The 142,634-nt window shown below is 40.2% G+C and overlaps 8 protein-coding genes and 1 long non-coding RNA gene across 17 annotated transcripts in view; 1 reads left to right on the top strand and 8 right to left on the bottom strand.

Annotated features, from left to right (window-relative positions):
* Positions 1–3,449, bottom strand: part of micall2b (mical-like 2b) — a 15,393-nt gene extending 11,944 nt beyond the window's left edge. For both annotated transcript variants that reach the window (XM_061720277.1, XM_061720284.1), the window contains exon 1: positions 3,235–3,449. In XM_061720277.1, coding sequence (XP_061576261.1) covers positions 3,235–3,377 — 143 coding nt within the window. In that variant the 5' untranslated portion in view covers positions 3,378–3,449. The remainder of the gene's footprint in view (positions 1–3,234) is intronic.
* Positions 3,450–9,111: 5,662 nt separating this feature from the next.
* gaa2 (alpha glucosidase 2) lies at positions 9,112–24,845 on the bottom strand. The gene is made up of 21 exons (XM_061720269.1): positions 24,764–24,845; positions 22,780–22,887; positions 20,364–20,939; positions 18,502–18,647; positions 17,982–18,147; positions 17,179–17,275; positions 16,649–16,768; positions 16,388–16,506; positions 15,957–16,088; positions 15,762–15,872; positions 14,682–14,795; positions 14,486–14,570; positions 14,282–14,399; positions 14,034–14,167; positions 13,453–13,604; positions 13,156–13,304; positions 12,877–13,018; positions 12,677–12,775; positions 11,599–11,763; positions 10,446–10,592; positions 9,112–10,280 (listed from the first exon to the last, which is right to left on the bottom strand). Exons 2-21 carry the CDS (start codon positions 22,870–22,872, stop codon positions 10,218–10,220), a joined length of 2,928 nt encoding a protein of 975 aa, XP_061576253.1. The 5' UTR covers positions 22,873–22,887; positions 24,764–24,845; the 3' UTR covers positions 9,112–10,217.
* A 1,562-nt stretch (positions 24,846–26,407) lies between these two features.
* LOC133442258 (zinc finger protein ZFP2-like) lies at positions 26,408–37,383 on the bottom strand. Of its 4 annotated transcripts, XM_061720235.1 has the most exons (7): positions 37,205–37,383; positions 37,018–37,089; positions 34,350–34,483; positions 31,903–32,849; positions 31,633–31,810; positions 31,077–31,211; positions 26,408–29,317 (listed from the first exon to the last, which is right to left on the bottom strand). In XM_061720235.1, the coding sequence occupies exons 3-7, from the start codon at positions 34,465–34,467 to the stop codon at positions 28,623–28,625; spliced, it is 2,073 nt and encodes a 690-aa protein (XP_061576219.1). In that variant the 5' UTR covers positions 34,468–34,483; positions 37,018–37,089; positions 37,205–37,383; the 3' UTR covers positions 26,408–28,622. The 4 variants fall into 4 exon arrangements, with proteins under 4 accessions (XP_061576219.1, XP_061576203.1, XP_061576211.1 ...); XM_061720219.1 differs by lacking the exon at positions 37,018–37,089; XM_061720227.1 differs by lacking the exon at positions 37,205–37,383 and having other exon boundaries at positions 37,029–37,192.
* Positions 37,384–50,771: 13,388 nt separating this feature from the next.
* LOC133442295 (uncharacterized) lies at positions 50,772–51,408 on the bottom strand. Its single transcript, XR_009782538.1, has 3 exons — positions 51,323–51,408; positions 51,102–51,233; positions 50,772–51,020 (listed from the first exon to the last, which is right to left on the bottom strand). It is a non-coding gene; the product is annotated as an uncharacterized LOC133442295 (long non-coding RNA).
* Positions 51,409–51,894: 486 nt separating this feature from the next.
* On the bottom strand, positions 51,895–61,102 carry LOC133456956 (fibrous sheath CABYR-binding protein-like). The gene is made up of 8 exons (XM_061736132.1): positions 60,838–61,102; positions 60,299–60,520; positions 59,010–59,126; positions 58,015–58,101; positions 56,907–56,981; positions 52,751–52,816; positions 52,530–52,661; positions 51,895–52,447 (listed from the first exon to the last, which is right to left on the bottom strand). Exons 1-8 carry the CDS (start codon positions 61,068–61,070, stop codon positions 51,895–51,897), a joined length of 1,485 nt encoding a protein of 494 aa, XP_061592116.1. The 5' UTR covers positions 61,071–61,102.
* A 5,075-nt stretch (positions 61,103–66,177) lies between these two features.
* Positions 66,178–95,667, bottom strand: LOC133442284 (histone-lysine N-methyltransferase PRDM9-like). Its single transcript, XM_061720252.1, has 10 exons — positions 95,398–95,667; positions 90,764–90,880; positions 89,792–89,878; positions 88,625–88,699; positions 87,648–87,713; positions 87,427–87,558; positions 80,762–80,907; positions 79,898–80,071; positions 77,076–77,254; positions 66,178–66,669 (listed from the first exon to the last, which is right to left on the bottom strand). The coding sequence occupies exons 1-10, from the start codon at positions 95,628–95,630 to the stop codon at positions 66,646–66,648; spliced, it is 1,233 nt and encodes a 410-aa protein (XP_061576236.1). The 5' UTR covers positions 95,631–95,667; the 3' UTR covers positions 66,178–66,645.
* Positions 95,668–97,155: 1,488 nt separating this feature from the next.
* LOC133452113 (zinc finger protein with KRAB and SCAN domains 7-like) lies at positions 97,156–108,185 on the bottom strand. 2 transcript variants are annotated; one of them, XM_061731330.1, is made up of 9 exons: positions 107,256–107,413; positions 103,134–103,184; positions 101,729–101,794; positions 101,514–101,636; positions 101,283–101,428; positions 100,879–100,940; positions 100,535–100,754; positions 99,395–99,568; positions 97,156–97,920 (listed from the first exon to the last, which is right to left on the bottom strand). In XM_061731330.1, exons 1-9 carry the CDS (start codon positions 107,375–107,377, stop codon positions 97,298–97,300), a joined length of 1,587 nt encoding a protein of 528 aa, XP_061587314.1. In that variant the 5' UTR covers positions 107,378–107,413; the 3' UTR covers positions 97,156–97,297. The 2 variants fall into 2 exon arrangements, with proteins under 2 accessions (XP_061587314.1, XP_061587307.1); XM_061731323.1 differs by lacking the exon at positions 107,256–107,413 and adding an exon at positions 107,919–108,185 and having other exon boundaries at positions 97,158–97,920.
* Positions 108,186–111,290: 3,105 nt separating this feature from the next.
* LOC133452090 (zinc finger protein ZFP2-like) lies at positions 111,291–125,259 on the bottom strand. Of its 4 annotated transcripts, none has more exons than XM_061731288.1 (12): positions 124,879–125,259; positions 119,200–119,374; positions 118,289–118,752; positions 117,494–117,671; positions 116,766–116,818; positions 115,535–115,691; positions 115,364–115,447; positions 115,138–115,212; positions 114,966–115,052; positions 114,457–114,531; positions 112,972–113,214; positions 111,291–112,742 (listed from the first exon to the last, which is right to left on the bottom strand). In XM_061731288.1, exons 1-12 carry the CDS (start codon positions 124,975–124,977, stop codon positions 111,958–111,960), a joined length of 2,475 nt encoding a protein of 824 aa, XP_061587272.1. In that variant the 5' UTR covers positions 124,978–125,259; the 3' UTR covers positions 111,291–111,957. The 4 variants fall into 4 exon arrangements, with proteins under 4 accessions (XP_061587272.1, XP_061587280.1, XP_061587287.1 ...); XM_061731296.1 differs by having other exon boundaries at positions 114,469–114,531; XM_061731303.1 differs by lacking the exon at positions 114,457–114,531.
* Positions 125,260–127,723: 2,464 nt separating this feature from the next.
* On the top strand, positions 127,724–138,658 carry LOC133442248 (bifunctional apoptosis regulator-like). The gene is made up of 9 exons (XM_061720210.1): positions 127,724–127,957; positions 129,637–129,937; positions 131,573–131,671; positions 131,890–131,983; positions 136,485–136,657; positions 136,814–136,958; positions 137,138–137,317; positions 137,493–137,689; positions 138,393–138,658. Exons 2-9 carry the CDS (start codon positions 129,657–129,659, stop codon positions 138,583–138,585), a joined length of 1,362 nt encoding a protein of 453 aa, XP_061576194.1. The 5' UTR covers positions 127,724–127,957; positions 129,637–129,656; the 3' UTR covers positions 138,586–138,658.
* Positions 138,659–142,634: the final 3,976 nt, after the last annotated feature.

The following is a 142,634-nucleotide window of genomic DNA, read 5'->3' as shown; positions in this document are numbered from 1 at the left end:
CAACTCGACTGCTGTGTCACTGTTCCCATGCTTTAAAACCGAAACCAGCAGGAAGCTCAGCCTGTATCAATTATCCCACTGCCTCTATATTGAGCAACACCTTTAACCAATGTTTATGGTTTCAGCACATGTAAAACAAAGTATGCTGCCAGAGTTCTGGCTGAGGTTAAAAACTGGAGTAGCGACAAGAGGAGCAACTTTGTCTCTTCTCGAAATAGTAGCTCTGTTTCTTCACTTTCTGGATCTAAACCAGGAATGAAAAAACAAAAGTGAAAGTGACCCCGCTTCTGTTTGGAGTGATGAGTCAAGCCTTAGGAATATCGGGAGCGGGGGGTACTTTTTGCTCCCTGGTGAAAATTCCCTGTTATGAAAAAGTCCTTGGATTCAAGGACTGATCTTTACGGTTTGTGTCCTGCTAGACTCAACAAAGATAAACAGATGTTTTCCTCCAGCTGTAAACTGTCAGGGATGCCAGAAATCTAAAACTAAGATGGGAGTTATCTATCAGCAAACACATTCTTGCATGTCTCTCATGTGTTGGGCAGATACGAATATAGATCCTCGACTACATAAAAATCCTAACTTTAACCCCAAAATTGCTCTTACAACGGAGTTTAGTTGTGCGAACTAAGATATTTTAATAGTCGGATAAACAGATTAAATATGTCACATATGGAGCCACTGACAAAACAAGCAATGATGGCTTATATTAAGGCTCACTCCTTCAGTGTATCATGAATCCATTCAGCTCAACATGTGGAAGTCTGAAAAGTTTATGTTTGAGTTTGGATTTAAATGTTTTGTGCAAAGCCTTTTTTTTTTTTTTAGATCGCACTAAGCAATCCCAAGCCAATAACTCTATTTGAGAAAGCACTTTAAGACTGTGGTGAGAAAAACTCCCTTTTAACTGGATGAAGCTTGACAGAACACAAAGAAAGGCCAGCAATCAGCCTCTGCTGGAGAGCTGGAAATAAGAAGGAACAAGCAGTAAAACTCTGGGAAGTCTGGCCTGTAACTTCTGATCAAAAGCATGCAACTCCATAGACAAATATGAAGATGTTTCATGCATGTTTTTTTTTCTTTTTAACAAATTGACAGAGTTTTAAGGGGTTGGAGAGGACGTGGCCAGGAATATCTCCTCAGAGGAAGAGCTAAGCCAGCTGCTTCTGTCAGGAAGATGAAGATGAAAAAGATAAAGACTCATGTTTCCTCTGTGATTGCTAACGCACTGGATCAGATCATCAAGCTGACCATACTCGGACAAAAAAGTGTTCAAAGAGCATGAATATATCCAGAAATAGTTCCTGAAGCACAACTTTAAATGTAGAGTCAATGCCATGGATGAGCTGGATGGATTTCAAGAACCTGACTGCTGACGTTTCTAAAAGTGAGGTGTGAGGATAAATCAACAATCGCTGGCTGCTTTTGAGGCAAGAAATGCTCTGCACAAGATTTTTTTGGGGTGACCTGTACTAGACACATAACTGAAGCCCCCACCATGGTACAATGGTTGCATTGGTTTGATGAACACCTTTGCAGAGCCATATCTGCCAATTACAGCTTTCTGCCACAGTTTGGGGGCAACACAAAGCATGTTTACCACTCCTGCTTGAGTCTATGCTGTCCTTAGTCCTGGGGCTCGACCCTTTAACAGAAGAGGCAGGAGACAAAATGGACAAAGAAGAATAAAAACGTGTGTTAAAAATACGCCAACCCGCGCAGCCATTGTCTGTGGTTCCAGGCTATACTCTTTGCTCTTGTAATTTTTCACTCTTATTCCCCTTTGTGGTAATCTCTAATGTATTCAGTCCCTTTGCAGTTCAATCTAACTTCCAGCCAATCAGTATTTGACCAGAGTAGGCCACAGGCTGTTGGCTTTTTGGAGGTTACTTTGGCAGTTGCCATGTTCATTCACACTCTGTAGCTCACTCGGAGCTGCACAGACCTACTTAACCCTTTACTGCGCCAAAAACTATTTAGGTAACTACTCTAAAAAAGTTATAAATGTAAAAAAAAAACAAAAAAAAACAGAAAAACAGAACTGACATGACTCACCAACAGATCAGATGCATACAAGAAAGAATGAGTGTGGAGTTTAAAGAGTTGTGATCAAGCAGGCAGAGATGTTGACTGGTTAAAAAAAAATAATGGAAAAAAAAGTTTGTTGGTGCTCAAATAAGGTGGTTCCATAAGTCACATATGTATATAAGTATATGCATCTTTGACCTGAAGTATTTCAGAGCCAAGCTTCGGGTCAGGAGTTAAGTCTTGTCCAGTGTGTGGTCCAGAGTTTTGCACACACAAGTCCATATCAAGTCACAGTGAGGAGTATTTAACCACATTAGTCACATATGCTTCTCAGAGGAATTCCCAACCATCATCAACCCTCCTACACTGAACAAAACAAAAATAAATCTAAGCGCATGTAAATATAACATATTTAAATCTGTGATATTAACAATTAAAAATGAAGTTTGTTGCTTTACATGAATACATCTAGTTTTGAACTTAATCTGCATTTGTTCAAAAAACAAGACATTGTGCATTTTTTCCTTAACAAGCAGTATTTATGTAATCCCAGGCAATCTTTATATTTACACACAAATAACCAGCAATGATCTTGTTGTATTTACTTTTCCTTTAACGATTTTAATCTATTGGGCAGATTGAGCAACGTTTAGATGACACATGCTTTATTTGTTTATGTAGAACACAACAGTAAAAAAATATCTTGCTTGATCTACTTTTAAAAAATGAAGGCAACTTTTTCGCATGAGATTTTTATGTAGATCAAGAAAGACTAGTCTTTGTATAAACTACCTAATTTTTAGTGCGTACAAAATTCCTTTGCAAGTAAAGTCCACTTAATTTTGATAAATAAAGTAAACTTAACACAATTAAGTTGACTGTACTTGCTAAATGTATTATTTACATACAAAAAATTAAATAGTTTAAACAAAAACTAGTCTTTCTTGATCTACATAGTAATCTCATGCAAAAAGTTGCCTTATTTTTTTTTAAGTAGATCAAGCACAATATTTGTATCAGTGTACATGGCTTGACCTCTTTGGTCCTAGATGACCCGTGGAGATGAAGCTGGCTCTAGTTCATTGAAAACTACTGAAATCTAATATACCACTCACATACACACAGTTTAAGAGAGAGAGAGAGAGAGAAAGTGAAGGCATTTCCCAGTTCCTGCGTGGGTGTCCGGTCCGCTCCTACCGTACTCACATGAGATCGGGTCTGTGTTTGTGGATGAGGGCGCAGAAAGCCAGGCCGTCCCTGAAGGACGTGGTCATGTTGGTGATGGCCACATCCCGGTATCCCTCGCAGCGGAGCCGGCACCACTGCTGCAGAGCCTTCACCGCAGACATGCTGCTGCTGCTGCTGCTGCTGCTGCTGGAGCCGGACTGCAGCAAAGCCCTGCCTCCCCTCCGCTCCCCTCCGCTCCCCTCCGCTCCCACAGAAAACTCTGATAACTTTCCACACAGTCTCGGCCCCTCCGGTTCCAGGAAACAGGAGATCGCTTCTCTAAGTGTGAGAGTTTCCTTGTGGGGAATCACCTCCTACCGCCTGGATGAGCGGAAAGAAACTGGATGTTGACACCTGTGAAAGGTCGCGGTGACGCGGCGCTGTGGGCGGAGCGGCCCCGGGGCTGCAGCTCCAGAGGCGGGACTAACATCACGATCAGCAGGAATGAAAGTTTGATTGGATTTTTATTTTTGTACATGTAAAAAACAACACTTCAAGAGAAGTTAAGAAAACAAAACAACAAAACACTTGATATCTTAGTTTATGTGCAAAAAAGGAGTAGGAAGAAGTGTAAACTTATTTAATCCTACCCCCATTCACTAATCATTTAACCCGTATTTATAAATACTCACACACTGTACTCACACAGCTAAATAACAGTATTATTATTATTATTATTATTATTATTATTATTATTAGTAGTAGTAGTAGTAGTAGTAGTAGTAGTAGTATTATTAGTATTATTATTATTAGTAGTAGTATTATTATTAGTATTATTATTATTATAATTATATACTGTAATTATACTCACACACATACCTATACATACATACATATAGTTGAATATTTCTATATATTTGTACACACATGCCTATATAAATATTTCTGTAAATATACTTATTTACACTATACTGTCTCTATTAACTGCATCTGCTCTATATCTATATCTATATCACACACACACACACACACACACACACACACACACACACACACACACACACACACACATATATATATATATATATATATATATATATATATATATATATATATATATATATATATATATATATATATATATATATATATATATATATATATATATATACATATATATACATACATATATATACATACACATATAAATACATACACATATCTACCCATTCACCCAATAGTGTTATCTGCAGGCCCCTAAAAGCCGCTAAACCCCTTCCTCTTTGTACCTCATGAAAATCATGTTTTTATATTTGTTTTTAAACTGGTTAATATTTGGACATGTAGTTTAGAATAAGATCATTAATAAGCTACATTTCATCTACTTTTAAACACCCCCACCATGAGTGCTTGTATGTCTGAAATGAAGATTCCTGCTCTGGCTCATAAAGGAGACACACAAATAAAGGGAATGCAGGTGAAAATCCTGTCTAATCACTTCAAAGACGTCTACCTGAACAGGGCTGGACTACATAATAGAGACTAATGTGCTTCTATTCTTGTTTCGCAGAAAGAAAATTATTAAAACCGTTCACTGGGTGTGGTTGTGACTTGAGTGGGCCAGCCTGTTTAGTCCTGTTCTGCTGGGTGTGCTGAAGAAGTAGGTGGTGTCTGCTACCTGACACCTGCACACCTGCCCTGTTCATAAGTCAGTAGAGAGGAGACGTTTATGTTTCGCTCATTCAAACATGTAAATACCTGTGGAGATAGCACCGTTTCAGCCCGTTTGCAGAAGAACTGCACTCCTTTTGGTTCCCTTTTCTTTGTGAGTACAAAGTAGTTAAATATGTCAGTTTCAATTAGGTTAGGTGTTATTTTAAGTTTGAATAGAAACATTTTGCCAGTTACTGTTCCAGATTTTGCCACCTTTCCAATTCATAAACTTAGAAAACCACTTTCATGAAGACACCGTTATCATCCATAATAAGGCCTAGTAAAAACTCTTTTTTGTGAGTTTTACCACAATTTAGTGGGTTTTTTTGTTATTTTTTTTTTTTTCAAAAACTGTAACCAATTCTACTTCATACTCCCCCTGCAGGTGGCACTAAAGCAGCATACTCTATTCAAACTGCTTTCACTCTCTTTTAAAACCTTAAAGCAATCAGGAAGTTCTCATTAACTCCCAGCTTTCAGTTTATTCTGCGTACTTCACTTTCACAGGTCTTTACCAGCATCACTCACAGTCTGCATATTCTTGTTTGCAACACGCCACATATTGATGCTTTCTCAAAGATCTACACACAAGCATGCTTGCGAGACAAGGGGTTAAAAGCTGGGCTAAACTTACGAAAAGATAAATATGTTCATATTGTGTGGATGGATTAAAGTGCTACATCATTTTATCGAGAAAGCAAACTGGATTAAAAAAAAACACGTATTTAGGTTTACTTGGTAAGAAGTATGTACTACCAGATTTAATGAAAATATGATATTTAATTTTCTGTCTGACAGCTTTCAATATAGTGTCAAAATATTTGGAAATAATGAGTCAAATGTTTCCTCCAAAGATTGTGTTGCTAGTCTGTTTAATGAGCAGGTTCATGGAAAAAAACAAAACTAAGTGGTACAATTCCAAGAAATGATTCTTGAAGGTACAGTCTCTTCTGTCATTGTAGCATTGTGTTGGGCCATAAAGGGACCTGATGTACATCTCCATCTTAGCTTCTAGGGGCCTTTTCACCAGAGTCATAAACTGATCATGTAGGTGTAGCTGAATATCAGCCATTATGAGCACCTCTGAAAAGGAGAAGTTTTGTTAGCTTATACAGCTGTGGCAACACAATGCCAAGGAGGAAATACATCAGCAGTGAACTTTAAAACAAAAGACAACATGCTGTTGTCTGTTGTCTACCAGGAAAGGATGTCCCAGCAGCAAGTCCACACCTTGGTCAGGCCATACAATGCTTTGAATGGTTTAAAAACACAAAAAAAAACCCAGCTGCATTTCATTTGGTTTCAGTAGATTAATTTTTATGGGGCTTGCAATAAAAGAAAAACACCTCTTCCCTAAAAGATCATGGCAGCCCATCTTACATTTATACACTGTATATGAAAACACCAAGTATGCAACTTTTGAAACAGTGTCCTGGGAACAAGTCAAGACCAAAGTTAAAATGTGTTTTAGTAAAGTGCAACTTTACGTAAACAACTTTAATGAACTCAGGTTTGTTGACATTACGGCTGTAAATTGACCACAGTTTTCCTATTTATAAACTTAACAGCGTTCATGAAGACATTATCATTATTTGGATGGAGAATGAACCAAAATCCCTCCATGATGTGAGAGACTGATGATGTCATCCAAAAAGCATCATTTCAAGTTGTTGGTTTGGTCTTTTTAAATGTATGATGACCATGTGACACATCACATGTCACTCATCTGATGTTGTATGTGCTTGATCTGCTTTAGATTTTTTTCCTTTTATGACTACATGTAACACCTTAAAATTAGAAAGAGGGTGTGCTTTTTGTTCCCTCTCACATGATGCCATTTAGTTAGTGACAAATCTTTTTTCATTTTAAGGAAACTTGTTTCCAACACAGTTATTTCTGTAAACCAAGTTGAATCACATTCCTCTCCGGGGCCAGGTCAAACCAGTTAATTCTTCATTCACACTGGTCAAATGGCCATTATATTTATTTATAGACTGAAAAATGCAGACGATCTGGTTGGAAAAAGTTGCGACACTCAAACCATCAGTAATGAATCCAAGCCTTGTGATCAAACCTTTGTTTACAACCTGGACATGAAAAGAGAACACGTCACAGCAAAAGAAAGGAAAGGCTGGAATATTTGTCTGACTCCTGGGAAAATACTCGACAAACTCTTTTTGTAACCAGCTCATGCTGCAACACTTGTCATCCTTTCAAGGGGTCCCAATACTTGGGTGTACTTCTCATATACTTACTGCAGGCCATGGAGTGTAACGCTGAGCAACCAGCAGAATATTTGGGAAAAACTTACTTTCAATTTCTTTGTTAGACCTTGGTAATAAACAGTATAACCTGGGGATTGAACAAGGAGGAGTGAACAGAAATAAGAAACACACACACACACAGCTGTGAAAAGGAGCATTGTGTTGTTTCATGACAGTCCCATGCCACAAACTCGGATGCTGAAGTGACGCCTCCATTCAGAGCAGGAATGAACTGGACAATGAAGCTGCTTTTATTCTTCTGCAACCCCCAGAACCTTCTCACACAATAACTTCTGTCAAAATGACTGAATACTAGTTTGCAGTGGAATAAAAAAGGGGATATATTTTCCTCTACAATGCTGAACACATGTATGGTTTCACCAAGCACATTGCAAAACCTTCACATCCAACATAAATAAGATGTAACTTTACAAGAAAGCAATAAATCACCCCGCTGTTTAGAAGCTGTTCCCTCTACATGCATTACAAGTATGGTAATGCTCATCAAACAAGTACAGAAGTGCACAAAATGTCTTTGTTATGCTCTCCACACAGCAACCACGCAAAGATTCCCTCCCTCCAAACACAAACACACACATGTACTTAATCCTCCAAAATCCAGACAGGAAATGCCCTCGTCAGTAGAGCAGAATGCTTTTGACAGACCCCCACTGCTTTCTTTCTCTCTGTGCGCTCTCCTCCCCCTCTGCTGAATGATGTACATGCCCTTTTCAAACTCCCATCTGGAAATAGTTAGCCTGTGAACGTTCACACTCAGCCAAAAGAAAACACCACATCTATGGCAGGTCTGGTCTATCGGTGCTGGAAGATAACTTGACCCTGCTATCAGGAGGAGGAACATGACACGAGACGTTTGCTGTCAGTTTATGGAGCCGATGAGCATTCATGTGTTGGGGACAGAGGGATATTTGTTTGGCTTATGACTCATGAGAGCCAGTGAAACGTCTGACATTATTGCCTCTTCCAAATCTTGTTTCCTGGTTAACTTCAATGCAACAGTAGCACATGCTGGAAAATTAGTTAATCTTTCTAAGGAAAAACTAATTTACGAGGTTCTTATTCTAAGAGGACACTTGTTTCTGAGACGCAGGCGTGCTGAAACTCATCCGTTTATGTAACAGCTGGATGTAAAGAAGTGGAGACTGAGGAGTTTGATTCATTTCAAACTTTTAAAAGTCTATGTGAAAAGATGTTAAAGACTAGTGCTGAGCAAAGCAGGAATGACATGCAGTCTTTTTCATATCAGCAGACATCAGTTTCAGCACTGTTAATGACTGCAGGAATAAATGCAATAAAACAAGAGGTAAACATTAACCGCAGTTTGCCTCTTGAGCACTGTTCAGGTGCTGACATGTGACCGGGGGCGATGTCATCACAAGTGAAATGCCCTAAATTTGAGTGGAAAGACACTCAGGACAGATATTAAGTAATAATTCACACTCTTTAGAGAAGTCATGTTCAGGCCCTCAGCTGCTTTCATACAACATGAAAATGACACAAGTTATGCCTCAATCTGTGTTGCAATGAGGGAAATTACAAAGTGAAGTGACAAAGACACCAGCGACAACAGAGCAGAGACGCTGCGCCCTCTAGTGTACTTAACCACTACTACCATTAAAAATATCATTTATTCAAACAAAACTTGATCACACAAAGCCTCAAAGTCACTTTTGTTTAAAAGAAAAACAAAAAGGTTGGGGGGGGGGGGGGGACATGAACGCATTTGCTTTCAAATACTTAGATTTTCATAAGAATGTGTTGAGGGAAAACATGAAATAAAAAAAATTAAAAAAACACCTCATGTAAGAACTTAGGAAAATTGAAATACAAGGCTTTGTGATTACATACAGCCAACTGTTACATCCATTAACACAACACAAGAATTGTATTTATGTTTAAAATGAGACAGCACAAATGGTAATCTTTTAGGAGTTTAGTGTAGTCACTTTACAACACATTGTCCATGCTTCCCTAATAAAATTATCCAATTATTTCTGAGTTATAAACTGCACAATGCTAGCATCTGATAGTCGAGAAACAAAACAAAAAAAAAAAACTGAATCAGATTAGCATCAATAAGGTGACATTTAGGCTGAATGAATGTCAGCTTAAAAAAAAACTCATGCATCTCTTTTACTGTAAATGTGAAATGAAAGTAATCCTCATCCAAGACAGTACTACAATCTCCAGTGTTACAAACATTTCTAGGATATAAAGCTGAACACATGAGGCTGATGGAGATTCCTTACATGATACAAAAACAAACAACAGTCATAAGGCACCTCTACCTTCCTTTCCCATATGAATTAACAACAGTGCAAATCAATCTGTAAACAGCTTCAGCACATAGCGTTCATTTGTATTTACACCATGAAATATGTTCAAATCTGTCACATTTGAAGGTCGGTAGACAATCCTCATGTTCATTTATTGCACATAGTCTCTCTGCTGATGAAAAATCTTTAAAATGCAGTTTTTTTAAGTGAAGTAAAAATGGCAGCAAACATCATGAACTGTCCACATATAAACACAGCATCTAATATGTAGGGTAACTACATCTAGTGCAGGGAGGTGATTCGTGCCCACAAAGCACCAAGAGTATGTTTCATCTACAGGTAGTCTTTGGAGTATTTCAAGCATGCAAAGCCTGTTTATAATTTATGTGTACATGAATTCACATTTGCTCAAACTAACTCTAGTATCTTCATCATTCCTGAGTGTCGGACAGTTTGAGTTGATTTAAAAAGGAAAAATAAGATTATGAGCTTTAATTTCAGGATGGTAACATCCACATCAACAAGTGTAGCCTTTTGTATGTCTGAGTTCTACATTTAACAGATGTCACCTATGAAAGACGATTTATTATGTTTTGGAAGCAGTTTAAGCTCTGATGTTGCTATACTAATCTTAAAACCACCTTGATAAACTGCTCTTTAAAAGAGGTGGAAAGTAGCACTCCTAATATTTACTGCCTTCACAGTCCATGTCTGACTAAACCTGCAAATAAAACCAATGATTAAATCTTTACATCCAGCTGATGGTGAAGTTCTGGCTGAGATTGAGACCCAAATCTGCTACAGTCAACACCTGCAGAGAGAAAAGAAAAAAGAGAAAGCATTATGCTATAATCTTTTCACCACTGCTGAAACCTGCCAAACGTAACTGAGACAGTCCTTCCCAGTTTGAAAGCAATGGCTATATTTTCATATTGAAATATCAAAAAACATTTGAAGTCTTGAATCTTGACCTCACCTGGTTGGCTCGGTAGGTGAACTGTGCATCATGCGAGTTCACCAGAACTCTACTCGGCTTTTCCTTGACACCGTAGAAGGTGGCCAACTCCACCGTGATGAACGAAGCCTCCTGATTGTTATGGAGAACCTGGGATGTCATCACGCTCTTGAAATCAGGACAAAGAATTAAAATCAAACAACAGCAGATCCGGTCAATTTAACTATATGACTCTAGCACCTCATCAGAAGCCATTCCTCAATTCTCCAAAGAGAATTGACAGCACTGTGGCCGCTCTCGACTGCAGGTGAAACACTAACCCCCCTCAAGTAACTTCAACAAACAACCCAAATATGCCAGCAACACCTGATGCCACATACAGAGAGTGCTGTTCTTAAAAGGGAGTCTCAGGTCTGAATGGATCAAAAAAGATCATAGCCCAGGCAACAGCAGCATTTATACCCATAGTTGTTGCTTTTGAAGTAAAGAAGCATGTGCAATGACCAGAGCTAAAAATGTTGCACCATAAAAATGAGCATCTTTTTCTTGTCAATTTTACAAGGAGGACCAGAATCTGGTCAAAAGGTCTGCCGAGGACTGATTAATTCCCCAGGAGAGATGTCATTGTGAATCAATGGACACCATCACAGCAAGAACAATTAACAGGATAAATGCACAGGTGTTAAAAAGTTTTAACAACTTATTACTACTCAGAGAAGTTAAATATCATTCTAGAAATCATTGTCCAATTTATAGCTACATTTTAGTCTTACAATATAATTGGTGACAGCTTTAACAACATGATCCATATATTAGTTCAAACATTAACTAAATAGTATTACCCAGGTAAACGTATGTCATACTTGGTACAGTGAATAGTTAATGAAGACAAACATGCGTCTGTTTTCCTGTACTATGAAGTAGCACAAATGCATACAACTTCTTGGTTTTTAAATTATTTCTTTCCCCATCATCCTAGAAAAGGCATGCTTTTTTAGTCTAAAACAGAAAATTAATATTTTACATTAACAAAATATTAACTGCAACAGGCTGTAGACCATAGCGCTGAATTCAACTGTTCTGTTTAAAAATAGACACAAAAATAAACAAAAATCAACAATTTAGGTTGGTATTGAGCAGGGGCAAATACTGAAGGTAGAGTGAGCATGAGCACCTGAGCGACGGTAAAGACGATGTAGGCGTAACTGTTGGTTTCGTAAGTGTCGATGCTCTCTCCATCATCCCAGAACAGCTCACCACTGGCTGAGCCATCATCAGAGAGAGTGGAGATCAGATGGAGAGGCTGACCACTGCTTACCCACAGGGTCAGATTGGGAGTCTATAAAAGAAAACACAGAAAGAAAATCATCCTAAACTACTAACTGGAAGTCTTAGAGCAGGGGTCGGCAACCCAAAATGTTGAAAGAGCCATATTGGACCAAAAACACAAAAAACAAATATGTCTGGAGCTGCAAAAAATAAAAAGTCTTGTATGTATAAGCCTTAGAATGAAGGCAAATGACGAAAGGCGAAATGTCGAGGAAAAAAGTCAAAATGTCGAGAAAAAAGTTGAAATGTCGAGAAAAAAGTCGAAATGTCGAGAAAAAAGTCGAAATGTTGAGAAAAAAGTCAAAATTTCGAGAAAAAAGTCAAAATGTCGAGATTAAAAAGGAAAGAAAAAAAGAAAAAAAGTGAAAAAAAGGAAAAAAAGAACAAATAGAAGTGAAAAAAGAAAAAAAAGGTAAAAAAAGACAAAAAAGAGGGAAAAAAGGAGAAAAAAAGAAAAAAAATAAGGAAAAAAGGAAAAAAAAAAAAAGAAAATTAAAAAAAAGGTCAAACATTTTTTTTAAAAGCTCTAGGAGCCACCAGGGTGGCGCTAAAGAGCCTCATGCGGCTCTAGAGCCGTGGGTTGCCGACCCCTGTCTTAGAGAAAAAGAAAAATCCTTATCCAGAAATTACCAAATTACAGGGATATGGGATATATATTCTCAGTCAATATTATCAACTGTATTTATGTTTTCCAACTTGTGTCTGTGCGAAGGACTGAATCATACAGTGCTATGGGACTGTGAAATAAAAAAAAAATAATAAGAATCAGTCCAGAAAAACAACAGTGTAATGGTCTTTTATGTGTATATATATATATGTATTCCCTTTGTTTATGTTAGCACTTTGAGATTATATCATGAAAAGTGCTTTACAAATAAAATGTATTATTATTATTATTAATCTAAAGTGAAATTCTCCCTTACTTGCGTAGGTATAACAGATCCCTCACGCAGATGGAGATTGATCTTATCCAGAGGCGCATGGAGTCGAAGCTCTTCACCTTTACTGCGCACAGAGTCACCCTGGAGAGAAAAGTAAAATACACACGTGTCAAAATACCTTGTTTAAGCCAGTTGCTTTCCTTTTACAATTATTCAATCATTTTGTTCATAATGCATCGTACCGTGAAGTAGTCATACCACAGACCCTCTGGGAAATAACCATCTACATAGTCAACTCCAGGCTCCAATACTGGCGTCACCAACAAACTCTTCCCCCAAAGGAACTGTTTGTCAATCCCATATGTTTTTTCATCTTTTGGGAACCTGACAGTTACATGGAGGATACACTGAGCTAAATGGTAATCCTTGTAGAGTTGGCAGGATGTGAAAACAAGTTTTTCTTTTTACTTGTGTTAAAAAAAAGAAGTGTACAAAATAAAGGATGAGAAACCTATACTTACTCAAACATTATTGGTCGAGCAACAGTGTGACCATGCACGTGTGCATGATGAAAGAGCGTGTAGAGGAAAGGGAAGAGAGAGTAGCGCAGCAGCAGAGCGTCTTTCATGGCCGCGCGGGCCAACGGACTGAACACTGTTGGATCTTGAGGCTGTGAATAGATTTGATAAAATAACAGTTAGAAAGGCAAAATAGACTGAATAAAACCGAAAACAAGAGATTTTAGTCCAACATGACGAATATATGAGGGTTTCTAGATGACATCTGTATGCAATTTCATGTCAATACGCCACCTTTACCTGCATATCTATAGCATTGTGGTTTCGTGTGAAAGGATAAAAAGCTCCCAGCTGTGTCCAGCGGACACACAGTTCCTCCTGTGGCTCCTCACTGAACCCACACACATCTGCACCCACCAGTGGAATACCCAGAAGGTTAAAGGTCAAGATACCTGCGGTAAAGAAAGAGACATTTTAGAATAAGAAATTCAAACTACAAAAAGAGCACCTTGAGAGAGCCGACCACAAGGAAAATATAATCTAATCTAAATTTAATTTAATACTTGATATGCTGTGACCTGCAGCCGACTGAATATTACGCATTTAGGTGACTGCATGATATTAGAAAACCCGTCTTAAAAACGTTGTTGTTTGGGACGATGATAACTGGTTCATACTCTCTCCTGATTTCACAACGATCAAAATAAAGATGCCACTATTACGAGACATTTCTTCCCATGAATGACATACAAAGGAATACTTTGTAAAAGCTATTTTCATACATCTCTTCTTAAAGGCCATAAAATAATTAAAAATAAGCATGCTAGTAGTAATTCTCAATACAAAGCAGTTGGAGCAGCAGCAGTTGATGCGTTTCCAACCTGCTATAGAGGTGTAAAGGTCTTTCCACTGACTCCTGTTGTCTCCCAGCCAGTGACCGGAGTACAAACCCTGACTGGGGAAGGTGGAGCGGGATATCACGAAAGGTCTCTTTGCCAAAATCTGCTTCAGAGCACTGTGAGGGAGGATGGAGAGGAAAAGAGAACAGCGGGCAGAAGGTTTAGGGAAGAAAACAAAACACAAATTGTCACGTCATCAGCAATTTTCTCTGCGTGTTAAAAGTTCAGACCTTGCAGAGGCTTTAGCTTCCATGAGTCCATACAGACTATGCAAATTATAATGTAGGGACTGCTTCTGCTGTGCATTGGCACACACAGTTTTGGCTCTCAGCAAACCCCCCAGCACACCTGAAAGAAAAAACCGGTTTGACTGTCACATGTGTGTCTTTTTCCATTAACTGTTTCTGAGATAATAACTATAAAACATCTCTAACCTGGAGTATAAGGCGGATTTTCAAACTTATTTGATGGACAACCATTGGTCGAGCCATCCAGGAAGTTTGATGGTTCATTCATGTCCTGAGTTTAAATGATAAAATTGATAGGGTATCAAAAACACTGTTCAGGCAGAACTTTTATTTTTTGCTTTCTCTTTATTATTTTGTCAGCGTCGCCCATCTCCGTACTTACAATCCATAATCCATCGAAGGGAATCTTCTCATGGAATTTTAACAGGTTATCGTGCCACCATTCATGAGTTACTTCATCAGAGAAGTCTGGAAATGCTGTCAGACCAGGCCACACCTGCCAGAAGAGGTTGGGAGAAAAAGAAGAAAAAAAAAAAAAAAAAAAAAAAAAAAAAAAAAAAAAAAGGTTCACATTTTATGCACCCATGAGAGACACAGAGATGGTTGTGAGTTATCTTAAGCTCAGGTGGAACTTCAAAATGTCAATGTTCTGCTACAACTGGAATAGTTTAATATTCCTGGATATTATTACTACAGGTGGATTTGACTATGGTCAAAATGTGCAGGTTCAGCTGAACTGCAGCTACAATGAAGATGGTGTTGTAAACAAATCACAAACCTAACCCCGGCACAGCACACCAATAGGAGGTCTGAGAGACAGTTTTCCAGCATACTCTGGGTTAATGGCTTTATGGCAGGTATTATTGCTTTGCTGGGCTGTTGCCATTACCCACACAGTACTGTTAGTGTTTCCTGTAATAATTAACCAAATAAATAATGTAATCGAAGCGTTGCTTCATACAACAGTATTTTGCAATTGTTAGTTGCAAAATACACAAATCAAAGATTAGTAGCTTGCAGTAAAATAGTGACAGGAACTGGTATGAGCACGCCAGAATGACCAAAGTGACCTCTTGTTTTTAGAAGAGCACAAGCTGTTGTGATAAATAGGTAAATTCTGATCTGAACTCAAGCCTAAACTTTGCTGCTGTAACCGATGTTCACTCAAGGAGTAGTGGGACAGAATTATTCTCTCTTGTTTTCTAAAGCAGCATCATGCGCTACCACGGCTACTATTTTGATACTGTCATGTAATCTAATTTAATTAAGAACTAATTCACCACAACTATGATACGGAGCACGAACAAAAAATAAAACCCCTCAATTTAAAGCCAACTAGATTATGAGCTGCTTTCCTTCCAAAAACAGTTAGAGAGACTGTGTGTGTAATAAGGTCTTGAAATGATCTTGCTGTAAAAATGTGAACAGTTAATGATGTGTTGAAGTGCGACTTCCCTCTCACCTTCCCAATAAGTGTTTTTCCTTCAGAGTCTTTAATAAAAACTCCCCTCTTCAGTCCCTCATCAAAAGGCCAGTATGAGCCTTCAGGCTGTGTGCTGCTAATACCTGGGTCCTGCAAGCAAAAATTAATAAATCAAAAAAGTTAGAAATACACCGGAGCAGATACAAATGACAGGATGTACAACGCTTTACGTACAATGATCATAACGTATTTCTGGTTGTGAGTGTGCAGGTCCTTGACAAGATCCGGCAGCGTGCCAAAGTTTGTTGAATCAAAAGTGAAATCCAGGAATCTGTCCATGTAGTCAATGTCATTCCACTGGACATCCTGCAATCAAACACACACACAAATTAAAACAAACAGATCATTTCGAACGTATAATGTACACATTAACCTTGGTCAAATTCACAAAAAAGCTTGTTTTTTTTTATTTTATGAAAAAATATGGTGAGCCTAGATGTTGATAAAAATACATTAAAATAAAGAGCAATAATGCAGCTTGAATTTTTCCATTTGATGATGAGTCTATGTGGAAGAACTGACTAAATAAATGAATACATACATCAAATCTGCTCAAATACACCTCCCCCACCTGACACACACATGGGAAAAATAAATAAAATTACCTGAGGGATTCCATAGTTCCTCAAGCTCTTGACAACCTCCCAGGTAGAATTGCTGCTATCGTAGCCCCAGCGACAGAGGTGATATCCTAAAGCCCAGTATATGGGCATGGCCGGGTATCCTTTGAGAGGACAGATCAAATAAGGAAGAAAAACAAGGAGAAGCAGCATGTCATGCTCAAGTTTTGTTTGGGCAGTATTATAAGTTTTAAAAGTAGTACAAGTGGACTCAGCATGTCCACCTCTCAGCATGCTCCCACTGACCTATAACTTCCACATACTGCTCAATCACTGAACCAGGATCAGGACCAAGGAAAACATAAAAGTCGAAGATGCCACCAGTAGTACGCCAGGTGAGTGCTGGGGCAGGCTGGAGGGCCACATCTGATCAAACAGAAAGCAGAGTTATAAAGTGGAACAGGAGCAAAGAATAAGGATGCATTGTTAAAAAAAAAAAAATCATAAAATAAAATTTATACTTATAAAATTCTGTTAAATATGCCAGTCATTATATCAGACTAACCAACCAAGTTACCTAATCAAGTTTAGAATTAATCTTCTGGTTTAGCATAACAATACAGAAGACAATATTGCATGTAAACTGTGAACTATGTCCTCGAGCAAAACTGGGAAGATCAGGTGGACTTTTGCTGCTTAAATTAATCACTGGAAAGTCCAAGTGGGACTTCTGCTTTGTGTATTATATTTCACGTCAGCTGCTACCACGTGAGAGGTTGCGGAAACTCATGCAGCAAAATGTATAACTTAAGTACCAAGAAGGTTAGCAGACTGACCCATTGCATTGCTGTTGAGCAGGAAGAAGCCATGTGCATTCCCTCCGGTCTCCATTGCCAGATAAAACGGATGAACCCCATACAGGTTTGTCTGTTCCTACATACCAGCATGAAAGACAAAAGCAGTTGCTTTTACATAATTATCCGCACACAAATTTATTTAACCAAGCAATATTCTAAAAAAAATAAAACAGAACAACAAAAAAAAGCCACACTGTTAGAATGACGACATGGACAACAGTCCCATTTCATTTAGCAGATTCTTCACAGGAAGGAGCACATGCAGCTGTGTTTTATATTAAGTTAACTGTCTGCAAAGTGCCAGTTCTACTCTGCAGGCTGCTTGCCTTATTCATTTCAATTCAATTCAAAAATACTTCATTGGTCCCAAAAGGGAAATTAATAAACATTCCTTAACACATTATGACCCGATGGGACATTTGTCTGGTTTAACCTTTTCCAGCCTGGAATTACTGCACATGCCAAAACAAAATGTTCAATACACACAAATGTCCATCTTTTCCTATGAAAGCAAAAGGTGCAAATGTTTTTATTTAATGGGGGGAAAAAAACAAGACAAAAACAAAACAAAACAAAAAAAACACTTGGTTGGGGGAGAAAAAAGTCTTCAACCTTTCAAAAGGCTTTTTTTTCTTTTCTTTAAATGATCAAAGAGTTAGGTAATAATGGGTTAATGACTAATGCAATGCTTGCCCAAGTTACAACTGTTCAAAAATCAATCTTTTGGACATCAATAGAGCGTGTGCAGCAAAGGTTTACATTGAACAGTGAACTATGATTACCGTCGGCGGTACATCTCTGGCCCACATGGTGAGCGTGTTCCAAGAGACATCATGTAGAAAGGAGGAGCGATGCTCACCCAAGCCATAAACGTACTGACTGGGCAGAGAGGTGGAAAACTGAAGAAACTGGTCCGCGTAGAAGAGCGGAGCCACAGTGGTGTTCAGACTAACAGAAAACAGAAGAGTTATATTTATTATATAATACAGACACATTGATTTTTACAAATGACTCCTGCTAAGTATATTTAGTACACAATATGACTGATTATTTGGGATCTTCATCCTTCTCTTCATCTTAAGTCTAGCTCTGACAACAAGACTTTTGATCTGTTTTTTCGTAAAAACAGATCGAACATGAAACCTAGTATTCATATGTATGTAATGGGCAGCATAAAGGCAGTTTGTTACACTACATGATGTTGTTCATCCATTTTAGATTGGAGGATTTATAAAGTTTGAGGTTGGCTTTATCCAGTTGGTTTTTTTTTCTGATTGTTTTTCCTAGTCCAGTGAGACTTACAGCAATGCTCCTGTAGATCTCCTCTTGACAATGAGACCAAATGGCTGCTTTGAAACCTCCACGACATATTCAGGTTCTTCTGCCTTTATGGATGCAGTTGGGACGGAGATTGGAACCTCATACCGTGAACTTGAAGGGTCAATTATCTGGATCGAAAACAGTCAGCATAGTCAATCATAAGATTGGCATAGATGTTATTAGCCTACAAACAATGCACATCAGTACAACAAAACATTTTTGAAACCCCAGAGGCAGTTACTTCTGGCCTTTAAGTCACCAATCCATTAATGATAATATCTTGTCAGGTTTTCAGTCTCACATGTACCACACTGCTAAACTTATTTGTAGAACAAGTACACCCTCTTATAGTGACAGTACTCATTCTATGATGGTGCAAACACTACTGAGGAATGGCTCAAGAACCAAGCCTTACAAACTCCCCAGACGTGACTAGGCATGGGGCGATATACATTATTATCGTATATCGCGATAAAAAACGGCCGCGATAACGTTATCGTGGGGTACTGTAATCAATCGCCAATTTTTTTTTTTTTTTTTTTTTTTTTTTGGGGTCACACAAGGCTACCAGCCAGGTAGAAGCCAGTGTTATTTTTTTCATGTATTTTATTAATATTATTTATTATTATTATTTATTTAATATTTCTTCCGAGAGTAATACAATCCGTGTGCATTTGACTACTACTACTACCACTACTACTACTACTTTACTACTACTTGACTACTACTACTACTACCACAACCAGGCCCCCTGCTACCTCACCGACCTGCTCCACCGCTACACTCCCTCCCGCAGCCTCCGCTCCTCTGACGCCAACCTCCTGTCCCTTCCTGTCAAAACCAAGCACCGGACCTGGGGCGACAGGGCCTTCTCCATCGCTGCTCCACCCTCTGGAACTCCCTCCCCAAAAACATCCGTGACTGTACAGACCTCCCAGCATTCAAATCCCATCTCAAAACTCACCTTTACAGAGCAGCTTTTAATGTGTGATTAATGTCCTGTGTCATGTTGTGTCCTTATGTACTGTCCTGTGTATTGTAATTTGTATTATGTGTTTTGTTTTAATGTAAAGCGTCTTTGAGTGCCCTGAAAAGCGCTATATAAATAAAATGTATTATTATTATTACTGTGGCACTTTATTTTCACTCAATCTTTGTGTTGGCCATGCAGCTTTTGTTTTGTATACAGAGCAGTGCCTTTATTTTATTATTTTTCCAGAGAGCCGTACTAAGTAGCAGGCAGCCAGCCACTGTTAAAGTTTCAGAGAGTAATACAATCAGTGTGCATTTGGCTCTACTTTGTCACTTTATTTCTATTTGTCACTTATTTCTTTCGACTCTCAGGGAAGTATTTTCTTACAAAAAAAGAAAGTTCAAATAAGTACCGGTACCGGTACTATAGTTTACACTTTGTAATGCATAACATTTACAGTACACTATTTGTTCTCTACCTCAAGTGTCACTGTGTTGCGAATGATTTGAGAATAAATGTTCTGAAGGAACCAGTGGATCCACGGTTAGTGTTTTTCCTTGCATTTTAAGAATTTTATAAGCGACACGCTAATATCGTGATAATATCGTAATCGTGATATTTTTGTCCACTAATATCGTGATATGAAATTTTCATATCGTCCCATGCCTAGACGTGACCAGATCAGATCAGACCAAGCACACTTCAGACGCACCCGAACAAGCCATATTCAGGGAGGTCTGTAGCATTTGTAGGATATGTAAGACAAACTGGGAAATCCCAGTCTCTGAGTCCCAATATACATGAGCCGTTTTGGCAGGTGGTTTAATGTTCTGGCTGATTGCTGTATGTGACTATAATCAAGTTTACTCACCCTGACACGCAGCCGTGTGTCTGTCTCATGTCGTACCTCCACCTCTACAGTCAGGATGTCTCCAGGGTAGTAAGTCTTCACCTCCTTCACAAGCGTACCTTTCTGTCCCATTAACGTTTCGTTCAGGGACACCAGTGAGTATGACGGGAAATCCAGTGGATAGAAACACCAAGGGATACCATTCTTCCCTGATGGCTTGGCAGCAGAATTGGTAGCTGTGGATGCAGGAATGAAGCAGCAGTTCCTTGCCTCACATAATTCTCGGGTCACAACCACCCCTCTTTCAGGGTAGCAATCAAACCTCCATGCCTCTTGGATTAAACTGCAAGCTTCATTGCTGGAACCAGCTGCAGTGTCATTTTCTTCCAGTTGTAAACTGGGAGCTGGTGTCTGCCCTGGAGCTGGTGGCAGTGGCTTATGTGGCTCTTGGTTGGAGGGGCCGTGCAGCCAGAACATGGTGCCTAGTAGCCAGCCACCACAAAGAAGCAGCAACAGGCAGCCGATTACCAGGAGACCGGTGGTGGTGGAGCATGATGGTCTGCGTGGGAGCAAGGTAGCGGCCTCTGGCTCTGGTATCTTGAAGCACGGTAAAGCAATCAAAAAAGGAGCATGCATAAATTATAGCTGAATTGTCACATCTCTGAAATTGTAAGTCAAAATTTAAATGACCATATTTGCCAAAAGTGAGTATACAGAGAAAGACTTTCATTTCTACAAATTTAAAAAGAAAAAGTCATAATTACACTAAACATTACCAGTGTGGGCAGATGTGATGTTTACAAAAGGGGGGGGAGGGTGCAAAGACAGAAAATAAATGCCATTACAGTGCTAAAAAAGGTCAACAATCTAAACGACAAGCTGCAAACAAGGGTGTGTGTATAATGTTTACACTGTATGCATGGTGCGTGCAGTATGTATTAATTTTAGCATAGTATTTTGGTTTGAGATGTGCTTGACAAAGCATAAAACCCATCAATTTCAGTGACTCACCATGCCAAGACAGCATCAAACATTGGGAACTATGGAGTCAAAAGTTAGCTTTGATGCTGAAAGAATGCAATATAAACACAATAATGTACCTGGCTACCAAAAAAAGTGTTCATTTGATTCTTAAAAAAAAAAACCCACACAATTACACACACAAGCAACATCGCTTGCATGTACCAATCTCACATACTGTTTCCAGGTCAGGGACAAAACAATCAGCAGTTGGTAGTAAGCCACTGGTGGCAATTGTGTGTGAACCACCCAAAAAACCCGCCAGAAATCACCAAGCCATTGCTGATGTCGGAAGTGACATTTAACATGCCAAATATCTGTAGCCATCAGATCATTCCCCATTTCTGCCACAGCCAATGAGAGAGAACGTACTGGGTGAGATCCCAGGTAAGAAGGTAATCCAGAGGGGGAGAGAGTAAGTGATCAACTAGACACAAAGCCCCAAATTACAATACAAGCAAGCAGCTACTTTGTCATTACAAAAGTTTTTTTTCTATTCATTTCGAATCCATTCTTTAGGTCAGAAAATCATTGCTACCCAACTGTAAAAATCTGTTAATTTACCCATAGACTTTGCTTTTTCTTTCACAATTTGTGTTTTGAAAAAAAAAGTTATTTCTTCCCTCAGAGCATTTGCATATAATCAACTTCTCTTTCGTGAGTACAAACTCCTTATAGGCTAAATGTTTTGTCAACAAAATGTGGATTAGAGTTCAATTGGGTGGTGAGTTGCTGTCAGATGATGGAAAGTGTTATCCTCTATTGGTGATGAGTCACATGGTGTGGACACTGTGACAACTTCAAAACTCCTGATTTAGTCTGAATGTCACAGCGATCATTCAACTGAGTCTGAAAGTTGTGTGGTCTGAAAGTGACCTAAGGTGACAAACAGGATGAGACCAAAAGGACAGAGCATGATACTGTAGATTCAAATCAACGAGTTACTTTCAAATAAGCTTGTTTGCACATACTATCCCCATTGCTGTTTACCTATTGTTTACAAAGAAAGGTAAAGCAGCTGAACTCCTCCACATGAAAATAGGAGAGAGGGGGATCAAAGAGGGCACATATACTAAAGACACCTCCCTGAATAGTTTAGCTTCCTCGTTGTAAGCTTCACGCTTCCCCTCACTGGAAATGATCTGCAATAGTTACATGTAAAAAAAAGTCTTTCTCTGAACACTCACTCTTGAAACTATTACGTAGTCTGTTTCTTGCCCTCACCCCAAATCCAGTTCTAATTTTAAATATACATTTATGCACTCTGGATAACTTTGAAAAACAGTGACTTCCATATAATCTAACCATATAATTTAAACACGACCAGCCCCTACAGCGCTCACGGTTCGACTTCTGGAGCTTAAATGTAACTGCAGGACAGCACAAGCAGTAGAAAGCAAAACAGACGTAAACTCACCGGGACATCATCTTGAATTTGATGAGGCTCTTCTGAAAAAACTCTGCCGGAAAACTGCACGTCTTCAGGATTCAGGCGCTTGTATGACACCATTGTGGTAATGAGCGTCTGTCGAAGTGCACAACACAGTTCAGAATCAGAATCAGAAAGATGTTTATTGCCAAGTAGTTTAACAACTACAAGGAATTTGTTGTGGTGTGATTGGTTCAATACAAAAGAGTAGGAATAAAGGGTAAAAAAGGTCACGCACATCCAATAGCTCAACAGGTGCTGGTCTCAAAGCATAGATCCAGGAAAAAACAAGAGGAGACCGCACACTTTTGCTCGCAAGACAAAAAATGTCATCTATATGCTTCAATGTCCCTGCGGCCTCTCCTACATTGGTAAAACCACAAGACTTCTAAATCTAGAATCACAGAACACAGATGTGCCATTTGAAACCAGGATCCACTTCACAGAGGCTCGGCACAGTGTGGCTGCTTTAAAATACATCGGCATTGAATCCATCAAACTCCCTCGAAGAGGTGGCAACATTGACACTTTACTCCTTAAGACAGAACTATATTGGATATACACACTAGACACTTTAACTGCCAAGGGTCTGAATGAGGACTTCAACATCAGACCTTTTTTATAAAAAAGTTTTCTGTGAATGCTGTCTGTGAAGATGTGAAAAATGTCCCTGATGTTACCACATATTTGACCAGGATGATTCTATGTTTGTTTTTTCAGTAATTTGTATGCATTATTTTTCTGTAATCTGTATGTATTATTTTTGCGGTTTCCACCTACATAAGGGGATTCCTGGTTACCCTGCAGATGATCGATAGAGTAATTACCTCTCATGTTGTGATTTCTGTTTCACATGAGGGGATCCTACCTATTGATTAATTGATTGATTAAAAAAATATAACTTTGTACGAACTTTAAAATTTAGCCATCCTAAAACTTTTTATCACTAGATATGTATGACGGCCAGCTGGCCTCATGTTGCCTTATCTACTTATAAGATGTTTGGATATCTGGATACATGTACTTTGTATGTTATATTTTAATTTACACCAGCTGTTTTGAATTAATTATTTTTCTATACCATGTGACCCCCTGGGGAGGGCTTAAAATGGGGTGTCTATTGTATCCAAAATTAGTCTGAAGAAGAGCAAAATGTGCTCGAAACGTCCCGTTTGATGTGCTAAATAAATCTGCACTGGGGAGCAAAAGTGTGCGGTCTCCTCTTGTTTTTTCCTGTAATACAAAAGAGAAAATAATTTTAAAGGGAAAAATGTACAACAAGTTGGTTCTAAAGTGCCGGAGTAATGAGTCTGTAGGAAAAAAATAAATCAAATAATAATAATAAAAAAGGTGTATCTTTACTGTGTGATGGCAGCTACAAAGGTGTGCCAATATGATACAAAGAACAGAAATTAGGAAGAAACTTCAGTTAAAACTAACTGGGTTCAAATTTATGGGAATATTTAGCTGGAAAATAAATGATAATACAGGATTTATTAGGCTCTCAGAATAAGTGTATTTTATTATGAAATTGCTGCATCAATATTCGGTATTTTCCAAATGCATGAGTATTTCGGTAATCAATATATGTATTACGTGACACACATTCCTTAAGTATAATCCATATCAAGATAAAAGACTAAACCTTCACAGATCACTGTGTTACAGCTAACTTTAGCTAGCTGTTGATAGTTTTGCATGCTGTGATACTGCAAGGACAAATTTAGTTTCATTAGATAATTGCAGTTTGCGAGAACTCTGTTCGCGTAGTCATAACGGGAAGAATACAGTAAAGAGTCGATTTATATACACAGACACACGACATACGTGGATATATATATATATAAACGTGTATTTTGGCGTTAGCCAACTTTAGCAACAGAATCATTTTAGCCAAAGTTTCTATAATGTCTTTGCTTTAGCTTAGACGAGCTAACATACGTTGAGAGTATCGTGAACGTATGTGTCTTACCTGAACGCCTTCTGCGTTTTACAGACAGGAAAACCAGCCAAACCAGACTGCTCCTCTGAATGCTGCATTAGGTCTTCCGTCACTAATAACACCTGACCGCACGTCGTGCGACTGTTTATCTATAAGTGGCCTTCAAGGCACCTCGAAATTTCTACAACTTCCGTTCTAAGAATGTTCCGAAATCAAATTTTCCAGAATAAAATGTGATATAATCGCCTTATTCCAACATATTTATGCTAATATATAGCTAATTAATATAATAAATATACATCTATCATCAATTAAAAGGTATTTCATTCAAAAGCAAAAAGGCAAACAGATGTTTCTTTTTTGTTTACATTTAGTGTCCTGTCAACGGTGCTGCCTTCAAGAACAGCTGTAACCTTTGTGGGCGCGACTGTGTTTCTGTGAGTATTTCTGTTTAGTATTTATTTTGTACATTGCTCTTTTTTTATTTTTTAGCAATTTATTGGTTATTTTTCTTTTTAGAATATACATTTTGTAGTGGCTATTTGTCCTCCAGGTGAATTATAACAAAATAAATAAATAAATCAAAATATTCAACTCAAAGTATCAAACTATAATAATCAAACGGCCACTGAGACACCTAGGGAGTGGATTTACGCAGGATACAGAAAGTCCATTGTCCAGGCAAAAATAAAGTTTCCAATGGTTTATTTTCCTGGCAAACAAACGAGCAAAGATCTCTGACGCCTCTCTTGCCCTGGTAAAAAACCATCTGCCCTCCCAGGTGCCTGGCTCACCTGTGTCTGCCAACCCATATAAGTAATCTCACCTGGTGCGCTCCAGCTACCCAGTACCTTCAAAATAAAACATGGTTAAGTAACAAAAATAAACTTAATCAATACTAAATATCATAAACAAATTAAAAGTGTATTCCCAAAACTAAACCACAAAAACTAACTAAATAATAAATGGATTAAATAATACAAAAGTGACAAATAGCTCCTACACATTTTTTTAATATACCTTTTCATACTTTGTGTGTTTTTTGTAAAATTGTTGAGTGTGTATGTTTGCTGCTGCAAAAGCAAATTTCTCCTCTGGGGGATTAATACATTCTTATTCTATTCTATAAGAGGGAATGTGAGAAGCTTGGAAAAATACCAGGTGTCAAATGCATGTGGAGAGTAACTGGAGCACTGGGGGATGCAACCTGCCAAATTGGGAGTGTGGCCTAAGGAGAATCTCGGGGCAACAAGAAAGATTTGTGTCCAGATGAGTAAACTTTAAGGGACCGCTAAGATACTGTGCAGAACCCCTGAAGCTGTTAGATCTTTGGTTGAAGAGATTCTCAACACATTACACACTTGCTTTAACATGATCTTAATTAGATTCATGAGCTGATCACCTGGAATGTGTCACCAACAATCTTTAAAGACTTGCAGACTTGTTAAGTTGAGTGCGAATTGGCTCCTGCTTTGTATTTGCTCCCCCCACTCTGTGGTTCAAGTTACTCATCCCCAACCATTACAGCTGGGTTTAGGTTTTTGCAAGGGCCAGGCATCTGATGCAGTGCTCCTGCTTTTCATTTAAATGACTCTTACATCAGCTGGCGGAGCGTTATGTTTCATAAACTTTGAGTCCTACATGCACAACAAGAAGAATGGAAAGCTTCAGATTTTAGCTTTTATTGTTCAGTAAAACACATCCCATACAATTAAATAAAGGCATAGTTAAAAGTATTAACCAGACACATGGTTTTAAATTATTTCTTTTTCTTTTGTATCACAGTTCTGGTAGATTTTTCTATTAACTTATAAATACTTGACCTTTTAGAGCTGTTAGAGCCAGATGGTTCTTAAAACATTACTATCAACAGAGATCAAAATAGATTACAGTATCATGTTTCATCACTTGGCTCAATTCCCCACGGAATGATCTCCACCCTCATCTGTTAAACGGCGTTGCCCAAGACTGGTTATGACATATTTGCTAATTTTCCTTTCGAGCCTGAATGAGGCATGAATATGCTATCATTTAAAAGACACACCTGTTGTGATTCTTTGTTTTCTCTCTTTAAATATTGATGAACCTCATGGGAATTCATTCATTTACAATAAAAGCAGAAAAGTGCAATATCTCAAATTGTTGTTTCTTCAGAGACCTTTTTTTTTTAACAATACCTTCAGTCTGACTGATTACTGGCCACCATAACGCCTAAAACAAACACTTAAGTTACTTATCAGTTTATTGTCCACATGCACAATTAATTTGATGAAAAAATACTGCTCGGACAAATTGAAATCACAGACCTTATACATTGTAATTTATACTACCATAATACTCTAAACGTGACTGCCAATACACAAACCTGTCCAACACGGGAATGATTAATCAGAATAAATATGACCTTTACAACTTGTCCGTCAAAAAGTTCTTAAAAAATTTTGTGAAACTTGTTTTAAGATAATGAATTGGACATTTTGAGTTATACTGCACTGTAGTCAGAGGACATTACTTGGCAGGTTTCTTTACATTCACCTGTTTGCACTCTTCTGGGAGTGAAATTTTTCTGCTTCAACACTTTCCTTCAGAACCACCACAAACACCAGTCAGCCACAACATTATGACCACCCACCTGAGTTAGATCAGGTTATCCTCATGTAAAAAAAAACACCACTGACCAGTCAGGGTGGGACCACCAACATCTGAGAATATTCTGGGGCCTATTTCAGTGTTTTGTTTTGGGTTTTGGGGCAAACAGTGTGTTGAACCTGAAATGAGAGAAGCTCGGGATTTTCTATTTCAGATAGTGAGGTTACTTAAACCTGAAATAGAGGGTTAACTCATGCCTGTTACAGAACCGGAGGTAGCTTATATTCTGCGTTGGTTACCATGGTGATTTACTTTATAAACCTAACTTGGTCAGGCGCAAGTTTTTGCTCCACAAATCCCAGAATTCCTCATTGTCTCTTCTCATTCGTACAGCTGGAATGGATTTAATTTCAACAAGCAATCAATTTTATGAAGGGCGCATTATGGAGATGTTTGGACCATAACATGTCCTTTTACTGATGAAGAGGCTTTACTGGTTGGAACTGAGATGCATTTGCATTGGGAATGGACCTAAGACCTCTGATCACATTGTGTGGCATGCCCCAATTTTTTATTGTGCTGCATTACTGTTTTTCTGTACAGTTACCCAAATGCATGATCTTATCCATCTGTACATCACAAAATATTACCCACCATGGCCATGACCTTCACTTTTTTTTTTTTTGGTGATGGGAACTTTCATTATCAAGTCATATGAAGGTGCAAAGGTTTCAGCAATGAATGAAATGCAGAGCTGTAAAAAAATAAGTGCTTCTGAGTCGATTTTTGGGGGGCTGGTGGGTTGAACGGTGGAATCCTTCTGCATTGGAATTCCTTCTCAAGGATGCTATAAAATCCCATCACATTGGTATTTGGGCAGTTCGGGGGCCATTTGAATACCGGTACCTCTAAATCATTATCTGAACCCTTCCTGATCAGTTTCACGGAGAAAACGGCTATTGCGCTGGAAGACGCTGCTACATCGGGGGACTTCAGCTTCCACAATGTGACAGCATATGCGCCAACATAGATGTCAAAAATAACATTCATGCGAATGTTAAGATGTCTGTTCGTTTGCTTTTTACCCTCCGAAGAATTTTGAAATTGCAACAGGATGACTAGTGTTGCTCACTCTCCTGTCTTAACTGGTTTTAATGTTGTGGCTAGTCAGTGTACAGTAGCTTCAGTGTCAATCTATTCAGATATGGAGATTCTTACTTTCTTCTCACTCAGTTCATGTTTTACCGACTTCAATTTTGTAATACAATTACTGATATACACATTTAATTATATAAATACATCAGTCATTTTTGTCTGTAATGCACATGTTAAGTGGAGAGTTATTGTCACTCGAGAGGTCATCATTTGTCGCAGTTCCTGGGGACTCCACATCAGTCTGAATCTGGAAGTGTTTTCGTCTGTGGAGCCTCAGGCTTTGCGAGCGGCTGAAACCTCGACCACAGATGTCGCAGCCGTACGGCCTCTCGCCGGTGTGAAGCCTGAAATGATTCTTGAGACTTGATGAGCGTGTGAAACTTTTTTCACACTCAGGACAGTCAAACTTCTCCCCAAAGTGGATTTTCTCGTGTTCCCTCAAGCGGCCGGACTGATTAAAGCTCCTGTCGCACACGGAGCAGTGGTAGGGCCTCTCCCCCGTGTGTGTGAGCCGGTGTCTGTTCATGGCGCCCGAGTGGGCAAAGCTCTTACCGCACTCCGGGCAGGAGAAGGGCTTTTCACCTGTGTGGACTTTAAAGTGGCCCTTGAGTTGGCCTTTCTGGGTGAACTGTTTCCCACACAGAGAGCACTGATATGGCTTCTCTCCTGAGTGAATTCGCATATGGATCTGAAGCGCTGACATCTTGTGGCAGTCCCTTCCACAGAGACCACAACAGTAAGAGCTCTTTGTCTGATTGTTCTTAGACAGTTTTTGCACTGGTGATCCAGGAAGGTGATGTTTTTCCTTGCCATTGACACAATCAGGGACTTCTACAGACACTGTGGGAAAAAAATGTTGGAAAACTATTCAGTGTCAATGGTCTGCTGCTTGCTGCTGTTAAAAAACAACAGGTAGCTTCAAACAAAGATGCACTGATGAGCCTTGCACCAATATTGTAACAGATGTTATCTCAGTTTTCAAAATAAAATCATGACAAAATATTAAACCCCTAATTAAGAAAAAGGAACATGTGTAAAATACCCTTAGCTACAACATGTAGTTCACATGGTTCTGATTAGTTACACCAATATGGGTTTAAGTATCTGCTTTAGATCATGAGCCAACTGAGACAAGAGGAAAATTAGTTATATGGGGATACACTAGTATTTTTTATGAAAGGTTCATCATTTCACTTTGAAAGTTGGGTTCCTTTTCATGCTCAAATATTGTACTGCAAACCGTGTTTTATAAAGCTCCTGTTTGCATTCAAATATGCTCCTCATCACTGCAAAACAGTTTCTGCACTCAAATTCAAAGCTATTATACTGTTCTATAGTTGGAGCCTTTTTCCTTGAACCCAGGTTTACAAAAATCCTGTTGTTGGATTTCTGTGAAACAAAGTTTATTACTGGTTGGCTGGATTCAGCAGATCACACATTTTATTTCAATTTAATCCAGTTTTATTTTGCATCTTTAGTGCCAGTGCAAAACAAAGGCCATGTCAGCACACTTTAGAAAGACTAGCTCAAGTCCAGTTTCATGCAATATAGCTCAACATAATCTGGGTCGTTTTAGTACAATGTCACTAATATATTACCAGCATGTCAGTGTTTCTGACAAAATACTAATAGCAAAAGTGACTAGTTCACTTATTGAAGACATACAGTAAATGAGAGTGTTCGATGTCCATTTGTATACAACTCTAGTTCTCTAATGAAGAACTTTCTAAGTTCTCTAAGTTTGTCCCGTTGTCATAAATATATCCCAGTTTAGATTACAGCAAAAACACCAAAACTAAGCAAACATTGTTTAGTTTCAAATGATTTGTGAAGACGATTTTTCCCACTTTATTAAGTGCAGGGTGGAAAAATCTCAATATAGAGCATTAATGCATCTTATAATTTGAATTGTTGGTGTTGGCTGACCACCATGCCTTAACATTTTAATATACTTTTTTCAAAAGCAAGAAGTGAACCAATAATGAATGTCTTTTATTCCTAAAAACTATGTTGGGATCATCTTGAAGATATTACTAAACGAAATGGAGCCATGAAGTGGTGAGCCGCCCTGCAGAGTTTCTGACAGGAAAGAGCAGACATGTGGCGCCGGCTCGACCAAGTGAGCCATTCAGTGGCCCAGTGTGCGGCTAAGTGAGCTCATCTACCGAAAAGCACTGACGTCAGCAGCAAATTTGGGACTTGTTGGCTGCGATTTGATAGGTTTGTTTCAAAAGTAAAAAGACGATCAAGAGCAGAACCTTTGCAAGACTGAATAGATGCATAAAACAAAGACATTGAGATAAATTAGGCACCCAATGGACACAGATGCAAGAGCCAGTTTAGAGCCCTCACAGTATGCCAGATAGAAAACACAGACATAGAAAAAAAAAATGGTGAAATGATGACAAAGAGAGAGAAATGAGTGCTGTATGCTCTTCTCCTAAAGTAGAGTGTTGTCTCACAGAAGAGAGGATGTTCTCATCCAGTCTGTTCCTGAATTTAGTCCAATAAACTAAAATGCAATTACATCATAATAATGACTCAACATTTATTTTTTTTGGAGTGTGATAAATAACCAGAATCATTAGCAATCACCCACCTTTCTTACTGTTGACAGGTTCCTCTTCTTCCTCCTTTACTGCAATCCCGGTTTCTGTGCAGCTACCAAGTTGCTCTTCAGGCACCTCTGGGCTGGTACAAGCTTCACCACCAGATGTCAGGTCTGCACTTTCTTCTACAGAAGAAAGCCCACCGCCACCACAAACATGTTACACGCGTTAATTAAAGACTTACAACACTGTGCAAAAGTCATAGGCAGACATGAAGAAAAAAATATACAACGTAATTATCTATTTTCATCAGTGTGTGTAAAAAAAAAAAAAAAAAAAAAAAGATAAAGATTAATAAAAATCATAGTTTGGTGGCGTTAGCTTTTGCCTTCACAACCTTGTCAATTCTGCTAGGTACATTTGCACTCAGCCCATGAAAGAACTTGGCAGGTAAGTGTTTCCAAACATCTTGGACAACCAATCACAGATCTTCTGTGGGGGTAGGCTGCCTCAAACTCTCAACAGTCTAAGACTTTCACCGATTACGGTATTTTCTTCCGATTTAGTCCAGAATAAAAAAAAGTCTGGAATCTCATGTTTAAGTACCAGATAAAGGTTCATCTTCTTCTTCCTCTTTCACCATCACATGAGGGGAGGAAAGACAGTCCTCTGGTTGGACTGCAGGTTCTCGTGAGTTAGTTTCAGGCTGAGCTGATTTGACACAGTTTAGACCATCAGAGGAAAGGAGCTCCACTTCACCAGGCAAACTCTGGTCGTCAGATACCTATAAATACAGTTTCATAAGATTAAACTCAGGTGAAAATCAGAAAGTACCCGCACAGATTCAACACGAACACTGCTTTGAATTAACACTACCTTACAGCTGACACTGCTGACCAGGTCTTGCTGGGAGGATTTGTTCGCTGAATCTTGAGTTGCCCCCGACACGACATCGGTAACTGCTTCAGTCTTGCCTTGCGCACATGATCGCTTGTGGTTTCTGAGAGTTCCTGCCAGCGAGAAGTGCCTCCCACAATCCGTGCAGGTGTACGGCTTTTCGCCGGTATGAATCCTGGTGTGCCTGCGAAGCTCTCCAGGAGCGACAAAAGATTTATCACACTGTGTGCAGCTGTAGGGTTTTTCACCCGTATGAGTCCTCATGTGTGTTGTCAGCGTCCACTGCTGCGCAAACGTCTTGCCGCAGTCGGAGCAGTGGTAGGGGGTGATGCCAGTATGCAAACGCTCGTGTCTCACGAGTGTACCTGACAAGGCAAACCGTTTGTCACAGAAAGAGCACTGAAACGGCCTCTCTCCTGTATGAGTCCTCTGATGATCCCTCAGCTCAGCTGCTGAGTTGCAGCTCTTCTCGCAGTCGGAGCAGGGAAATTTCTTCCTCGTAAAGCCCGCCACAACCTCAGAGTGCATCGCCTCTAAGTGTGTTTTCAAGTGCCAATGACGGGAAAAGCTCTTCAGACAGATGGAGCAGTGATAGGGCCTCTCGCCAGTGTGTGTCCGCCGGTGCAACCGCAGCTCGCCCTGACTGGCAAATCTTTTCTCGCAGAAAGTGCATGGAAATGGCTTTTCCCCCGTGTGCACCCTCTCGTGGATCATGAGAAGCCCCTTTTCAGGAAACCTCTTCTCGCACATTGAGCAGGGAAAGGGCCTCTCTCCTGAGTGAGTACGGAGATGGCGCTGAAGTTTAGAAGCATATGGGAAATCTTTCCCACATACTGAGCAGCTATGAAAAGCTTTTTCATTTTCACTTTGATCAAATTTCTTTGAGGGAGATTCTGGACTTGCAATGACAGATGTGGCATTCAGTCCTGTGTGAAAACAAAGAACATTGATGAATCAGTCAATAAGAGCACATATGTTCAAAACTATTTATAAATCAATAAGTGACCCCGTTAACATGCAATGTGAGCACAAAGAAGCACAAAGAAGATGTGTTTGCACAGAAGTGACATTGCCTGTCTTTGAAATCACATACTAAACTGCTAGAAAAGGACTAATTTTGTCAAAACAGAGTAAGAATCACAATCTGCAGTATACAAAAATACAAGAAAGGTGTGCTACTTTCAAAAACACTTCCAGTAAGCAGTACATATTGTGTGGTGCATTTTATGACCAGCTTGCTGTATGCAGTTTTTTAAAAAGCCACTGTTTTATTAGTCTCAAAATGCACAGTTTAGTACCAGTATAAACAGCCACAATAATATCTGGTTTTCCAGATGAATTGCAATATTTTTGTTGTTTTAAAAAAAAAGATTTTATCTCGTTTTTTGGTTATTCACTGCTTTACTCTCGTTACTTGTTTTGTTTTAAGTAAGATGCACTCCTCGGTACAGATCAGGTGGAATTTGACAAATGCATTGTTTTTCTGTCTCTAATGAAAATAATATGAAAATGTTTAAAGGTTAAACACAGTGAAATACTTGTACTAATCTTTAATTGTCCACATTTCTGTCAAAAGATTGTAAGTGACTTAGGGCCGCTCGGTGGCGCAGTGGGTTAAGCAGCGGCTCATATACTGAGGCTACAGTCCTCCTGCAGCGGTCGCAGGTTCGAATCCCGGCCTGCGCACCTTTACTGCATGTCATCCCCGATCTCTCTCTCTACCCCCTTTCATATCTGCAGCTTATATAAAGGGCCACTAGAGCCCAAAAAAAAAATCTTAAAAAAAAAAAAAAAAAAAAAAAAGATTGTAAGTGACTTAAAGTGACTACACTCTAGTTAGCTAACATTTTACACAACTTACACAATCATAAAGACAACAAGTTTTCCATTTAAACTTTACAGTTACAGATAAGTCTGAGTTCAGTCTACATTGACTTACTATCTAAAGCATTTCTTGCAGGTGAAACCTAACCGTCTCTTTGCAAGAAGTACATCGAGTAAGTGGATATGCTCAAACTAGGCCTCTGCAGTAGGTACTGTACTTGTTTGTAAAATCAAGAGAAGCTTGTCAGAAATTCAAAAAGAACCATTCTTAACCCCATGAGATTCAAGATTAGTGCACTGGAATGTATGCATTTTCTTAATTGATAGACTGTTTAATCACAGGTTTAGGTCTAAACACTTAGGTTAAGGCCTTACCGTACTAAACATACCGAAGAAAGGAAAAAAAAAAACATCCACACTGAGATTCTGGAGAAAAAAATTACATAAACCCCAGCAAAATGTAATACAAATTCAGTACAATACGTACAAACATTAAATATGATCTTTTAAATGTTTTGTGGAGCCCAAAAAATAAGTATTTCGAAAATGAATCATAATGCATCAATGACTCGGCTCGAAGCAGCTATGATTTCTTTACTCACTAAGATCGGAGAAATCCACTTCTTCACCGTCAGAGTTGATTAGGCCTCCTATGTCTTGCTGATCTTCATCAGCGAGGATCACAGGTGATTCAAAGTCATCTGGGTTTTCAGAACCCATCTCTCAAATATGCAACCTAGCAAAAACGAAACACTGCTCTCAGTAAAAAAAAAAAAAAAAAAAAAAAAGTGGCAAAGATTCTGTAAATAGTTAAGAGAGTAAAAGGTGGAACATGGATCTTGTTTTACTTTGCATCATCAGTGATTGTAAACAAGCAAATATCGTTCAAAGTTTCAAGACTCCACGATTACTTTAATAGCTTAATCCAATAATCAGCTACGCAGCCACATAGCTCTCCTAAATTCGGGCTCTGAGGTGAGTTTGGTAGTTTGGGACCAAGGACACAGCATTAGCTACTGTCCCAGTAGGGTATAGGACACCACTGGATGGGACTGAGAAGTCAGTTGATTCCTTCAACTGTGCATGTAAACCAACTGCCTTTAAACTTTGACTGCATCTTTATTCACATATTTATGGTAAATGAACTTAATTAGCACAGAGAGAACTAGGTTTGCAAGTCTCAGTCTTCACCACATTTAACTGCCATATAAACTTGGGTTTTTTTGTAGCCTTCATTTAGGAAAAAACAAACAAACAAAAATCACTAACTGAACCCAAAGTAGCAACATATAATAGACCGGAATCTGGCAAAGTTATGATCATAGACGTGAGGTGCCAACCCAAGTAAGGTTTCTTAGCAGTCTTGACTTTGTTTACTGAGCCTTATTCTTGTCCTCACTGAGCAAAACGGTTGCATGCCACAGTTTATATTCCCCTCAGCAGCCAGCTAAGTAGTCCACATACTGATGTTGCTAAGTAACGCCAACATAACTCTACATAATAATGTTTAAACTAAAGAAGTTATACAGTTTTGCACTCATGCGCTAACAAGCAATACACACTATAAAATCCAAACGGGGAAGGAATTATATATATTTGACTGTTCTGAGCCAATATTTTCACAGTGTCTCAAACTATAACTGTATACAACAACCATTTTGTGTGGCGCTTGTTCCTACATGTTAGGCAAGGCAAGTGTATTTGTATAGCACAATTGGACGCAAGGTAATTCAAAGTGCTTTACATCAACATTAAAAGCGGCAAGACAGAATTAAACAGTAAATAACAAATAAAATGAAATAAAACGATAAGAAAAGAGGTAAAATGATAAAAAGCACAAGTTGTTAAAAGTAAGGGCAGTAGAGTACAGCAGGTAAGTATTTAATTTAGGAGTAGCTTCAGTAAACAGTAATGTTTTTATCCTGATTTAAAGGAGCTGACAGTTGGAGCAGACCTCAGGTCTACAGGAAGTTTGTTCCACCGGTGAGGAGCAGAATAACTGAACGCTGCCTCACCTTGCTTGGTTCTGGTTCTTGGGACACACAACAAACCAGATCCAGATGAAGCTCAGGGGTCTGGGAGCTTCATAGGAACTAACAGATCAAGCATGTATTTTGGTCCAAGACCATTCAGGTCTTTGTAGACCAGCAGTAAGATTTTAAACTCACTGGAAGCCGTAATATGGTCCAGTTTCCTGGTGTTTGTAAGTGATTTATGACTAAAGAAGGTGATTTCTGAGGGGATTTTCTCCTGCATTTCTGTCTGAGATTTTGAAACACCGACCCCATACAATGATTAAAAAATTCTGTTCAAAACTGCAAAACCCTAGAGGTAATCAGTTGTTAAAAATAATTATTTTTAAATTAAATCCTGGATGTTAAAGCACAAGATCACGTCCAGACAGATGTGTTTTTCCACTGTCCTGTTCAAGGACAGTGGAGCAGGAAGGATGCTTTAAGGCTGATTTATGGTTCTGCGTTACACCGACGCAGAGCCTACGCCGTACCTTACGGCGTAGGCTCTGCGTCGACCTAACGCGGAACCATAAATCAGGCTTTAGGGGGTGTGGTCACGGCTGAGCCTTTAAACCAGAGGAAAGGTCCGCCTTGGAAATGAAAAAAAACATCCGATTGAAATGCATTACAACAACAGTACAATTTGCCGTTGTCTTGTAGGTTCAAAGTGAAACCACCGGGGTCCACTAAAGCTGATTTATGGTCCGCGTTACACCAACGCAGACCTACGGCGTAGCTTACGCGGCGACGCGCACCGTACGCCGTACCCTACGCCGTAGGCTCTGCGTCGACCTAACGCAGAACCATAAATCAGGCTTACCAGTACGTGATGTGAATAGCACAACCATCTCTGTACAATCAGCTCTGAGTGTCTTGTTTTGATGGATATCCTTTTAAATGCAACAACAATCGTGTTTACACTTAGAAAACTAACTTAAACCATACTATAATATACAAACACATAAACCTAGAAGGCACCAGAGAAGGAGATGCTTGACCTCTGGATGAGAGGATTAATGCTGCGTTCCATTTGTCCTCGGAAGTCGGAATTTCCTAGTTCCCAGTCGGAATTTTCAACTGGAACGCCCCACGAAGTGGGATTTCCTACTGGGAAAGTGGGAGAAGCTTCACCACCCCCGAGTTACCATTCAAAGATGGCTGCCATTCCCAGTTCCCAGTCCGATTTCCTAGGTAAATGGAACGCAGCATAAAAGTGAGGAGAGGCGGTGACCAGTGATGTGGTCAGCTTTATTACCTAATACCTACAACATTGGTCCACAATTGTCCCACTGAGATGCAGCAACCGTCTTTTGCAAACCGCAGACTCCTGCTCCGAGATGCATCATGTGGGAACATGGAGAGGATTTTATTTCTGCAACATGCACATCTGGAAACAGCCGCTAACTCGCCGAGCTAAAGCTCAGACAATAGACACCACCAACCTGGGCATAGACGGCTCTGCTTTCACAGGGAAAAGGAGCTGAAACGACGTGGCCGTGGCTCTACTTAATGTCCCCGGATCATGTTCTGCAAGTTCAAGCGGAGCGTCAAATTGTAGCAAATACATTGAATGATGTTAAATCATCTCTGTGACAGGGTTTCTAGCTTTAGCTGCTAGCCGTCTTGCTGCACTGCTGGTACTTCCGGTTTAAATTATAATAAAACTAAGTTTTTCCTCCTTTTTTTTTTTTTTTTTTTTGTAAGTGAAGTTACAAGGTTCATACAGTTTGTCACAAATTCTGTTGCTTTTATTTAACAAAATGATAATAATAATAAAGGTTAGTATGCTTTTATTTTGAAGCCCTTTTTTGCCTTATTGCCTTGAATAATTAGTGATGGGACAAAGCTCTCATGTCAAAACAAAGAATAGTATTCACCAGAATTATTAATGATGAGACAAATGCTCTCATGTCAAAACAAAGAATAGTATTCACCAGAATTATTAGTGATGAGACAAATGCTCTCATGTCAAAACAAAGAATAGTATTCACCAGAATTATTAGTGATGGGACAAATGCTCTCATGTCAAAACAAAGAATAGTATTCACCAGAATTATTAGTGATGAGACAAATGCTCTCATGTCAAAACAAATAGTATTCACCAGAATTATTAGTGATGAGACAAATGCTCTCATGTCAAAACAAATAGTATTCACCAGAATTATTAGTGATGAGACAAATGCTCTCATGTCAAAACAAATAGTATTCACCAGAATTATTAGTGATGAGACAAATGCTCTCATGTCAAAACAAAGAATAGTATTCACCAGAATTATTAGTAATGAGACAAATGCTCTTATGTCAAAACAAAGAATAGTATTCAACAGAATTATTAGTGATGAGACAAATGCTCTCATGTCAAAACAAAGAATAGTATTCACCAGAATTATTAGTGATGAGACAAATGCTCCCACGTCAAAACAAAGAATAGTATTCACCAGAATTATTAGTGATGAGACAAATGCTCCCACGTCAAAACAAAGAATAGTATTCACCAGAATTATTAGTGATGAGACAAATGCTCTCATGTCAAAACAAAGAATAGTATTCACCAGAATTATTAGTGATGAGACAAATGCTCTCATGTCAAAACAAAGACTAGTATTCACCAGTGGGAGTGACAAGACTCTAAGAACACCATCCAAACATTATGGGTGCCTCAAATGAAGTCACTGGTCCATTGGCTGGTGTGTTTACTGTCAGTACTGCACTACTTTTTATTTTTCATTCAAATGTATATGTTACGCCCACAGAGTGCAAGCTGACTCATAGGGTGACATATTTTAGAAAATAATTTATTCAGAAAGAATTAATAAAAACAGAAATGTGAGTCGGCTGATCGTCAGTGGCTTTTACTGGTCCCAGTAAATCCCAATAAAAATGACAATATAAACAATAACAATATCATATCAAAATCACAGTATTATATAAAATCTCAATATTTCAAAATACGCTAATAACAATACATTCACTAAATATTTCAATGTAAAATCAATAGGCTAATAGAATCACAATAAACATAAAATAGGTGGTTATGAATAAACATAGGCTATTAAAAATGATCAATTCTATATAAGGGTAATGAAAGTACTCATTCTATATTTATATTATTTATTTATTATTATCTATATAAAACAATATTATTCCCTTATGCCTTTAGTCACACAACAATTACATCAATAATATGACCTCTCCCATTTATCCTCTTTGTTTACATATGACGTATTACAGCGTGCGCGCTGCCTGGTTGCCTTGGCAACGGTAAACTACAGCGCTGCTAATCAGCTGGCGGAAAATTAATAACCATTAGGAGAAAATTAATAAAACACAGAAAATATTAACAACACTGTAAAACTATATCGTACTCATATATTAATATCAGTTGAGTCAGGCAAACGTTACATCCGACTCCGATTGACAGTTGTAACATTAATTTGACCACAACCACTCTTAACCGGCGAGCTGCTGCCGACTCGTTCAAAATAGTACAAATACCGCTAACAAAATACACGTTATAATGCGACAGTACACTAAATAAAAAGCTAACAATATTGACAAACTGTGGTAATGCTTATGTAACATTTAACCACCTGAAAGAATAAATAAAAACAGATATGTGAGTCGGCTGATCGTCAGTGGCTCTTACTGGTCCCAGTGTTAATGGTCTCGTGCCTTTTATACTCAAAAATAAGAAATGCTTAAAATTGAATGGGGTTGTCTATAAATATGCAATATAAAAGCTATATATAAAATAACATATTTAAGTGAGCATGCAATTATATTTAAATATCCTATAATACTGTTTATATTTCATAATTATATATTTTTTTTACTTTTTTACCCTTCCCTGCATGTGTGTGTCGAGTGTACTGCTGCTGCACAAAGTGAATTTCCCCATTGAGGGAGAAATAAAGAATTATCTTATCTTATCTTTCTTTAGTGAAAAATCATTCTCGTGTTTTAAAGTGGCTTTGGAGGCAGGTCTGAATAAAAGGGGATTGTATATTTTAACTGTTCATCTCATATCCAAAAGTTGATGATATTAGTATGCTTGGATAATGACACAAAAACAACATGACCTCAAAATGCAGTATTAGAAGCAGATTCAAATGATAAGTCACATAACGATGTTGGTTTGAAGTTCTCTAAATGTGGACAATAAAACAGGTTCTAGACAAAATAATACTAAAATGCCATTAATAACACCACCTTATAGAAAATATTAAGGATTACACATGTATTTTAACGGGACAGCACTGCACTTATTTGGACTTTAACTGAATTTCTTACTTTCTCCATAATCAAGGTGAGAGGCAACAATAAACTGGTAAAACTGGACTAATAACTGGCAAGTTCCTTCATCCCTAAAAATGAGGCAAATTTAAGGCACAGAGGAGGATTTTCAAAAAGAAGTGTGATTTAATAGCCATAATTTACTTTTTTATTGCAAATTTAAAATGATAAAACAATGTTTTAGAGCATGGAGCACACTGGAGTAAAAAAACAGGATCAGATCTTCATAGTTCATATCTTATTCATCTGGAAGCAACCATAAGTAACAACAATCAAAAGTTCGTTGAAGAGCACCAAAGTGCACAAGAAACAAACTGGCAGGTCTACGTCTACAAGGACAACAAGCTTCCTCTCGTCTTCATGGACTTTCATGTGTGTTTTCATGTTTCCGGTTAGAGTGAATCCCTTTCCATATATGTGGGATTTGAAAGGTATTTTCCCTGAATGAAAAGGTTTCTTTTCAGGCCTTGGATCTGAGAAATCACTCTTCCACAAGTCAGACAGACATAGTCGTTCTTTCATCTGTGCAGCTTCCCAATCTGCTTCATGTCCTTGGGAATACTTAGGCTCCTGTGTTTGCTGGTAGGTCTTGGACTTCTTAAAGTTCCTCCTTATTAAAAACGATCACAGACTTGGTGGGAATCTATCAGAGAATAAAGTAAAACAGGTTTAATAAGTTTCACTCCAAGTAAGATGCCCATAACAATTCCTTAGATGACTAATGTTTTTACTGTTTAGCTTTACTGATGGACATTCTGGACAGGCATGTACATGCTCAAACTGTGCTTTGGTGAAAGTTATGAAGCTCATTTGTGTTGATCTAGTTATTTTCAGACATGAGCTAAAGCATGAATCTTTGATCTTAAGACATATTTTGTGGTTAACAGAATATGAGACATTAAATTAATAAACTAAATTGGATCAAGTTCAACAAAGCCAGACTCCCTTGGAGAAACTTCCATAGAAACCAGAAAGCTGGCTTCACAGACAACTGGGAGACTTAAAAGGGAGGATTTTTGGTTCAGGTTGAAATCACAGTCCCAGCGGGACCAACCAGCTAAGAGATTCAGTAAAGAAAAGCATTGATCAAAACTATCATGAATAGATTTGACAGATAAAATCAAAATGTAAATGTGCTGACTGACTTTTAATACAGCAGTTCACTCAATAACTTTCTACCAGCCATTTGACAAATATATTTATTTAAATGATCAAGAGCTTTTAATATGTTTAAAATTCAAGACACCAACATTCAGTTCTTCTGCACTCTACTATTGCAATGTTTCCATGGTGATCTTACCAGACTAAGAGAGAGACCCATGTAAGTATCGCTGTAAACACAAAATAAAGATACTCATCTACAACAACAAATATATATATAACATGCCTCCTAGTGCTGACCTTGATCCAGATTCTGCGTTTCAGGTTTGTGTTCCTCCTGCACTCCGTCTTGCTGATTTACCTCTGACCCCACATCACTTGCACGCATTTTTTTGACATGGGACTTTGTTGGGGAGGCGAGCTGAGCTGGGACTCAGAGGATGGAAGTGCAGAAGTCTCTGAAGTCCTGGGAGATTGCTCTGCCGAAGAGGTCTTTTCAAAGAGCTGCTGATCCTGTGAGCAGAACAAGTGTCAGGGCACTGGCCTAGTATCCATCTCTTTTTAAAGGAGAAATAATTTCAAAAAGAGATCATCATTCAACTGCTTACATTTATTTGATGAGTCACATGAGTGTGATTTCACATCACTTACAGTGTGCACTGATGCAATAAACCTGGCCCCCTGGGGTTATTTATTAATTAACCTTTATTTACCCAGGGAAAAAAACTATTGGGATTTAAAATCTCCTTTTCAAGTGTCCTGAACAAGACAGGCAGCGATTATAAACATTGATACATTCGGGCTTTGGGACAATACAAGAGGGACTAGAAGGTAGGGTACGCGATTTCTGAATGACGTCACCTCTGTTGATATTTGAAATCAAACACCAACAGAACATGGAAAGCCCAATCCTCCAGTGCCTCCCGAGAAATCATGCACCATCGTGAACCATCTCAGGCGATGTGTATTATAGTTTGGGTTTCTATATTAGTTTATACTGCCAGAGCTGTGGATGAAGACAGAATATATTTATTTTTAATTTGTTTTAACCATCTGCTCACGAGATAGGCAGAGGAGATATTTGGGACCTGTCCCAATACTCCCCCTACCCCTCGTTTTCATTCCTTCCCCTAAACTTTGCGCGTTCCCGTGAGGGTAGTGGTGTCCCAATTCCTCTTTTCACCTAGGGGGAGTGCACATATCGAGGGCGAGTGGTTATGAATCTGGCCCTTCAGAGCGAGGGTTTTCAGATGCACCCTAGGGCTAGAAAGATTTCCCAGAATGCTTTTCGTCGTCATTTGCGGACTGAATCAAAAAAAAAAAAAAAAAAAAAAGGCGGACATTTCTTATTTTTTAGTGAATAAAATCAATATTTTGAGTTAGTTTCTGCATAAAAATGCGTTTTGATTACATTTCTAGCGAGAAATATATATTTCACTTTCATAATATTCACTCAGTGAATGTACATAATCACTCGTTTTCCCCGTTGTTGCAAACTCGCCGGAATAAAGGCTGATCTATGGTTCCGCGTTACACCAACGCAGAGCCTTCGGCGTAGGTTACGCGGCGACGCGCGCCGTATGCCGTAGGCTCTGCGTCGATTTAACGTGGAACAATAAATCAGCTCCGGAGCCAGCAGGCAGAAATCCTGAAATTTTCGGAGCAAATTTCTTAACAGGCGTAGCTACAACTGTTAGATTTAATCTATTAAACCAACATTTATCTTCATAAATGATTCATTTAGCCAGCGGTAATTCTCCACAGATCTGCAGGTTTCTCCCCCGGGACGACGGCGCAGTGCGATCACGTCTGTACGTGAGCTGCTGCTGCTGCTGCTGCTGCGCCCCGGTCTCATCATCGCCAAAAACAACGGATCAAATTTCTTAACAGCCGTTATTTGGATAAACTGAGCCCAGGTTGGGGATCTTAACGGTTACTTTTACACCTGAAAAAATATTAAAACTTAATAAAGTGCCATATTAACAGCGCTACGGCTGAAATTAAAACAGCTTTTGGTTCTCAGCTTCCTGATTAGGGGTAGGGATGAAAACAAGGGGTAGGGGGAGTATTGGGACAAGACCCTGGGAAGATTTCAAGTGCCCTAAAATCTGTCCCTTCATTTTTAGGGGTAGTGAAGAAAAGAAGGGCGAGTGAAAGAAAGTAGGGCTAGTGAAGAAAAGTAGGGGGTGTATTGGGATTGGGCCGAATCAGTGATTGTAATGGATGCTAATTGATGGGAAGTTCAAATGAACATCTGTAAGATGCTGACACTCAACAAGTGGAGGTTCTCAGCAGGCTGATTTTCCTGGTTTCCACGCTGATGGTGAGGAATGTTTTCTACAAGAGGTAATGTATCTATTTTTGGCTAAACAATATAATATGACGATGTTGAAAAACACTAAGTTCAAATTGGTTTTATTAAGTTGTTTCAGCGAGATAATGCGCCCTACAAACTCATACGCTCTGCACCTTTTTCCTGTCACGTTTTTTAGAGGGACTTCGTCATAAATTAGTAGTCCAACATACTTACTGACAAAATAAAAAAATACTTTATAACCTGTGAATAACTGAATGCCCATTCCTTATATTTTGCAGATCAGCCCTGCACAATTTTACAGCTCTCAGGAAAAATACTAGAAATGTTCTATACATTTTCTTCGCATTGCATTATTTCCTCTAGTGCTGTAATTCTATTCAATTGTATTATTATTTTATAAAGCTTCCTCATTGCGAATTACACATTTTTATGATCACTATTATTTCTCTGTCTGTTGTTGATATTGTCAGTAATTTTAGAATTACCAAAACCCAGTATGTGAAAACATTCTAATTTTGATTCTTATTGATCATAGAATTCTACATTTACATTTGTATCATAACAATTCTGTCTCTTGTTTTATCAGGAATCTGCTGTTCGTGAGAACACCTCTACCTCTGCATCATCAGAGTTTGAACCCCCACAAAGACAGAACCGACACGCAGCATATATATCATATATATATGCATATATATACATATCGCCAGTTTGTGCTCTGGCAGCATGATGTTTGGAAAATAAGAGACATCTTTCCAGACCCAATGGGACAGTACAGTGGTTTCAGGGCTCGCCGTCTTCTCTAGAGTGGAACCTTTATGAGGATTACTGCAAATATTTTGTATTGTTTTTTTTTTGTTCCATTTTTTCCTGTACAGTTGTTTTTGTGTGTTTAAAATAAAGACATTTGTGCAAAACAAGACAGACTTTTATTTACACACCTTTCAGAAAATAGAACATTCTTGAACTTTGTCATTTGCATAGTGACAGCAGTTATCCCATACATACTTATTATAAACAATAAGTAATCTGTATCACAGTAGCAGTAATGAACAACTTTATGACAGGATACATTACTGTGAATAAAGTAAACAAGTGTAAATAGAGTAGTAGAAAAATAAACTAAAAATAATGAACTGATAATAAAAACTGAACTATGAAACAGTGTAAGAAGTTACTGTAAATAAATACAATGACTATAGTAGCAGTAGCATCTTGTGTCCATCCATGTTTCGTGCTGGGAGAGTCCGCGTGCGATTCACTGCTGGAGTAGGAGAACCTTCCCTGCATGAGGATGAGATTCTGGAAGTTTTCCAGATCTGATGTAGTCCTGCAGAGTGTGAGAATAAAGATACAAAAAACATTATGTCTTTCTGATAATTACTGACCTATAAATCATTCAACATATTTTGTTGATCACAAGTTTGAATTTTTTTCTTTGTTGAAGTCACTGTAATTATGCAGAAAGTAAAAGCAAGTAATGTATAGCTATAGAAAAATTAGAGAAATGTATATATTTATACATTCACAAGATAAAACGACACATTATAAACACCATAAGGTTTCTTTTACTACTCTTGTTATTATTTGAATATAATTCCAACAAAGTAGATTTATTTTATATGCTTATATGGTGTTTATATTGTATTTTTTTCATCTGGAAGTGTATACTTTGCCTATATATTTCATTTTTCTGGCTATATTTTACTATATCTACAAATGTGTTGCTTTTACCATCCGTGTATAAGTATCTGTATATACAGACCTGAAGAGTCAAAAGGTTTACATAGATATTGACATTTGATACAGTAGCAACACTTACACCAGCTGTAGTAGTTTCAGGATAATTGTTTTTGTAAAACACACTGACATAGGTGTTGACAAAAGTGCATACCTGGAGGTGATGAACGTCTTTACATCCTTCAACCATCTCGTCCAAGACGACGGCGCTACAAGGGCTTGTAGCGAGAGAACGCCGGGCCAATGTTTATTCTCCACCGGGCATTTAGCTTGTTACTCTCCCGCTTTCTTTTTTTCGCCTCCTCCGCTCCGTTAAAACTTCTATTTTCTTCGTTTTTTTCGCTGCTTCGGCCATGATACCAGCTCCTCGTTTAGCTCAACACCAGCTTCTGCTGAGCTCAGCCTCTGCGCTCCAAGCCCCGCCCATTTTTGTCTCGACCACGAATCGGGAAGGAGGGGGAAGTGACGTATGTGCCGTAAAGCAGTCAAAGTCGTACAATTTGTAGTTTTTTAGTGTGGCAGGGTTCCTACCATGCTCCTCAAAGTTACATAGTGCCAGTGAAAGCGATACAGACCCCCTCAGATCATGACAGAGGTGTCATTAAACCTGTTGGAAGTTGATGTACCATCACAATGACTCTGGAAATATGATATTAAGGTGGAAAAGTTACGTAGTGTCGCTTTAAGTTTTCTAGTAATAATGTCAGATGAAGCGTTCCAAACCAAAAAGAATGAGTGTATCTCTCCGTTGCCTTGAACAGGCTGTGTGCTGCAAAATGTGCTGCAATTGTGGGGCCGAATTTCCCGCGCTGTCCTGCGGATGTGACGTCACATGACGCTGCATGCGCGTTCTCCCCGTTCTCCCGTGCCGGTTTCGCTGTTGGCTGCAGTACCCCCGACGGCCGTCGTGGTGATGGTGGCGCTAATGACTCATTTCTTAAAAAAGGAGCCTCATGCTCCTTTAAGACTTTTTAAAAACATTTCATCACACACTGTAACTAACAAGTAACCTACGGAGACCATCTTAAACTAAAATCACTTTACAACCCACTCTGGAATTTTTCCATAAACAGAGTTAGTTATACCCGGCAACTATTATTTTTTCCAACTCTTTAACCCACATCTAAAAACAATCCTCCTCCATGCCTTAAAAAGGCATTCCACTCTTCTACTGGCCTTGTTGGACCACACATTCTGACAAATCTAGCTCTTTGTGAAACATTGCTGATTAAAAATGTTGGTTATCTTTTTCATTAGACCTCGATAGTCAGTCGCATTTGGACAGTGAGCTGAAAGCTGCTGTGGGGACTGATAAGATGAATCTTTACCTTAGTTTTGGTGGTCCTGTCAGTTTAAAAAGCTTATATTGAAGCGCTGTAGTGCGTAAACATTATTTACAACTATTTAACGTTGACTGAGAAGAAATTCTTGTTCACCTGGATACTATCTGTAGGGGCTTATAAATATATCTGTAATTACTGCAATGATCTGACACAGAACTTGCAAAGATAAAAGCCAGGAGTTAGCTGCTCTTAGTACTGTAGATGTCTTGAGAAGAAGACACTTTGTACTATAATGTCTAGATTAATCAATTACGTCTTGTGTGAAAGATTTCCCTAAACCAGGGGGTTTTCTGGAAAAGCTAAAGCTGTTCCCTGAGATCTAATCATGTGGTTTGATCAATTTTAGGTAATAAAATAAAAAATTTAAAAGAGAGGTTACATTTTCTTCTTTTACAGTAAATTACTAAATACAAAATAATTTGTAAAAATATATAATATTTAGTTTGCCTGTAAAGTGTCATGCCTTGCACGTGCCACTTCTGGATTGAAAGGTAAAAACACATTCCATACCGAAAAAGTCTAAGGCACCCATAATCATTGTTTTATCAAAAATTTAATGTCATCACTATTCATCTTCCAGTCACTTTAAGATACAGACAGAATGTGCACGAGTCTGGCTCTCTTAAACCTACATAGATTGGAATTCTAATTAATAGCGCTGCAAACATCTACATGGGCCACTTTCCTTAATAAAACAGTTCAATCTGTGCTTGGTTCTGAGGAGATCACACCAAAAACTCACTTTTGTATGTAGTTTTAAACATTGTGTGGTTTCATTCCCTATACATTTTTACTTTGAGGTCAACCAATTTGGGCTTTTTTTTACAGTCATGGGAATAGTAAAAAAAAAAAAAGAAAAGAAAATGATCTGTGTTTTCTTTAAACGGGAAGGATCCTGCTTCTTCCCGTTTATTGACCAATAGTAGAAAAGCTGGACCAAGAAGGGCAGACCTCCTCATTTGCATAATGAGGCAGAAATGCAGAAGGTAAAGTGAAAAGAGGAGACGAGGGAATGTAAAAATAAGGAATGCACATATAAGGAAAAGGAAATACAAAATATATAAATCTCTGTTTTATTTCCAAATTATGTCAGTTTTGGTCCTCCATAAGAGTCACCATGGCAATGCATAGCAGGATTTAATTATCTTCCCGTTTTAGTTTGCTAGAAGTGAACATACTGCAATCATATCATGGATTTGAAATGCATATTCAGATTCAGCCTAAAATGCAACACGGCTGCTGCAGCAAAGAGTTGGCGTCGGAGAAAGTTGCAGAGTGTGTGAATGCGTAGACAAATTAAAATATTTAACGACTACTTCCAATAGATGTAGATTTATTTTATTCTCAACACTTAATGTTTTATTTCAAGTAAGAGATTCTCTGCATGCAAGGTGTGATCCTGCCTGGCAGGTAATATTGTCAGATTAATGTGTTCAAAAAACTGAACTGATGGAAATAACACCTTTCCTTCTTCCCAAACTCCCTGGTGGTTGGCAACACTATACCTATCTAAATTGAATTACAGAAACAGTCACCTAAATGAAGACACGCAGACAGTGAAAACTCTTAAGCAGTGGTTTTAAGGCTTGTGCATTTCCAGTCTTACCTTAAAGAAGGAAAAAAATAACAAGTTAAGGAGAAGAAGAGCCCAAGACAAGTTCACCAATTACATCTTTCATAAAATCATGAAGAGATTTAGAGGACATTTAACTGCGAAAGGGATCATAAACTTGGTTAAAGGAAAAGTTGGTGGATTTTGTTGCTGCTGCAGAGAAGAGGCATGAAGACCTGGCAGACTGCAAGGAAGCAGACTGACCACCAGACATGCAGGGTCATGGGTGCAGTCAGCAGGAAGATGATAGATCTCAATGGAATAGATCCGTGTTTCACAAAGAATCTCAGTCAAATTGCATTTCTGGTGTATTTGGTCACCGTCAATGGTCAGCTGACAAGCTAAAAACATTCAGGGATCAAGATGGTTCAGGTGTTCAGACCTCCGCTTCTCAGTGCTGTAACGGAATCTGCCAACTCTTGTTTTATACCCGTAGATAACCCCATGCAGTGTAAAAAGTCCTTTAATTCTCTTCTTAAAACCATGGTGATGAGGTGCGACTGCAAACCTGTAAACTCCTTATGCCGTAGACTCGCACAACGTTTTTTGGTTCTCAGGTTGCCCGTATTCAGACAACAGTTGAATCTTCTTAATGTATTTTACATTTTCTCAGACTGCTGCAGGTTTTCTAGACAAAACTACTGGTCGTTTCCCTCTGGCACCTGCCGTTTTGGTCTCCCCAGAGGTCTCCCCGGAGTTCTTGATGGTGGCTTGGGCTTTTTGTCATGAATCAGCTGATGATGTTGTCTTAAAGCCTGAGCGTAACGGAAACCTTTACCACATTTCCCACACGTATACGGTTTCTCCCCGGTATGAATTCGCAAGTGTTCTCTGAGAATTCCTGCTCTGGAGTAACTTTTACCACAAATTGAGCACAAGTGCGGACGCTCTCCTGTGTGGGTCTTGAGGTGAAGTTTCAGGTAATTTTTGAGTAAAAAGGATTTCCCACACTGATCACAGTGAAAGTTCTTTTTCCCCGTGTGGATTGCCTCGTGTTTTTGGAGTTGCTGTGCAGTGCAGAAAATCTTTCCACACACCGAACAACGGTAGGGTGTATCTTCTGAATGAAGCCGCTGATGATTTTTAAGAGAATATACCTGCGCGTACGTCTTGCCACAGACAAGACATTCAAACGGCTTCTTGTGAGTCTTTCGGTGCTCGTCTAGTTGCTGTTTCTCGGGGAAGTCCATCCCACACTCTCCACAAATATGTGCTGTTACAGGAGGTTCTTCAACCTTTTTCTTCTCTTCCACTAACGTCCACTTGTGCAGCTCTCCTGTTGGAAAAACGGATGATATTTATCGTTAAGACATCTCCGCATTTCGATTTTAAAGCTTTGCAACATTAAGACAAATAATCACTCATCTTTAATTTAAAAATGTCCTCAGTTTGCAGAGGAATTGTATTTCCCTTTCATACCAGGAAAACTGCCTTTGAGTAAATCAGATCAAATGGACAATTGTGGTGTTTTTAACAGTTAGCATTTATTTTGCAATCCGCCATATATTTTGAGATGACTCGTGCAGTCGACTGGCTGACTCTTAGAGCAGTTTTTTGTTTATAAAACATTTTTATTTGTTGGTTTTCCGTTTAATTGTACCCAGTTTTATCTACCCTGTCTCAGGACATTGTACATGCTTTTTTTTCAACTTCTTTTTCTTTAAAACGCCATCTTTCTTTTCTTTTTTTTTTTTAACAAAACACAATTTCCCTGTCACACCCTTTTATCTGCTTCCACTGCAACTCCTTGACGAACCTTTTTTTTTTTCACCACTTAGGAATATACTTCTTTCAAATTACAATAAAGAAACATTTATTGCAAAATAAATCACAAAGACCTTGCGTTCCCCTTACCTTTATGGGTCTTCATGTGCGTTTTGAGATTTCCATCTTGGGTGAATCCTCTTCCACATATAAAACATTTGAAAGGTCTTTCTCCCAAATGAATCACAAGATGACGTTTCAGAGCAGTGTTACTGCGTAACTCTCTTCCACAGGTATGACAGATGTATGTCTTCTTTGGTCGCTCTTGATGAAAGGAAGAGATGACACACATAAAGAGATGGGGAGGGGGGGTTATCCACTGTTTCAGGGGAAGGATTCCTCCCACCTCTTGTTGAGATCTGCAAATTCCTCAACACCTGCGAATGCTCCTCTAAATAGACCTTTGATTAAATTTGTAAGTACAGCCATTTAAAATAAAAGTATGAATATTAAAAAGAGTAACCACTTCTGATAACAATAATTTTTAGACAATTCAAGGCGTCTAGAAAATTCAAAAACTACCATAAGTAAAAGAGGACATGAAGTTAAGCATCCAGGGAAATTAACAGGGTCTAGTTTAAAAAGAGCTTTAGTTATGTGCAGTATGTAAACTGCACAATAACAATCCACAGTGTGCAATGGACACCTGGCGGTACAGAACTTGAAGAAAAAATTAAAATGTTACGGACTAATCTACCGCAGACATTGTAATGCCATCCACTACACTAAACTTCATAATTTGACAAATCTTTACTAAAGAATTATAAGAAATAATTAACTTTTTCTGTTTGAGTAGTGGAGTACAACCTAAAGAAGAAGAATCATAATCAAAATCAGTCTTGAGATCAATATTAATATTAATTACTCCACACAGATCTATCATCTATCACCAACAACAGATTCACACAAACCATTTTAAATATCCAGAGGAAGTTATGTATGTGTAATTACCAGTGCTGCTGCTCTCAGTCAGGTTTTTGTCTGCCTCTGCCGGCTGCTCCGCTGCCTCTGCAGCATCATGTGTAGTGTTCTCTTTGCTGGTGGACTGAGCTTGATTCAGGCATTTATTAGTTTTATAGGCACCATCAAACCTTAAAGCAAATAATAAAAAAATCAAATGAGAAAAAAAAATCAATTTTCATGAAAAACAAAAACCTGTTTTGATAACTTACTGAATAAAAAACGGGGGCTCATAGTCTTCATCATCACTGTCCTCGTAGCAGCTGTTCTCCTCTGATGCCTCCTCAGGAACATCTACTGACATCTCAGCTGGTGAACCCGTCTCATTATCTGAATGTTCAGTACTGCATAGAATATAAAAAAGTAAAAACAGGGACAAGACGTGCTGCTGGACATGTGCATAATGCTCATAGTATTCATGCATATGACTTACTCAGAGTCTGTATTTTCAGTCGAATTATCCTGAGGGTACAGCACTTGAAGAAAAAATTAAAATGTTACTGACTAATCTACCGCAGATATTGTAACCCTGCGTTCACACTGAAAGCGTCACGGGCGTCCCAAAGTGTGATTTATGGTGAAATAGGAAACTGAAGAAGTGTACGCTATATGAGTAGGCTGTTCCCACTGTTCCCTCCACTTCTGCAGCGCAGCCTTAGCCCCGCCCACTGCAGCTTTAGCCCCGCCCACTGCAGCTTTAGCCCCGCCCACTGCAGGCGTCGACAGTACATGCCGCTTTCAGTGTGAACGCACCAAACAGCGAGATGCTGGCGTCGGGAAATTTTTGACGCTTTCAGTGTCAACGCAGGGTAATGCAATCCACTACACTAAACTTCATAATTTGTCAAATCTTTACTAAAGAATTATAAAAATTTTAATTAACTTTTTCTGTTTGAGTAGTGGAGTACAACCTAAAGAAGAAGAATCATAATCAAAATCAGTCTTGAGATCAATATTAATATTAATTACCCCACACAGATCTATCATCTATCACCAACAACAGATTCACACAAACCATTTTAAATATCCAGAGGAAGTTATGTATGTGTAATTACCAGTGCTGCTGCTCTCAGTCAGGTTGTGAATTTTGTCTGCCTCTGCCGGCTGCTCCGCCGCCTCTGCCGGCTGCTCCGCCGCCTCTGCCGGCTGCTCCGCCGCCTCTGCCGGCTGCTCCGCCGCCTCTGCCGGCTGCTCCGCCTGCTCCGCCGCCGCCTCTGCCGGCTGCTCCGCCTGCTCCGCCTGCTCCGCCTGCTCCGCCGCCGCCTCTGCCGGCTGCTCCGCCGCCGCCTCTGCCGGCTGCTCCGCCTGCTCCGCCGCCGCCTCTGCCGGCTGCTCCGCCTGCTCCGCCGCCGCCTCTGCCGGCTGTTCCGCCTGCTCCGCCGCCGCCTCTGCCGGCTGTTCCGCCTGCTCCGCCGCCGCCTCTGCCGGCTGTTCCGCCTGCTCCGCCGCCACCTCTGCCGGCTGCTCCGCCGCCTCTGCAGCATCATGTGTAGTGTTCTCTTTGCTGGTGGACTGAACTCGATTCAGGCATCTATTGGTTTTATAGGCACCATCAAACCTTAAAGCAAATAATAAAAAAAAATCCAATGAGAAAAAAAAATCAATTTTCATGAAAAACAAAAACCTGTTTGATAACTTACTGAATAAAAAACGGGGGCCCATAGTCTTCATCATCACAGTCATCGTAGCAGCTGTTCTCCTCTGATGCCTCCTCAGGAACATCTACTGACATCTCATCTGGTGAACCCATCTCATCATCTGAATGTTCAGTACTGCATAGAATATAAAAAAGTAAAAACAGGGACAAGACGTGCTGCTGGACATGTGCATAATGCTCATAGTATTCATGCATATGACTTACACAGAGTCTGTATTTTCAGACGAATTATCCTCGTCAATGCCAACAACAATCTCTATTGATGGAACTCTGAAAGTGTCAAAAACAAGAAGCAATGTAATTTTCATATACAAAAATATTCCAGCGTTTTATATTACATGTGAAGTAGGATACCCACGTCCGTTTTATTTAAAGCAGCTCAAAATATTTTTTAGTGTCAAAATACCCCTTTAGTCTGGCTCTCGCAGTCTTTTGTTCCTACTGTCGGCAAAAACAACCCAAAGTAACTTTGGACTTGCATCCCAGTCGTCTCTAGCATCATCTTGATCTAGATTTACAACATGATGTTGCGCATCAGCAAAGATGAAACTTACTCACAGAATTATGGTGGATAGGGTATGGTAGAGGAGTTTAAAAGTCTCAAGAGAGCAATGACAGAAGAGAAAAACAATAAGTAACTGAGCAAGAGACTGAACTTAGGTAATTCTTAGACAACACAGGCTAAAAATAACTTCCAAGCCACAGTGGGACACACACACACACACACGCACACACACACGCACGCACGCGGCAATCTCCTTTATCAAGTCTCCTCCAGTACATCCCAGCGATCCTCACTGGGGTTAAGATCTAAACTCTGATTTCAATATACGAAAATCATGATACATGTTCCCTGAACCACTGTCATAATTCAAGCCCTGTGAATTGGATGTTTTAGATCTCTTAGATCTCCTTGCATCAACACACCTGTCAAATGAATGGTTGTCATCAGCTTGTCATCAAGGTCTGTAGAATTCTGTTAACAACACAGTATCAGGATGTGTGTCCAAAGTGTGTCCAAACATGACACGTACAGACTATAACTGACAGTAAGGTCTGAAGAATAAAGAATAATTGGGGACCCACCCTACATCTATGATGTGTACAAGTAAAGGGCCAGGAGCATTTCTGCAGACACCTCACACAAACTTTTAAGGGTTCCTCCCATCTGGTAGGTAGGCACTACAGGGCACTGTGCAATAAAACCATCTGTTATAGAGAATTTCTTACCTCGAGCTGCCGCTCTGCTGAGCTTTCAAGTGACACACTATTGGATATCAGTACATGTCTTCATGTTTCCAAATATGGGTTCCGTCTTGTATATAGGGTGTTTTAATTGCCTTTGCTTTGATTTTACTTAATAATTTCTTTGTATTTTAGTTTTATTGAACCTTGAAAGAAAATCCTCCGAACAGGTTATTCACACAGGTTTGTTTGCGCAAACCTGTGTGAATAAAGTTGATGCTGATTATGATGCAACAGTAACATTTTAACTTCTGTGTCGTCTTGATTTCTAGGCTGAACCTCTTGCCTCATATCTGCACGAAATTATACAGAATGACAGAAATCAGTCAGTTCTCAAAGGCTAAGGAACCAGTAGGACTTCTGTTGTCTGCATTCTCAATGTGGTCAAAAGCAAAAGTTTTCAAAGTGTGAGAAATGTCTCGTGCGGATGGCTCCAAACAATTTCAATGGAATTTCAATGAAGGAAAGCGAGGAAATATTACAATAGTTATCAAAGGGATGATTAAAATAATTGTCCTTTGGTTGAAGCGCTCTAAGGGATTTTTATTTTTTCCTCAAAGCAGGTAACATATAAATATCTTTGGATAGACTAATGAATCATGCAATGAATGACTACCATCCTGTAGCACTCACAGCTGTCATCACAAAGTGCTTTTAGAAACTGATCCGGACCCACAACATCTCATATCTCCCGCCCAGGTTTGACCTTCACCATTCGCCTACAGAGCTAACAGGTCCACGGAGGACGCCACAGCTCTCCACTCTGCTCTGTCCCATCTGAAGCAGCAGGGGAGCTATGTTCGGCTACTGTTTGTGGACTTCAGCTCCGCGTTTAATACCATCCTACCAGACAGACTGGTGATCAAACTGTCAAGGACTTCCTGTCTGATCGCTCCCAGAGGGTGAGAGTAGACCCCCACATCTCCTCAGCACTCAGTCTCAACACCGGCTCACCTCAGGGCTGAGTCCCCTACTCTACATCCCCTTCACCCATGACTGCGCTCCTGCCCACTCCAGCAACAGTAAAGTTGGCGGATGACACCACTGTGGTAGGGCTCATCTCCGGGGGGGAGGATTCTGCTTACAGGGACGAGGTGGAGCAGCTGGCACTGTGGTGTTCAGAGAACAGCCTGATCACTGCAAAAACTAAGGAGCTGATCATAGACTTCAGACGGAAAAAGACAGTCATTCAGCCTCTGTTCATCAACGGGGTCTGTGTGGAGATTAGGAATGGGCGATATTTTACCGTTCACGATTGACCGTCAAAAAAATTCCCCACGTAAGAATATGTCATCTCGCGGTAAAAACGATAAATTTCCGTTGATGACGTTTTTGTGTAAAGCTGATTTATGGTTCTGCGTTGAACGAACGAACGAACGAACGAACGAACGAACGAACGAACGAACGAACGAACGAACGAACGAACGAACGAAAATTCCCGTTGATACGTGTTTGTGTAACAAACATGGCGGATCTGAGTCATTACAGTTTTGCAGTACAGGTGGCCTCATTTAATTGGTTTTTATCAATTCAATTTAATTGGTGTAGTTTAGTAGCATTTAGTATTCTTTAAGAGCAGTGGGGGCTCCAAAGACTGAGTGTGGTGATAGATTTATAGTTACAAAGGTGGAGTTGAATTGGTATTTTTTTTTTTATCATTATCGGGATAAATGCCAGAAATTATCGTGATACATTTTTTAGTCCATACCGCCCATCCCTAGTGGAGATGGTTTCCAGCTTCCGGTTTCTAGGCGTGGAAATAGAGGACAAACACCACCACCATCATCAAAAAGGCACAGCAGAGACTGTACTTTCTGAGAATTTTCAGAAACCATCATCTAAATCAACAGCTGCTGGTGTCCTTTTATCGCTGCTCCATAGAGAGCATCCTCGCATATTGCATATGAGTGTGGTTCTCCAGCTGCACAGTGGCAAATAAGAGGGCACTCCAGAGGGTCGTCACCACGGCCCAAAAAATAATCTGCTGCACTCTCCCCTGCCATAGAATCGTGCAATACCTGCCAAATGTGAATACTGTATGTTGTCTTCCTGTTTGTGTCCTTTTAGAGATTATTTATTTTTTATAGTTGTTGTTGTTTTAATATATCTATTTTTTAAACCATGCACCTTAAAGAAGATTGCATCCAATTTCGTTGTACCTGTACAAATGACAATAAAGACATTCTATTCGATTCTGAATGCAGTCAGGGCATACAAGATAACAATATGACTTTTTTTTTTGGCTCTTTTGAAGAAAAAACTGTGCTTCAGCAAAGTTTTCCCTTGTGAGAGGACAAGCTGATCGTGATCCAATCAGGAGTGTAGTCATGCTGGTTGAAGTCCTGTCCAATTGTCCATAAAATACAGTTCAGCTATTAAAGCCACTAACTGAATCAATAGGTTTAACCACTAAAGTGAGCACATCGTAAATTAACAAAAGAATCCAAATTAATAAAAGAAAGAAGACCTGCATTACAAGTTAATGTGAAGGGAGTCCATGATACATTTGATATTCAAACTTTAAAATATTCAATACCTGGGCTAATCTGTGTATATCCAGAAACAGGGATCTGGATTTTAATTCTTATTTGATCAGATTTCTGATTACTTGATATTGGCAAATGTAATTTGTTGTGATTCCAATTTCTCAGATCCCAGCAACTTTCTGTAAATGATTGGACGACATCTTTCATCCTGTGAAATACCAGTTACTGGCATATTGTGCAGTAACAGGGTGTGTACATTAAAACATGTTTTATGAAGAGCTAACCTTTTTTTTTTTACCTTTGAATTTAGCTTTTAAAATATACAGATGAATTGGATGCTGCAGTAAACCTTATAATAAATGCACTGTGTGACAGCTAGAACAAATATCCCAGTTCACATAATGTAAACCACTAAACTAGTACACATGAGATACCGCTGCTTAAAATACAGGATTTTGTCCTGTATTTCATTGGTTACTCAAACAAAATTGGATCATTGATTGAGGTTAAAATACCAGCTTTTCTCATTCCATCCCCAGTAACAAGCAAACATAATCCAGGACTGTGCGGTTCTCTAAATTAGATTTGGGAAATAATTGTACAAAAATCATCTTACTACCATAACATACCTTGCATCCAATACCTGGAGAGCTGTCTCCTCCTCCTTTACCTCCTGATCCCCAGCTACTGAGAAGTCATAATCTCTGTACAAAATCATATAATATTGTCAGCATCAACAAAAAATGTTTCTTCATTCATCAAGGATGCAACACAGCACTGTTGATATGTAGAAATAGAAGTCTTGGGTTTGGTAGTTGATGAGAACATGTTTCGATGGACCAAAAAGGCCTGAAGAGTGATAAAAACTGTTGAGAAGATCCTCAATTTGCCCCTATCCTCTCTGCATAGCATCTACCAGAGGAGAATCCATAGATGAGCCTGTCACATGATCAATTACTCCCTTTGATGCACATAAAACAAGCAAGCTAATTATGAAAGATAGATGTTTAAACATGGATATATCCAGTACTTGAGTTGAGGGGGGAAATAAAAACGGTCAAAATCCTCCCTCCTGTAAAACTGCCATCCCCTTTTCCATCCCTTATGTCATTTCATCAATGAATGTGGTTTTACTGCTATTTCAACATTTAGAGTCATCACCAGAAAAGTAACTTATTTGACAATTTTCGAAATTTATCTTCTCATTACAAGCAAAAAAATCTTGTTCCACTGGCAGATTTTTCTACTTATTTTAATTGAAAATCTACTTGAAACAGGTGAAAATTGTTGTTTTTTCCAGTGATGAGTCTTGTTTTAAGTGTAATGAGATTTTTTTTACTAAAATGAGACATTTTAACTAGAAATAAGAATAATATTCTTAAGATTTTAAGTTTTGGCAGTGATCCATTTTACTTATCCTGTGAAGGACAGAATCATATTGATAAGTTCAGAAAACAGTTTTTTTATTTGTGTTTTTTGATGTATTTTATGTAAGCCCAGTGGATATTTAAAGCTTACAGAAGGCTGCATTTAACTGCTGCTATGTCATTCCTGCAGTATTTCTGCAGGTGTTTTGGTCAGTGCTATTATTTGTAATATATTATATTATTTGTAATCAGCACAAATTATCTGTCCCCATATGATAAAATCCACCATCCCCTCTGATTTTTTTTTTTTTTTACAACTCGAGTACTGGATATATCCTACCTAAGCCATGTTCATAGCGGCATCACTCACCGGTCGGACAGAGGCTCCGATTTAATAGCTGAATCAGGTGGGGGAGGGGGTCTCGACGGCGTGGAAGTTGGTGGATCCTTCTCATAGCTACATAAACACAAATATGCTACATCACCACGTTGTAAAACGTCCCTTTCAAAGCCAATATATCAACGTCATTTTATCACAATTATAATGCAGACACTGGCGACTATGGCTGTGCAATATGATCAAAATGTCATATCCTTATAAGCAGAGGTGGGTAGTAACGAATTACATTTACTCCGTTACATTTACTTGAGTACGTTTTGGGAAATGTTGTACTTTTAGGAGTAGTTTTGAATCACTATCCTTTTTACTTGAGTAGATTTGTGAGGAAGAAACTGTTACTCTTACTCCGCTACATTAGGCTACGTTGAGCTGTTACTTTTCCTTTATCCCTTTTATCCACGTACGCGTCAATCTCATGACATCACTGAGTGATTCTTTGGGAAAAATGTTTGTTTTTGCATATTTTGTCACATTTACACACACACACAGAGTTTCTATGAGTTCATGGGCTTGTTCTAGTTCTGCCTGGTTAAAAAAGAAAAGTACAAAGGCTTGAATTTTTGTGCTACTTGTGCTTAATTTATTTTTGTATTTTGTTATTATTTATTAAAGCACTTGAATTTACTTTTTTTAATTCAAGCTATTTTTTATTCATTTTAATTTATTTTATTATTTTATTGATTTAAATTGCCTGAAGATGATTATTTTGTACTTTTATCTGTTTGAATGGTTGTGTTAAAAAAATAAATCAGACGTTACTCAACAGTTACTCAGTACTTGAGTAGTTTTTTCACCAAGTACTTTTTTACTTTTACTCAAGTATTTATTTGGATGACTACTTTTTACTTCTACTTGAGTCATATTATTCTGAAGTAACTGTACTTTTACTTGAGTACAATTTTTGGCTACTCTACCCAGCTCTGGATATATCCTACCTAAGCCATGTTCATAGCGGCATCACTCACCGGTCGGACTCCGATTTAATAGTTGTCTCCAATGTAATAGCTGAACCAGGTGGGGGAGGGGGAGGGGGTCTCCTCGGGGGTCTCGGCGGCGTGGAAGTTGGTGGATCCTTCTCATAGCTACATAAACACAAATATGCTGCATCACCACGTTGTAAAACATCCCGTTCAAAGCCAATATATCAACGTCATTTTATCACAATTATAATGCAGACACTGGCGACTATGGCTGTGCAATATGATCCAAATGTCATATCCTATAAGCAGTACTCGAGTTGAGGGGGGATGAGGGGGGATGGCATCCCCTCTGAAATAAAAACGGTCAAAATCACCCCCCCTTTCCATCCCTTATGTCATTTTATCAATGAATGTGGTTTTACTGCTATTTCAACATTTAGAGTCATCAACAGAAAAATAACTTATTTGACAATTTTCACCTGTTTCAAGTAAATTTTCACTTGAAATAAGTAGAAAAATCTGCCAGTGGGACAAGATTTATCTCCTTATTACAAGCAAAAAAATCTTGTTCCACTGGCAGATTTTTCTACTTATTTCAAGTGAAAATCTACTTGAAACAGGTGAAAATTGTTGTTTTTTCCAGTGATGAGTCTTGTTTTAAATGTAATGAGATTTTTTTTTTACTAAAACGAGACATTTTAACTAGAAATAAGACAAATATTCTTGTTAAGATTTTGCAGTGATCCATTTTACTTATCCGGTGAAGGACAGAGGCATATTGATAAGTTCAGAAAACTGTTTTTTATTGTTGTGTTTTGATGTATTAGATGTAAGCTCAGTGGATATTTAAAGCTTACAGAAGTCTGCATTTAACTGCTGCTATGTCATTCCTGCAGTATTTCTGCAGGTGTTTTGGTCACTGCTATTATTTGTAATATATTATATTATTTGTAATCAGCACAAATTATCTGTCCCCATATGATAAAATCCACCATCCCCCCTGATTTTTTTTTTTTTATCAACTCGAGTAGCCTACTGCCTATAAGCTAGATAAGCAGTACCGACGACATGTGAAGGCTGATTTATGGTTCCGCGTCACACCAACGCAGGCATACGCCGACGGCTCTGCGTCGATTTAACGCGGAACCATAAATCAGCCTTAAAGGAGCCGTGTGTAAGAAATGGCCAAAACTGGTACTGCAGTCACTTTCAAAATACTGTTGAGCGGCGTGTACCCTCCCCCTCCCCCCCTCCGCCTTTCCACACGGCGCCCGTATGGTCGCGAAAATACGGTATTTACATATGAAAGCCAAACATTTAGCTATGAATCTTACATGTCCAGGAGAAAATTAGCAACGCTGGCGTCTGTCTTCAAATTCTTCTCCGCTTTCAGCCGTCTCCATCTATCAAAAGCATCTCCTATACAAATCCTTGTTTTATTTCGGACCATGTCACGACGTACCTCGGATACATAACGAGGTCTTTTGGGTTTTGGAAAGCTAGACATGTTTTCATCCAACACGTTCGTAGCCATGGCTGCTGCTGTTAGAGCCGAGCTGCAACCCGGAACTGAAACAATGCTGACTGTGATTGGGAGATAGGTGGAGGGTGGAGCTTCAGACCAAAACAGGGCTGCAACTGCTCTTTTTAAATATATCCTGGCTTGAGTGCTGTTGTCAGTGACATAAGTATTTGAAATGAACATGATTTTTTAAATGTCTGTTGACATATCGGGGTCATTTTATGATTCGTTTTATTATTGCTCTTACATACAGCTCCTTTAAAGTTACTGGCTTACACCGACACTACTACCGTTACACTTTTCATGAAAATAACAAATCCCCCCCCCCCCCGAAGCTGAACCAATAATGACCTGTCCAGCAGAAAGAGAGCAACCTCTGCATCACTCCTGAAGCCCTTCAGCTCCTTCAGTCCTCTCCACCGCTCAAACGCCGGGCCGATGTTTACCCTGGTTTGTCCTCTCGCTTTATCCAAAGCCTTTTTTACCGCAGCCTTTTCTTCCGCCGGCTTTCTTTCTTTAGCCTTTTTATTAGGGGGAGCCGTTACAAGTAAAGTTAAAGGTGGTGTTTTTCGTTTCTCTGCCATTCTTCAGCAAACATGTGTGAAGTTTTCTGGCTCGCATGGGACAGAGGGGGCGGGGCTTAAAATGGAGGCATCTGATTGGTTCTTCTTCTTCTTCTTCTTCATTTGTGTTTCCGGCAGTTTCGACGCATCCGCAGGCGTATTACTGCCCTCTGGTAGTTTGGGGCTGAATTAGTTCACAAAGGTCGCTTATATTCTTGAATAAACCCCTAAATACTTTCAAAATGTAAAAGATGTTTTGATTTGATTTGTTTTGATTTGTTTATTTGCACAACATAAAAAAAACGGTACAAAAGTTTAAATGAACATAAAAGCATGAAAATATGTGCAGGTGAGAAAGGAAGCCCTAATGTTCACCACCATAACACTAGAGGCAGCTCCACAAATCACTTTCAGCCCAGGGTTAACTCCAAGAAAGGTTCAAATTCAGTACTCGAGTTGTAAAAAAAAAATCAGGGGGGATGGTGGATTTTATCATATGGGGACAGATAATTTGTGCTGATTACAAATAATATAATATATTACAAATAATAGCACTGACCAAAACACCTGCAGAAATACTGCAGGAATGACATAGCAGCAGTTAAATGCAGCCTTCTGTAAGCTTTAAATATCCACTGGGCTTACATCAAATACATCAAAACACAACAATAAAAAACAGTTTTCTGAACTTATCAATATGACTCTGTCCTTCACAGGATAAGTAAAATGGATCACTGCAAAAACTCACAATCTTAACAAGAATATTTATCTTATTTCTAGTTAAAATGTCTCATTTTAGTAAAAGACTTTTGTTACACTTAAAACAAGACTCATCACTGGAAAAAACAACAATTTTCACCTGTTTCAAGTAGATTTTCACTTAAAATAAGTAGAAAAATCTCCCAGTGGAACAAGATTTTTTTGCTTGTAATGAGAAGATAAATATTTTCCCACTGGCAGATTTTCCTACTTATTTCAAGTGAAAATTTACCTGAAACAGGTGAAAATTGTCACATTTTTCTGGTGTTATTTTTTTGGTGATGACTCTTAAATAGCCTGGCTCTAATAAAACAGCTCTGGATATATCCTACCTAAGCCATGTTCATAGCGGCATCACTCACCGGTCGGACTCCGATTTAATAGTTGTCTCCAATGTAATAGCTGAACCAGGTGGGGGAGGGAGAGGGGGTCTCCTCGGGGGTCTCGACGGCGTGGAAGTTGGTGGATCCTTCTCATAGCTACATAAACACAAATATGCTGCATCACCACGTTGTAAAAATTGATTGAAGGCCAAATACAGTTAATGAAGGGTTGTTTCTGCCTGAATATGACTTGATCTCATTCTTGAGCTTCATAATCTGAAAATCTGACGTTTCGCTCAACGGGCTGCTGTGTGCGCTCCCACGGCCAGAAATCACATTCTGGCAGGCAATCACTTTTTGGCATGACACCGGCCTCCCACACTCACACAACCCACTTGGATGTTTCCCTACTACTAATAAGCTCTGATGTAGCCCACAGTGCCCCAGCCTCAATCGAGTCAATTTAGCCACGTCAACTCGACTTCCAGAATAGTAATATGAAGTCTTGACCTTCGGCTGAATATTAAAAAGGTGCCTCCCTCTTTCCTCCTTCTCCAAAATTTCCTGCCACTCTCTCCCAATTCCCTCCTTGATTTTAGAACTATACTCAGCCTTTCCTAGTGGGATCTCAACATCCACACCGTCTCGCTTTAGTGCTGCTTTCGCCACCCTATCAGCTACTTCATTCCCTATGACTCTGGCATGCCCTGGTACCCACATAAATTTCATCATACACTTCAGTTTCTCAAGTCGAAACAACACTAATAGTAGATTGGTTCTTTCCCCCCTGCCAACTTGGCAGTGCCAAGCCTCTGGTCCTCTGACCAATCCGTGCCATGGTCTGATGAGTCCACTTTTCAAATTGTTTTTGGAAACACTGGACGTCGTGTCCTCCGGACCAAAGAGGAAGTTCAAAGTTCAAAAGCAGCATCTGTGATGGTAGGGGGGTGCATTAGTTCCCATGGCATGGCTGACTTACATTTCTGTGAAGGCAACATAAATGCTGAAAAGTACATACAGATTTTGGAGCAACATGCTGCCATCCAAGCAACGTCTTTGTCATGGACGCCGCTGCTTATTTCAGCAAGACAACGCCAAGCCACATTCTGCATGTGTTACAACAGCGTGGCTTCGCAGTAAAAGAGTCCAGGTTCTCCCCTGACCCGCTTGCAGTCCAGACCTGTCTCCCATTGAAAATGTGTGGCGCATTATGAAGCATAAAAAACGACAGAGAAGACACCGGACGGTTGAACAACTGAAGCGGTTCATCAAGCAAGAATGGGAAAGAATTCCACATAAGAAGCTAAGAGAATTAGTCTCCTCTCTTCCAAAACGTTTGAGTGTTATTAAAAGGAAAGGTGATGTAATGAAGTGGTAAACATGCCCTTTCCCAACTTCTACTGCACGTGTTGCAGCCATGAAATTCTAAGTTCATTATTATTTGAAAAATAAAATAAAGTTTATGAGTTTGAGCATTCATTATGTTGTCTTTGTAGTGTATTCAATTGAATATGGGTTGAAAAGGATTGTCAAATCATTGTATTTTGTTTTTATTTACATTTTACACAATTTCCCAACTTCAACCGAATCCGGTTTGTATAATTATCTGCTTCATATTATTATTATTTTCATATGTTACTATATTTTACTTCATTTCTGTTCTGTTTTGTCTTGTAACGTTAAAAGTTCAATACAAAAAAAATATACCAACAAGCTCATGGCGACCATTCATTTGAATCAGGTTAGCTCCAAACGAACCCAGTAAATAAATCTAGACCCCATAACTTTAGTAGTAAAAGTCACTGCTATATAAACCACTAACATTACAGTCTATTGTAGATAGTCATCAAAGAAGTACCGTCTCCCCTCCTCACGTCATTTACTTACAGCTAAATAGATCAGAACTTTTTCATATTGTATTTTCTCAATCTGTCCTTCCATAGAGTCACAGGTATGAAAATGTCAGTCCCTTTATTGATTCTGGTGCATTCCTGACCCTCCAGAACATTGATATTGAATATCTTTGTTTCATATGTTGTTTCATATGCTAAAGATCACTGGCTGCCTCTTCCCTCCCTCATGGACATGTACACCTCCCGCTGCCTCAGCAGAGCCAAGAATATCACCAAGGACAGCTCCCACCCTGGCTGTGAACTGTTTGACCTGTTGCCCTCAGGGAGGCGCTACAGGTGCACCAGGACCAGGACAGATAGATTCAGAAACAGTTTCTTCCCGAAAGCCATCGCTACCCTAAACTCTTACATGCTGTAATTACAGTCCGACCTCAACCCCCCTCCAACTGGACTTTGTGCAATAATATTTATGTGCAATAACAATACCTCCTGCCATTCTATGTCATCTACATACCCATCACTCTTATATTTTGCACATTTTGTATTATTTATATTTTGTTCTACAATGTACATATTCACTCACGTATTACGTTGCACCGAAGAGTGAGATGCTCCAGTTTCATTCTACGTATGTATAGCTCACTGTACATGTGTAATTGACAATAAAAGGCATTCTATTCTATTCTATATATAACATTCTAGGAACTGACTTCATGGTTTCAGTACTGAATGGAGTAACACAGACAGCTTTCATAACTGACATTAAAATAATGCTAGTCTTTGTGCATTTAAAGCACTTACTATTAATTGCAATCAACCATAACCATTGATGCAATTAAACCCAGATTTTATTATTACATTTGTTTCATTTCAAGTAAGATATTCTCTGTGATCCTGGCTGGCATCTAATATTGTCAATTGACTGTTGAGAAACTAAACTCATGGATTTGCACGTTTCCCTCCTCCCAATTTGGATGGTAGTTGCTGTCCTGGTTCTCGAGAGCCCCTATCCTAGATGTTTCCTTGCTTCCCCACACTTGATTCAAATTAATTGTTTGTCATCAATGTCTGGACAACTCTGTTGGTGACACACTATTTGTATCATGGTGTGCTGAAGCAGGGAGTTATGGTTCCATGACTGACAACTAGAGGCCGATTCCAAATCCAAGTCAATCTACACTGGCCCCGACATTAAAACATCCAAATTTGTTGCAGAAATTTACAGATTTACAGCCTGATTTACAAAAAAACTGCTTTGGTCTCCCTTGCTACATATCATATCGATGACAAGTGTATGGGATTTTTTTTCTTTGTGGGTAAACTATATAGAGCGACAATAAGTTTGTACAACTAAAGGCATGGACTTGTCATTAACAGACAGCTTAGCCAATGGTTTGCCATCATTTTAAGCGTCTTTGAGATCTTTTAAAAGCGCTATATCAATAACATTGATTATTATTATTTTCCTCGTCAGTCATCACTTTTGCCACGAAGCTGAGCTAAGCAGCCAGCAGCTTGTGCCAACCAGTGTCAGCTAAACACAGATGCCATTTCTGATTTAACCACCAAAGCAACATTTGAAACAGGATACTCTCAAAGTTTGAGTCAAGAGGCTTTGAAAGCACTCTTCAGAAAATGTTTTGATGTCACAGAGGGCTTGTTACTGAATCATACAACCTATGGGTAGCAGTGATCATTTCTGTTCACTGGCAAACTGAAATGATCTTAACCCTTCAAGTTTAAAAGGGTTAGGTTAATTGTTTCTCCATTTGTCCTGCCAACAACACAAGACTTTATTCAGCAAAACCCTTATTTATATGGTGAAGTTAAATCAACTGTGGTCATAAGAAAAGTTTTAGTGACAATGAAAAGGAAAACAAAACTACTTGCTATAGTTTCTAAAATATCTTATTCCAACTTATCCAAAATTGAAGCCAACAGTCCACAATATACCAAATGTTATTTATTGCCATACTGCTTTGCCCAAGGTCTTCAGCCATTTAAAACACAATTCAAATAACAGATTAAATTTCCTAAATGTATTTTACATTTTCTCAGACTGCTGCAGATTTTCTAGACAAAATTACTGGTCGTTTCCCTCTGGCACCTGCTGTTTTGGTCTCCCCAGAGGTCTTGATGGTGGCTTGGGCTTCTTGTCGTGAGTTAGCCAATGTTTTTGAAAAGTCTGAACTCTACCACATTTCCCACACGTATACGGTTTCTCCCCGGTATGAACTCGCAAGTGTTCTCTGAGAATTCCTGCTCTGGAGTAACTTTTACCACAAATTGAGCACAAGTGCGTCCTCTCCTGTGTGGGTCTTGAGGTGAATTTTCAGGTAATTCTCGTGTAAAAAGGATTTCCCACACTGATCACAGTGAAAGTTCTTTTTCCCCGTGTGGATTGCCTCGTGTTTTTGGAGAGTCTGTGCAGTGCCGCAAATCTTTTCACACACACCGAACAACGGTAGGGTGTATCTTCTGAATGAAGCCGCTGATGAGAAACTCCCCACTTGAACGTCGTGCCACAGACAAGACATTCAAACAGCTTCTTGTGAGTCTCTCGGTGCTCGTTTAGTTGCTGTTTCTCGGGGAAGTCCATCCCACACTCTCCACAAATATGTGCTGTTACAGGGGGTTCTTCAACCTTTTTCTTCTCTTCCACTAACGTCCACTTGTGCAGCTCTCCTGTTTGAGGAACAGAAGTATTGTTAGACATCTCTGCATTTCCATTTTAAAGCTTTGCCACATTAAGACAAAGAATCCAGTCTTTTTTTTCATAAAATTTCCTGAGTTTGTAGAGGATCAGTGTCATTTCATTTGAAAGAAAACTGCTACTGAATAAAACCAGATTGACATGAAAAAAAAATAGGACTGTTTTTTCCATGGGCTTGAGCTTGTTGACAAACTCAGTTTCTGGTTACTGAAAAACTTAAAAGGTATTGTGACATCATTTTCAACATGCTTTTAACACTATTAAAAGTCTTGGCCAACATCCCTCAAATGTGTCTAAAAGAGTGTAACAAGAAAAACTTCACTCTAGTACTCTTTTCCTGGCTTTTTATTACAGTGTTTTTTTGCGCCGTGAAAAATGCTTCCTTTCCCCCCTTTCCTGTCAATCATTGCTCCGCTCCTCCTCCGCTCCTCCTCCTCCTCCTCCAGCCATACGCTCACAGCGGCGTCGGGAGCGACAGGCGAAGCACGGAAAAGCAGGAGGGCGAACCACAGCAAACAATCATAAAAATAAAGGCATGCAAGCAGCACTGTCCCCTTATCTTAAGTCCAGTCAGTGGCCGCGGGTCTTCTTAGCAGTTTTCCTCCGGTGATTAGAACAAAAGCGGCTCTAAACAGCTCCGTGTTAAGCCTCATTTATGGTTCCGCGTTAAATCGACGCAGAGACTACGCCGTAGGGTTCAGCGTATGGTGCGCGTCGCCGCGTAACCCTACGCCGTAGGGCCTGCGTCGGTGTAACGCGGAACCATAAATCAGCCTTTATGGTGCACTGGAGAGGAGAGGAGACAGGGAGCTGGGTGGAGGGGGCGGTGATTTAGCGGGCCGTTACGTAACGATCCGCCACCAAACCACATGCGCCGTTTTTGCATAGTTATGCGGAAAATCCCAGAAAGCACACAATACACTGAATGTTAAAAGTTCGTTGTTTTTTGGGTGTAATTGATGTCAAGACACCCAACAAAACACAAAAAATCAAGAAAAATGTGTTTTTCATGTCACAATCCCTTTAAAGTAAAGTCTGTTTTAGGGTGAAAATGTTTGAATACTCTGATGTTTACATCTGGGCAGCTCTTCCTTCATTGTGGTTTGATGTCACAATATGCACCAAAATCAAATTTCTTAACAGGCGTTATTTGGATAAACTGAGCCCAGGTTGGGGATCTTAACGGTTACTTTTACGCCTGAAAAAATATTAAAACTTAATAAAGTGGCATATTAACAGCGCTACAGCTGAAATTAAAACGAAAGTTACGCCTGTAACTACGGTTCTATGAGTCCCGGATGACCGCCAGGGGGTGCTGTAAGCACTGGATATCTCCCCTCGCGCATGCGCATGTCGAGTACAATACCAACAATGTCACGTCACCCGTGACCCCTGCATGACCCCCGGAAGGGGTATAACTTCCGGTGTCAGCATGGATCTTCTCCTAGAATCTTCTCGCGAGCACGAGGATTCGGAGTGACCGGCAGGCCTGGCGGTCATCCGGGACTCATAGAACCGTAGTTACAGGCGTAACTTTCGTTCTATTTCGTCCCTACTGACCGCCAGGCGTTGCTGTAAGCACTGGATGACGAATACCAACAATGTCACGTAGGACCGGTCACTTACCTCACTGACCAGGGGCAGAAGGACCCGGGAGTAGAACCGTGCCCAATGGTTGGGGAGTGGCGACATTGATCCGGTAAAATCTGGAGAACGTGTCCGGCGACGTCCACGAAGCCGCTGTGCAGATGTCCTCCAGAGGCACCCCCTTCAGGACAGCCAAAGAAGCTGCGACGCTTCTGGTCGAGTGGCACCTCACCCCCACTGGTAAGGGGCGGCCACTGGCCCTGTAGGCGTGCTCGACGGTGTCCACCACTCAGTGGGACGGCGCTGTCCAGAAACAGCACGCCCCCTGTTGGGGCCACCATGGCAGAGAACAAGCTGCTCCGACCGTCGCACAGGCGCGGTAGCATAAGCAGCGAGGGCCCATACGGGGCACAAAGGGCTCGGCCCACTCTCTGCAGGCTCGGGGTCGAACCGGCCAAGCTGGATAGGCCGATTAGTACGAGTGCGTGGCAGGACCTTGGCAGGAACGCCACGTTCGGCCACAACGTAGCCCCTGAGCCATCTGGGTCCCGCCCCAGGCAGGACCCGCTGACTGACAGGGCATGTAACTCACTGACTCGCTTTGCCGACGTCATAGCGAGGAGAAAAGCTATCTCCATAGAGAGCCATTTCAGGCCCACCTGGGCCAAGGGCCCAAAGGGTGGAGAAGAGAGGGCACCTAGCACCATGGGCAGGTCCCACACTGGGGCCTTTGGGCTCCTCGGGGAGGGCGCAGCCTCAGAGCCCCCCTGAGAAAGAGAAACCAGCCGGTGGCACCCCACGGTGGCATTCTCAACCAGGGCATGTTGTGATGAAATGACCGCCACGTACACCCTTAGAGTGGACTGAGCACAGCCACCATCCAGGAGGGACCGAAAGGAACCCCAGGATCGTGGCCATGGGGCGAAGAACAGGGTCCTCTGCCCCGTCTGCACACCAGGCAAAGAATCTCCCCCACTCGCACTCATACCAGAGGCGGGTGGGAGGCACATGGGCATTCGAGATGCTAACCCTGACGGGTTCAGGACAGCTTGACAACAATGGGTCGGGCCCCGCAGCGGCCAGACCCAGAGCTGAAAACGACGGGGTCGGGGTGCAAAATCTGAATCCCCAGCTGGGAAAGACGGCCCCTCTGGGGGGTGTCATGTTGTGTCGCAGCAAAGCCTCCGCAGGAGTGGAAACCATGTTTCCCCGGTCGGAAGGGGGCCACCAAGAGGAGCCCGTGAGCCCGAAGGCCGGGCAGGCGACGAGCGGTCCACGCTAGGAGGCCCCGGGACACCTGCAGCAGCTGTGCAGAGTCGGTGCCCCCCCTGGTGGTCGATCAAGGGACAGTGGACACACTGTCTGACCGAACCGGCACGTGCCTCCCCCACAGGAGTTGCAAAAAATGTTCGAGTGTGAAGTGCAGAGCCCAGAGCTCCAGCATGTTGATGTGGCGCATGCAGACCCGGGAGGACCACTGATGACAGCCTCCCGGCAGGGAGGGGACAGCGCCTAAGGGCACACCCCTCAGCCGGAATGTCCCGTCTTTCCAGGGTGCAAGGGTATGGACACACACCCGCGAAACCCTGACCAGCCTGCGCCCGTGCCTCTTGGTATCCAGGCGAGGGCTGTCCAGCCACATTGCAGGGGGCGTAGCGACAGCAGGCCCAAAGGTATAAGAGGGGCAAGGGTTGCCACCACGCACCTGGTGAAAAAAATCCTCGGTGACAGGGAGAGCCCGCACAGAAGCACCCTGAACCGACAACGGTGGCCCCGGAAGGCGAACCCCCGGAACTACCGGTGACGTGCCGCGACCAGCACGTGAAACAAGCGCCCTGTAGGTCCACAGTTGCAAACCACTTCCTCCTGACCAACGCAGAGCATCCGCTGTGGTCAAGCCTCCGGAAGGGCAGGACCTTCACGTATTCGTTGAGGTCCCTCAGGTCAAAGTAGCTCAAGTAGAACCCCCAGGCCGCGGCGGGGGGTCCACCGGCATGATGGCGCTCTTGGCCAGTAGGGCGGGCAACACCTGAGCCAGAATGTTTGCCGGGTCTCTGACGATGGTCATCTCAACCCGGCCGGAGGTAGGAGGCCGGTGTCGGAACTGCAATACGTACCCCTGGGTTAGGGTGGAAACCACCCGGGCCCCGATGAGCAGGCAGCCCAGTAACTGAGCTGCAACCGACGACCGGCCCCGTGGCCTTAGCGCCGTCCCCCACGGGCTCTGGACGTCCCGGGGGGGCGACGGTCGGGATCAACGCCCCGACGCTGCTGGGACGGTCCGCGCACAGGGAGGCGAAAGTCACCAGCAGGCTGACTCACAGACCGCTGGAAGCTGCGCCGGCCTCCGTGGGCAGGCGGCCGAGGGCGACGCCCGGGGGCAGGTGAAGGGCCTCCCGGTGTACTGGAAGCGGCCGCACTCCTGTGAAGGTACACCAGCCGCTGCCTGGTCTCACCAGCCAGGGCGGTGTGTTCAGAGCTTCCAGGGCGGTTGCCCCAAACAGCTCCCCCGGTTCCGCAGGTGCCTGACGAAGAACCCTACGAGCAGTCTCCGTCAGGGGTGACTGCGCCAGCCAGACATGACGGCGCGTGTGCACCAGGGTGGACATCAGCCGCCCCAGCCCCCTCGTCTGGGAGGCAAAAGCCTGTAGGGATATGTCACACATGTCCCATGTGGAATCCTCCACCTGTGCATCCTGCAGGGAGGTTGAGAGAGCCAGCAGAAGATGGGAAAGGGTGTTCCCCAGCCGGCCAATGCGGGCCGCTGTGTTATAAGCCTTACAAATATGCCCATCAGTAACCCTACACTGGGTAGAGGGGCACTTGGGATCTGGCTTCAGAGCCTCATCAGGAGCCACTAACAGCGCTGCAATGGAGGGCTCGATGGGGGGCATGTGGTGGAGACCAGCCACTGCCGCGTCCTCCATGGCCGTCAGAGCGATGTCATCAGCTGTCAGCCTGGAGAGGGCTGTGACATCTCTCCAGCATGAGTGCAGCTCCCTCAAAAATCCGACGAAGGCAGAATGGTGAATTCCACCGGAGAAGGATTGCGCCTGTGGAAGGCGCTAGAGGCCACCTCCGCACGCGGTGTATCCAGCTGCAAGTGCGCCAGGGCAGTGCAGATAACGCTCTCCACGGAGGAACAAGCCGTCCCCTCCCGAGAGCCCTGGGCAGATGAGTGCGAGGAGAACCCCGAGCGCTGTGAGGCCGGGTCCCCTGATGACACGTTGGAGTGGCTCGCCGAGGCTGCAATGGAGATGGCGTCCTCTGGCAGCGGCGGTGGCGACCCCAGAGCAAACTCTGGCATGGCAGGTTCCACCTGGCCAGTAGTACCAGGCTGCAGATTGAAGAGGAGCGCCTTCATCTGCTCCATGTCGGCGGCCAAGCGATCTACCTTAGAGGAGAGCTGGCTCGTCATCTGTCGTCGTTTGGGGGCACCCCTCACTCTCTTCGCCGATCGCTTCAGAGAAGACCCCGGCTGGGATGAGGGGAGGCTGGCCGACGGCTCCGGCTGCTCAGGGCCCAGGCACGACACGCAGAGGTCCTGGTCATCCGCAGGATCCAGGGCGGCCATGCACCCTGGGCATGAACGCTCCATCACAGCGACCGGTGGGAGAGGGAGCGGACACGCTGCCGTCACCACGGATGTGCCGGTGGGAGAGGGAGCGGACACGCTGCCGTCACCACGGATGTGCCGGTGGGAGAGGGAGCGGACACGAGCTGCCGTTACCACGGATGTGCCGGTGGGAGAGGGGAGCGGACGAGCTGCCGTCACCACGGATGTGCCGGTGGGAGAGGGGAGCGGAAACGCTGCCGTCACCACAGCGAGCACGCTGCCGTCACCACCAATATGCCGGCGGGAGAGGGGAGCGGCCACGCTACCGTCAGCACGGATGTGTCAGTGGGAGAGGGGAGCGGACACGCTGCCGTCACCACGGATGTGCCGGTGGGAGAGGGGAGCGGACGAGCTGCCGTCACCACGGATGTGCCGGTGGGAGAGGGGAGCGGACGAGCTGCCGTCACCACGGATGTGCCGGTGGGAGAGGGGAGGGGAAACGCTGCCGTCACCACAGCGAGCACGCTGCCGTCACCACCAATATGCCGGCGGGAGAGGGGAGCGGCCACGCTACCGTCAGCATGGATGCGTCAGTGGGAGAGGGGAGCGGAAACGCTGCCGTCACCACAGCGAGCATGCTGCCGTCACCACCAATATGCCGGTGGGAGAGGAGAGCGGCCACGCTGCCGTCACCACGGCTATAAAGGAAAGGCCAAGAAAGGTGTCTTTCCTCAAAAAGAAACAACAAAAATAATCCTTTTGTTTTAGTTTTTTTTTTTTCAAAGAGAAAAAATAACTGCAAGGAAAAAATAATGTCACAACAACAAAGTGGGAGAGGGAGTGAAACGCTGCCGTCACCACGAATGTGCCGGTGGGAGAGGGGAGCGGACACGCTGCCGTCACCACGGCTGTAAGAAAGACCAAAAAAGGTGTTTGTGTTGTTTTTTTCAAAAGAAAAAAATAATCCTTTTCTGTCTTTTTTTTTTTTTTTCCCAAAAGAAAAATAATCTGCAAGGAAAAAATAATGTCACATTAATAAAGTGGGAGAGGGAGCGAAACGCTGCCGTCACCACGAATGTGCCGGTGGGAGAGTGGAGCGGACATGCTGCCTTCACCACGGCTGTAAGAAAGACCAAAAAAGGTGTTTGTGTTGTTTTTTTCAAAAGAAAAAATAATCCTTTTCTGTCTTTTTTTTCTTTTTTTTTCAAAAGAAAAAATAATCTGCAAGGAAAAAATAATGTTGTCACATTAATAAAGTGGGAGAGGGAGCGAAACGCTGTCTCCCTGCACAGATTGTTCAGGTGTCAGGCGCAGCTGACAGCTTACCTTCTGCCAGCTGTGCTGGGGGGCGGGGCGGGGAGACGCCGCCGCAACCCGACACAATCAAATACTGCGCCGGCCACAGCTCCTCGGAGGACGAAAAAAATCGTTACTCCTACCTGAATGGCACGAAGCTGCACCGGGCCGGCGGTTTAGGGAGGAAAGGAAGAAGCTTTAACCAAGCTTCTATTTCCGTCCTGTACTTCAGACGCGCGGAGCAAGAAGAAAAAGGAGAAGATCCATGCTGACACCGGAAGTTATACCCCTTCCGGGGGTCATGCAGGGGTCACGGGTGACGTGACATTGTTGGTATTGTACTCGACATGTGCATGCGCAAGGGGAGATATCCAGTGCTTACAGCACCGCCTGGCGGTCAGTAGGGACGAAATAGAACAGCTTTTGGCTCTCACCTTCCTGATTAGGGGTAGGGATGAAACACGGGGTAGGTGGAGTATTGGGACAGGACCCTGGGAAGATTTCAAGTGCCCTAATATCTGTCCCTTCTTTTTTTAGGGGTAGTGAAGAAAATAACGGCGAGTGAAAGAAAGTAGGGCTAGTGAAGAAAAGTAGGGGGTGTATTGGGATTGGGCCTAATTGAAGGCTCTGATCCATTTTCGATAACAGGGGAAACTGCTTACTCTATCTTTAAGAAACAGTGATTGTAATGGATGCTAATTGATGGAAAGTTCAAATTAATATCTGTAAGATGCTGATGCTCAACAAGTGGAGGTTCTCAGCAGGCTGATTTTCCTGGTTTCCACGCTGATGGTGAGGAATGTTTTCTACATTAAACAAATGACTGAAATTCAAAATAATATTATGGCTGGTATCAAAGTTCCCTTTAGCACTTACAGTTTAAGACTTTTTTAAAACATTTCATCACATACTGTAGCTAACAAGTAAGCTACAGAGATCATCTTATACTAAAATCACTTTACAACCGACTCTGGAATTTTTCCATAAACAGAGTTAGTTATACCCGGCAACTATTATTTTTTCCAACTCTTTAACCTACATCTAAAAAAAATCCTCCTCCATGCCTTAAAAAGGCATTCCACTCTTCTGCTGGCCTTGTTGGACCACACATTCTGACAAATCTAGCTCTTTGTGAAACATTGCTGATTAAAAATGTTGATTATCTTTTTCATTAGACCTCGATAGTCAGTCACATTTGGACAGTGAGCTGAAAGCTGCTGTGGGGACTGATAAAATGAATCTTTACCTTAGTTTTGGTGGTCCTGTCAGTTTAAAAAGCTTATATTGAAGCGCTGTAGTGTGTAAACATTGTTTATAACTATTTAACGTTGACCGAGAAGAAATTCTTGTTCACCTGGATACTAGGGGCTTATAAATATATCTGTAATTACTGCAATGATCTGACACAGAACTTGCACAGATAAAAGACAGGAGTTAGCTGCTCTTAGTACTGTAGATGTCTTGAGAAGAAGACACTTTGTACTATAATGTCTAGATTAATCAATTACTAGCTAAGGTCTTGTGTGAAGGAATTTCCCCAAACCAGGGGGTTTTCTGGAAAAGCTAAAGCTGTTCCCTGAGATCTAATCATGTGGTTTGATCAATTTTAGGTAATAAAATTTTAAAAACAAAGAAATTAAAAAGAGAGGTTAAATGTTCTTCCTTTACAGTAAATTACTAAATACAAAATAATTTGTAAAAATATATAATATTTAGTTTGCCTGTAAAGTGTCATGCCTTGCACGTGCCACTACTGGATTGAAAGGTAAAAACACATTCAATACCGAAAAAGTCTAAGGCACCCATAATCATTGTTTTATCAAAAATCTAATGTCATCACTATTTATCTTCCAGTCTCTTTAAGATACAGAATGTGCACGAGTCTGGCTCTCTTAAACCTACATAGATTGGAATTCTAATTAATAGCGCTGCAAACATCTACATGGGCCACTTTCCTTAATAAAACAGTTCAATCTGTGCTTGGTTCTGAGGAGATCACACCAAAAACTCACTTTTGCATGTAGTTTTAAACATTGTGTGGTTTCATTCCCTATACATTTTTACTTTGAGGTCAACCAATTTGGGCTTTTTTTACAGTCACGGGAATAGTAAAAAAAAAAAGAAAAGAAAATGATTTGTGTTTTCTTTAAACGGGAAGGATCCTGCTTCTTCCTGTTTATTGACCAATAGTAGAAAAGCTGGACCAAGAAGGGCAGACCTCCTCATTTGCATGAGGCAGAAATGCACAAGGTAAAGTGAAAAGAGGAGACGAGGGAATGTAAAAATAAGGAATGCACATATAAGGAAAAGGAAAAACAAAATATATACATCTGTTTTATTTTCAAATTTTCTTCCTGTTTTAGTTCGCTAGAAGTGAACATACTGCAATCATATCATGGATTTGAGATGCATATTCAGATTCAGCCTAAAATGCAACACGGCTGCTGCAGCAAAGAGTTGGCGTCGGAGAAAGTTGCAGAGTGTGTGAATGCGTAGGCAAATTAAAATATTTAACGACTACTTCCAATAGATGTAGATTTATTTTATTCTCAACACGTAATGTTTTATTTCAAGTAAGAGATTCTCTGTATGTAAAGTGTGATCCTGCCTGGCCTGTAACATTGTCAGATTAATGTGTTCAGAAACTGAACTGATGGAAATAACACCTTTCCTTCTTCCCAATCTCCCTGGTGGTTGGCAACACTATACCTATCTAAATTGAATTACAGAAACAGTCACCTAAATGAAGACACGCAGACAGTGAAAACTCTTAAGCAGTGGTTTTCAGGCCTGTGCATTTCCAGTCTTACCTTAAAGAAGGAAAAAAAAAACAAGTTAAGGAGCAGAACAGTCCAAGACAAGTTCACCAATTACATCTTTCATAAAATCATGAAGAGATTTAGAGGACATTTAACTGCGAAAGGGATCATAAACTTGGTTAAAGGAAAAGTTGGTGGATTTTGTTGCTGCTGCAGAGAAGAGGCATGAAGACCTGGCAGACTGCAAGGAAGCAGACTGACCACCAGACATGCAGGGTCATGGGTGCAGTCAGCAGGAAGATGATAGATCTCAATGGAATAGATCCGTGTTTCACAAAGAATCTCAGTCAAATTGCATTTCTGTGTATTTGGTGACCGTCAATGGTCAGCTGACAAGCTAAAAACATTCAGGGATCAAGATGGTTCAGGTGTTCAGACCTCCGCTTCTCAGTGCTGTAACAGAATCTACCAACTCTTGTTTTCTACCCGTAGATAACCCCATGCAGTGTAAAAAGTCCTTTAATTCTCTTCTTAAAACCATGGTGATTAGAAAAATAGCTTTTCTTCAATTTTTGAGGTGCGACTGCAAACCTGTAAACTCCTTATGCCGTAGACTCGCACGACGTTTTTTGGTTCTCAGGTTGCCCGTATTCAGACAACAGGTGAATCTTCTTAATGTATTTTATATTTTCTCAGACTGCTGCAGGTTTTCTAGACAAAACTACTGGTCGTTTCCCTCTGACACCTGCCGTTTTGGTCTCCCCAGAGGTCTCCCCGGAGTTCTTGATGGTGGCTTGGGCTTTTTGTCATGAATCCGCCGATGATGTTGTCTTAAATCCTGAGCGTAACGGAAACCTTTACCACATTTCCCACACGTATATGGTCTTTCTCCAGTATGAACGTGCAGGTGATCTCTGAAACTTTGTGGTGTGGCGTAACTTTTACCGCAAATTGAGCACAAGTGCGGACGCTCTCCTGTGTGGGTCTTGAGGTGAAGTTTCAGGCGAGTCTTGTGAAAAAAGGATTTCCCACACTGATCACAGTGAAAGTTCTTTTTCCCCGTGTGGATTACCTCGTGTTTTTGGAGTTGCTGTGCTGTGCAGCAAATCTTTCCACACACCGAACAACGGTAGGGTGTATCTTCTGAATGAAGCCGCTGATGATTTTTAAGAGAAGATACCTGCGCGTACGTCTTGCCACAGACAAGACATTCAAACGGCTTCTTGTGAGTCTCTCGGTGCTCGTCTAGTTGCTGTTTCTCGGGGAAGTTCATTCCACACTTTCCACAAATATGTGCTGTTACAGGAGGTTCTTCAACCTTTTTCTTCTCTTCCACTAACGTCCACTTGTGCAGCTCTCCTGTTGGAAAAACAGATGATATTTATCCTTAGACATCTCCGCATTTCGATTTTAAAGCTTTGCAACAAATTAAAGCTGCAAGCAGCGATGAACGGGCCCTCGCACTCACCGCCACCGCCCCCCATAAGCATATCAGAAATGACACCACCCATGACTTCCTATATCAAACCATTCAAAAGTTATAGCAGAAAAAAGGGACAACCAATCGGAAGAAGGGGCGGGGCTAATTCAGGCCAATGAAGGTCAAGGACTCCATACAGAATCTGATGACACCACCCACGACTCTCTATGTCAAACCATTCAAAAGTTATAGCAGAAAATCGGGACAACCAATCAGAAGAAGGGGCGGGGCTAATTTGCACCAATTATGGTCAAGGACTCAATACCAAGTCCCATGACACCACCCACGACTCTTTATGTCAAACCATTCAAAAGTCAAACCATGAAATATCAAATTTATCACCAGGCCTGGCTTGCATGCAAAATTTGGTGACTTTTGGAGAACTATCAAATATGGACCAATCAGATGAAGGGGGGCACGCTTTTTGGCGTCTAGCGTCGCCACGGTAACACTTTTGAAAGAGAAAAGTAATGCGGGTAGTCGCAAGATGGAGACGCACATTTTGATGTATAACACACCTGGGTGCACGTTACGGGTCGGGCTGAATTAACTGCCGAAGGAATGGCATAAATTGCGCCAAAGTGACACGATTAATTCAAAATGGCCGACTTCCTGTTCGGTTTCGGCCATGTCGCCAAGAGACTTTTCTTTAAGTTGTGTACTGATACAGGTGTGTAGCGATTTTCGTGCATGTACGTCAAACCGTATTGTGGGGCTTGAGGCACAAAGTTTTCCGGGGGGCGCTGTTGAGCCATTTTGCCACGCCCATTAATGTAAACCATTAAATATCAAATTTTTCGCCAGGCCTGACTTGCATGCAAAATTTGGTGACTTTTTGGGCACGTTTAGGGGGGCAAAAAGGCCCTCCTTTCGTCAGAAGAAAGAAAGAAAGAAAGAAAAATTCCTACAGATACAATAGGGCTTTCGCACTGAAGGTGCTCGGGCCCTAATAATCACTCATCTTTAATTTAAAAATTTCCTCAGTTTGCAGAGGAACTGTATTTCCCTTTCATACCAGGAAAACTGCCTTTGAGTAAATCAGATCAAATGGACAATTGTGGCGTTTTTAACAGTTAGCATGTATTTTGCAATCCGCCATATATTTTGAGATTACTTTGACATGCTCGTGCAGTCGACTGGCTGACTCTCAGAGCAGTTTTTTGTTTATAAAACATTTTTATTTGTTGGTTTTCCGTTTATTTGTACCCAGTTTTATCTACCCTGTCTCAGGACATTGTACATGCTTTTTTTTCCAACTTCTTTTTCTTTAAAACGCCATCTTTCTTTTCTTTTTTTTTAACAAACACAATTTCCCGGTCACACCCTTTTATCTGCTTCCACTGCAACTCCTTGACGAACCTTTTTTTTTCACCACTTAGGAATATATGGAGCCAAATCAAGGCCAAAAGTTTTGCTAATTTGAAAATAAAATTTGAACCTGAAAATTCTTTTTTACAGTTTCAATTTTATTTTTTTCAGTATCAGATCTTTTTTTCAGTTTCAAATCTTTTTATTTCAGTGTCAAATCTTTTTTTCAGTTTCACGTCTTTTTTTTTCAGTTTCACTTCTTTTTTTTTCACTTTCAAATTTTTTTTTCAGGTTCAGACTTTTGGCCCGGATCTGGCGTGGGGGGCGTGGCATCAACTGAGAGGGGCGTGGCATCAAGAGTGACAGCAGAACAGAGAAGGCGGGGGACGTTCCTCAGTCATGTTGCCTTCAGGAAACGTAGGTTGCAGAAGTTATCAGTAGAAGTTTGATTCAAAACTGTGTATACACTATATTCACGTGATTGGCAGTGGAAAAAACTGATATTAGTGACACATTTCTGTTTAAAAAGCTGTTTTAGACCGTACTTGGCACCAATCGCAGTATAAAAGCAATAAACTATGCCAGACTGTACAGTTCAACAGCCACACTTTAAAGTTTGACATTTCCCACTTCCACATACTACCATGTACGGTCTAAAACAGCTTTTTAAACAGAAATGTGTCACTAATATCAGTTTTTTCCACTGCCAATCACGTGAATATGGTTTATATACAGTGTTGAATCAAACTTCTACTGATAACTTCTGCAGCCTACGTTTCCTGAAGGCAACATGACTGAGGAACGTCCCCCGACTTGTCTGTTCTGCTGTCACTCATGATGCCACGCCCCTCTCAGTTGATGCCACGCCCCCCACGCCAGATCGGGGCCAAAAGTCTGAACCTGAAAAAAAAATTTGAAAGTGAAAGAAAAAAGAAGTGAAACTGAAAAAAAAAGACGTGAAACTGAAAAAAAAAGATTTGAAACTGAAAAAAAGATTTGACACTGAAATAAAAAGATTTGAAACTGAAAAAAAGATCTGATACTGAAAAAAATAAAATTGAAACTGTAAAAAATAATTTTCAGGTTCAAATTTTATTTTCAAATTAGCAAAACTTTTGGCCTTGATTTGGCTCCATAGGAATATACTTCTTTCAAATTACAATAAAGAAACATTTATTGCAAAATAAATCACAAAGACCTTGCGTTCCTCTTACCTTTATGGGTCTTCATGTGTGTTTTGAGATTTCCATCTTGGGTGAATCCTCTTCCACATATAAAACATTTGAAAGGTCTTTCTCCCAAATGAATCACAAGATGACGTTTCAGGGCAGGGTTGCGGGGGAACTCTCTTCCACAGGTGTGACAGATGTATCTCTTCCTTGGTCGCACTTGATGAAAGGAAGAGATGACACACATAAAGAGATGGGGAGGGGGGGTTATCCACTGTTTCAGGGGAAGGATTCCTCCCACCTCTTTTTGAGATCTGCAAATTCCTCAACACCTGCGAATGCTCCTCTAAATAGACCTTTGATTAAATTTGTAAGTACAGCCCATTTAAAATAAAAGTACGAATATTAAAAAGAGTAACCACTGAATACTTCTGATAACAATCATTTTTAGACCATTCAAGGAGAAAATTCAAAAACTACCATAAGTAAAAGAGGACATGAAGTTAAGAATCCAGGGAAATTAACAGGGTCTAGTTTAAAAAGAGCTTTAGTTATGTGCAGTATGTAAACTGCACAATAACAATCCACAGTGTGCAATGGACACCTGGCGGTACAGCACTTGAAGAAAAAATTTAAATGTTACAGACTAATCTACCGCAGATATTGTAATGCCATCCACTACACTAAACTTCATAATTTGTCGAATCTTTACTAAAGAATTATAAGAAATAATTAACTTTTTCTGTTTGAGTAGTGGAGTACAACCTAAAGAAGAAGAATCATAATCAAAATCAGTCTTGAGATCAATATTAATATTAATTATCCCACACAGATCTATCATCTATCACCAACAACAGATTCACACAAACCATTTTAAATATCCAGAGGAGGTTATGTATGTGTAATTACCAGTGCTGCTGCTCTCAGTCAGGTTTTGAATTTTGTCTGCCTCTGCTGGCTGCTCCGCCGCCTCTGCAGCATCATGTGTAGTGTTCTCTTTGCTGGTGGACTGAACTTGATTCAGGCATCTATTAGTTTTATAGGCACCATCAAACCTTAAAGCAAATAATAAAAAAATCCAATGAGAAAAAAAAACAATTTTCATGAAAAAGCAGACAAAAACCTGTTTTGATAACTTACTGAATAGAAAATGGGGGCTCATAGTCTTCATCATCACTGTCATCGTAGCAGCTGTTCTCCTCTGATGCCTCCTCAGGAACATCTACTGACATCTCAGCTGGTGAACCCGTCTCATTATCTGAATGTTCAGTACTGCATAGAATATAAAAAAGTAAAAACAGGGACAAGACGTGCTGCTGGACATGTGCATAATGCTCATAGTATTCATGCATATGACTTACTCAGAGTCTGTATTTTGAGTCCAATTATCCTGGCGGTACAGCACTTGAAGAAAAAATTTAAATGTTACTGAATAATCTACCGCAGATATTGTAACCCTGCGTTCACACTGAAAGCGTCACGGGCGTCATAGGCAGCCGGCTGCCATCCCAGGCGAAAAAAAAGTATACTTTAGCATAATAAATTTAAGCACACTTAGTATACTTCATAAGCACATAATTATTGTACTCAAAGTGTGTTATTTTCGAGTACTAAAAACGTACTTAGTATACTAATGATATATCATTAGTGCTACTTAAGACATACTTAAATACAACTTAGTGTACTTGACTGTACTATTTTGAGACACCATTAAGATCAACTTAAACATACTTAAGTACAATTTTCTCTACTAATACTGTACTTATTTAATATGTTCTTTAATTCGATTTAAAGTATACTTTAATCCACTTTTCAGATTACTATTAATACATTTAGAATATACTGGAAATGTATTTCTAATTTAATCATAATGTGTTGCCATTGCATTTTAAATATATTTACAAAAATGTTATAAAAATTAAAAAGTTGTACTTAAGTATATTATATTTCATCTTAATGGTGTCTCAAAATAGTACAGATAAGTACACTAAGTTGTACTTTAGTATGTCTTAAGTAGCACTAATGATATATCATTAGTATACTAAGTACATTGTTAGCACATCGAAAATAGTACACTGTGAGTACACTAATTATGTGCACAGGAAGTATACTAGATGTACTTCATTAAAATACACTTCAATAGTACACAGAAAGTACAATTTTTTCATAATTAATTTGAATTTGGAATGACTTTTAAGTAAACATAAAAAATAATTAGAACATACTTGGAGTAGAAAAAAAGTTTATTTTTAACATGCACGGCATTGCAGGAAAAATGTGCATAAATCAAGTACATTTAAGTACAACTTAAAGATGTAAAGTTTAGTGTTGGTACAGTACATCTAAACAACATTTTCAAACAGTTTCTCTTCATCGTAACATTTTTTTTCAAATTTGGATCATTTGACCCCAGATAATTATTTTTAGTAATATTAAGTTCACAAAAGAAAAAGGAAAAAGTTTATCAACAAATTTTACAGAGACCTGAACAGCTTGATCTTCAGAAGAAACAATAGATGTGCTAACTGTGCACCGCAGAGAAGCTAGTAATGACAGAAATGAACATTAAACTGACTTTTGAAACATTGACAAAGTTTGTGTAAACTCAAAATGTATGTCCACCAAAAAAAAAAAATACTATTACAATCAGTTACTGATGTTACTGCTTACCGTTTCTTTTTGGTCACAAAATTCTCATTGTTACATTTTCTCCGAATCACTGCTCTCACATCAGACACAGTTGTTCCTGGAAATTCAGCAATAACTGTATCTGTAAAATAGAAAAGGACAAATAAAATGGTATTACAAATCATGCTTTTCCAAAGTTATCACATTAGCAAGAAGGGGGCTTACATACACGAGGAAAACCTGAAACATGTTGCTTCTGGCTATGGCCAAGGCAAGGGTGGAGGCAGAAAAACAAAATGATAATAAGGAAAAATAGACTTAAACTTATAATGAAAAATGTGTCTTATCCTCCCACAATATTCCCTTATTCCTGTAAATACTTACATTTGTTTGAAGAACTTGTGATGGGTCAATCTGTGTTTCATCTTCATCTGAAGTGAGACTGGAAGTTGCAGTAATTCTTTTTTTCTGTACCGAAGAGAGAGAATGTATTATATGACAACAACATATGAACTATACCACAGATTTTTTAGAAAAAAATTTCAAATACAAAACATCATAGTATTACAGTGTCATAAATTTATTAAGGATTTTATGTGTATGACATGACACTCTTCTTCCCTTTCATCTTTGCAGCCAGCAGGAGAAACAAAATATTTTACTAGCTACTGTAGTGCATTTTGGGATATTCAAACAAATTAGTTCATCACTCAAGGTTCTATAGTTTCAGACAAAAATAATTCAGTGGGTGACATTCACTTCATATCATTTTGATGACAAGACAATATTAAAAGCATAACCAACCTACAAATAGGGATTTCAGTGAATCAAGACTGGTAAGTATAAGAAATGGAGCAGCATTTTGAACCTACAGGTGTTTTAATCTAAGTATATTTTCTAAATAAACTACCAACACAAGCAACAAAAATAACCTTTGGTTTGCTTCTGTCATATGTTGTGGTACAAGGTGAGGTCCTTATCCTTGCAACTGCCATGTGCCAGATGTCTTCATCCTTGAGGAAGGCTTCTTTTCTTTCCATCAACTCCTTGTAGTTGTCTGTAACCACAACCATACATCAGACAAACTGTCAAAACCAGGTTTTTTTCCCTCTTTTGCTCAATATTTTAGATATTTTGTATGTCTCGTGAAATGCACCACGGTCAATCTAATATTATACACAACAAGTCACTTTAAGTCTTTTTATAAACACAGTTACATAAAAATTGAAATTACTTACAAGGTTAACATTAACAATCATTAGCATGAGCCACTGGCAAATTCTTTAACAAATAATCACTAACACTTGCTGGCTGGCAAGTGCTAGCAGAACAAATTTGTACAAACAATTTTGTTCTTGTTGTTTTCTTTACATTGTGGCAATTGTCCATTTATGGTTAGCACCACACAAAACCTTTGCTAAACATGCTCCACACAGCATGCTCACAAATGTTCACACTAATTGACGCATTAGCTGTCGCCAACAGCTAGCTAGCTAGTTATTAGCTAATGCAGCATGTGAATGATAACTTTGCCTATTAACTTGTTTAGTCATTGTAGAAATAATATTCATTCATAAAATACTTGACACCATGCACGGGTAGTACAAACCTCCGAGTAGGAGCGGTTTTGCGGCGGGCCACCTTGTTTTTAGGTGCTTTCCTGCTCGGCCAGCACACTTGTATCCATCCATCTTCACTCGACAGGTCCGGCCGTTTTAATACCTGAACAAGCAGCTGTCTGTACTGAGGTGTCACAATGTCAGTACTTTCGACGTGAATTGTGTTGTCCCTAAAATAAAACATCCCGAATTTGAATTGCGCCATAAGTCGACTATGACGACGTTTCCTTCAGCTTCATTCAAGCAGGCTGCATTCGGGGGAAACCAATCAGCGGCTGCGCAGCCACGAGTACTTCAGGGTCAATTTGAAAAATGTGGAAAATGCACCACATGCAAATTTTCACTGCCAAATTGTAAGAAATAGGGATTACATATCAGTGTGTATTCTTGGTGTGCCTTAAAACAAAAATGGTAATAGTAATAGTCTAACAGTTGTGGTATAAAAAAAAAAATACAAACAAAATCATAGGGGTGAATACTTTTTCAAGGCACTGTACCTGGCCTCAAAATGTTGAACTTTAACAAACTGTTTTCATGCAAAATCAAAGACTTAATTTTTCAGTTATGTTATGTGTTTTTTGATTGCTGTAAAATGTAAGTGAAACAATCCAAGTTTTGGAATATGTACTTTCCATGTGATGATAAGAAATACACAAGGTTGTACTGTTTATTTTAATTAGAAATACTGGTGACTACTGCATTATATAAAAGCATATGGTCAATTGAAAGGTGCTCTATGTTGTTGCTGTTCATGTTTATTCATAATTCACCATTACGTTTGAAGAATAGATGGATGGATTTTTAAGTATTGCATAAAAACAACGGTGGTGTTGAAGTAATCCAAATGTACTTTGTATCACTAATTGCTAACATTTTAAAATTGAAATAGAATGTAAGGATATTTTTTCAATTAGAAAAGGTATTATTACATAACAGCAATGTTGCATTTTGCTAGTAAAATACAATATTTTAAAAGGTTGAAGAGAAAGAAATTAACTGTTATTCTACATGCTTTTAAACTGATCTAAGCACACTAAAAGAAATGGCTAAATACTGATGAATTTGTTCTGGTTTATAGTGTACTTATGAAGAATACACTAATTTACCACTGAAGTAGTTTTTAATTATTAATACACTTATTTTAAGTGCACTTTAACACTACTATGCTAACAATGATATGAAAAAAATGTTATAAAAGTAAACTTATAAAAAGGTTGCTAAAAGTGCACTTAATAAAAGTAGATGCAAATATACTAAAATTAAACTTATATTTAAAGCATTCAAAGTACATAATAAATTAATATACTAATAAAACACTTATATATATTTCAATGTTAGTATATTTTATATGAATATACTTAATATGAATTTAAGTATTAGTACAAAGTAGTGTACTTTATCTAAGTAAACTTAAGTACTACTGAGGGAATAATACATTTGTAATTAATACATTTATAATATATTTTTGGTTTACTTTATTTTAACACATTAAGTCCAAATGTGCTGGAAATGTACTTTCAGAAAATTAAGTACATTTTTAGTACATTAAAGTATATTACTTTTTTACCTGGGATTCATTGTCCATGAAAACGCGTATCGAGAAGCAGCGGGTTGGCGTCAATTTGAAGTTGAAAAATCTGAACTTTATGCAAATGAGCAGCGGCGACGCCAAGGCGGCGTCCAATCACAGACCGGGATTCCCGAAGCAAGAAGCCTCAATGCAGGTTGTACTTTCGTGTACACACAAACGTACACTCATTCACATGCGTACAGGAGCAGAGCTGTGCACTAACAAACTTATTCTATCAGGAATTATTATATTTCATCCAGCAAACTGACATTTTTGCTGGTTTGACTGCCGTTTTTACCTGAACTGCTCATGTGAAACACGTATCTGATGGTTGAGGAGCTGGATGGTCCGAATGATTTTATTTGCTACATTGATCCAACGCAAAATAATTAAAAGCCGTGCTTATTAATCACAAAACACAGTTTAAACATCATGACCAAATCCGCTCCGACCCGGTGTGTCAGTGATCACCGCTGACAGACTGCAGCTTCGCCTGAATTATGGTTCTGCATTAAATCGACGGCGTAGCCGACAGCGTAGGGTCGCGGTACGGTGTGCGTCACAGTGAACCCTACGCCGTCGGTTCTGCGTTGGTGTGACGCGGAACCATAAATCAGCCTATGCGGATTTATGGTTCACCGGGAGCAAGGGCTCTGGTGGTTGATGTTGATCCGCGGACCAAACTTGTTAAGGACCATCAAACTCACTCTTATCTACGCGGAAATAACGCTAAAATATAAAGAAGGCGTCCCAAAGTGTGATTTATGGTGAAATAGGAAACTGAAGATGTGTACGCTATATGAGTAGGCTGTTCCCACTGTTCCCTCCACTTCTGCAGCGCAGCTTTAGCCCCGCCCACTGTAGCTTTAGCCCCGCCCACTGCCGCTTTAGCCCCGCCCACTGCAGGCGTCGACAGTACATGCTGCTTTCAGTGTGAACGCACCAAACAGCGAGATGCTGGCGTCAGGAAATTTTTGACGCTTTCAGTGTGAACGCAGGGTAATGCAATCCACTACACTAAACTTCATAATTTGTCAAATCTTTACTAAAGAATTATAAGAAATAATTAACTTTTTCTGTTTGAGTAGTGGAGTACAACCTAAAGAAGAATCATCATAATCAAAATCAGTCTTGAGATCAATATTAATTACCCCACACAGATCTATCATCTATCACCAACAACAGATTCACACAAACCATTTTAAATATCCAGAGGAAGTTATGTATGTGTAATTACCAGTGCTGCTGCTCTCAGTCAAGTTGTGAATTTTGTCTGCCTCTGCCGGCCGCTCCGCCGCCTCGGCCGGCCGCTCCGCCGCCTCTGCATGCCGCTCCGCCGCCTCTGCATGCCGCTCCGCCGCCTCTGCAGGCCGATCCGCCGCCTCTGCAGGCCGATCCGCCGCCTCTGCCGGCCGCTCCGCCGCCTCTGCAGGCCGATCCGCCGCCTCTGCAGGCCGATCCGCCGCCTCTGCAGGCCGATCCGCCGCCTCTGCAGGCCGATCCGCCGCCTCTGCAGGCCGATCCGCCGCCTCTGCAGGCCGATCCGCCGCCTCTGCAGGCCGATCCGCCGCCTCTGCTGGCTGCTCCACCGCCTCTTTAGCATCATGTGTAGTGTTCTTTTTGCTGGTGGACTGAACTCGATTCAGGCATCTATTGGTTTTATAGGCACCATCAAACCTTAAAGCAAATAATAAAAAAATCCAATGAGAAAAAAAAATCAATTTTCATGAAAAACAAAAACCTGTTTGATAACTTACTGAATAGAAAACGGGGGCTCATAGTCTTCATCATCACCGTCATCGTAGCAGCTGTTCTCCTCTGATGCCTCCTCAGGAACATCTACTGACATCTCAGCTGGTGAACCCATCTCATCATCTGAATGTTCAGTACTGCATAGAATATAAAAAAGTAAAAACAGGGACAAGACGTGCTGCTGGACATGTGCATAATGCTCATAGTATTCATGCATATGACTTACTCAGAGTCTGTATTTTGAGTCGAATTATCCTCGTCAATGCCAACAACAATCTCTATTGATGGAACTCTGAAAGTGTCAAAAACAAGAAGCAATGTAATTTTCATATACAAAAATATTCCAGCGTTTTATTTTAAATGTGAAGTAGGATACCCACGTCCGTTTTATTTAAAGCAGCACAAAATATGTTTTTTAATGTCAAAATACCCCTTTAGTCTGGCTCTCGCAGTCTTTTGTTCCTACTGTCGGCAAAAACCACCCAAAGTAACTTTGGACTTGCATCCCAGTCGTCTCTAGCATCATCTTGATCTAGATTTACAACATGATGTTCTATTGAGCCCCGTGATGTTCTGCAGGCCTCTCCACCCTTCTGTGTGGAGAGGCCTGCAGAACATCACAGGGCTCAATAGAACATCTCCACGCCCTGCAGACCACCATCACAGGACTACACAGGTCAATCAGATTTCTGATTACTTGATATTGGCAAATGTAATATGTTGTGATTCCAATTTTTCAGATCCCAGCAACTTTCTGTAAATGATCGGATGACATCTTTCTTCCTGTGAAATACCAGTTACTGGCATATTGTGCAGTAACAGGGTGTGTACATTAAAACATGTTTTATGAAGAGCTAACCTTTTTTTTTTCCCTTTGAATTTAGCTTTTAAAATATACAGATGAATTTGATGCTGCAGTAAACTTTATAATAAATGCACTGTGTGACAGCTAGAACAAATATCCCAGTTCACATAATGTAAACCACTAAACTAGTACACATGAGATACCGCTGCTTAAAATACAGGATTTTGTCCTGTATTTCATTGGTTACTCAAACAAAATTGGATCATTGATTGAGGTTAAAATACCAGCTTTTCTCATTCCATCCCCAGTAACAAGCAAACATAAGCCAGGACTGTGCGGTTCTCTAAATTAGATTTGGGAAATAATTGTACAGAAATCATCTTACTACCATAACATACCTTGCATCCAATTGCTGGAGAGCTGTCTCCTCCTCCTTTACCTCCTGATCCCCAGCTACTGTGAAGTCATAATCTCTGTACAAAATCATATAATATTGTCAGCATCAACACAAAATGTTTCTTCATTCATCAAGGATGCAACACAGCACTGTTGATATGTAGAAATAGAAGTCTTGGGTTTGGCAGTTGATGAGAACATGTTTCGGTGGACCAAAAAGGCCTGAAGAGTGATAAAAACTGTTGAGAAGATCCTCAATTTGCCCCTATCCTCTCTGCATAGCATCTACCAGAGGAGAATCCATAGATGAGCCTGTCACATGATCAATTACTCCAGCAACACCCTTTGATGCACATAAAACAAGCAAGCTAAATATGAAAGATAAATGTTTAAACATGGATATATCCAGTACTCGAGTTGAGGGGGGATGAGGGGGAAGGGCATCCCCCCTGAAATAAAAACAGTCAAAATCATCCCTCCTGTAAAACTGCCATCCCCTTTTCCATCCCTTATGTCATTTTATCAATTCATGTGGGTTTTACTTCTATTTCAACATTTAGAGTCATCACCAGAAAAATAACTTATTTGACAATTTTCACCTGTTTCAAGTAAACTTTCACTTGAAATGAGTAGGAAAATCTGCCAGTGGGACAAAATTTATCTTCTCATTACAAGCAAAAAAATCTTGTTCCACTGGCAGATTTTTCTACTTATTTTAAGGGAAAATCTACTTGAAACAGGTGAAAATTGTTGTTTTTTCCAGTGATGAGTCTTGTTTTAAGTGTAATGAGATTTTTTTTTACTAAAATGAGACATTTTAACTAGAAATAAGACAAATATTCTTAAGATTTTAAGTTTTGGCAGTGATCCGTTTTACTTATCCTGTGAAGGACAGAATCATATTGATAAGTTCAGAAAACTGTTTTTTATTCTTGTTTTTTTTATGTATTTTATGTAAACCCACCCAGTGGATATTTAAAGCTTACAGAAGGCTGCATTTAACTGCTGCTATGTCATTCCTGCAGTATTTGTAATATATTATATTATTTGTAATCAGCACAAATTATCTGTCCCCATATGATAAAATCCACCATCCCCCCTGATTTTTTTTTACAACTCGAGTACTGGATATATCCTACCTAAGCCATGTTCATAGCGGCATCACTCACCGGTCGGACAGAGGCTCAGATTTAATAGCTGAATCAGGTGGGGGAGGGGGTCTCGACGGCGTGGAAGTTGGTGGGTCCTTCTCATAGCTACATAAACACAAATATGCTACATCACCACGTTGTAAAACGTCCCATTCAAAGCCAATATATCAACGTCATTTTATCACAATTATAATGCAGACACTGGCGACTATGGCTGTGCAATGTGATCAAAATGTCATATCCTTATAAGCAGAGGTGGGTAGTAACGAGTTACATTTACTCTGTTACATTTACTTAAGTAAGTTTTGGGAAATTTTGTACTTTTAGGAGTAGTTTTGAATCACTATCCTTTTTACTTGAGTAGATTTGTGAGGAAGAAACTGTTACTCTTACTCCGCTACATTAGGCTACATTGAGCTGTTACTTTTCTTGAGATTGTCATGAGATTGACGCGTACGCGTCAATCTCATGACATCACTGAGTGATTCTTGGGAAAAATGTTTGTTTTTGCATGTTTTGTCACATATACACAGACACAAACACACACATAGAGTTTCTATGAGTTCATAGGCTTGTTCTAGTTCTGCCTGGTTAAAAAAGAAAAGTACAAAGGCTTGAAATTTTGTGCTACTTGTGCTTAATTTATTTTGTTATTATTTTATTATTTATTAAAGCACTTAAATTTACTTTATTATTCTAATTTAAGCTATTTTTTATTCATTTTAATTTATTTTATTATTTTATTGATTTAAATTGCCTGAAGATGATTATTTTGTACTTTTGTCTGTTTGAATGGTTGTGTTAAAAAATAAAATCAGACGTTACTCAACAGTTACTCAGTACTTGAGTAGTTTTTTCACAAAGTACTTTTTTACTTTTACTCAAGTAATTATTTGGATGAATACTTTTTACTTTTACTTGAGTACAATTTTTGGCTACCCACCTCTGGATATATCCTACCTAAGCCATGTTCATAGCGGCATCACTCACCGGTCGGACTCTGATTTAATAGTTGTCTCCAATGTAATAGCTGAACCAGGTGGGGGAGGGGGAGGGGGTCTCCTCGGGGGTCTCGACGGCGTAGAAGTTGCTGGATCCTTCTCATAGCTACATAAACACAAATATGCTGCATCACCACGTTGTAAAACATCCCGTTCAAAAAGAATATATTGTGGCGGACACAATTATGGACCTCGCAACCATCAGGACTAGAGGGAAGGGGGCGTGGTCACAAATGTTTATTGGTTGCTTAGCAACGCGTGTTTGTTTCTGTTAGTTGTCAACTGTCAGTTGAGGTGTCAGTTGGATTCCGCTGTCTTGGAATAAAGTCCTGTTTTATCAACCGCCGGGAAACCGGCGCTCAGTAGCAGCAATCGGTGGTTAAGAGCTGCTGTTCATTGCAGACTCTGCATCAGGGAAACGTTTCCTGGTGGAATCCGGCTCCCAGCTGAGCCTCCTACCGCCAACCGCCACGGACCGGTCGACCGGAGGTAACGGACCGCCGTTAACCGCGGCTAACGGCTCCTCCATCACCACTTTCGGGACCCGGTCAGTGACTGTATGTTTCCACGGACACCGGTTTGAGAGTGACTTTGTCATCGCCAGTGTTGCTGTTCCTATCATCGGTGCTGATTTTCTGTGTGCTAACGGTTTGCTGGTGGACGTTGTAAACCGCAAATTGATCGATGCAGTGACTTTTATGAGTTTCCCGTGTGAGACTGGGGGATCTGGACCGATGGCACACGCTAGTTTTTTAGCAGCAGGTAACGTGTTCCAACGTCTGCTGGCAGATTTCCCGCGGCTGATTAAACCTGTCTTGTCCACCACGACAACCAGGCACGGCGTCAAGCATTACATCACCACCGCAGGGCCCCTGGTTTTTTTTGCGCGTGCTCGTCGTTTAGACACGCAGAAGTTAGCCATTGCTAAAGAGGAGTTTGCCTCTATGGAGCGTTTAGGCATAGTTAGACGCTCCAAGAGCCCCTGGGCCTCACCGCTCCACATGTTGCCCAAGGCAGACGGTTCGTGGCGCCCGTGTGTGGATTTTCGCCATCTTAACAACGTCACGGTGCACGACCGCTATCCAGTCCCGCACATCCAGGATTTTTCCGCGCATTTAGCAGGGACAACCATTTTTTCAAAGGTGGATTTAGTACGCGGTTACCACCAGGTTCCCATGAGAGCAGAGGATGTGCCTAAGACCGCTGTAATTACCCCGTTTGCGCTTTTTGAATTTCTGCGCATGCCCTTTGGCCTGAAGGGGGCAGCGCAGACCTTCCAGAGGTTGATGGACTCTGTGTTGCGAGACCTCACGTTCGTGTTCATTGATGACATTTTGGTGGCCAGTTCCTCAACAGAAGAGCATTTGGCACACCTCAAACTAGTCTTCCAGAGGTTAGATGAACACGGCCTTATTGTCAACCCGGCTAAATGCCAGTTCGGCCTGCCGGTTATTGATTTTTTAGGGCACCGGATTTCAGCTCAGGGTGCAGTTCCACTGCCATCTAAGGTACAAGCGGTGGCAGAGTTTCCCCGCCCGGCCTCGGTTAAGGCGCTGCAGGAGTTTTTGGGTATGATTAATTTTTATAACCATTTCCTCCCTCGCGCCGCCCACCTCCTGCAGCCGCTTTATGGAGCCTTGCAAAAAAAGAAAGGCTGTGACCCAGTGGACTGGACACCTGACCGCATCAGTGCCTTTGAGGATGCTAAGTCTGCCCTGGCCAATGCAGTACTTTTAGCTAACCCATCACCTACGGCGCCCATTTCTTTGACAACCGACGCTTCGGACATAGCAATAGGGGGAGTCATAGAGCAATGGGTGGCAGGAGTTTGGCAACCTCTTGCATTTTTCAGCCGCAAACTACGTGACAGTGAGCGAAAGTATAGTGTCTTTGACCGTGAGTTGTTGGCGCTGTACCTCGCCACCCGTCATTTTTGTTTTTTCTTAGAAGGCTGTTCATTCATGGCATATGTAGACCATAAGCCGTTGATATTTGCAATGTCTAAGGTGACAGAGCCGTGGTCCGCTCGCCAGCAGCGCCATCTAGCGTCCATCTCAGAGTTTACCACGGACATTCGGCATGTCGCGGGTAAAACAAACCTGGTGGCCGATTGCCTGCCTGTCACGCACGCTTGTGTGCCCTGTAAATCTGGGAGTTAATTTTTCTGCTATGGCTGCTGACCAGGCCGATGACCAGGACATCGCGACTCTTAGGTCTGCTGGTACCGGTCTCAGACTAGAGAACTTGGCGGTGGAGGTCGGAGGTCCAGCTCTTCTCTGCGACATCTCCACTGGTCGGCCCCGTTGGGTGGTCCCGGTACACTCCCTCTCACACCCTGGCATCCGGGCGTCGGTGAAACTGGTTGGGGCCAAGTTCGTCTGGCCCGCCTCCGCAGGGAAGTTAAAGAGTGGGCAGCCGCATGTGTAGCATGCCAGCGGGCTAAAGTTCACCAGCACACAAAGGCGCCCCTGGAACCGTTCCTGATTCCAGCCAGGCGGTTTGACCATGTCCACATCGACCTGGTGGGCCCTCTTCCTCCATCGCAGGGTTACACGCACCTCCTCACCATGGTGGACCGTACCACCAGGTGGCCCGAGGCAGTGCCCCTGTCCTCTACAGGGTCAAAAGATGTGGCGTGTGCTTTCCTGGGTGCCTGGGTCTCACGTTTCGGTGTCCCGTCTGACATCACGTCTAACAGAGGCCCCCAGTTCATTTCAGAACTTTGGTCGTCGTTGGCAGAAGCTTTGGGAGTGCAGGTACACCGTACCACTGCATACCACCCACAAGCTAATGGCCTTTGTGAACGTGTCCCTCAAAGCAGCACTGCGTGCTGCGCTCTCGGATGGTAACTGGGTGGACCGCTTATCGTGGGTCATGCTCGGTTTGCGCACGGCTCCGAAAGAAGATTTGAATGCGTCACCCGCAGAGCTCGTGTTTGGTCAGCCGCTTCGTGTGCCAGGAGAATTTTTGCCTGAAAGTTCGGCTCCGCAAATTCACCCAGCAAGCGGTCCCTTCGCATCAAATAGTTTTCTGACCCCGGGGCCCATTCACCACTGTTTTCCGCGAACATTCATCCCATCGGAGCTGAAGTCGGCTCGGTTTGTCTTCGTGCGGCATGATGCTCATCGTTCTCCTCTACAGCCTCCATACGACGCCCCCTTTAGAGTCCTCGAGAGAGGACTAAAGGTCTTTTTGCTAGACTTAGGTGGCCGCAAAGAACACGTGGCACTAGATAGGCTTAAACCCGCACACACGGTAGCGGATGAAGCTGTGGTCCCGGCCCAGGTCCCCCGTCGTGGATGCCCTCCTCTGAAACCTCCGGTCGTTGCTTCAAAGGATGGACTTTTTAGTTTACCACCTAAGACCGTTGTTTTTTCCCCGCAGCGTCCTGCTCTCAGTCAGGGGCTTCAATTGGGTATGGCAAAGTATGGCAGCCGCCATAGAATAACTACAAATGCAAATCAGAACAACATGATCGATTCACTAGTTATTATACACTGCAAAAACTCAAAATCTTAACAAGAATATTTGTCTTATTTCTAGTTAAAATGTCAAATTTTTAGTAAAAAAAATCATTACATTTCAGACAAGACTCCAAAACAATCATTTTCACCTGTTTCAAGTAGATTTTCACTTAAAATAAGTGGAAAAATCTGCCAGTGGAACAAGATTTTGTAATAGATAGATCTTGTCCCACTGGCAGATTTTTCTACTTATTTCAAGTGAAAATTTACTTGAAACCGGTGAAAATGGTCAAATAACAAGTTATTTTTCTGGTAATGACTCTTGTTTTAAGTGTAATGAGATTTTTTGAAAAATGAGACATTTTAACTAGAAATAAGACAAATATAATAAGATTTTGAGTTTTTGCAGTGAGCGAGACTGCATTTGAAAAAGTTCCTATGTTCTTGACCACACAGATAAGCTACATAGCAGACTTCTGTGATGAGTATTTGCTGGACGTGTTGATTGATACTCTAGTTCAGTTCTGTGACTCGTAACCTTGCCATACCTTAGCTTCCACTGAATTGACGCCACTACTCTCAGTGATGCTCCTGTGGTGGTACAGGAAGGACGGCGCAGCCGTTATGGTCGGCTGATTGAGCCACCAGTGAGGGACTGATGGGCCCTTCCAAGGACAACCTACTGGGTGTTCTGGGGGGGGCTGTGTGGCGGACACAATTATGGACCTCGCACCCATCAGGACTGCAGGGAAGGGGGCGTGGTCACAAGTGTTTTATGGTTGCTTAGCAACGTGTGTTTGTTTCTGTTAGTTGTCAACTGTCAGTTGAGTTGTCAGTTGGATTCCGCTGTCTTGGAATAAAGTCCTGTTTTATCAACCTTTGAAGTCGAGCCTCGTCCTGCCACAATATCAACGTCATTTTATCACAATTATAATGCAGACACTGGCGACTATGGCTGTGCAATATGATCAAAATGTCCTATCCTATAACTATAAGCTAGATAAGCAGTACCGACGACCTGTAACGTTACTGGCTTACACCGACAGAGAAGCTCGTGCATTGGGCTGATACGACCTACAAAAGTAACTCAGCAAAGTTGGCTAACGTTACACTTTTCATGAAAATAACAAATCCCCCCCGAAGCAAGACCAATAATGACCTGTCCAGCAGAAAGAGAGCAACCTCTGCATCACTCCTGAAGCCCTTCAGCTCCTTCAGTCCTCTCCACCGCTCAAACGCCGGCCCGATGTTTACCCTGGTTTGTCCTCGGGCTTTATCCAAAGCCTTTTTTACCGCAGCCTTTTCTTCCGCCGGCTTTCTTTTTTTAGCCTTTTTATTAGGGCGAGCCGTTACAAGTAACGTTAGAGGTGGTGTGTTTCGTTTCTCTGCCATTCTTCAGCAAACGTGTGTGAAGTTTTCTGGCTCGCATGGGACAGAGGGGGGCGGGGCTTAAAATGAAGGCATCTGATTGGTTCTTCTTCTTCTTCATTTGTGTTTCCGGCAGTTTCGACGCATCCAGGCGTTTTACTGCACTCCTCTGGTAGTTTGGGGCTGAATTAGTTCACAAAGGTCGCTTATATTCTTCAATAAAGCTCAGTGGCATGCAGAAAACGTATGACTGCCTTTGCTATCAGTTGGGGGTCCTCATGTTGGCCGAGTAATATTCTAACAGAAAAACAAAATAAACCTAGATCTAACAGGGTTCTATATAAAATACTCCTTTCTGCAGAATACTTTTTACACTCCATCGGAACATATTGAACTGTTCCCGGTGTCGTGCCAAAAAGCGATTGTCTGCCAGAATCTGATTTCTCCCCTGAAAATGGGTCTTTTTACCTGCCATTGACTGAAGGCCAAATACAGTTAATGAAAGGTTGTTTCTACCTAAATATGATTTGATCTCATTCTTGAACTTCATAATATAAACACTAGAGCTCACAGGATTGCTTTTAACTCTTTTAAAGGACCATTACAACACAAAATAGGCATTTTCACCTGCCAAAAATTGATTGAAGGCCAAATACAGTTAATGAAAAGTTGTTTCTGCCTAAATATGACTTGATTTCCCTACAAAGTACTGCTTCTTACCTGTATGTCTCCCTACAAAGTACTGCTTCTTACCTGTATGTCATTCAATGTTATATGAATTTAAAAAAGGTCTCCAATGTAAACAAGTGTAATGCTTTCTTGGAATAATGCCTTTTAGTTGACTTTGTATCAGCGAATCTTTACTGTCATGAAACTGTACCTGATCCTATGCAATTCTTCTAATAAATTCTTTTTTCTTTGTGGGTAAACTATATAGAGCGACAATAAGTTTGTACAACTAAAGGCATGGACCTGTCATCAACAGACAGCTTAGCCAATGGTTTGCCATCATTTTAAGCGTCTTTGAGATCTTTTAAAAGCGCTATACAAATAAAATTGATTATTATTTTCCTCGTCAGTCATCACTTTTGCTACGAAGCTGAGCTAAGCAGCCAGCAGCTTGTGCCAACCAGTGTCAGCTAAACACAGATGCCATTTGATTTAACCACCCAAGCAACATTTGAAACAGGATACTCTCAAAGTTTGAGTCAAGAGGCTTTGAAAGCACTCTTCAGAAAACGTTTTGATGTCACAGAGGGCTTGTTTCTGAATCATACAACCTATGGGTAGCAGTGATCATTTCTGTTCACTGGCAAACTGAAATTATCTTAACCCTTCAAGTTTAAAAGGGTTAGGTTAATTGTTTCTCCATTTGTCCTGCCAACAACAACACAAGACCTTTTTATTCAGCAAAACCCTTATTTATATGGTGAAGTTAAATCAACTGTGGTCATAAGAAAAGTTTTAGTGACAATAAAAGAAAAACAAAACTACTTGCTTTAGTTTCTAAAATATCTTATTCCAACTTATCCAAAATTGAAGCAAACAGTCCACAATATACCAAATGTTATTTATTGCCATACTGCTTTGCCCAAGGTCTTCAGTCATTTAAAACACAATTCAAATAACAGATGAAATTTCCTAAATGTATTTTACATTTTCTCAGACTGCTGCAGGTTTTCTAGACAAAATTACTGGTCGTTTCCCTCTGGCACCTGCTGTTTTGGTCTCCCCAGAGGTCTTGATGGTGGCTTGGGCTTCTTGTCGTGAGTTAGCCAATGTTTTTGAAAAGTCTGAGCGTAACGGAAACCTTTACCACATTTCCCACACGTATACGGTTTCTCCCCGGTATGAACTCGCAAGTGTTCTCTGAGAATTCCTGCTCTGGAGTAACTTTTACCACAAATTGAGCACAAGTGCGGACGCTCTCCTGTGTGGGTCTTGAGGTGAATTTTCAGGTAATTCTCGTGTAAAAAGGATTTCCCACACTGATCACAGTGAAAGTTCTTTTTCCCCGTGTGGATTGCCTCGTGTTTTTGGAGAGTCTGTGCAGTGCCGCAAATCTTTCCACACACCGAACAACGGTAGGGTGTATCTTCTGAATGAAGCCGCTGATGAATTTCAAGAGAAACTCCCCACTTGAACGTCTTACCACAGACAAGACATTCAAACGGCTTCTTGTGAGTCTCTCGGTGCTCGTCTAGTTGCTGTTTCTCGGGGAAGTCCATCCCACACTCTCCACAAATATGTGCTGTTACAGGGGGTTCTTCAACCTTTTTCTTCTCTTCCACTAACGTCCACTTGTGCAGCTCTCCTGTTTGAAGAACAGAAGTATGTATTGTTAGACATCTCTGCATTTCCATTTTAAAGCTTTGCCACATTAAGACAAATAATCCAGTCTTTTTTTCATAAAATTTCCCGAGTTTGTAGAGGATCAGTGTCATTTCATTTGAAAGAAAACTGCTACTGAATAAAACCAGATTGACATGAAAAAAAAAAATAGGACTGTATCTTTAAATAGGATTACAGAATAAAACTCTGATGTAAAATCTATACTTGATTTATTATTCTTTTTTTCCTTCGTCTTTAAAAAAAAAAAAGTCATAATTCTCAGCCAGCTTTTGCTTGGACCATCGTTTGCCTGAACTGGTGCTGGTTGTTCAATATAAGAACAAAAAGGAAAATCCTATATGAAATTTAGTCAAAAATTCAATGTGACTGTATTTACAAAAAAAATACAAAACAAAAAAGAGTCGGTACACAAAATATTTACAAGCAAGGCTCCCTGGCTTATGTATCCCTTAGCTTAGCCATGTAATCACTTCTACTGTCTAAATGCCACTGATGTGACATTTTATGAAGCTGATATTATACAAGGTATCTGAACTGCAAACATACAAATGTAATTTAAACTAATATTTCTTAAGCCATTTGATATTTGTCACTGATATACTTTTTTGAATATTTTCAGTCAAGCTTATTTATAATTCAGAATACCGGAGAATTCTTGTCCATGTGACTTTTGTCCACATAAAATACACCAAACAAAGTTTTTTCCATGGGCTTGATCTTGTTGACAAACTCAGTTTCTGGTTACTGAAAAACTTAAAGTAAAGTCTGTTTAGGGTGAAAATGTTTGAATACTCTGATGTTTACATGTGGCCAGCCCTTCCTTCAGTGTGGTTTGATGTCACAATATGCACCAACATCTACTTTGTTGACATGAAAACAGGAAATTCATCTTAACAAGGTTAACATGGATTTCTACATGTTGCACAAAAACATAAATTCACCAACTGTGGAAACAACAGCGTCTTCATGTTAGTAGAAGAGCTTTGAGAATGAAGCGGTCGTTGCTGCAGAGCTGGAAGAGATTTTTTCCTTTTCCTTTATATCCTTTAGTCATTTAGCACACAAGGGAAGAATATTAATGTTAAGAATCTACAGCTATGTTGATTATTTTTTGTTTCATTTAGTCTGAGATATCTTGTAAACTATTTCACATGGATGTGATATGACAATAAAGGAGAGGAAAGCTGTTAAAATATATGGCTACTTAGGCCATGCATGCCTAAGTGTGACATCAAAACTAATTATCATACAACATTATAAACACTTTAGAGAAACTGGGAACACATGGTACGGTCAAGTTAAAGGGGGGTGGATGTCTTTGTTTTCCATAGTAAATTTTGTGCAGCCATCACCAACCACAACATAAACATTACTCAAATTACTATAAGGAAACAGTTGTTGCAAAATAAATGACAAAGACGTGAGGTTCATCTTACCTTTATGCGTTTTCATGTGTGTTTTGAGATTTCCACCCTGGGTGAATCCTCTTCCACATATAAAACATTTGAAAGGTCTTTCTCCAGAATGAATGACTAGATGACGTTTCAGGGCAGGGTTGCGAGGGAACTCTTTTCCACAGGTTAGACAGATGTATCTCTTCTTTGGTCGCACTTAAAAAAAGAAAAACAAAAGACCCATAAAGAGATGGAAAATAAATAAATGTCCACTCTTTCAGGGGAAGGATCTCTCCCACCTCTTGTTGAGATTTCATTCCAAACTCCTCAAAGCTCCTTTAAATAGAACTTTGATTAAACTTCTAATTGAGTCTATTTGAGTCTACACCATCAGGTGTAGATTCAAATCTATTTGAAATAAAAGTATAAATACAAGTAACGTTAGAGGTGGTATAAAGTACCTCTATCACAGGTGACTGTTCTGTTATTATTTGGGCTATATTAAAACATTCTGTGAAAGAGAAAAAGACAACTATGGTATTAGAAATATTTATCATTTTTCATGAAACTGAATTATAAGGTGGGTATACCTCTAAAGTCTTTATATACAGTTTTATCAAAAGATGCTGTATTGCCATAAAAAACAATCCCATCAGCTACCAAATAGGCTGAGGTTCAATTCAATCCAATATTATTCAAAAATACAATATTAATCCCCACAGGGAGATTAATTGCTGCAGTAGTCATGATTAAAGTCTCTTCAAAGAGTCACTGCAGAGGTTTATTGCTGTGGATCTCCTGTACCGGTCTGTGTTGCAGCAGATCTGAAGAAACCTCTGAGTGAAGACACTCTCTTGCTGAATCACTGTGTTTTGAAGAAGATGCTCACAGTTGTTCATGATCTTCACTTTGTGAAGTATCCTCATTTGCGCAATCAGCTCCAGAACAGAGCCACTTCATCACTTTGTTCCGTGTCTGTTGCTGCTCCCCCAACAGACTTACAGAACATTACCGATACCTCAAACTTCCTTCAGTGATGTAACCCCCTGGGAAATATTTTCCCAGCCAAGTACCAAAAAAACCAACAACAAACACCCGGTGCTGCAGGAGGTGGAAATGTTGGACAGCACAATCTGTTGGATTGTTTGGAACAGAATATTACAGAAAAGTGTCTTTACTCACCCGTAGGTGCTGAGATGCGACCCTGAAGCTGTACTTCAGGTTTACATTCCTGACGGTGTATTAATTCTGCCCCTGACTTTTTTTTGTCCATTTTGTTTGATGCCCGCTTGTCTGGGAGAGGTGGGATGAGTCCAAGCTCAGAAGATGCAGGTTTAGTGTCAGACTCTGAAGAGCCGGGCGGTTCCTTTGCTAAACAGGTCTTTTCACACTTCTCCTCGTCCTGTTAACACATGACGTTTTTTGTTAGCAGGGTCAGTGCTATCTCGCACGCACGCACGCACGTGTGCACGCACATGCACGCACGCACACGCACGCACGCACGCACGCACGCACCTTTTCCTCACCTGGTGAAAGTTTACACCAACATCATTTTTCCGGTTCCCAGTCAGAGTGGGAGAACTGTTTCCTAAAAAACACACATTCAGTCAACATACATGGGTGGAAGTAAATAAATGGTTCGATTATCACTATAAATGTGTGACTCTTGAACAATTTCATCAAACATGGAAATGTCTTACAAATGACAATAAGAAGTACAGTCTCCATCCAACATTAACATACACACTGCAGTTATTGTGCAGTAATTTCTATTTAAAAAAATCCCCAACAGGTAATGACATTTGGCCATTTCTGTTAGTCTCGCAGAAATTTAGTACAAAGTTAATAAATGTTGATAACTGAATAGCTCACAGCAGCACTTGTACCCATCTACCAAGACGGAAATAGGAGGTTATGTATGTGTAATTACCAGTGCTGCCGCTCTCAGTCAGGTTTTGAATTTTGTCTGCCTCTGCTGGCTGCTCCGCCGCCTCTGCAGCATCATGTGTAGTGTTCTCTTTGCTGGTGGACTGAACTGAATTCAGGCATTTATTGGTTTTATAGGTACCATCAAATCTGGAAGAAAGGGGGGAAAAAATGATATCCAATGACAAAAAGAAATCCATTTTCATGAAAAGGGGAAAAAAAACGGAGAACTTACTGAATATAAAAAGGCGGCTCGTAGTCTTCGTCACTACTGTCATCATGGTAACTGTTCTCCTCTGATGCTTCTTCATCCTCTGAAGCTTCCTCATCCTCTGGAATGTCATCTGACTCGTCAGAACTGTGGAGAATATGAAAAATTAGATAAATGATACACAAGACACGTTATCTGCCATGTGCATAAGGCTCATAAAATTCATGCATATGACTTACTTAGAGTCTGTAATTTGACTTAAATTATCTTCATCAATGCCAAGAACAACCTCCATCGAGGGAACTCTAAAAGTAATCAAAAACATTAAGCAGTGTACATTTTATATAAAAAAAATAAGTAAACAATAATAGATCCAACGTTGCACAGTAAATGTAAGTTAAGATACTGAATTCTTGATTCTGGCTCTCACGATCTTCTAGACCCAATGTCGGCAAAAACAACCAAAAGTAACTTTGGACTCACATCCCAGCTGCCTCTAGCAACATCTTCGTCTTGCTTTGAAACACTATGCTGCACATCAGCAATAATTAAACTAATTTGCACAATTATGCTGGATATTATGGTACAGGACACTTGTTCTATGTTTACAATGTAGTTCTTAATGTGCAATTCTGATTTTTTTTGCCAAGATACTTTTTTTTGTGTGTGGTTGTTTAAATTAGTATTTAAAATGAGTCTTAAACTTATCTCAGACTTCAATATTCTACTGCTTTTTAGTTACCTGCATGCACAATCGGACGACCTGACGTCAAACACAGTAGATTAGATGGACAGACGTAAAACTGCATGCATGTACAGTATTTACAGTCTACGGAGATGCACCAGCACTAAGGCTGTATGATTTCTTTTTGAAGTTTTTGTGCACTGGAAGCCGGCAAATGTATAAACTTATTCTATGAGAAAAGGACTGAGGAAAGGGAGAGCAAAATCTTTGACAATGGCCATTTATAGATGATTTCAATGTCTGTACATAGATGTGTGTGGTTGAGGGATGGGATCCAGGAGTGGCGAGACCATAGAGAATGCAGAACTGTGGTATTAAACTGCATAACAGTGACGTTATATGACGTATAAAATGCAAGCTGACAGTTCACACTGAAGTCCCATTAAAAAACATCAGATACAGATCTGATTTAGGACCACATGTGAGTTTTTCAAAAATCAATTTGAATAGATTCAGCATTTTCCTTAGTTGCTTTGTTTGATCGAATCAAATCAGATGGGTCAAATTATAAGTCTCAATCTGTCAAAAACCACACGATGCGTCTTCCAGTATGCTTGATAAAGAAATAAATCTCTCATCAGTTAGAGACATATTGATGACTAAAATACTTTTTCCAAAAAAGGATGCTCTTACCTTTTAGCTTAGTTAACTACTTATGACATACAAACTTATTCTTGGGTATAATTTGAATCACTCATTTAAGTATTTCACATGAACTGAATCATCTGCTTTAAAACATGTTACCCAACATCCACATTTTTAATAATGCTCAAATGCTATGTAAGAAATAAGTGATCATAACTCTAGTTTACAAAAAATCCCAGTTATGTAACAGAAAATGTTGTTTTTTTATTATGTTAAATGTATCCGTCAACAAATATACACAACTATCACCTTACCCCTTGTCTTCAGTTATTGATGACGTCATCATAGGAGAATGTTTATCCAAACTGCAAGAAAACAAACAAAAACTGTCATTATGTTCATTAACTGTAAATATATATGAACTGAGGCTCATCTCATTCGTAGGTGGTAAGAATCATCTGGTGAACTTGCTCTAACAATAAAGTACGCTGATCAAGAATACTACGATACTGGTAATAAGCTGAAGGTAATAAGCACACAAGCACAGCACAATGTTACAATAAACCGTGAAGACTCTGCATATGTTGCCATTACATTGGCATCAAAAGCAACAATAGCAAACTCTGTGTTAAGATTTGATCCTATAAGCAACTGTAGCTTGCTTTATCTGAAAAGGCCACTTTGATGTTTATGCTCGTTTTTGTTGAGGTGGAGATAGTCTCATCTTTAAAATATACTTTTCATAGTCTTCCCTGTGTTAGGTGTAATTGATGCAAATGCGGTTGTTAGCACAAAAGGGGCAAGTGCTGTTTGGTTCCAAGTATTCCTGAGGCTAAATGCAGGAGGAAAGTAGTAGGGTAAATTTATTCTTCCTAACTATGCTCCTCTGAGGTTTAACAGAAGCTTGCATCATTGCAACCTTATGGATCCAACTACGGTAGGTCTAAAAAGGTCCTCAAATTATCATTGAAATACCCTTTAAGACATCCAAGAAGTGTCTTTGTTGTGTCCTCTGCTGTCAGTATTGGCGCTTTTGCATTAGTATCAGATCAGCTCGGTTCTACCCGTTTTGCGCTTTCGCACTAGGGCTGAGACGAGTAGAGCTGCTCCAAGTCGATACTTTTTTCTGTAACCATTTCAGTGAGGTTCTGAAAGCGGGCTGAGAAGGGACTATTTCTGACGTCACCACCTCCGCGCCTCTGATTGGTCGGGGGGCGGGGCCGTCAGACGTTTGAATCAGGAAGCGGGAGTCATAATACATCCATGGAGTCAGCGCGAGGGGACTCGCGGCTCGCGGCGATTTTATTATAAAGCGCAAAACGTCTGTTTGGTGATCCAACTCTGAGGTGCAGATGTTTATAAACCTGGTGGCTGTCGAGAAAAAATTTAAAAAGCGATGTAGACGGGCTGTTTTTTTCTCAGCCGCTCCCGGCTCCAGCTGATTTCTCATCAGCGCCGACATGAATAAAGCGGTTGCGCAATCGAGTACGTCACAGCAGCTTCACCCAAACCTGCCCGCTTCTCCCCTGGCTGTGCGAAAACACATGGGTGGAGCCGTGTAAAGCCGCGCCGAGCCGAGTCGGGCCAAGTAAGTCCTAGTGCGAAAGTGCCATATTTCTTTCTGTATTCTCATCATCACGCCCACCATGTTTTTCTGTCAAATATGTCAATATATAAATATGTACAATTTCAGACTCTTGACACAAATCAAAAAGGATCATATGGATATTTTCCTATTTATTCAAGTAAAAGGAGTATACATCATTGTTCTAACAGGAAATCATAGTTACTTGATGTTAAACATATGCAACTGTTAAATTCAGTTAAATGTTATTGCACCAGTTATATAAACTTCAGTATTTGTTTCATCAGTCCCAGGAATGCCAAGAGGCTCAACAAACTCATCTGTAGGACTGGGGCCGACATTATGCTTTGTGTAGAGACATTAGAGTCAGTGAAGAACAAGAGGTTGTTGATCAAACTGCTCTCCTTCATGGCGATCCATCCAAGCCCTCCACAATACACTTCAGAGGAAGATATCATTCTCACAGACCCATTTAACTTTGCTGTCACAAATAACACCATAATGTGTTTCTTATCCCAAGCCATTTGCCTGTACAATACCTCACCTCTGCGCAACCACCTTGGTAGTAATTTTAAACCACCTGGATAATGTAATTACCTTTTGTTTCAATTTGCAACGACTGACCCTTCATCTGTAAATATCTTACATGCATATTTTCATATTTCAACTTTTTCATTAAAGTCCCTCATACTTAATAATCCACGTCTTGTCTTTACAATCATACCACTTTTCTCCCAGCAATATGTGGGCCTTTCAATTACCATTACAGATAACAACTGTGTGATGCTAAAAGAAAGCGTGGGTGATGACTGAAAGAAGTAGATTCTTTTTTTTGTGATCAACTTTTTATTTATTTTTCATTTATATAGATAGAGGAGAAGCGTCCCCACAGTCCAGGAAAAAAAACACAACAAAACACAACCTGCTCAGATGCTGCTCCCCTTTCCTCCCCACACCCTCCAGCTCCCACCAACCCACTCCACCCCCACCCAAATAATAGATCCAATGCAGAGAGCCATAAAAGAAAATAAGTACTTATACATATCTTACAAAAAAAAAAACCACACAAAACAAAAACAGCAGCAGCAACAAAACACAAAGCACGTACAGCACTCCCAACCCCCTCCCCTTGCCATCCAGGAATCCCATGACATTCCCTCTCACTAAATAAGCCATTCTAAACATAAAACCAAACAGACAAAGATCATGTAAACCATGGACGAGTTGGACAAGAAGTAGATTATTAAAGTATACTACAAAAAAAAATGCTCAGCCCCTTTCCTTCAAACCTCGGTCAAAAACCTCCAGAACCACGCCCCCAAAACACACATGACCGTGCACCAGCCAGGCGACTGGTGACACAGACCTGTCTATGATGGCGCACTCCAGGCCCGGGTCTACGAGGGTGCAAAAGCATGCATTGCACCCTCAGTTTATGTGTTTGCATGCTCAGTTGAAAAGACGAAAAGAACACTGACAAATGCGCGCGCGTGCGAGCCTGATTTATGGTTCGCGTTAAATCGACGGCGTAGCCTACAGCGTAGGATACGCGGGACGCGCACCATACGTTCGCGTCACCGCGTACCCTACGCCGTAAGCTCTGCGTTGGTGCCACGCGGAACCATAAACCAGCCAGTGTCCGTCACTCCGTGCAGTTTCCTGCACCAGCAAGACGCTGCTCTCTGCTGCTCCGTTAACACAAAGTAACGATGGATATTCGGAAGTGGTTCAAGCACAACGACGCAAGCAAGTTTACAGGACTTGAATATTGTGATAAAGTCCTTTATTTTTCTGTAATGCAATTAAAAAAAAAAAAAGTCATACATTCTGGATTCATTACAAATCAACTGAAATATTGCAAGCCTTTTATTATTTTAATATTGCTGATTATGGCTTACAGTTTAAGATTAAGATTCCCAGAATATTCTAATTTTTTGAGATAGGATATTTGAGTTTTCTTAAGCTGTAAACCATGATCAGCAATATTAAAATAATAAAAGACTTGCAATATTTCAGTTGATTTGTAATGAACCCAGAATGTATGACATTTTTGCATTACAGAAAATAAAGGACTTTATCACAATATTCTAATTTTCTGAGACAGTCTTGTATATTTATGGTTATATTTATTTTTGTTGCTATGTTTTATTTTCTGTTGCTAGATTGTCTGATGGGTGAGGTAGCCCAGACTAAATGTAGCATTTTCTTTGTTCTGCAGCGATATTGCTGCAAAAATGCACTTGAAATACACTTCAAATATTGTTGTTTTGCTATTATTATTCCGCTTGAAATTATAGGAAAATGCATAATTTAGTGTTGAATAACGTGCCAGGTATGTGCACCCCCTCTGATCTGAAATGCACCCCTAGTCATCATTTTCTAGAACCGGCCCTGTGGACAAGAAGTAGATTCTTAAAGTATACTACAAAAATAATGCTCAGCCCCTTTCCTTCAAACCTCGGTCAAAAACCTCCAGAACCACGCCCCCAAAACACGTAAACACATGACCGTGCAGCAGCCAGGCGACACACAGACCTGTCTATGATGGCGCACCCGAGGCAGATCAACCCACTGGAAGCATTGTGTTTGAGTGACAGGCCATCAAACCACCTGAACTACACGTAGAAAGGTCGAATGACAGTTACCAATCCAACAGAAATGCGGCCACCAAGGCATCGGTCTGCAGTCCCTTCTCCTCCCTCAACCGTCGCCATCGAGGGAACGCTGCACCGATATTAACTCTCGTTTTCCTCCCCTCTGCACCCAGACCCCTCTCTGCTGCAGCTGTCTCCGGCTCTGCTGCGTCGCCGGACATGGAGCTCGGTGGCTGGATGTCAATGCAACAACTTACCGCCGTGTAACAGAGCCTGGTGTGACTGCTCCAGACTGGGCTGCTGGACCGGAAACACGTGACCCCGATCCCCGCAACCACGCTGTCTGCTCGGCCGGGAGCGCGCACAGGTTTACAAACATTGTTAAAGGAGCGTGAGGCAAGAATAATGCTGCGTTCCATTTGTCCTCGGAAGTGGGGATTTCCCAGTTCCCAGTTGGATTTTTCAACTGGAACGCCCCTCGAAGTGGGATTTCCCACTGGGAAAGTGGGAGAGTCTTCACCACCCCCGAGTTCACATTCCAAGATGGCTGCCCCGGTTGTAAACAGTAGAAGAGAGCTCTGTAAAAAAATCGTAGCACTTCTTTCTAGTTTTGGTCACACTAAATCAGTCGTATACAAGTATTGTTCGGCATATATATGCTGCTATAGTGTAATTTACATTTTTCATGTGGTATATGCGAACTACAAACTGGTTTATCTACTTTGTAACTGGAACGCTGATAACTCGGCTGTGACGTCATTCCCAGTTCCGAGGTAAATGGAACGCAGCATAAGAAACGACGGGAGCGCTTTTGCTCTTTCCGGCTAACGCTACTTAGCACGTTAGGCCACTCCGACTCCTTGGTAATCTCATGTGATTTTCAAATCAAGCTCTAATTATGACTTACAATGTTATCTTACCTGGTCAGTAGGAAATGAGCCATGTCAGCATCTGTTTTCAGTCCCAATTCAACTTGAAGCTGCCTCCATGACTTAAACGCGCGTCCAATGTTTACTCGTCTGCCTGCCCGTTTTTGCTCGTAATTTCTTTTCGACTGGCGACTTGTCTCTGATAAAGGGTTGGTTTTCTTTTTGGTAGCACTTTTTAGTGGGCTTTGAGTGGCGCTGGGTCGTTTGCCGGCTGTGGAAGAATCCATGTCCATCATCCATGTCCTGTATCCAAGCCGAGCGCCGTCGAGAACGCGCATGCAGCGTCATTTGACGTCACATCCGCAGGACAGCGCGGGAATTTCGGGCCCAGAATTGCAGCGCATTTTGCAGCACACAGCCTGTTCAAGGCAACGGAGAGATACGCTAGAGCAGGGGTCCTCAACCCTGGTCCTCGAGGGCCGGTGTCCCTGCAGGTTTTAGATGTTTCCCTGCTTCATTGCACCGTGATACAAGTGACTGTGTCATCAACAGAATTGTGCAGCCCTGGATGAAAAGCTGATGACGATGATTAATTAGAATCAGGTGTGTTAAAGCAGGGAAACATCTAAAACATGCAGGACACCGGCCCTCGAGGACCAGGGTTGAGGACCCCTGCGCTAGAGCAGTGGTCCTCAACCTTTTTTCAGTGATGTACCCCCTGTGAAATATTTATTCAGCCAAGTACCCCCTAACCAGCGCAAAGCACTTTTGGTTGTAAAAAAAAGACCTAAAACAGAGCACTGTGCCATCAGTAACTTATTTATTAAACATAAAAATATTGCTGCTACGCTTCAACCACGACTCCATCGTTGGTCCAAGGGATTGACAGGTGAAGCCAGGTGGCATTTGACAGGTTAGGTGGAACCATCCTGGTGTGGGGGATACTCTGGGGTTTTAGGATAATAAGCCTACTCCTGAAGATAAAATTAATTGTATTAATTTAGACTTATATTTTCCTCAATTATTTATGAAATATTTATTTTTAAAGGATTTTCGCATGGATGCTACTTTTTAAATATATGTATATTTTAAAATCTCACGTACCCCCTGGAGTACCTTCACGTACCCCCAGGGGTACGCGTACCCTCATTTGAGAACCACTGCGCTAGAGGGCTCATTCTTTTTGGTTTGGAAGGCTTCATCTGACATTATTACTAGAAAACTTAAAGGAGCTTCCAAACCAAAAACAATGAGCCCTCTAGCGTATCTCTCCGTTGCCTTGAACAGGCTGTGTGCTGCAAAATGTGCTGCAATTCTGGACCCGAATTTCCCACGCTGCCCTGCGGATGTGACGTCAAATGACGCTGCATGCGCGTTCTCCCCGTTCTCCCGTGCCGGCTGCTGTTGGCTGCAGTACCCCCGACGGCCGTCGTGGCGAAGGTGGCGCTAATCAGTCTCATTTCTTAAAAGAAGCCTCATGCTCCGTTAAAACGTATACGCATTTTTTTCATAAATCCTGCCTCATGCACCTGATTTATGGCTCCGCGTTAAACAGCGTAGGCTCTGCGTCGGTGTAACGCGGATCCATAAATCAGCCTTTAGCCCTAGTTTACGCCCCATCGAGCGCTGAGCCGTACGTCAACGTCGCCGCCTTATTGGATGTGGCAAGACTGCGCTGTAAACTAATACAAGTAAATTTACTTATTTTCATAAAGCGCCTTTTCTACAAAGAAATTTACGTTTTACGTCTCATTTATTCATTCACACACGCACTAATATACTTGGAAAACAGTTAGGCACCAAATATAATATATTTAATTTTCTCAGATGGCAAAAATAAGAACTTTATTGATCCCACATAGGAGTAATTCATGTTATATCAGCTATAGAGAACAAGGTAGTGCCGAAAAACAATATATATCCCCTCTCACAAAAATAAGAAAAATAGAGAAACTTATTTTCTCATCAACAAAACAAATTTAAAAATAACATATTTGAACCATTTTTCAGACAATAAAATAACATTTGAACCATTTTTCAGACAATAAAATAACTGAAAAAATCTGAAAAATTGTTCAAATATGTTATTTTGTTACTTTAAAAATGTAAAATATGTTTATGTAAAATATGCACACTGGTGATCTTGCATGAAGATTAAAAAAAGAAAAAGAAAAAAAAAGAAAAACAGAGACATGTTTTTAACAAATGTTTGTATTTCAAATAACATTAAAATAACATGTGGACACGTGGTCAAAGTTGTTGGCTTGAAGAAAGGAAAACTCACAATGGTTACTGAAATAACTTGAAACTGACAAAAGTAAAGAAATGAATTTACTGAAAATTGATTCATCAAAATCAGACTGCTTTTTAAAGAATTATTACCAAAAAAAAGAAAAAAGTGAAATGAAAATGGCTTAGACAAATTAGTTAGCAACCCTAGAAAAGATTGAAAGTTGAAGAAGAGTGAAAAGTCATTGCTGCTGTTTGGTATCATGGTGTTCACCACACCGAACATGGACCAGAGAAAGCAAAGGGGTGAGTTGCCAAAGATAAAGGCTAGTGACCATCTCCTAACAGCTTCATGTTCTTGTGAGTACAGTTGGAAATTTTATCTTGTAGTTTAGGGTCTACAAGATCGAGCCAACCTCTCTGGACGTGGCCACAAGAGAAAAAAAATCAATACAAATTAACGAACAGGCCCTCGCACTCACGGCCACCCTCGCACTCACGGCCACCCTCCCCCTAAATTCCTAGGTCAATAAAACTATAAAAAGTGCCTTTGCTGTTCACAGAAAACTCAACTTATCATCATAAGCATATCAGGAATGACACCATCCACGACTCTCTATGTCAAACCATTCAAAAGTTATGGCAGAAAATAGGAACTATGAAATATCAACCAATCAGAAGAAGGGGCGGAGCCAATTTACACCAATGAAGGTTAAGGACTCAAAACCAAATCCAATGACACCACCCACGACTCTTTATGTCAAACCATTCAAAAGTTATGGCAGAAAGTAGGAACTATCAAATATGGACCAATCAGATGAAGGGGGGGCGCGCGTTTTGGCATCTATCGTCGCTATCGACGCTTTTGACTGAGAAAAGTAATGCACGTCGTCGCAGGATGGAGACGCACATTTTGATGTATAACACACCTGGGTGCACATTACGGTTCGGGCCGTATTAACGGCCGAGGAAGTGGTATAAATTGCGCCGAAATTACACGATTAATTCAAAATGGCCGACTTCCTGTTCGGTTTCGGCCATGGTGCCAAGAGACTTTTCTTTAAGTTGAAACATGATACAGGTCAAACCGAATTGTGGGGCTTGAAGCACAAAGTATTCTAGGGGGCGCTGTTGAGCAATTAGGCCACGCCCATTAGTGCAAACCATTAAATATAAAATGTTTTGTTTTGTCAGTGGCAGTTCATGGGTCATTCAATAGGACAATGATCCAAAACACACAAGTAAAAACAGTCAAGAATGACCAACAGCAAAACATTGGACTATTCTGACCAGACCTTCTGTGAGTCCTGATCTTAATCCTATTGAACACGAGAGAGCTGAAGCATGCAGCACCCTTCAAACTACCAACTAATTTGTCAAGGCCAGTTTCATTAGGCCAGTTCATTTTTTTTCTTTAATAAACTCACATTCAAAAACAATGTCTGGTTTTTCATTAATACAGTTTTCAGTAAATTATTTTTATTACTTTTGTCACATTCAAGTTATTTTAGTGACTATTATGGATTTTTCCTTCTTTAATGAAAGGCTACCAACACATTTTTCCATATCTGTATATAGTGCATTATAATCATTATTTTTAAACATTAAGTACTATTATTTGGCATGCAGGGTACAAAGGCACTCAAGTTGTACAAATGGACTACTTGGGATGAGAAAATGTCAAAACGAGCAGTAAACATGATTACAAGAAAGACAACACAGTTGGGTTCCATGTCATTCTTGGCAAACCAGGCTAAAACTGTGACACACCATTTTCATCTGATTGGTGAGGGAGGAATGGAAGAAATAAGAGTGAAGAGGAAGAGCAATTTACTGCAAAAATGCATCAACAGATGAGGTGTTAGATGTCCAGCTTGGCTTTCTGTTTGGGTCTGCCGAGCTGTCTGGTCGGCCCGATTCGTCTCCCAGCATGTGTTCGCTGATGCTGGCGCAGACCCTGGCGGTAAATGAAGCTCTTTCCACATTCTCCACACTCGTAAGGTCTTTCTCCAGTGTGAAGCCTGTAGTGGACCTTCAGTTCCTCGGCTCTGGAGTAGCCTTTCCCACAGACGTTACAAATAAAAGGCCTGTCTTTGATGTGAGTCTGATAATGCGCCGTTAGGTAGGAGTTAATCCGAAATTTCTTCCCACAGATGGAGCATGCAAACGGCCTCTCTCCGGAGTGCTGCAGCTCATGCAACTTGAGAGACGAAGCTGTGTGGAAGCCCCTACCACACTGGGAGCACAGGAAAGGTTTCTCACCGGTGTGAATCCGCTGGTGGATTTGTATGTAGCTCTCATTGATGAACCTCTTGCCGCAGTCGGGACACGAGTAGGGCTTTTCTTTGATGTGGGTTTTCATGTGTTCTACCATCTTTACTCTCTCTTCGAACTGTACACCACAGCGGCGACAGAAGAGAAACTGTGACGCGCCGTGTTCAGCCGTGTGTGGCTCAGCAGGCGTCTCGCTGTGTGTTGTTATGTGGTGTGCCTGTAAAGCTGCCTGGCTCTCGCAGTCTTTTCCACATTCAAGGCAGCGCAGCGACAATCGGATCTTGGATTCTCCTGGCAGAGACTTCAAGTATTCAGAGAGTTCTGACTCGGTAGGGCTTGTTTCATCGTCCATTTCCAAAGCACCCTTTCGACCTACACGGAAATTAAAGTGTGCCAAATATAATGGGATATAGCAGTAAACTTTCAATTGCATTATAAACTGGGCTACAAGAGAATTTTCAGTATTGAAATACAAAAGTACAGAATTTCAGTAATATTGAATATTAGCTAGTTCAAATGCAGACTCATAGATGTCGGCATTTTTAGTATAAAATTAAAGTTGTAGAACTGGTCAGTAAGTATATTGATGCACAGCTCTCACCAAGGTGGACTTTGTAGTGTGTTTTGAGGTTCCCTTTCTGGTTGAAACCCCGACCACATATGGAGCAGCAGTATGGTTTCTCCCCCGTATGGATGAGCTCATGTCGCTCCAGTTTGTAGGCATGAGGAAATTCTTTCCCACAAATTGAACAGCGATACTCCATCTTCTCCTTGGGCTTCTTCAGGAGCTCAGGAGGTATTTCTATTGGAACATGGACCATCTTTCTTCCAGGGCGTTTCTTACCTATATGGTGGGAAAAGATGTGAAAATGTAAGGTTAGAGATTAAAAATGAGTAGTGGAGGATTTTATAAGAGCCACTCACTTGTAAACCAGATCCTTATTTCATAGCGATTAACATGTTTGCTCCAATAAAACAGGTCATAGTTGATATAGATTTTCTTTTTTTCTTTTTCTTTTTTTGTTTTTTTTTCCATTGTTGAGATTTGACTTGAACAAAATCCTCCTGTGGGTTACCACCAGAAAGAGGGGTCATACGAGTTGGGTGAAATGCGTTTGGGGGCAGCAGCAGCTGAAGATGTGGTTCTTGGTGTTCTGACCCTCATCTGCATCGGGGTGTTCTTGAGAGAGCCTGGACCTTGTTCCAGTCTGGGTATCCTCAGGGTGAGATGTGCCGAGCTGGGTTGGGTTTATTTAGAGACCTCAGCTAGAAGCCTGCTTGTACGGGTTCCCTCAGTAAATAAGATGGTACAGTCGCTTCTCTGCGCCTTTAAGTCGGGCAACTGGATACGACTGTTATTGACTTTTGCAACTGTGCCTTTTCCAACTTTTTTGAGATGCGTTGCTTCTATCAAATTCAAAATGAGCTAATGCTTTCCATGAACGAGCAAAATGTCTCAGTTTCAAAATCTGATATGCTTTTTATGTCCTACTGGGAATAAAATATGACTAACTAAATATAACTATAAATCATTGCATTCTGCTTTTACTAACACTTTACATCCTATCGTTTTTTGGAATCGGGGATGTAGATCCTTTATTATTATTATTGTTTCATCGGTTCATTGCTCGCATTTCATTTGATTGTACTGATGAATTAATGTCTTCTGAATGGAAGGTAAAACATCTTCAAGAACGAGGAAGACGATGTCCAGTTGCTTCAAGCCTTTAAGGAGTCCATTTGATTACTGATTACTGCAGCCTCAGGTTTGTCGTTTTATCACTATCCTGAGATATTTTGAAATCTATTCAGAAAAGTGTCTGTTAGCACACACGTCTTCTCCTTGGCCTTCCCTGAATAGGCTACGGTCCCCTCCCTGTTTTTGTTTTGTTTGTTTGCCCCCCCTTTGTTAAGCGACCTTGGGTACCATAAAAGGCGCTATAGAAGTATTATTATTATTATGATGATGATGAGCTGGTTTTGGACCCAGGTTGGACAGCGTTTGGGGGACTATCAATGAAAAAGCATGTTGTTCTGCCATGTGTCTTCCTTGTGCAAGTTTTACACCCTTTTCCTTTGCTCTTACTAGATGAAACACCTGTGATTAGATGTCCCTCAGCAGACAGCTTGGCATCTTTCCTCTTTCTATAACGTCCATTTGCTTTGAAAAAAAGGAAAAAGAAAGAAAGAAGACTTTAGTCTAAAGCAGTTAATCTGCTAAAACTGTCACACGACTATGAGATATGGTGAAAAGAACAATATCTTTGAAGTACAATTTATCAGGGAAATATATTTTCCAGTTCTGCTTGTATGTTCCTCAGACTAAAGTTTGTGTGGGTATCGTCAGTGACAGCACAGCAGATTTGAGCTGAAGCTTAAGAATGCATCTTCCTTTTAAGGTTTTCCACACAACACAGCAGCAAAGATTAGTGTTTTTGTTGGCTGCTTTGCCTCTGATGAACTCCCTCTGACTCTTATACCACATTTTTTTTTACAAAAAAGAGAAAAACAGAACTTCTAGACAAATAACCAAAACAGAATTCAGTTAATTTACACAAAAAATTCCAACCTTGTTTTTATTTGTTCTTGTCTTACCAGAAACACGGTGGACAGTTTTGGGGGTTAATTCTTCCAATTCTACGTTGGTGCGAGTATTTCTCCTTCTTTGGCTACGCCTTGATGCTTTAAAATATAAAGGACTAATTATAGTTGAATAAAGGCACACAAAACTCTTATTTCAAGCTCATAATCATCAGAAAAAACACACCTCCTGGATCTTCTTCTGAGTCCGCAGCAAACACCGGGGGAGTTTGAGAAATCTTCCTTCTGCCTCTTCTCTTAGCTTTTAGATGATTACAGATAAGGTCAGGTTATATATATTACACAAAGGAAGACAGTGAATACAAAGTCCAAATGAAACAGCCCATTCCACTGTAAAGGTTCTATTTTTTAATTCCCCAAATACACTAATCCCTTTGCTTCCAGTCGCTCACCAGCATTTGCTGGAACATCTTTTTCAGTGTCAGAGTTTTCCAAAAACTCCACTGTAACCTTTTTCTTTCTTCTTGGTCTGTTTCCTGCAAATACAAACAACAGGATATCTTCAAAAAACTCATCATAAATATTATTTCAAAGTTTCAAATTTTCTCTTGATTTGTATTTACCGGATTGTAAAGGTGAGACGCACATCCTCTTTGCCACTCTTTGCTTTTCCTCCTGTTCCTTAATTTCTTCATCTTCTCCAACTTCCATGATGAGCGTTGGACTACTGCTGTCCCTCTCACTTTGGCCTTGCAGCTGAGACTCAGACAGCATGACAGCCTGTGATTATAATCAGTAAAAACCATGAGAAAGACAACTCTCCCTTGGTAACAATAGCTGAGTCTTCCAACAGAGCACAAAAATCTGCTGGCAATGTAAAGTTGTTTTTTCTTCCAGGTAGTACCTAATGCATTCAGATTGGGGAACCAAGTTAGGGTTCTCTACTGTATTTTGAATTTGAACAAAGAAGGTAAAATCTACTATAGAAATCAAAGTTAAGTGTGTAACGTTTCCGAACCAGGTGCTACCTTCAAATCAAACTGAGCCAAAACCAAAAGTCAAACCTAATTTGGTAACAAAGCAAAAACTGGCCAATATTTACTACATTTAAAGGAGCATGAGGCTCCTTTTAAGAAATGAGACTCTCTAGCGCCACCCTTCACCACGACGGCCGTCGGGGGTACTGCAGCCAACAGTGAAGCCGGCACGGGAGAACGGGGAGAACGCACATGCAGCGTCATGTGACGTCACATCCGCAGCCCAGCGCGGGAAATTTGGGACCGAATTGCAGCACATTTTGCAGCACACAGCCTGTTCAAGGCAAAGGAGAGATACACTAGAGGGCTCATTCTTTTGGGTTTGGAACGCTTCATCTGACATTATTACTAGAAAACTTAAAATGTATACGCATTTTTTTCATAAATCTTGCCACAATCCGGCCTCAAGCTCCTTTAAGTCTTTTCTTCGAATGGATCTAGTTTTGCTCAAGAAACTGGTTTCTTAAGTGGAGGAAAAGCAGGAAAGCAGCTTGTGAGAAGGAAATAGGAAGAACACAGAGGGAGAGAGACTTTAAGAAGGATTAAAATATTATAGACTGGAACTTCAACAAATTGATTATTTTAGCTGGTAACTGAAAACACAACTTTGGATAAAAGATTGGCTTTGCTGTCACAAGTAATTTGTTTCACCCTACTTTGAATTTTCTCACTTTCTACTTTGTGAGGCTGGACAAGCAGCATTACAGAAATCAATAACCAAAAAGCTTTTCTGCATGAATATTGAATTTATGCATCAAGTCTTGCGAAGGTTTTGCAACACTGATGTTAAATATTACAAAAGAGAGTAAAAAAACACCTGGCTTAGGTGAGGTCCCTCTCTGCAATCAGATCCTTGGTCAGAAGTGTCTTCTGTAAAGAAACATAGATAAAGAATATCAGTTTAAATAACAATGTAAACACTTGCACGATAAAATACGGCATACAATCTTCATATTGTAAATTATGACCTCCAAGCCGTTCATTAAACGGCCAAATATGTTGGGAATATAATTCACGTGGCAGTTAACTCTTTTGGATCAGCAGAGGAGCATGCCTAGTGATTTGGAGATGAAGACAAGTTGATTACAGTGCATGCTGCCATGTTTCTTGTTTTCCTAACACATTTCACCAGTTTTATTAGCCCAGCTTCATATGGTCATAAGAACTCTACTCTACTTCCTAGTGGAGCCTCTTTTTGTGGTGTTGTTGAATTATTTTTATCCATTCCTTCAACATTCCCCAAATAAACAGGACCTTGCAGTTCAACTCCTGCCTCCACTATCCGTTTACATTGCGGTAACAGTTTCATAGGACTTTCTTCAGAATTCTGATGAAAACACGAGCATCTGTGTATTACTAAAAAATTACTGTACAGTTTCAATGTGCGTCACTTCCTGCCGACTTTCCATTCCAACCAGAGTACCTGATGAAGTCCTCTACTTTTACTGCCACTTAGAATAGTTGGGACCCAATATGAATGATCATTATTGTATTTTCTGCAGAACCTGTGAACTTATAGTAAACTTGCTGCTCTCCGTAACTCACTGGCATCCCATTCAATTACTTCTCCATCTGAGTTGATTAGACCTCCGATTTCTTCATCTTGCTCCGCACCCTTCCCCTCGGTGTGAACTCTGACAGTCAAGCAGAGCTTTTGGTCGCTTAAGTTCGCAGATGCTTCCTTTTGTCCGTGTGACATCAGTTGGTTATGTTCATGAGAATCCTGAACACAGATCAAAGTTCTGTAATGCATTCATTTTCTGGGTTCTTGGTGTAACCTAAAAAAGCAGATCGGATTAAAAAGAAAAAGAGCACAATTCCTTTTCAATTAAAATAGGCCACATGCAGGAACAGATTATTTTCATATCAATTTTACAACACCTTTTATTCAACTATATGAGAGTTTAAACAATCTAGACTGGATGAGTTTTGTGAAAAGCTCATTCCATAGTTCATTTAAAAAAGATAATAAAAAAAAAATCCAGGAACCTTTAAATCTGAAAATAAGTCAGTATCCAGTTTTTTTCCTGCGTCCCTCAGCAGAAGTTGTAGTGAGCGATATTTAATACATTTTCAAATCTCAACATAACATATCCTGCAATGTGGCTATTTCAAAAGTGACATTACGCAACTGATGCTGAAAAGACGTATTGTGCAGCCCAAATTGCAGCAATAAAAAAAAAAAAAAGAACTATTTTAGCTTCATTATGGTTTCCTGATACAGTTTTGAAAAAGACAGTTCTTAAAAGGTATCTTGAAACAATTCATCACTTCACAAAAGTTACTGCAAGAGGCCCATTGTGACATTAATAATGATAATAATGTTTTTAAAAGACATACGTTTGGGTAAAGTGCCAATGTTTGGGTCTGACATAGTTCTTCTGTGTGTAAAGATGTGCTCCGTTCTCGGGCATTACAGTCCTCCTCTGCATGCGTTCTCAGATGGGATTTCGTATTCCTTTTGTGACTGGGAGTTGTAACACGAGCTGGAAATAAGAGGGGTTTCTCTCCTGTGTTACTGCACTGATGCACATTTCCTGGTGTCTTGCCACATGTACAAGAAAGCTGGAGTTTCTCATCAGAGCCTGCAAGCTTTTGCCTCTGTCGCCCCTCTTTAGGAGTGGAACTCTGCACAAAGACAGCGTGGCTGTCCAACTCCGCTGAGCATTTCTCCACAGGATATGCTCTCTGCTGTATCTTTACTCCAGATGAAATGTAACTCTTCTCTCTGCATGCCTTGAAGTCAGGAAGACAACTGTCTGGAGAGGCTTCATCTTTCTCCACCTCTGAGTTGAAGCTCTCATCTGTATTTAATATTGCAAAGCAAAACAAAAGTATGAAAAACTGTTAATGAGTAACTGTGTACAGTGGGGAGAACAAGTATTTGATACACTGCCGATTTTGCAGGTTTTCCCACTTGAAAAGCATGTAGAAGTCTGTAATTTTTATCATAGGTACTCTTCAACTGTGAGTGATGGAATCTAAAAAAAAAATCCAGAAAATCACATTGTATGATTTTTATCATGCAAATTCATTACTTAAAAATCATACAATGTGATTTTCTGGATTTTTTTTTTAGATTCCATCACTCACAGTTGAAGAGTACCTATGATAAAAATTACAGACATTTTTTTTTTACATGCTTTTCAAGTGGGAAAACCTGCAAAATCGGCAGTGTGTCAAATACTTGTTCTCCCCACTGTATATGACATTTTCTAAAGTCATGCTGATGTTTAAGATTTTCCACTCACTATTTTCACTCACAGTCCAGCCTTCCTCTTCCTCTTTGATGATCACTTGGATCTCTGGTGTCTCACACTTGTAAATGGGGCTCGGTAGTTCTCTTCGTGGCTCCTGATGTGGTGAACTCTGGTCATCATAGCTTTCATTCAAACTCAGTGACAAAGCATCTTGGAGTTCATGATCCTGTTACAACATGGAAAGAAAACAAAACTAAGATGTGTGGAAACCACAAAATGGTGTAAAAACGAAAGCTTTTCAAAATGAGACTGTGGCTCCTCCCTTTGTTTCTCTTTATTGTGAAATAAAAAGCCATCTGAGGATATCATCGATGATAACTGTAATATAACTGCAATATAAAATGGTTAAACTAATTAATCATTTTTTTACAACATGTCCTACTGACAAAATAGACCAAGATTACAGCTAATTTTCTGTTACTAAACTCAGAAAAAACTAATGTTTTTAGATCTGAGCACTTCCTAAATAGTGTAGTCACTTAGTCAAGTAAGAATATTGAATAAAAACAGTTTTTAAAATATGATCAAGTTTTGAAACTCAAGCTTACAAGTAACTTTCTTTAGTAACTCTGGATGGAATTACTCTGGCATCTAGTCCTATGGGGAAGAGCCTCGGATTATTTATGGCCAGGAGTTGTCCTTTAAATCAAACACAAAACAGGTTGTCAGAACTGCTTTTATCCAACTTTGTTAACGATCGAGACATAAAACAACTCATTACTCAGATTGATGTAGATAAACTACAATAGCCCATACTGCAATTCCTCATTAGTAGGATGTCCCAAAGTGATTTTGAATAACCTCCAGCTTCAATAACTTCCTGTTATAACCAGGCTAGAATTTGAAATTCTTTGGCTAACATATAACACCTTGGAGGGTTTAGATCATTTATTACTTATAACTAATAACTCATAGTTCTACATTATCCCAAAAGTGCACTTTGCTCTCAGACTCCAGGTTCACTTGTGGTTCCTAGAGTTTATAAAAGTAAAATAGGAGGCAGAACGTCCAGTTATCGAGCTCCTCTCTTGTGGAACCTGCTGCCAGTTAGTGATGAGGATGCAGACACGCTCTACCACTAAGCTCGGGCTTAAAACTTTCCTTTTTGATTAAGTTTATCTTTAGGTCTGGCTCATTTGCCCCTGGACCATCCCTTTAACCATCATGCTATTGGTCTGGATTTCTGATGGACTTCCCATAACGAAAACAGTCCCTGGGAAGTATTATCCAGAACCACCAGAGCCTCGGTTTTTATTGCTATGCTGATGATACACAGCTGTATTTGTCTATGAAGCCAGATGAAACAGAACCGTTAGTAGGGCTGGGCGATATATCGAGATTTTAATATATATCGATATATTTTCAAACGCGATATGGTACGAGAAAATATCGTTTATATCGATTTAATTTTTTTTTTTTTTTTAATGATTTTGATATAGCTTATTTTGTGACAAATTGACTTGAATGTTTTGTTTGAGATTTGCACAAATGTTTTGTTATTTGCACAACTATCAACCTCAGTTAAAAAGTCTGCCTGTTATTGTACAGTGTATTTTAATTTAATTGTTGTGCAGGAAAGGGATATTTGTTTTATTTTATTCAAGAAGCATTTTTATTCTATATATGCAGGCAGTTTATTTTTATTTCATTTGTTTTATACATTTTGATATTGTGCAGACCTCTGTTAATAAAGGAACCTGTGTGACATTTGGCACGAGGCTTTGTATTAAAACTGACTGTTTTTTTAAGGGTTTGCCTCAGAAAAAATGAAGCTAACAGAGATGCTATGCTATAATGCTTTGGGGGAAACCCCAATTATGGCACAGAAAAAATATCGAGATATATATCGAGTATCACCATTCAGCTAGAAAATATAGAGATATGACTTTTGGTCCATATCGCCCAGCCCTAACCGTTAGCCAAACTTTAGTTTTCTTCCATCTCTGTAATATTGCAAAAATTAGGAGCATCCTCTCCCAGAGTGATGCTGAAAAACAACTTTGCATGTTTGTATCTTCTAGGCTAGATTACTGTAACGTACTATTAGCAGAATGTCCAAGTCGTTCTGTGAAAAGGCTCCAGATGATCCAAACTGCAGCAACACGAGTGCTGACAGGAATCAACAAGAGAGACCACATCTCTCCAGTAATAGCCTCACTCCATTGCCTCCCCATGAAACTCAGAATCCAATTCAGACTTCTATTACTTGTGTATAAAGCCCAAAATGGCCAAGTTCTGCGATATTTGCACGATCTGATAGTGCCTTATGTTCCTAAAAGAGCTCTCCGTTCTCAGACTGCAGGTTTACTCGTAGTTCCTAGGACCTAGAGTATCCAAATGTAGATTTGGATAACGGGTGTTCTGCTATCAGGCACCATTACCATGGAACCTACTTCCAATTTGGGTTAAAGAGGCCGCGCCACCTCCACCTTTAAAACCAAACTTAAGACGTTACTGTTTAGTAAAGTCTATAGTTGGTGTAAACTCTAGTGTGTTAGGGCAAGTAGTCACAGCTGCAGCTATAGGACAAAACTAGAGCAGTTTAGTTTCAAACATGGCTTCTTTGTAAATTTGCTGCTATAAACCTACACCGCAGGGGGACACCAACAGATCCACTGAGTGCTGCCCTCGCCCCTTTTGCTCACTTATTCTTCTCTTTGGATTCTTGAGCTCAATCCACAGTTATTGATTAGACGTATCTCATAGGCATTATTGCACTCCATTATTCTTGCAGTTTGTTGTGCTGGTCTGCCCCCTCTTTTTCTCTTCTCCACATGTTTGCAGGCCAGAGCTTCAGGAGCTGCATGCTGACCTGCAGTCCTACCCTCTGATCATCCCACTGCTTGCTTCCAACTGTCTGTAAAGATGTCTGTTGGATATCTGCTGACATCAGTATCAGTAATATGTACATAGAACTCTTTGTTCTCCAGATAACATAATTAATGTACCTTTGACAATATATCTGTCCCCCTCCTCTTTCTATTCTTCATTCTCTTTTCCTACTCTGCCCAGCTGGCCTTCGGCAGGAGGGTCCTCCCTTATGAACCAGGTCCTGCTCAAGGTTTCTTCCCTCTGAAAGGGGAGTTCTGCCTTGCCAATGTTATATAATTGCTTCTGTATGTATGTATACACACACACGCACACACACGCACAGACGCACGCACGCACACGCACGCGCGCGCACACACACACACACACACACACACCAACTGGTGTCTGACTAAATACTTTATATATTTAGTCAGACTATATATATATATATATATATATAGTGGGGCAAAAAAGTATTACGGTAAGTCAGACACCAGTTGAAAAGATGAGAGAGGGGTGTAATTTTCATCACAGGTATATCTCATCTATGGGAGACAGAATGAAAAATCATATTGTCTGATTTTTAAACAATGTATTGCAAATTAAAAAAATAAGTATTTGGTCAATAACAAAAGTTTGTCTCAATACTTTGTTATATACCCTAAGTTGGCAATGGCAGAGGTCAAATGTTTTCTGTAAGTCTTCACTAGGTTTTCACACACTGTTGCTGGTATTTTGGCCCATTCCTCCATGCAGATCTCCTCTAGAGCAGTGATGCTTTGGGACTGTCGCTGGGCAACACGGACTTTCAACTCCTCCAAAGATTTTCTATGGGGTTGAGATCTGGAGACTGGCTAGGCCACTCCAGGACCTTGAAATGTTTCTTACGAAGCCACTCCTTTCATTGCCCGGGTGGTGTGTTTGGGATCACCCCCCATACCACTTCTATTCTCGTGCATAGCCTTGTCACTTCTCGCCTTGACCACTGTAACTCTCTCCTCTCCGGTGTCACTCACAAATTCCTCCAAAAACTCCAGTTAGTCCAGAATTCAGCTGCCCGCATCATCTCAAGGACCCCATCCATCAACCACATCACCCCCGTCCTAAAAACAGCTCCACTGGCTTCCAATAAAACACAGAATTGACTTCAAAATCCTCCTCCTAAAATTTAAAGTCAATCCACAACCTTGCCCCTCCCTACCTGTCAGACCTCTTCCACGTCGCCACGCCCTCACGCACCCTCAGATCCTCCTCCTCCATCCACCTGACTGTTCCACCTGCCCGTCTTGCCCCCATGGGGAGCAGAGCATTCAGCCGCTCTGCTCCCCGTCTCTGGAACAGCCTGCCACCTCACTCCCTCACTTCAAATCCAAACTGAAAACCCACCTGTTCAGAACTGCCTTCTCCCTCTGACCCCACTTGCACTGTGTCGTTGTCGTGGTATTTTAACTTAATCTGAGTATTTGTTTACCCCCTAGCTTTTATTACTGTGTTGCACTGTTTTTAACCATTGTACGGCGACCTTGAGTGTCTAGAAAGGCGCCTTCAAATAAAATGTATTATTATTATTATTATTATTATCATCATTGTCATGCTGAAAGACCCAGCCCCGTTTCATCTTCAATGCCCTTGCTGATGGAAGGAGGTTTTCACTCAAAATCTCACAATAAATGGCCCCATTCATTCTTTCCCTTACACAGATCGTCGTCGTGGTCCCTTTGAACAAAACTATCCCCAAAGCATGATGTTTCCACCCCCATGCTTGACAGTAGGTATGGTGTTGTTTGGATGAAACTCAGCTTTCTTTCCCCTCCAAACATGACAAGTTGTGTTTCCACCAAAAAGTTCTATTTTGGTTTCATCTGACCATATAACATTCTCTAAATCCTCTTCTGCATCATCCAAATGCTCACTAGCAAACTTCAGACGGGCCTGGACATGTACTGGCTTCAGCAGGGGGACATGTCTGGCACTGTAGGATTTGAGTCCCTGGAATATTGTGATCAAGTTCTTTATTTTCTGTAATGCAATTAAAAAAACAAAAATGTCATACATTCTGGATTCATTACAAATCAACTGAAATATTGCAAGCCTTTTATTATTTTAATATTGCTGATTATGTCTTGCAGTGTAAGATTAAGATTCCCCGAATATTGTATTTTTTTTAGATAGGATATTTGAGTTTTCTTAAGCTGTAAGCCATGATCAGCAATATTAAAATAATAAAAGGCTTGCATTATTTCAGTTGATTTGTAATGAATCCAGAATGTATGACATTTTTGCATTACAGAAAATAAAGGACTTTATCACAATATTCTGAGACAGTCCTGTGTGTAATATATATATATATATATATATATATATATATATATATACATACATACATACATACACACAGTGTGGTTGTGGTTAAGCTTTGTGATGTAGTTCACTAGACCATATCCACCTCCTGTCAAAGTGACTTCACAATAGACTGGAATTGGTTAGTGATGCCAGCTGAAATATAATTAGCAAGCATCCTCCATGGTAACACGGGCTACCTGAGTGATATTTTTTCACCATGACGACACTCAAGCACAAAACATATTCCATTACCCCCTTTTTTATTGAGGAACAAGAGCAAAATCTCTACATGTAAGTATAGTGATGTCTGCAGACTTGCTAACCAGCCAGCATCAACCCCCTCATGACGGGTAGAGCAGCAGATTCAGGGATCAAGCGTTCCTGGAAAGGTATTTCTGAACTGTCAGCACAGAAGGTTAACCAAGCGAATAAACCGCAACTTATGCATCCAAAAATCAAAACAAACAACGACAGACAGACATACAGACAGACAGCAGCTGCACTCGACGTTATTACCTCGAACATAATGCACGAATGGTGGCAGGTTTGCAGGATGCCATAAGAGTCCGGGTGAAATAGATTTGCAGCCTTATTCCAGAGGAGAGCAACTGTCATAAACTAACCCACCAGTCTGTGGTGGTTCGACACTTCTGCTGCGTTCCATTTACCTCGGAAGTCGGAACTCGGAACTGGGAATGACGTCACAGCCGAGTTATCAGCGTTCCAGTTACAAAGTATTTAAACACGTTTGTAGTTCGCATATACCACATGAAAAATGTAAATTACACTATAGCAGCATATATATGCCGAACAATACTTGTATACGACTGATTTAGTGTGACCAAAACTAGAATGAAGTGCTACGAATTTTTACAGAGCTCTCTTCTACTGTTTACAACCGGGGCAACCATCTTGGAATGTTAACTCGGGGGTGGTGAAGACTCTCCCACTTTCCCAGTGGGAAATCCCACTTCGAGGGGCGTTCCAGTTGAAAATTCCGACTGGGAACTGGGAAATCCCCACTTCCGAGGACAAATGGAACGCGGCGTCTTCTTCGTCTTTTCCTCCTCCCACTTCTTCTTCTTCGAGGCTGAGCGGGGACTGAAATGCTTTCCCAAATATCACTGCCTCCTCCTGCACACACTTCTCCTCAGAGACGCAGAGATTGTCGCCGCCATTTCGAAAAACACACGTGTAAAGAGTGTTTGAAGCTTTTGCCACCATAAGCAACAGTTGCTAGTGTGTGAAAGCTGTAGCGGGGCAGATAAGAGGGATGGACTAGCAGCATCATAAACCCAGCGTGGACTCGCCCGCCAGCTTACGTGTATAAGGTTGATTTATGGTTCCGCGTTAACAACAACGCAGAGCCTACGGCGTACGGCGCGCGTCGCCGCGTACCCTACGCCGTACTCTGCGTCGATTTACACCCAGTAGTTGAGGGGGGATGAGGGGGGATCGATGGCATCCCCCCCTGAAATAAAAACGGTCCATATCATCCCCCCTTTCCATCCCTTATGTCATTTCATCAATGAATGTGGTTTTACTGCTATTTCAAAATTTAGAGTCATCACCAGAAAAATGTTGACAATTTTTACCTGTTTCAAGTAAATTTTCACCTGAAATAAGTAGAAAAATCTGCCAGTGGGACAAGATTTATCTTCTCATTACAAGCACAAAAATCTTGTTCAGCTGGCAGATTTTTCTACTTATTTCAAGTGAAAATCTACTTGAAACATTTTTTACTAAAATGAGACATTTTAACTAGAAATAAGACAAATATTCTTGTTAAGATTTTGAGTTTTTGCAGTGATCCATTTTACTTATCCTTTGAAGGACAGAATCATATTGATAAGTTCAGAAAACTGTTTTTTATTGTTGTGTTTTGATGTATTTGATGTAAGCCCAGTGGATATTTAAAGCTTACAGAAGGCTGCATTTAACTGCTGCTATGTCATTCCTGCAGCAGGTGTTTTGGTCAGTGTTATTATTTGTAATATATTATTTGTAATCAGCACAAATTATCTGTCCCCATATGATAAAATCCACCATCCCCCCTGATTTTTTTTACAACTCGAGTACAGGTTACACCAGGGGCGTCAAATGTGCGGCCCGCAGGCTGCATGCGGCCCGAGAGGGATTTTTATGCGGCCCGCGAGAAGTTTCCAATGCAAAAAAACGAAATGTTAATTTACTAAAAAGGAAGGCATAAATAATTGCCATGAATCGCAGCATATCCGATAATATATTTCTTCTACAAATCCATCGTTATTCCACAAAGAGAGCAGTTTTTGACATTTTTTTAGTTTTCTAGAATGCATTTGCCGATTTTATTTCTTTGTAGACGTTCGTTTATTTTTATTAACTGACTACTATTATATATTTTCGCAGGAAAAATATCACTGCTAAAAAAGATGATAGAAGATATTTATTCTGAGAATTTCATTTTGAATTCGAGGATAGTGACAAAGTAAAACAGTTAAAAAAGAAGTGCTGACTTTTTCGGCACACTGGCGTAAATATCCGCGCCAATTTTTTAAAATAAATACACTTAATTGTACTGGAAAAATCTCTAAATCACAAAGAAACACTCTCGGATGTAATAAGAAAGATGGCACTGAACACCACCAAAACCAAAACCTTTCTCAACCTATAAGCTACCTCATATTTTCTGTGCAATATTTTCTACCTTCTATCCACAATGTCCCAATATTCTGCTATCTATGTGCAATACTCCCATCCTTTCAAGGGCAATATTATTTCTGCATCCATTTAAGTGCAATATCCCCCCACCCATCCATGTAAATTTTTTTATCCTCCCATTCACTCTTGTTTATAGTGTGTATATATATATATATATATATATATATATATATATATATATATATATATATATATATATATATATATATATTTATGTTTCCTTGTTTACATAGTCTTTGCATGTGTGCACTTTGACTGAGCTGCTGCCTAATTTCACTGTACCTGTACAATGATAATAAAGGCTTTCTATTCTATTCTATTCTATTTTGCTTTTAATTAAATTTCCTATAAAAAAAGCGAAATATAAAAAAAAACATTTGTTTCTGTTTATCTTTGTAAAATGATATTAAAACTATCTTACATAATTTGAAAAAAAACAATACATTTCCAGAAAGGATCCTGAAGAAATATATTTTACATAATTAGAGTGTAAACAAAGTGCATTAACTAAACTGATATTGGATTAGATAACAATAGTAAAAAAAAAAGAATTAGAAAAAAAATGTTTCGCACCGTTTTTGTTATTTTGAGCGTGCCAAGCGAAATGAGTTTGACACCCCTGGTTACACCGACGCAGAGATACGGCGTAGGTTCTACGTCGACTTAACGCAGAACCATAATTCAGGCTTCACATTCATAGGTTACACTTTCACTTTGATCGCGATGGAGAACACGGAACCGCAGGTCCCGTCGGGCCAAAGTCTTCCCCGGCAGGATCGCGTCTGAACTTTGATCTGCTGCAGCCTGTGTGTTGTTTTTTTTCTTTTTAAAGCCGCACTGAGATGAGTGGTGTGTCTGCAGCAGCTCCGAGGAAGACCGGCCAGCTCTGCTCCAGGTACCGCAGCAGGGGGGGGTCTGGGGGGACGAGGCTCCTCCACTGAAAGCTTTAATGTCAGTGTACCTAAGGAAAGGATCTGCAGGTTGTGAGCCCTGTCAGGGAGCCAGGGGCCACACCTGAGACCAGCAGGACGGCTCAGTCTTAATGAACTTATTATGATATTAACGTCGCTGAGGGGTCTACTGGCGGCGGTGGGAAAGTTATACCGTCGCTGCCTACTCAAGTATCAGCTTGAGCAGCAAGTACAACACATTTTGGGGCATTATTCCCCCTTTTAATTTACTGGAAAACACAAAATGTTGTTGCTAACTTGGCTTCAAGCTAATCACTTGCTAGCCGGCTGCAGCTAACGTGACGTCACGTGGTGCCTACGTCACCAGCTGTCAAAGTCTCCGCGACCACAGGACACGATTGACAGAGGTGTCAAAGTATTCACATTCATTACTCAGGTAGAAGTATAGATACTAGAGTTTAAAAATACTCCTGTAGAAGTATCAACTCGAGTTTTTTACTCAAGTATAAAAGTACTGGTTTCAAAACTACTTAAAGTATAAAAGTAAAAGTAATGTAAGGGGGAAAAAAGCCATTAAGGACAAAAGCCATTGAAAATGAATGCATCTTAGTATAATGCAAATATATTAAAGAACCATATATGTGTACTATTGAGCATTAACATGTGTTTCAGGGAGCAGAAGATATGATGACTAGTTGCCTATAAGTATTGTAATGGTGCAAAAAGTCAAACTTCAGAGGCATGTTATCATTTATCCTAATGTTTATTGGAATGTACATCCAAGTTTAGTTGCAGGAATCTGAGGGCAATGGATGTAAGAACAAAACTGGACAAGAACATCTGAAACAACCACAACCAAATTCACTCTATCCGGATGGAGCAATTTAACTGGATAGTTTTTTTTAAAGGCCGAAATGAAATAGAGTAACGAGGCTGTTTTTAAAATGTAAGGAGTAAAAAGTACAGACAATTGCGTGAAAATGTAAGGAGAAAAGTAAAAATTCGTCTGAAAAATAATTACTCCACTGAAGTATAGATAACCAAAATTTCTACTTAAGTAAGGTAACAAAGTATTTGTACTTTGTTACTTGACACCTCTGACGATTGAACCATTTATTTGTCTTAATTTGTAGGTTTTGAATTAAATTGTTCAGTATTTGATTACATTTTTAAAAACACAAGTGATTTTTCATTTTAAATAATCTTGTAGTTATAATTATTTAACTTGATAATATCTAAAATTACAATGACTATAAAACAATTACTTGATTTTCTTTTTTGTTTCCAGACGTAGTTTGTAGAGGACATCTTCGCAAACACAACTTTACAAAACAAGCTCTTGTCTCTCTGAATTTTGACTCTATCTTCCTAATATTCTTAATCCTCTGAATGATCACATTTATGTTATTTAGCTCTTCCAGCTTCTTCCCCAAAGCTGTGAACTTTCTAAACCAATAAGCTACCTCATACTGTGCAATATTCTTCATCCATTATGTGCAATATTCTTTACTCATTTATGTGCAACATTCTTCCACTCATTCATGTGCATTATTACTCTCATTCACTCATTTTCATAGTGTATATATATTTATGTTTCCTGTTTCTCATTTTGTTGTTTAAACAGTCTTTGTTACATAATAACCACATGCTCTCTCCTCTTCAGACTTGCATACGCTGCACCAGATGGAGTGGAATTCTGTAGATGACGATCTGGGAGCATTAATGGATGAACCCTATAATATATCAGAATCTCTTGGGTTAAAGCCAATAACAAGTAGTATCGCAGAGAATGAATTTTCCTGCCACTGCTGTTATGAGATATTAGTGAACCCCACCACTTTGACTTGCGGTCATAACTTCTGCCGTCACTGTCTGGCTCTTTGGTGGGACTCCTCACACAAGAATGAATGCCCAGAGTGTCGAGAGAAGTGGGAAGGCTTTCCTAAAATCAACCTTCTGCTGAGGTATGTTTTTCACTGCTGTGAAATTAGTGAAATTATTACATTAGTAATTGAGAGTTGTTGTTTTTTCTTCTTTCCGACAGTCATATTTTCCTTTTAGTTATAGTTGAGAACAGAGTCCTACTGACAACCTCTACAAAACTAATGCTAGGCATAATAATGTGTTATTGAGTTATTATATGCCTTTTACAATGTATATTGGGCATGCAAATGTTTGCGTAGAAGGCAAACAGAGGGTTTGCTGCTCAGTTGTGATAGACACAAGACAGGAACATGATGATTGAGGAACACGTAAGTAACTGACAATATAGTTGGGCTGTGAGTGGGGGCGTCTTCTGGGTTTACCTGTCTACATGACCAAACTAGAAAAAGTTTGTTAATATCTATAACCTTGAAGGAGAAATATCAAAACTTAAGGAAAAATCTTCATTTAAAAAAATTTAATAAAATGCTTGTGTGACTAAGATGCCACTAACACAGCTAACGTGAAATAACTGTTTCTCCTTCAATTGAGATCTTCGATCAGCTGTTTGGGGCGGATTGGCCTGTGTTTTAGAGGAATATATCAACTCGGTGTCATCCTTTTCTGTTTACAGCAGGGATTTGTTCTTAGTGAAATGGTTAGTGAAATGTTCTTTGGATTGGTTCTTTGAATAAGTCAATGAAGGTATGAGAAGTCTCTATCTTTAAACGCATCAACGTTGTGACCCGTCCCACAAGCTTTCCTCCTACACAAGTTGTTTTAACTCTTGCGTGTGCATAGACTAAAGATGATGTGTGTGAAATCAACAGGGGGTAATCACTTTGTGTAACCTGGCATTAGAATAAGATCTTACAGGTTTTAGTTTTTTTTTTTTTTTTTTTAATTGAAGAATAAATAGGTAAGAGAATGGATTGCCAAATATACTTGGTCTATGTGTGGGAAATACCGAGAGGACATGAATGAGACAAATAACTTGAAAAGAAAACTATACTCTGTTCTAGAAGTTGCAGTGTCCTAAATGCAATTTATTAGACAATTGACTTAACTTTTAAGTTATTTAGAAATACATTTTTGGAATATTTATTTATTTAGATCTTTTTTTGTTTAAGAGTTGCTGTTTTTAATCATGAAAAAGAAGGTGACTTCAATTTAATGTTATTTATATAGCATCTATTACAATACAGATTGTCGCTAGGTGCTTTTCAGAGACCCAGAACATGACCCCCGAGCAATTATTGCATAAACAGTGGCAAGGAAAAACTCTCCTTTTAAGAAGGAAGAAACCTTGAGCAAGAGCTGGCATGTAAGGGGGGACCCTCCTGCTGAAGGCTAGCCTGGGAGAGCAGGAAAGGGGAGATAGAAAAGAGAGAATGACGAACAGAGAGAGGACAGATATTTTTGTCAACGTGATGTGTAACATTGCATCAAAGACGGCAAAAGACAAACATCAGCAATAGCCAGGGCAGTTTGGTTTCATTTCATATATTCTTCTGATACTAATAAGCAACTGTATCTACCTAAGCATCTTTGTTCAAATTAAAGGATGAAAAAGAAATAACACAACAAAAATCTTTATTTTCTCTAATTTGGTCTCAGACATGTAACCCTCTGTATTTTAAAAAAATAAACTAAAACATTCATGTTGTTTTTGTTAGGGATGCAACTGAAAAGCTGTTCCTTGAGGCCGTGCAACGGAGGAGAGCAGAAATTCAGGCAAACCCCAAAGTCTCCCGCAGCTTGCTTTCCTTCCAGAGGTACTTTGTTCCGCGTGCGTGCGTGCGTGCGCGCGTGTGTGTGTGTGTGCACTTGAAAAATGCATATTAAAGGTGTAACATTGACAGTAACATATTTGTTAATGTATTTTATCCCTTTGTGATCTAAAGCAAGCTGAGCGCATTACAAAAAAGAAAGATAATAATAATAACAACATTAATAATCATCATCATTTTAATCTCCTTTTTCCTCATCCTAGATATGGCGACAACCTGGGTAGGTCCAGGACAAACCAGAACAAAGGAGCAGGCTTCTTCTTCTCTGGAGTTCTAACTGCACTCACATCAGTGGCTGTAAGTAAAGTAGCAGTGCAGAAGAATTTATCATTTACCGTCAACAGTAAATTGACAGTAAACAGTATTTGAGTTGAAAGCAACAAAGCCGTCTTGCTTGAAGTTGGCCTACATCAAAATATTTTTAAAAGCTCAACTGATATTTAAAATGTTAGACCACCTAGACCACATCCTTACTTTTTATTAACATGTCTTTAATAAGTTACCCCCCCCCCCCCCTGAAAAAAAACAACAAAAAAACAGGGAGCAAGCATTAATATGAAAAGTTCACATCATACATGTGTATTATGTGTGTAGTAGTAGATTATAAGATGTAAAGAGGCTTCTCTAACTGCCACTCTATGTGGAGGTAAAAAGATGCAATTAGTTTTTGAATATATGCATATATATGTGTTTGTGGGTGGGTGTGTGTATTTAAATATATATATAGTTTCATACTGTTTTATAGTCTGATGTTTACGTTTGACATTTATGTTATTTTTAGATTGTAGCGTGTAATGTTGAACGATTGCAGCAGTAGGGTTTGTAGGGGTCAGCTGTGCTCATGCTGTCAGCATAACATGTTTATTTTGTCCATGTGGCACTGGGGAGCAAAATCACAGTGTGCTTTGCCACGTGGCAGTGTGTGTGTGCGCGTGTGTGTGTGTGTGTGCGTGTGTGTGTGTGTGTGTGTGTGTGTGTGTGTGTGTGTGTGTGTGTGTGTGTGTGTGTGTGTGTGTGTGTGTGTGTGTGTGTGTGTGTGTGTGTGTGTGTGTGTGTGTGTGTGTGTGTGTGTGTGTGTGTGTGTGTGTGTGTGTGTGTGTGTGTGTGTGTGTGTGTGTGTGTGTGTGTGTGTGCACACAGTTCTTGTCCAAAGCCCAATTTGAATGAATCAGAATGCCATTTTTGAGATCATGGTGAGAATAAAAAATAAGATGTTATTTGAGATTAGGTTAGGGTTAGGCATAAACAAGCAATGGTTAGAATTGGGTTTTCACTGTACTAAATGACTGAAAGTGTATCACAATATCACAATAAGAATGTCTGTGAGGTGTGTGTGTGCTTGTACGCTGCAGGTAGCATGTAAATACTGTAGATTACAGTATAACGGACTGTGACATGGAACTGGGAGCGCGGAGAGTGCTGACAGCAGATCCTGTTGGTTGTGTGGGTCAAGAGGCAGAACATTTTTGAACTGGGCTTCTAATTTTTAAGGAGATGCTTAGAATATGTTATGATGACTTTTTGAAGACCTGTTGATCCCAGCAAGTTTGAGAAGTACTTTTGAGTACCAGAATATCAAAGGTATAGCAGATTCTCACTTTACAGTTTAGATTTTCACCAAAAAACAGCTATTTTGTTTGGTGTACATAAACAGTTTAATCTCATTGTACACACCTTCAGTATAACTCTTGTGATATAATTCATTTGAGCCTTTATTTACATTTTTGTTAACAGTACAAATTAAATTATTTTCCATTTCTTAACAACCCGCTTACTTTTAATTAGAAAATGTAAAAAAATCTAGACTTTGCAAGCCAGTTACTCAAAAAAGTTGGAAAAGTCAGAGAAAGAAAAGTTTATGGAATATAAAAGTAGCACAGTCCTTGGTTGTTTTTTTTCTCGTTTTGTTTTAAATCAGCAGATTCAATGGTGGTGGGTAAGGGTGCCAAGATTGGGCATAAAAGGATCATCCACACAAAGTTAAGGCTTAGGATATGCTTGTATTAAGTTTGGTCAGTTGCAGCCAAATGCTAAACCGAATTACACCAGTGTCTCTAGTGTTAACGTGAATTGTGAGGGTTGCGTATTTTTTCGAGGGCGACCACAACTGACGTGGCAAATGAACGCAGAATACACATGGCAACCATGATGCGTTCATGTACTGCATGTGTTGTAAACTGAAAGCTCATTCCAAACCTTAATCTTTCCTAGCATAGATGGGTTGGTAAAAGTCAAAAATATATGCACCATTTCAAAGAACTTATAGGTTAATGTTGTGCAAAGAGGGTCAAGCAGCCTGGGAAAACTTAACTGTGTAGGAGGGAAAGCCTTAAACCTTGGATGGTCATGGCCTTCGAGGCTTCAGGTGGCATGAGACGTTGTTGTGTCACAATGCAGGGCTCTACTTTAATGAACAATTGAGCTCTCTTTCTGGAGAAGTGGGAAGACCAATGCACTTACCAGTTGGGCGGACAGTCAGCCAGTCAGAGGTGTGATATTTACTTTGTTCCAACTTGGATCTCTGGCATGACTTAACATGGTCAATGCAGTATATTCTCTTTGAATATGTTGCTCCAACCACCAAAAAACAGGCAGAAATGTCAATTTTATATTTTGTCTTATTTATTTTTGTCTGCTTTATTGTTTGTTTCCACGGATTAATGCTAATGTTTCTGATTTAAGCTGATCACGAGAGAAAAAGGGTAGGCACTATAAACTATGCCTTCAGCCTACACCTTTTCGGCAAAAGCAATGTTTATTTTACTTTTTCATTTTGTTTTGAAAAATAACCTGTACTTTTCGAAATAAAGACAATTCATTCATTTACAGCATATTGGCCATTAATGCAAGCCCAGTAGGCATCCAGACAGTGTTGGAATTCACCTGTTGGGAGTTTCTGAACAAAGCTGACATGAAAGTTGAATTGACATTAAATTAAGAGGAATCCGCTCGGTTTACCAACGACAGTGTTGTAACTTTGATGTTAAAGTTATTAAGTTTACAGGAACATTCTGGAGTTAAATCAAGTCTTGATCTATTATTAAATGGTAATGCGAGTACCAAAATGAAAGGGACCAGAATGATGTGAATCCAAGTTTTGAGTGAGAAAATGGAATATATGTTTACAGCATATTGGCCATTAATGTAAGCCCAGTAGGCATCCAGACAGTGTTGGAATAAATAGCTATTTTAAGCCTTCAACAAGACTAAAAAATGTCATTCAGTTTAAGTGATAATGTGGATAAGGTCTCTGCAGACAAACTAAGGAAATTTTAACTTTATATTTATAAGAAGGGCTGTTTTTATGCACCTGATGTCACCACCATCTTTAGTCCAATCCAATCTACTACCAAATGTCCGGCATACTACTGTCAATAAATTCAAAATGAGGAGAGAAAAAACTATTATTGATATCTAAGTATTGATCCAGTTCTATGTAAACAGAGGCCACGAACTCTCCTCCTCATTTTGCATCTAATCGCATGCACAACATTCGGTAGTCGATTGGTACTGGCTTAAGATGGCAGCAACCTGAAAAGACTGCCAGGCAAATGAAAATGGTCTTTTTATACTCCTTTTGGTTTTTGTTATGAATGTTTATTCTCATTACAATCAAGTAATAGCTCTAAGATTGAGTTACCCCAAAATGCCCTTTAAACAAAAAGTGTTCCTCCCAGATCTTCAGCTCTATTCTGATTTTATTCATTATTTAATTAGCAAACAGTAAGTACTCTGGTAAGTTAAACACTTCAGCCTCTTGCTTCAAGGACTACATGCTGAAAAAGCTTAATGTCAAGGCTCACTGACATGGTAAGTATAGCCACATGAACTCGGGAGAACCTTGGTAAACCATTGAATGTTTGGTTGTTTTCTTAGTATTTGTTACTGCTAAATTAATGTTCAAATTCACTTTTTTGTTACGTTTCCAAGAACTTCCCATATTCAATGGAAATGGGACTTTTATATGCATGTGCCAAAGAGGAATTAAATTACTATTAATGAATAAAATACCTTTTCAGTTTGATTCGTCCTGATGCCTCTGTCCAACAAGCGGAAGAACTTTCATTTTAGATTTTGGATCATAAAGAGAAAAGGATCTGCAATCTCATATTTGGAATTCTGAAATAAAAATAGAAGTTGTTTGACATTGTTTTAATGTGATTGAATAATTTAATTTGAATACAACAATTGACAGATTAATTTAGAATACTGTCAGAGAGAAAAATAGAATAAGACAAGACTGGAATCCAGTATTAACATTATACTGAAATAAGGCAACATAATTACAACTGGAGCATTTCAACGTTCATATTTTATTAACTATCAGACAACTATTGTGCTACATGGAAAAGGGTAATCTTTGGCAGTCATATTTTACTATAATTTATTTTCTAATAAAAGTGGAGAAGAATATTGCAGTTGAAGGTCAAGGAGTAGTATGGTAAATGGTTAATGGCTTACACTTATATAGCGCTTTCCAGCTGTACTCCTACAGCCCCAAAGCGCTTTACACTGGGAACATTCACCCACACACGCACACATTCACACACCGGTTGTCGGCGGAGCTGCCATGCAACGGCGCTGGCCTGACAACCGGGAGCAACCAGTGTCTTGCCCAAGTACACTTTGGTGGACACAGGATGAACTAGGGTTTGAACCACTGACCTTCAGGTTCATGGGGGAACACTCTACCATCTGAGCCACCTTCCCCATAAAGTATGAGTAAATGTTGAGAAGCTCAGCTATGATCTCACTTTCTGAGATGATCATCGTACCTTGTAACGCTGTGTGTCTCCAGGTGGTGGTGCTGGTGTATCACTGGGGCAGTGGTGTGATGGAACAACAAGACCTGTTGATCAGTAAACCCGTGTCTCACTGGACACCAGAGGATGTCGTGTCCTGGCTGGATCACCTGGGTCCGTGGACCGAGCTTTACAGAAAGCCTTTCCAACAAGAGAACGTTAATGGAAGGTAGATACAGTGCACGTACTGGTCTGGTGATGCAAGTTCTGGTCTAAGCTGAGCTTTGTCATCTGTCGACTGCATCTAGTACTTGCACTTAAAAGCCACAACGCCCACGCTGCGTCTCATCTGAGTCTTTTTTATCAACGCATTTCTCTGCTTCAGGCTGCTTTTGATGCTGGGGGATGAAGAGCTGCTGAAATCGCCTTACAGCATCGAGAATCCAGCTCACAGAAGAGCTGTTTTGTCTGAGCTGGACAGAGTTAAAGCGCTGGGCGTCAAACCTCCACAGAACCTTTGGGAATACAAAGTAAGGACTCTGGTTTTGTAACATGTGGTCGCAGTGTACGTTTCTTCATATGACACTGCTCAATATTTCTACAACCACATTTCCTTAATTCAAAAATAAAACCCATTGTAGAAATTGTAAGAGCTGAGGTTAATTCTTGACAACCGTCCCCTAACTGTTCCTCTCACTCTCTGTTGCAGGCGACTAACGCAGGGAAGTCTCTGTTCTTGCTGTACGCGCTGAAGTGCTCTCCTCGGCTTACAATCTTTTATATGTATTTATTTGACTATTCGGAGACCTTCCTTCCCTTCCTGCACACGTGCTGTCCAGCCATCGCACACATCGACACGTCAGTGGAGAGCAGATTCCTCAACGCACAGGTGATGTTTTGCAGAAGCTGAACAATCTTATTGCTGTGTGAGTGTGAGAGATAATTATTAAACTCTGATACTCATTGCTGTAACAGTAGTGATCTTCATGTAAATATTTTTTGTTCTTTGGATTTCAGTGTAGCAGCAAGTGATTTATTTTTTTCGGATGTAATTGTGTTTGTAGTTGGAACCCAGTTGGCGTCAGTGGGCAGAGTTCCTCGTCAAATACTGCGTGCTTCCTTATCAGCTGATTGCTGAATTTGCCTGGGACTGGTTGGCTGTCCACTACTGGACGTCCCGCTTCATTATTGTGAATGCCATGCTGCTCTCAGTGCTCGAGGGTTGCGCTCTGTGGAGGCTCTGGACAACAGCCAGGATCAGGTACATGTAAACTGAGGCGTAGCCGTCTCTCTGCTCTTTATTTCTTTGTTAAGTCAAAGTCAAAGTCAAATTTATTTATAAAGCACATTTCACATTATGAGCATGGACTCAATGTGCTCAACATTGTTAAGGAAATAGTTGCCATTTAAACTTTCTTTTCATTTATTTTGAAAAGTATAAAAACTCCATGTAGAAGTGTTATACAAAAGAGTGTGCTATAGTACATGAATTAACCCTAAAATGCCTGATGTATCACATTTGATACAAGAATTTCTGAGATCTCTGTGCAACAACCATAATAATAATAAAAAAAAAGTTTTATAAATATTTTTGTTTATAAAACTTTTTTTGTGCGTCCTGCGTTTCATGTAAAAAATAGATAAATAAAACAAATTTATAAAAAATACATAAAATTACTCCATGTATTCCTAATAATACCAACATATTGTTCAGAAACTGTTAAAGACAAAATTGGGGGTGTTTAATTGTTGATATACATAGTAAAATAGCACTTTCAGCATATTATTTCATGTATCAGGCTTATATGGGTGAAATAAGTCAATTTCCGCTGGCAAGCTATAGTCATTATCAACCTAAATTTAGTTAAAAGAAGTTAGAGCTGTGTGTGTAAAATTGTACATAGTTTACTTAACAATCCCATGTTAAATCATTGCTCTAATCTATGCCTTCCATTTATCTGTAGGATGCTGCCCCAAAAGATGTGGAGCCACTTGTGGAAGATGCTCTCTCAGGGATTTGCCTTTGCCCTCTTGTGGCCTTTTGTCCCCCAGTTTGTATGTAACTGCCTCTTCTACTGGGCTCTGTACTTCAGTCCCATCATTAACATAGACCTGGTGGTGCAGCAGTTAATGCACCCGGAAACACAAGCACCGTGACGGACTGCATGTAGTCAGTGCCTTTTTATTCTTGGGTGTGGGCTTTACAGCAAAATAAAGTGTCTGAAGTCCAGTTGCTGAAGAGAAGTGTTGTTTTCAGCAGTAAAGTCAAATGAGACTGGCTCTGTTTGCTGTCGGAGCGGAGTAGTCACTTCCTATCTCATCTCTTTACTGGATGGTCGCAGCGTGAAACGCGAGAGGCGCAGAGGTGTCTGAGCAGCAATAATACAAAGGAAATGAGATGCACCAAAATACCTGTCCCGTTTTGACCTTTTCCTCAGTTTTCACAGCAGATTCACTAACTGCAATGCCTAAAAGGTCCAAGGAGAAATTACCCTTATCTCACTCAAGATTAAGCACTGATGATATTAGTCTTTGCTGATGGCTTTGCAGCACTGACACTGCTTTAGTTCAGTGAAAGGTGATTTTTATTAACTGAAAATGAATACAACCAATGAGGGTCTTCTAAGCATGTGGCCTAATCCACAATTAGTTAAATAAACAGCTGATTTACAGTTGCCCAGTATTGCACACATAAAAATAAAGTATGGTCTTTTTCAGACCGAGGGCATCATAAAAAAAGAAAATGTACTACTAACCAGGTCATACCCGAAATATAACCTTAGATAAACAATATCATGAAATGTTATTTACCAAAATCTGAGTCCAAAAGCAGGAGAGTGTATGAAAAACCTGAATACACCCCATGATTCAGTATTTTGTTGTTCATCTGAGGTTGTTTTCTTTTCTGACCTTGTAAGGATAGGGTGATTTGTCTGGTCCTAAATAAAACTTCACAATTTAAAAACGGTTTAGACCTTATTTCTCGCATGATACAGTATGTGAATCTACATCACAGAAGTCAAATTTTGAATTAATCTTTGCATTTTCCTTCCAGTCGTTCTATGTTGCATCTAGGTTTTCCTAAATTTCACGCTGAGGTTTGAAATTTAGTAAATGTTGGGGTCTGTTGATCAGCAGCGTATTCTTTCCCAAGCTTCAGTACCCGTTCAAGAAACAGTCTTGAAAAAAATGTTCAACACTGAAGTTTCCTCCAAGATATAGGACATTTAAATTGAGAAAAAAAAAAAAGTCTTAAGATGTTTTAAGATGCCAATACAGATTGTTTATAATTTCTATTTTTTTTATTTTTATTTTTTAAATAAATCCTTTTGACTTATTTGTACTGCTGAAAAACACCAAGTAGCACTTTTTCTTTTTTCTCTCTTGCAGCATGCTTTTCCATGACATTGTTGGACAGAGCTAATCAAATATCAGATTTTTTTTGTGTTTCTTTTCCTCTTACATTGTTCATTTGCACTTTAAATTTCTACACTGTGATATTGATCTTCTGTGTTCTTTAATGACAAAAAATAAAGTTTTTTTTTTAATTATGTTTTCCTGTTTTAGGACTTTTCTTTTTTCACTCGTGATTTGGGAATGGCTTTAAATTAAAATTAGAATGCATGACTTAGGTCACTGGGGGAAAAAATGGGGGAAAAAATCGTGATGAAATTTTTTATTTTTTTTTAATTACAATGCATGAAACATTGTTTTGGGGTTTTGTTTACATAGGATTTAATTAAACTCAAGTAACTTTATTTGCATAGTGCCAGTTCAAAGCTAAAGTCATCTTAAGGTACTTTACAAAAAGAACAGGTTCAGTACAGTCCAATTATGGTCATGACCCTTTAAAGCCTGACACATGATATAACTCACAGCAAATCCCTATATATATTTTTTATTTTGAGTGTTAAATATATATTCAATTTAAAAAACCATAATATTGTCTTGTGTGCTCCTGCAGGCTTGTGCTTTGAGGTGGGCAGTCATTTATCTCAAGTGGTTGGGGGTCTGAGAAGACAGGAAAGAAAGACCAATAAAAATAGAAAAACGTTTCCAGAGATATATGCCCAAAGGACAGCAATGTTAGAAGTTAGTAGTTACAAGAACGGGTAAAGATTGATGAGCGAGGAAAAAGGCGCCCACTTGGGCCTAAAGCAGGATGATTAAAGGAATGGTCCAGGGTCAATTGAGCCAGCTTTTTAACAATAAACTTTATCAAAAAGTAAAGTTTTATGCAAGGGTTTTATACATAAACATCTGAAAGGTAAGGAAGAGAAAAAAAAAAGTTACAGTGCAGTGGCAGGGTAAAAAAAAGTTAGTTAAAGTTGTAAATATTATTGTAAAGTTACAATGTAATACTGAAATAAACATTGTTTAAATCTAAATTCAGTCAAAGGCAGCTGTAGACAAATTAGTTTTTAACCTTGATTTAAAGGAACTGAGGGTTTTGGCTTTCCTGGAAGTTTGTTCCAGATCTGTGGGAGCATAGAAGCTGAATGCAGCTTCTCCATGTTTGGTTCTGATTCTGGGGACACAGAGCAGACCTGAATCTGAAGACCTTAGAGGCCTGGATGGTTGATATGGCAACAAGTCTCTGATGTATTTTGGTCCAAAACCATTCAGAAGTTTTTTTTTAAAAAGTCTATTCTCCGAGGTACAGGGAGCCAGTCTAAAGATCTCAGTGATGTGATCCATTTTCTTAGTTCTAGTGAAAACTCGGCCAGCAGTACTCTGCTGTAGCTGTCTGATTGACTTTTTAGGCAGACCTGTGAAGACACTGTTGCCGTTTTAAGCCTGATCTTAGCGGTGTAGAGGATGTCTGCATCTTCATCCTTACTGGCAGCTGGTTCCACAAAGGAGGAGCTTGATAACCAGTGAGACTGGGTTGCGATAACTGAAGGTTCTGCCTCCTATTCTGCTTTTATAAATTCTAGGAACCACAAGTGAACCTGCAGTCAAAGCATTGAAGGGCTCTTTTGGGATAATGTGGAACTATGAGTTATTTAAAGTAAGAAGGATCTAGGCCTTTAATAGCTTTACATATCAAGTAAAGAATTTTAATCATGCTCCTGGATTTCTTAGAAAGTGAATGAAGGGAAGCTAAGATCGGAAGAATATAATATCTCATGCTTTTCGTTGTCATAACTCTCACAGCCACATTTTGGATTATCTGGAGGCTGTTCGCTGTAATTTTATTACCCCTTCTTAACAAAGAATTGGCAGTAGTCCAATCTCAAAGTAACAAATTTGGCCTGGATGGTGGTGGAGCTCTGTACCACGGCTTCACCGCTGTGGTGTGGACTCCTCTTTCCGTCCGGGCCGGGATGGTCTCTGTGGGCCCCCCCCCCTTGTAGCTGCGGGCTATGAGACCTCCTGGCGTGGACGGCTCCCCGTTACAGTTTCCTCACCTGGATCCTCTGTGCCTAGCCATGTCTGCACCGTGTGTCTGTGTGTGTCTGTCTGTGTGTGTGCGGGGAGGGGGGAGGGGGAGGGCGGGGGGGAGCATTAATACATTTTATGTTTGTGTAGCTGCTCCCAACTTTTTCCAACTGGTTAATGAAAGTGCAACGCTCCGACTGATGGTTGTAAACGTTTTATTACAGTATTTTCTGTCTTGTAAACGCCCAAGACCAACGTGAACACTGAAATAAAATACACAGTGGCAAATATTCATCAGTGAAACTGTCATATTCGCATATATGAATTGCTTAACTGAAACATATTACACAAAATATTAATGCTCTCAAAATACAAATTATACACATATAAAGAAGAATATTTCACTCAATTGTCCATACCGTTTGCCCCTCCAACCAGAATGTTAGGAGTTGCTAGAAGTCCATTTCTTCTGTATTTCACTTCTTTGTCTTCCAATTACTGCTTGCACGCACCAACAGACCATGAAAAAACTCACGTCTCTACCAAAAGGCATCACGTGACCACGTGATGGCGTGGTCTGATGGAGTTATTAATTAACCAATTATCCCCAAAGTATGCACACAATAATCAAAATATAAATGGATATTAAAGTAAAATAAATCAATTCACACAGAAAATAATGTTTATGTGTGTGTTCGCTACACTGCCACCAAAATTACAAAAGATTAACTTTCATCATATTCAAAGAAATAAACTTGTAATTTTCCAATAACTTCAAACTTACACATAATTTCCATCAACACCTGTTATATTAAGTGACTGAT

The sequence above is a fragment of the Cololabis saira genome, chromosome 1 (genome assembly GCF_033807715.1).
Source record: "Cololabis saira isolate AMF1-May2022 chromosome 1, fColSai1.1, whole genome shotgun sequence".
Lineage (NCBI taxonomy): Eukaryota > Metazoa > Chordata > Actinopteri > Beloniformes > Belonidae > Cololabis > Cololabis saira.
The sequence above is the reverse complement of the archived record's forward strand: the minus strand, read 5'-3'. Positions and strand labels throughout refer to the sequence as shown.

What these genes read in the sequence shown, in the direction of transcription:
- LOC133442248 (XM_061720210.1), top strand. Translation starts at nt 129,657, where the DNA reads ATGGAGTGGAATTCTGTAGATGACGATCTGGGAGCATTAATGGATGAA. An exon ending in CAAGAGAACGTTAATGGAAG is followed by an intron (nt 136,658 to 136,813) that starts GTAGATACAGTG and finishes TCTCTGCTTCAG; the next exon opens with GCTGCTTTTGATGCTGGGGG. An exon ending in TGGACAACAGCCAGGATCAG is followed by an intron (nt 137,690 to 138,392) that starts GTACATGTAAAC and finishes ATTTATCTGTAG; the next exon opens with GATGCTGCCCCAAAAGATGT.
- LOC133442284 (XM_061720252.1), bottom strand. Translation starts at nt 95,630, where the DNA reads ATGGCAGAGAAACGAAACACACCACCTCTAACGTTACTTGTAACGGCT. An exon ending in ACTCAAAATACAGACTCTGA is followed by an intron (nt 87,559 to 87,647) that starts GTAAGTCATATG and finishes TATTCTATGCAG; the next exon opens with TACTGAACATTCAGATGATG. An exon ending in ACACATGAAGACCCATAAAG is followed by an intron (nt 77,255 to 79,897) that starts GTAAGAGGAACG and finishes TTTTTCCAACAG; the next exon opens with GAGAGCTGCACAAGTGGACG.
- LOC133452113 (XM_061731323.1), bottom strand. Translation starts at nt 108,163, where the DNA reads ATGATGGACATGGATTCTTCCACAGCCGGCAAACGACCCAGCGCCACT. An exon ending in GACTGAGAGCGGCAGCACTG is followed by an intron (nt 100,941 to 101,282) that starts GTAATTACACAT and finishes TGTGTTTTTTAG; the next exon opens with GAAACAGTTCTCCCACTCTG. An exon ending in TTGGTGTAAACTTTCACCAG is followed by an intron (nt 100,755 to 100,878) that starts GTGAGGAAAAGG and finishes ATGTGTTAACAG; the next exon opens with GACGAGGAGAAGTGTGAAAA.
- LOC133442258 (XM_061720235.1), bottom strand. Translation starts at nt 34,467, where the DNA reads ATGGGTTCTGAAAACCCAGATGACTTTGAATCACCTGTGATCCTCGCT. An exon ending in AGTGGATTTCTCCGATCTTA is followed by an intron (nt 32,850 to 34,349) that starts GTGAGTAAAGAA and finishes GTTTTCACACAG; the next exon opens with GACTGAATGCCACATCTGTC. An exon ending in AGAAGATGAACCTTTATCTG is followed by an intron (nt 31,212 to 31,632) that starts GTACTTAAACAT and finishes TTTCTTCTGTAG; the next exon opens with AAGAAAGTGCAGACCTGACA.
- LOC133452090 (XM_061731288.1), bottom strand. Translation starts at nt 124,977, where the DNA reads ATGACAGTTGCTCTCCTCTGGAATAAGGCTGCAAATCTATTTCACCCG. An exon ending in ATTCGTGCATTATGTTCGAG is followed by an intron (nt 119,375 to 124,878) that starts GTAATAACGTCG and finishes ATGTTGTAACAG; the next exon opens with GATCATGAACTCCAAGATGC. An exon ending in ACACTACAAAGTCCACCTTG is followed by an intron (nt 112,743 to 112,971) that starts GTGAGAGCTGTG and finishes ATTTCCGTGTAG; the next exon opens with GTCGAAAGGGTGCTTTGGAA.
- LOC133456956 (XM_061736132.1), bottom strand. Translation starts at nt 61,070, where the DNA reads ATGGCAGAGAAACGAAAAACACCACCTTTAACTTTACTTGTAACGGCT. An exon ending in GCTAATTTTCTCCTGGACAT is followed by an intron (nt 59,127 to 60,298) that starts GTAAGATTCATA and finishes GTGTTTATGTAG; the next exon opens with CTATGAGAAGGATCCACCAA. An exon ending in ATTAAATCGGAGTCCGACCG is followed by an intron (nt 58,102 to 59,009) that starts GTGAGTGATGCC and finishes GTGTTTATGTAG; the next exon opens with CTATGAGAAGGATCCACCAA.
- gaa2 (XM_061720269.1), bottom strand. Translation starts at nt 22,872, where the DNA reads ATGGTGTCATACAAGCGCCTGAATCCTGAAGACGTGCAGTTTTCCGGC. An exon ending in CCTTTACACCTCTATAGCAG is followed by an intron (nt 13,605 to 14,033) that starts GTTGGAAACGCA and finishes TCTTTACCGCAG; the next exon opens with GTATCTTGACCTTTAACCTT. An exon ending in TCACCTACCGAGCCAACCAG is followed by an intron (nt 10,281 to 10,445) that starts GTGAGGTCAAGA and finishes TTCTCTCTGCAG; the next exon opens with GTGTTGACTGTAGCAGATTT.